This window comes from Puma concolor, chromosome C2 (genome assembly GCF_028749965.1).
Source record: "Puma concolor isolate L17-30 chromosome C2, mPumCon1.1.hap2, whole genome shotgun sequence".
Taxonomy (NCBI): domain Eukaryota; kingdom Metazoa; phylum Chordata; class Mammalia; order Carnivora; family Felidae; genus Puma; species Puma concolor.
In genome coordinates this window covers 29,852,559-29,996,737 of record NC_141675.1, presented here as the reverse complement: position 1 = coordinate 29,996,737, position 144,179 = coordinate 29,852,559, and the positions used below count along the sequence as shown (strand labels likewise).

Genomic DNA, 144,179 nt, shown 5'->3' with positions numbered 1-144,179 from the left:
TTATTGCTTATATTCTATTTAAGTGACTTGACTCTTGGGTAAAATAAAGAATGGGGAGGGAAGATGAGCTAGTCTTATACAGTTCTTTACAAAGGTACAATTTAATAGATATTAGATTCAGAAGCATAACTCTAGTATAAAGACATAGTTTTCTCCCCTCAAAAGAAATCTGAGAACATTTAATGAAGTTTTCTGAGAAGACACAATAATTTTCATTCATTTTAATTTTTTTTATCAGTTCCAGCACATAATTACAAAATAACTGAGGTTAACACAGGCCAAGGTGCAGACAAGTGAGAATGTGGCCCCACCATATCTCAGGCACTGAGCATCCCCATATGGTTGTCCACTTTGATCAGTGTTTAATGTACGTGGAATGTACAGGCATCCAGAAGTTCTGTGAAGCAAAACATAAGAGAAAGAACTTCAGGTACTGCCTATGCTTGCTAAACACAATTCTGTTCCTCTTTTCTAAAAGTAAATGCTAGGTAATAACAATTTTTTTAAAAATCTCTATCTGTCTATCTATCTCCTGATGTCAGTGCTATACTTAAATACCAACATTTTCCTTTCTTCCTGCTCTCATCATCTCCAGCACATAATATAATTCAACAAAAATTCAGGCACACCCCCAGCAATTTGATTATCCCAGCTCTAATTTTATTTCTCCAACTTAATCCTTTTTGAGGCAGCTATGCCATTCTAAAATACATACACATATATAAAAACATATATATGCATGTATAAACTATGCCATTTTAATATATATTTATTTATATATTTAAATATAAATATACATATATATAAAATATACATATAAAAGGCATATTATAGTGCTAACTTCATTTTGTTTCTATTAATATTATTTATACATTGACTTAAAATCTTTGAAAATTGATCCTCTATGAGTCATGCTGTGGGTCATCTCCCAACCTTCTCCCTACACTGAAGTGCTCACACATGTGTACCTTTTCATTTTGTTAGCAAAAAAAAATGGAAATGCACAAGTAAACAAGTCCGATTTCCAAATGATCTCAAGTTCTATTGTACTCTCTGTCTCCTTCAAATGATTTGGTCTTTTCTCAGGTAGTCTTATACTGTTGTCTAATTGAGTTGCTTCACTGGTAAGTCTGAATCCTCCTGCAGGGCCAGGAGCAAGCCCTCTCCATCTTTATGTTCCTATCAGTACAGGCCCAGGGCTTGGCTTACGATGGTCCTTAATACTCTACTCACCAGAGTGTAAACATGGTTTCATGTTAGCAATGGCCATAAGATACTCTGGTCCTAAGTATTTTCTGTAAGTTGTTTCATCCTGAAGGTTAGCCAAACATGCAGTGTCATCACTGAAAAGCAGATCCTTGTTTGAGGATTCAAACATCTGGAACATCCTGTATTCAAACCCATTTCTTCCAAAGAGCTCCTGAGTCAGACAGACAGACAGACAGGCAGAGAGTGAGCAGCAGCACCAGGGAGCACAAGGTTGTGTATTCTGCCTCAGAAGATCTAAGTCTGCTGGGCTGCTTAGCTCCAGCACCTGGAACCCTGGGGCACAGCAACAGTTTAGGAGGCACCATTAATGGCAAAGAGCATGGCCTCTGGGTTCAGATCCAGGGCCTAGCTTTTGTTTGTCATGTGACTGTAGGAAAATTCTTTACTAAGCTCAGTAAACCTTGTTTACTCATTTATAAACAAAGATAATAACCCTAAATAGTAAGATGATGTATGTAAATTAACTGCTAAATAGGAAAAGCTTCAAGTTGGCCACTATATCACAGTTCCACCAATCACTGCTGGATATTTTCAACTTCCTGGGTCACACTTGCCTGTCTTCCTGCTGCCCGAAGCCCTTGCTGTCTTGCCTCTGCTATTCCCTAGATCTGCCCCAGGCACCTGACCATTTCCATCTCTTCCTGCCCCTCCTCTCCTTTCTTTCGTTCAGCCCCCCTGTAGCCATGGGGGCAGCTTGCCCTTTGGGAGATGCACCCCTTCAAAAGTCCATGACCGAGAGCCTTTTGTTTTGCCAGTTCTCCCTGGGTCATAATCCTTTAACTGGGATGTGTGGGCAGCATATGCTAAGACATGGAATGTTCATCTGGGGCTCTTCCAGGAATGGGGTGTGTGAGTGCAAAAGGCAGATGAAGCTTTGGGTTTTCCTTAAGATCATTTGATTTAGGCATCCTGCTACTCCATAGCCCTTGTTGGCTGCCTGTAGAGGTCATGAGTTGTTTGAATGTTAGCTCTGGAACTTTCATGAAGCCTGAAACAGTGCTTGGCCTGCCCAGGCTCATTAATGTATTGGGACCCACCCTAGGTCAGGTAGAGCAGCCTCCATTCTGCTCTTCCCACAAATACCTCACCCTTGTGTTAAGGGCTCTGAGCCAACACCCTTATTTCTGTGACAGAAGAAGAAAGAGACAGCTCTCATGGAGGAACTGAACAAGTCCAGGAGGTACCAGGAGTCTGCTCAGAGAAGAAAGTGAGTCTCAGGGAGATACTTCAGATATCCACATGTCCAAGGCTTTTTCAGTCCACTTTGATACCTTAGACAGCCCCAGAGCACAAAGTGAACATGGCCACCATCTAGCTTTCTGCTTTCATCAGAGGCAGGGTTGCAAGAATCTATTTCCACATCCCAGGGATAAAGTCCCAGGGAGAAAGGGTATGAAACTGGGCTGGGTGTGCCTATCAGCTCTGCAACTGACCTGAGCACTCAGTTGGGAGGACTGTCTGGACAGGACCTCCTGTGTGGCCATACCTGTTGGTTGAAGAGAATTCTGCGAACAAAATCTGCCTTATCTTTCCTTGAGACCACGGCATGATTTGGGACTCTGGCCAGGTGGCAGTTCTGAGCTTCAGTCACAGGTTTCCTGGTACCATCGAGGCACAGCAGCTCAAAGTCTTCATGCTTCAGATCCTTAGCCCATGCTTCAGTGTTCTTTCCTAGGGGGAAGGAAGGTGGGTCAGCCACAGCAGACAGCTTTGGTCAAGGTGGCCTCACCGGGGGGATGTGACCAACCACCAATGTCTAGGAGAATCATAGAGACATGGAAGAATGAAATAATAAGGCTTTAAAAATAAAACAGAAAAGAAAATTCATTTTTGGTCCTGTTAAAGGCAAAGATTTCTTAAACATCCCCCCAAAAAGCACTAGCCAAAAAGGAGAAGATTGGTTGAACTATATTAAAAATTAAATTTTAACTATATTAAAAATGTAAATGTTAATCAAAAGACATCATTAAGAAAGTGAAAAGTCTTTCAGAGAGGGACAAGATATTTTCAATCCATATAGCTGATAAAAACTTGTATCCAGAATATTTAAGGATTGCCTATATATTAAGGGAGCTAGACACGCTTTAATAAACTTTGCTGGTTACCTGACTGGGGAGTGACTTCCCATAAGAGACTCAGATTTTTTCCAAGGGAGGAAAGGACAGCACAGACACATACCGTCAGTGTTCTGAAAGACCGTGCGATCCTTCACAAAGGCCACGTCTCCCTTCTCAACCAGACACCTGCACAGCAAGGGTCCAGTTAGTGAGGAGGATCAATAGGAGTGAGAGGGAGAGACACCCAGAGGGAACCACCTAGGGGTTCACACCCCCTCCACCAGAGCCACCAGGCACACCTAACACTGACCACATCCACACACACAACTGTAACACCCAACTGTCCCTGGGAATTGGAGGGGAAATGTAATAGAAAAAGAAACCTGCCTGGGGTGCCTGGGTGGCTCAGTTGGTTAAGCATCCGACTTTGGCTCAGGTTATGATCTCATGGTTCGTGGGTTCGAGTCCCACGTTGGGCTCTGTGCTGATAGCTCAGAGCCTGGAGTCTGCTTCAAATTCTCTGTCTCCCTCTCTCTCTGCCCCTCCCATGCTCATGCTCTGTCTCCATCTCTCTCTCAAAAATAAACAAACATTGAAAAAGAAATCTGCTCATTTTGTTTCTATTGTAGATAATAACCCTTGTTTGGTTCCTATTTGAAATACTGATTGGTTTCTCCAGAGAAGATGCTTGTGTTCTCCTATTAACAGGGATATTCAAGAATGGCTCTTTGGTTGGATCAGAACTCACATCAGAGGGGCGCCTGGGTGGCTCAGTTGGTTAAGCGTCCGACTTCAGCTCAGGTCATGGTCTCACGGTCCATGAGTTTGAACTCTGCGTCGGGCTCTGTGCTGACAGCTCAGAGCCTGGAGCCTGCTTTGGATTCTGTGTCTCCCCCTCTCTCTCTGCCCCTCCCCCACTCATGCTCTGTCTGTCTCTCAAAAATGAATAAATATTAAAAAAAATTTTTAAAAACTCACATCAGAGATTAAAGTCAGCATGGAAGACATGATTTTGAAGGAGTCTTTTCACATTCAGATGTCTAGTCAGCTTTAATAAAAGTTAATGTGCACCACTTAGATATGTTTTCATGATTAATCCCCTGAAAAATGTTTCTCTGTGTTTAAGGTCCATTTTTTATGAGAAATGTTGAACATACTAAAAATCAGTTCTATGACATCCAGTCAGTTGGCAATTGATACTAATGATTCATTATCAGGAGCACCTCTCCAGTTTTCTCTAACTTCAGGTCCCTCTATACTTAGCTAGGATCAGTTACTCCCATTCAATTTTCCTAAGCCTTGCCCTATTTCTTTCCTCCACCCACTCTCCATATAGTCCCAGTCCTGAATAAGCACAATCATCTGCCTCAGGTGTGTCTGTACCTCAGCAGGGAGGCAGACCAGAGACCCTCCCGATCATTAACTTCTCTGGGGCATTCCTATGTTCCTTGCTCTACTCTAGATCTGTGATTCTCAAAGTGTGAGCTGGGATCAGCAGTATAGGTACCAGCTGTGAACCTTTTAGAAATGCGAATTCTTGGGCCCCACCCCAGACCTACTAGATTAGAAACGTCTGGGGGTGGGGCCCAGCAATCTGTGTTTTAACAATCTCCCCAGGAGATTCTGTGCTGTAGTGGTGAGAACCACTATTTCAGATAGCCACCTCCCCATTCTATAGAGCAGTGACTAAAATGTTTTCCAAATTTCCACATACTTCTATCTCTCCACATTCCCTCTCCCCAATACTCACTCTGACATGTCCTCCTGCTTCCCAGAAAAAACACAGATAACATCACATGGGCTTTCTTCCAGACAAATCTGTCAGTCCAAGTCTCCAGTGCTCTTCTCCTGCCCATCAGGCACAGAGAAGAAACAAAGGTCTCCCTCCCAGCAGGTGTCCTCCCCAGGTGCCTTGCATCCCATTCCTGCCCATACTCTCAGGCACTTTCTCATAGTTTTCCTCTTTCTCTTATGCAATTGGAGTCTTTCCCTGTTCTCTGGGCTCTTTTTATCAGCATTTATACTTTTCTTTTTTAAAAAACAATAATCCCTGTTTTGATCCCACATTGCCCTCAGCAATGGGCCTCCCTCCCCGACTCATCCAAACACCTACAAGTAATCATTGCACTTACAATCAGCATCCCTTCTCACCACCCTCACTGACCCCTGCTGGTCAGTTTATGGGATTGACTCACTATTGAATCTGCTCCCACCAGATCCAGGGGCCAGTTCACTATACTCATTTTATCTGGTCTCTCAAGTTCATCCTTTCCCCAGTTTGAAATGTTATCTCTGTTATAGACCAGATATAATGTGTCCACGTATAAGTGTTGGAAGTCTATTCTCTACCACTGATTTGTCATTCTTGCACATAAACAACTCTGTACTGATCATAATATTGCAGTATTATATAGTATTACAACATAATTTTTATATCTAGGAAAACAAAATTCCCTTTATATAATTTTATTTAAAAATTGACTTTCATTTGTCTACCAAGCTTTAATATTTTGAGAACTGACTCCTTCCCCCATCTCCCCCAATCCACCTGGTCATGGTGGAAGCAGCTAAAACTTTACAATGCAACATCACTGCATGAGTTGTGTGAACTCAAACTTTCACTGGAACTGGGCTGACAATCCCATTTCTTGAGAATTGGGAGAATATATTATAGTCTGTGTTTTACTGCTTCTGTAATAATGTTAATCACAGACATTTCCTTCCATGTAGACTGAAAAATAGAGAAAACCATCCTGCAGGGAAAGACAAAATGAGGCAGATGTGGAGGGGACGGGGGGAAGGGAGAGGGAGAGAGAGAGAAGCAGGGTATGTTCCCTTATGCTAAAAATTAATTCAGTTTATCTAGAATTCTAATTTGGCTGGACATCCTAAATTTTATCTGGCAACTCTTGCCTTATAGTATCTTGGCTGTCTCCTGAGGCTCCAATCTTAGTCCTTACAAGGTGGAAGCTCCTTGGGTTTTTTCACTTGCAACCAAAGGAGTCTTTATTCATTACATTAAAGAAAAAAATTAAACAAGTAGATAAAATATATAGTATTATATAGAGTGAAAAGTGCTTTAAAAAAACCCATAAAGCAAGAAAGGGGGATGTGAAATATTGGTAAGGGCATGTGTGTGTGTATGTGAAATTATAGTGGCCAGGAAAGACTCCCTGATAAATCCTAAAGAAAATGAGGCAACTAGCTATGATATGAGGAGGAAGAATACTCTAAGTGGGAATAAGAGCAAGGACAAAGACACTGAGGCAGGAGTGTGCCTGATGTCTTCAGGGAATAGCTAGGATGCCAAGATGGCTGAAGTAGATACAGCAAGGGGAAAGATGTAGGAGATGAGGTCACAAAGGGCCTTCCCAGGTCATAAAGAGGCCTTATAGGTCAAAGAAGGACCCTAAATTTTACTTTGAGTGATATGGGAAATTACTGGAGGGTTTTAAGCAGAGAAGTGTGATACTCCGATTTATATTCTAACAGAATCACTCTTGCTGATATGTTGGGAATAGACTGGACGTAGGAGGGAGAAGAGGATAGAGCAGATGCCTCCTAACCCTTTAAGAATGTATGATAACAATCTGGAGAGAGATGATGGTGGTTTGGATCAAGGTGATATCAGTGGAGATGGGTGATGAGGTCAATTCTGGTTACCCTTTGCAGGTAGAGTCAACATGATTTGATGAAGGACCAGATATGGAGTCTGAGAGAAAGAAAGTAGACATAGATAGCAGACACTAAGGTTCTGACTTTTTTCCAAAAGGAAAAATGGAGTTGCCTATAACTGATGTGGGTAAGACTGCTGGAGGTACAGGTTTGGGTGGGAGTATGTGAAATTTTAGAAGCTCAGTTTGGGACATTTAAATTTGAGACAGTGATTAGAAATCCAAGTGGAGATGCCCACTAGGCAGTCTGGAGTTTCATCTGGAGTTCTGAAGAGAACAGGAACATAAGTTTGGGAATTGTCAGCATGTAGATGGATCGAGAGTAGATAAAACCACCAAGGGTGTGAGTATGAACAGAGAAGTCCAAAGACAGAGCCCTGGGGTGCACCAACATGTTGAGGGTGGGGAAGTGAGGCGGAACCAACAAAGAGACAGGTGCAATAGCAGGAGAGGGAGGAGGGAATCCAAAGAGTGTGGTGTCCTGGAGCCAAGGAGGAAAATGCATCCATTGGGAGGAAGTGATGGGTGGTACCAATGATACTGGTCTGGTAGATGAAGCAATGGAAGGACTGAAAACTGGTCCTTCATTTGGGGATGAGAACAAGTTGTGTTTCAAGACACAGCTCTGACAATTCTAGTCCTCTGTAATATTATATTAGTGCCAAGGAGACCATCAACCCTAATACCAATGCACTTTCTGATGTAAAAACAAAAACAAAAACTACGTTAGCCTAGGTTTCATGTTCAGTATATAGTGTTGTAGTGGATCTGTGAAAATGTCATTTATGTATGGCTTATGAAAGAGAAAATTTTGGAGATGGCAGGACAAAGTCATCTGGCAGTGTGACAAATAAAGGGGCCTTTCCTAGAGGCTCACACATTCTCCACACAACCCTGATTCATACAACATGCCTACTGCCTCAAAGTGTCCCGTGCTGCTCAGCACACTTAGAATTAAATCTACCTCCCTGATCAGGTTGATAGGGCACAGAGACATATCCAATGCCGCAGCTCCAGCTCTGCACACCCCTGATCCCCTCTCACCCATGCGCCACCCCCCCCCCCCCCATCATGGCCTTTTCTGGCCTCAAACACGGCACAATTTGTCCTGCCCCATGCCTGTATCCTTGCTGTTCCTTCTTCCTTAATACTCTTCCTCCAGATTTTCTGAGGTCTGACTCCCTGTCAATATTAAAAACTTTTTTTAATGTTTATTTATTTTTGAGGCAAGAGAGAGAATGTGAGCAGGGGAGGGGCAGAGAGAGAGGGAGACAGAATCTGAAACAGGCTCCAGGCCTTGAGCTGTCAGCACAGAGCCTGAGGCGGGGCTCGAACGCATGTACCATGAGATCATGACTTGAGCTGAAGTTGGACACCCAACCCACTGAGCCACCCTGGTGCCCCTCCCTGTCAATATTTAATCCTCAATTCATACAGTCCCTTCCACTTGCTGTTATCAAAACTGTCCACTACCCAAGTCACTACCACACTACCCCCTTCTGTTCCTTTGTAGCTCCTACCTCAGTCAGGAAGTGATTGGCCCTTCATTTATATTTATTGTCCTACTCTCCTCATGAAAGGAGACAGGGAGCAGGACCTACATGTGTCTTGTTGCTGCTATAACCCCTCTACCTAGACCAGTGCCTGCCACATACTAGGTGCTCAATAACTGTTTCTTGAATGGATGGGGAGCCTAGGAATATCTATTTTTAAAATGTACTCATCAGCCAGATGTAAGAAGCACACGCCCAGTACCCCTCCTCTGATTTTAACCTGAGACTCTGAAAGATTCCATGACTTGTCCACAATCACATAGAAGAAAAGAACAAAAGTAGAAGCATGGCTGTGACCCTGTACCCCTCATTCTTGCCTCTCCTCAGGTGCCCTAAGTCTGGTGGGTCTGCAGAAAAGTGTTCCAGAAAGGAGCTGGACTTGAGTCCTTGGGGCCAGTGGGAATCTACAGTTTTGTTTTCTAATTCTGGCTCCTCTTAAATGCAGTGCCCAGATGCTGGGGCGATAGAAAAGATGAAAGGACAAGAAGTTCACTGGGTTGGTGCCAAAGAGAAAGGTGCACAGACACTACTCACCTGAATGCCCCACTGGAGCCGTAGTATCCCTCATGGTTGTTGGGAGCACAAGTATGGGCTGGGTCGTTGCCACCACTGCACAGAGCACAGAGACTGGAATCTGGATCAGACCCAGGGGCACAGCTTTGACTGAAGAATTCATCTGTGCAGGAAAACAGAGGAGGTCAGCTCTGCCTGCCTATGTTAGAAAGAGAGCCCCAGATTTTATCCCTAGAATTGCCACATTCAGGTGTTTGGTACCATATTATTAGAAATAAGAACCTTAGGGAACTAAAAAATAAAGGTTGCAACTAGAGTAAAGGGGAACTGGCTGAAGTTGGGACAAGGGTCTGTGGAATAGAAGTGGCACAGGGCAGAGGTGTGAAAGGACAGACACAGTTGTAATCCTAAGAGACACAACAAAACTGAAAGTCCCAGCTGGTTGAAATTGTCCCCCATTTTTCCTGCCCTCTGCTTCCCTTGCCTTTTCTTACAAGGTATTCCATCTTGACTCCAGATCCAGGAAGGGGCCTGAGAGACCCAGCTGCCAAGCACTGTGCTGGGCCCCAGGGCACTGTGGTAAGGACGTCACATAGGCCCTGCGCTCCGGGAACCCAAGCTTGTGAGCAACAGTCATAATTCAAGTAGCCACACCAGTGAATTTATCCACCCACCCCCACCAACCCCCACTTGCTCTGGGAAAGAAGAATATGGTTCTACACCTGCAGATAAAGGAATCTAGTGCAGACCTGGGAGTCAGGGAGAGGCCTTAAGTAGAGAGATGAAGAATGAATAGGAACAGGTTTTCCAGACAGGGAAGCATCTGCAAAGGCCTAGGGCAGGAGTTGGATGGGGAGCAAATGACACAGAAAGGTTAATAGAGGTCGTTGCGCTGGACCACCCACTGCAAGAGTCAGTGGGGAGAAGGCAAGGTCCAGATCCCCTTTTATACCTTTGTGTAGATTTTGTTTTTTATCCTTAGAGAAATGAGGAGCTTCTGAAGGGCTGTAGCAATGGTAGACCAGGTATAGTGGGCAGGATATAGCAGGTCTGCACTTTGCAAAGATTGGTCTGGCAACAGGATGGATGGAATCCAGGCCAGATGTGGTGTGCAGGCAGCAGGTTACTGTTGTAGCCCAGGAGAGATGAAGGCAGCTTGGACTAGGGTAGCGCTAAGGTGAGGGAGATGGTGGTGAGGTGGGGGGGGGGGGGCGCAGAGAACTGACATCACTGGTGATGGATGGGTGCATGCAGGATGACAGCTTGGTTTCCAGCTGGCGCAAGTGGATGGACTATAGGGTCCTCCACCGAGCTAGGCAGCTTTGGAACAGGACCAGGCTCAGCAGAGATGATGCATTCTGTTTTGAGCTTAATGTGCTTTTGAGATATTCAATTAGATAATGTCAAATAAGCAGTTCTGGAGGTCAAGGAGAGATCTGTGCTAGGGATAACAATGTAATAGTTATCAACATATAGACATAATACTAATAATAGTGATAGCAGCAAACATTTATCTACTACTGGTTATGTGCCTAGTTTTGTATGTATAGTATTATTTGTTTAGATAGTAATCAAGGCTGTAGGTATGGATATGAGTGCCTGAGGATTGAGTTTAGAGTAGGAGAAAAAAATTTTTTTAAGCAACTGAAACATTTATTAACCAGAATGGGAAAGTGCATTTTGTAGGGGTAGGAGAAAAACCAAACCAGTGTGTTTTCACAAAAGTCCGGAGATAGCGTTTTAAGGTGATTTGAAGAAAGAGAAGTCATGGAGGAATGGAGTGGAGCATGACCTTTCAGCTGAGCAACATGGAGGTCATGGGTAGCCTTGATCAGAGTTCTTCCTTATGCAATGACACAGGGAAGCCAGAAGGCAGGGAGCAGAGGAGTAAGTGGGAGGTGATTGGCTCAGACCTTGCTGTTAAGAAGTCTGGCAGTAAAGAGGTGGAGAAACAAGTCAAAAGTGGGAGGAGACTGCTGAGAGAGGCTGGACTTTTAAAAATGGAAAACATTGGGTGAGTTCAATGTTGAAAGAAATTGTTGGCTATACCAGAGGAAGACGTAGTAACCAAAAGAGTGAGGCTCTAGGGAAGGGTGTGGGGGAGGGGCCCCCATGCAAAACACAGGTGGAGGGAGGCTGAGTAGATATAGCCATCAGTAGGCCCACAGCTTTGGCAGTGGGATGGTGAGGGAAAATTTTTCTGATCATTTCAATTGTCTCTGCGGCTGAGATAAGTCATCTGCTGAGAAACTTGGTAGATGGGTGTGGGATGGAAATGTGTGGACAGTGAGGACATTAGGATAATTATTAGGAAGTGTGCGGGGGGGGGGTTGGCGTAGAGACACAGTGGGGGTGCTCATGAGTGCCAGGGGCCCACTGAGGCCAGCAGCTAGAGCATTTCCAGCGGAATGAACTGCTGGGCCCTGTGACTTCTCCAGCCATGTTTAGCTGCTAAGGTGCAGAGGGTGAAGAGAGCAGGGAATGGGCTTTGCATAGGAATGGGATTTGTGAGATGGCGAGAGAAAGCAGGGGACCAAGGGCCTTTTAGGTATTGACAAGAGTGTTGCTAAAATGACGAATATGAGAATCTAAGGGAGATAAGGGTGAAAGTGAAAGATAAAGTGTCCAAGGACTTACTGGTATAGGGTTTTCAATTTTTAAAAAGCAGCCAATCTAGTTTATATGGGAAAACAATACAACACACACACACACACACACACACACACACACACACACACACACACACACTACTCTTGCTCTGTAACCCCAGGCTTGTTCCCCTAGCTAGTGGTAATACATAAAGAAAGGGGTATTTCCCTGATATCTGTCCTTTGGGCCAAGCCTCTCCCCTCAGAAGTGAGGAGGTGAGGAGAAAGGGGAGCACCCATTCAAGCAGAGGTGAAGCTCACCTGTAATGTCTGCCCAGCCCTTGACCCCACTACCCATTTATATCATCCCTTGGCATTCCTTGCCATTGAACTGAATTTCTCTCCTACACAGGCACAGGCCCAAGGAAGGGGCTGCCACACCACCTCCCAGAACATACTTACCAAATTTACAGGACCCAGTTTTGTTGTATATTAAACCCATGGGAATGTTCCAGCCTGCAGAAGTACCAACTGCGGGGTGACAGGACTTCCTGCCTTGCAGGGAGTTCCAGGTGAGGTCGGCACTTGGTTTCTTAACCACTGCCACGACGTAATAACCTTGCAACACAGATACCAAGATGCAATTTCAGTAGCTCCAGGACCCTCTGAAAATGTATTCTAGAGCTGCTACAGTTAGCCCCTCCTGCCACTCTCTCAGGGGAGGGGGAATAGCTTGAACCCCTCACCTTACTTTAGCAGAAGACCCTTCCAATAACTATCATTATTAAGTATGGGGCCAAACAGTTTGACGACTGCGCTCCAGACATGTCTACATGCATGCATCCAGAAATTTTTACACATGTATTTCATACTTTCAGTTTTATCCTGCTATACATTCTTTACTATAAGATGCTTTATCCTCCATCAATGATATATTGTAGGCATCTTTTCGATTCAGCAGAAATAGATACAACTATCTCATTCTGTTTATTGGTTAAATCTAAGTTATGTTCCACTATATGGAAATACCATATTTTGTAATCCCCCTACTGGTGGGCATTTATGTTGTGCCCCACTTTGCCAGATTACATATCATCTGCATAAATTTTTATACATATAAGTGTGCACCTGTTGAAATATTTCTGTTCAACGTTAAGTCATAAAGAAAGAGCTTTAATGACTTCTTTTTTAAAGTTAAATCTCAGGGCTCCTGGGTGGCTCAGTCCATTAAGTGGCTGACTTCAGTTCAGGCCATGATCTCATGGTTTGAGTTTGAGCCCTGCATCAGGCTCTGCACTGCAGAGCCTTCTTGGGATTCTCTCTCTCCCTATCTCTCTCTGCCCCTCCTCCGCTTGTGTTCTCTCTCTCAAAATAAATAAACTTTAAAAAGAAATAAAGTTAAGTTTCTGATTTTCTAGATATGACAATATTGTTTTCTCTAATTGTGACAATTTAATCTTCTTCCAAATATTAAAAATTCTTTTCTAATTATATATATATATATACATATGTATATATACATATGTATATATATATGTAATTAGGAATATATATATACATATATATATTTATATATATATATGTATATATATATATATATATATATAAAATTAGGAATATTCATATATTCCTAATTATACTGCATTCACTTTCAAAGTAATGCCCAGTGTCTTTGGTGGGAGTAGGCCTTCTTGTCTTGTTCCTGAAAATAATGGGAACACCACTGATATTTCATATATTCCTATCCCAATACTATGTAACTGAATGTGCTTATTGAGTGAGGCCTAAACAGCAAACCTAAGTTTATAAGAAGATTAGAATCATAAATCTTCAGAATTAGAAGCTGGTATGGTTCTCCACTGCCACTCCGAACCCCTCTCCCCACTACACTCCCTCTCTTGCTGTTGTGATTCAGGTCTCTAAATATTCAAGCCTAGAAAAATTGGAAGTCAACATGGCAGGTGAAAGATCTGCCTTGCCAGTTACTTCCTAAATGACCTCAGACAAGTCACTTCATATCTAGATCCCCAGTTTCTCCTCAGTAGAATGGTGACAATGATACTCATCCCAGGGGCTGATTTAGGGGGATCAGATGTGCTAATATGGGCACATTGTACATTAGACTAGGACGGGGAAGTTACACTGCTGGGTTTCCAGCTACGCTGCTTGTGGCACAAGCAGTACCAGAGCCCTTCTTTCACTGCAACAGATTCTCCCAAGGCCACAGCAAACCCTTGCTTACCAGAATGTGCTCTATTACACCATTCCAGCAGCCAAATACTGTTACAGTGCCTTTCCTGAGGTGTAGCTGTTTCTGCACAAATAGCATCAATTACTGTCATCTGGTGTGTGTGTGTGTGTGTGTGTGTGTGTGTGTGTGTGTGTGTGTGTGTGTGTGTATGGCTTTGGGGTTGATACCTCTCCATCTCTACTCACATCTAACCTTCTCCATCCCAGTCAGCCACCCTGAACTGTCTTCTAAGCATCTTTGTCCACCTGCATTTGCCTATCACTGAAGTTCCTGGCAATGTCAACCATTCTTCAAGCAGAGTTCCTTCTGACTTCACATATTCTCCAATCGATAGACTGCATGGCTGAGAAAAATGCCAGCCCTTAGGGTTGAGGGTGAAGACACAACTCACTGAAGACTGTTAGCCATGAAAGCAGAGGGGGAGAGGGGCAGCATACCCTAGGGCTTGGGTTCTGTTGCACATGAAGGGGAGCTGCTGCAGGGGAGCTGCTTTGCACCCCAGGCAGCTTGGTGGAGTGTGGGCACGGCGGGGCCTCTATGACTCCATTCTTAGCAGGGAACAGAGATGTTGCTGGTGCTGGGGTGCTCCAAGCCCAGGCAAGCATCTGTTTTCACCTCAGGATCCTCTGTCACTGTTGTTTTCAAAACCTAATGTGTATCAGAATCAGCTGGAGGTCTTGTTAAAACACACAACAGTAGCCCCATCCTTGGAGTTTTTGACTCAGTGGATTTGGGGTGGAGCCCAAGAATTTGCATTCCTCATAAGTTCTCAGGTGATGCTGATGCAGCTGGTCCAGGTGCTACACTAGATTAAGAAACACTGCTCCATTTTCCAAGAGTAGGTACTTCAGGGACAGATTCAGACCCTCTCTGCCCTTGTGGAGACACAGATGGGAGAACTTGTCACCTGGTCTACTCTAAAGATGAGGTCAGCTCCTCTGCTATTAAAATCAGCTGGCCAAAAGCTAAAGGGTTGAGCTCATCTTCCTCCTCCTCTTCATTAGAGCAGGTATGACTTTCCTCCTCTCGTGAGGCCTCCATTTGGCCCGGAAGTGCCTGGAACAGGCTCCTGCCTCCTGGCACAGAGATGGGCAGGCAGCATGTGACAAGGAGCGGGGTGGTGTGTCGGGAAGGGCAAGGGGATTCCAGTCACACTACCTCTTCTCGAGCCCAGGTGCAGGCACTCCCTGGCTGTGCAGCCCTGAGCCTCACTTTCCCCATCTACACAACACGGGATAATGATGCCCACATCCTAGAGGACCGCTGAGAAGGCTAAACGAGAATAGTGCAGGCAGGAGTCCTTTGTTGACTGTAACATACCCTACAAACGGGAATTATTGCTACAGCTTCGTGACGGATTTGCTCCTTAACAATAAGCTGTGGTACTGGCGGCTTCTCCTCATCATCCTTCTTATTTTCTTACAACTCTAATAACTTTTGTTTATTTTTAAGACTTTCCCCACCCTCTCCCCCAACAATGGCCTTTATCTTTGACCCCAGTGTTACTGATTCTGACTCACCTCCCATGGGTGTATTCACACACCTAGACTCATCCTTAGGCACTAAAAAGAAAAAAAAAAAACAGGACAATGGCATGAAACTCTCCTATTACTCAGTCCAAAGTCATGAGCTTCTCAATCTCAAGAGTGAAGGATAAAATTAAGCAGTGTGTCATTGGTTATCAACAAGCAAGTTTCTGTAGGCCTATTTTACCCCTCTCTGCCTGACCTTTGCTATTTGAACATTAGGTTCCACCTCAGAATCTCCCCAACACTCAGGGGGTTACAGAGAAAGAATATGAGATGCCCTTTCAGGAGGGGCAGAGGCCACTGAAGATCCCGACAAAGATCTTTCTGCATTTGCTATGTGATTGAAATCATCCTGACATCCTTCTTCCCTGCAGAACCCTGGACTGTGGCGGGCAATCATCATATTCTCATTATGTTGGAGGGGAAAAATCGAATCCATGGAGTCAGAAAACCCTAGATACGGTCTTCATTCTACCTTGGACACATCATTTAACTTCTCTAAGCCTTAGTTTTTATATCAGCAAAATGGAGCTACCATTATTTACTTAGCAGAGTTGTTCTGTATTGAAGAATAATGTATGGTTTCCTGCTCACCACCTAACCGATGAGGTACTTCATAAATTATATTGGTGAAATCCTCTTTTTCCCAGCTTTATTTTTTTATGTGAAAGGATCCCCACTAAAGAACATGACCCTGTAGCATCACCCCTCAATCTTCCAGTGCAGCTGGGGTGAGTTGATTTTGGACTAGTAAATTTGGCACAAGTATTGAAGTTCATGTGGCTCAGCCCCTCCTTTCTTTATTGAAGAGAGTGGGGAGAGGTTGGTTTAGATCTTTTCAATGAAGATTTATGACAATATGTGTTCTCCTCTGCCCTCAGCCATGGGGTAAGCCAACAGACCTGTTCTCCTGAACTAGTGGGTAACTCTAACTCAAGGGCAATTTGGCAAGCCCTGCAGCCAGCTCTGTACCATGCCCTCCAATATCACCTTTTAAGTAATAAAGATCTCCTTTGATCTCATTCTGCCTTATTCCTGTATCCATATCTTCATTGGTTCTGGCTCTGGGGAAAGAGGATATTATCTGCTAGCCTCTTACATTCCAACAGTAGTTATTATCTCAACAGTGAACTAAATCGTTTCTTCATCTTTCATGTCAATGGCCTCGAGGAAATAAAACAGCGAGAGGCACCGCCTCCACTTACTGTAGTTCTCTGCCAGGACAGGCACTAGACCACACTGGCCCGCTATGTAGATGAAGCCTCCATCCAAGCTCATGGCATCAGCCTCTCCTTTCTGAAGAAATAAATCAGTAGCACAAAAGTGAGGCTGTTTCCTGTCTCACTGACCCTCAGAGGTTTTCTGTCTCATTAGCTTTATGTCACATGTACTTTTGATTAATCAAAACTTCTGCCATATAACCACAGGGTTTAGAAAGCTGGACATGTTGACCCAGGAGCAAGCACCCAACCCAGATCATGCTCCCTGGCATCTCTGACCTCTCATTAGTCCCATGTTGAGTACTGGACATGTCCTTAACACATTTTATTTGTGACTGTTACTACTCAGCCATCTACATGGCCAGATTCAGAGACCGTATTTACTAATGTTTCTATGAAACATGTTTTCTTCTCTATGGTGGAGTTCAACTCTGTTCCCATAATCCCATTAGCACTAACTCAGAGCACTAACACAACAGAGACATTCGATTAACAATTAATTTCTCCAGTTAAATAATTCATTAATAGGTTATTATTTAAATCAATGAAATTTTCCAACAGCAGAGCAAAAAATGTATAGATAAGGTCACTGTGATAAAAACACACAGATACATACACATGCTTCGCTTTTGATCTATTAACTGCCTTACTAGAAATTTATCTTAAAATAGTAGCAACTATAGAAACAAAACTTACCAAGCCCTTACTATACGCCAGGTCCTTTTGAAACACCTTCCAGTGATTATCTCATGTATTCCTCACAAAATCCAACAAGGTAGGTACTATAATCCTCCCCTTTTATACATTAGTGAACTAGATCAGAGACAGCTTAAATAATTCCTCTAATAGACAGTCACTAAGACTAAAACATAGTTTCATTCCTTAGTTCATGACCACTATACCACACAGTCTCCAGGATCTGACTATTTTAAAGGACACATACCTCAAAACTATTCTGTATACTTTTTTCATCCATAAAATGGGCTCATGAGCTTATTGTGAGGATTAAATGAGTTAATACAAGATAAGAGCTCATAAACATACTTGGCTCATAGTAAGTAGCTTCACAAATATTAGCTATCATTACTATTAAAGATACACCCGGAAATACTGAGGTCATAGAACAAAAATATTCAATCCATATTATCTACAATATCAAAGGATTTGAGAATAAATCAGATGTAGGCATTTAGAAATTAGTTAAATAAATTGAGGCTGAAATACTTGGTGGAATATTATGCAGCCATTAAAAATATATTTTAAACAAATATTTCATTATCTAAGAAAGTACACCTTCTGTGCTGACTTTAAATAATAATAACAATAGATAACATTTATTGGCTGCTTACTATATGCTAGGCAATGTCCCGAGCACTCAAATTCATTTAATCTTTGTAACCGACAAATTTAGGAGACTGTATAAATTGCCAGATCTTAATGTACGGGTTATTCCCAGGAAGGCTTACCAAAATACAGATCTTCTTTCTTCAAGAAGACTGTGTGTCTCCTAGGTTTCTGTCAATTTTTTAGTATTTTATTTATAATTTTCTTTTTTTTTTAATGTTTATGTATTTTTGAGAGAGTGCCAGTGGGGGAGGGGGCAAAGTGAGGGGACAGGAGCAGGCTCTGCGCTGACAGGCTGACAGCAGCAAGCCCGATGTGGGGCTCAAACTCACTAACCACGAGATCATGATCTGAGCAGAAGTCAAAAGCTCAAATGACTGAGCCACCCAGGTGCCCCATAAATTTATTTTTTCTAATCACAAAAATATTGTCTGCTCTTAGAGAAAGGAAAGTTAATAACAACACAACTTCATAACTCAGAAATTATGTGATCATGATCTCTGAGTTATGATGTTGTGAATGATTTTATTTGTCTTTCATTTCTCTTGTAGCATGTAATATTTTTGGCACCAGAAAAAAGTTAAACTTAATGACTCAAGGACTGAGAAGGCTGATTTGCTTTCATAATCCACATCCTGGGATGCCACCCCACTTCCCAAAGCTCCCAGGACTCCAGAGCTATGTACCTAAGGAGTCTGGGTCTTGGGCCAGCCTGAGCTGGAGGGGTGCATTGGGTGGAGTTGCATGGGGCTGAGGAGGGGGTGGGGCAGCACACAACAGGTACATCTTAGCCTCATGGCTGACAGGAAGACATATGGGAAAAGGGCAGAGAGGCCATGTATCTGGGTGTCCAAGCCCAGCTGTGGAGGTAGGGCCCTCCTTACCACTATGGCAGCAATGCAGTTCTCAATGGTCTCCTCCATGGTACACTGTAAGGCGCCACCACTTACAGCACTCCACTCATCGCACTTGACCCTCTCATGGTGGCCCACTGCACACCACAGCACCCTCTGGGAGTCTTCCACACCTAGGACAGGTGGAGAAAAGCCCAGCATGCAAAATAAGTCCTCACATACGTCTGGGAGGTTAGTGCCACTGACTGCAGAATGGCTGCCCGATGGTGTCCTAACTGACAGCAGCAGAGTGGGCATGAGACATCCCTGCTCATTCCCTGCCTATCACCCTCTGGGAGAAATGGGGAACTCAGTACTCAGAAGGAACAATGAAGGCAGAGCAGTCCCTCTCCCTATTGACCTCACCTCCTCAAGTACACCCTTCTGAGGGGAGGCCTTTCTGAGCACCAGCCCAGGTCAGGACCTTCCGGGGTTTTCTCTGACAGGACTGGGTTCTCCCATCCAGCAGCATTCCCTAGTTGGTAGTCATGTGTTATCTTTGGGGTGGGCCTAATTGTTCTCCCCTCACCCAATATCTGCTCACCACAGTATACCCACATCTAACACAGTGGCTTTTGTAGGTACTCAATAACTACTGGTTGACTAAATGAAGAAAAAAATAAGGAAGGAAAGAAAGAAAAAATGAGCCATAGGGATCCAGAGGAAGGCAAAAGCTGAATTAACACCCTCTGACATCCTAGTTTCATTCCTAATAGTGGCAGAGGCCATGTTCCCACATCAGTTTTGGATGTGCTATTTCTCCTGGGCACTGGGAAGGTGACCCTGGTTAATACACAGGACTGAGAACCATCATTACTTCAAACTGACTGTAACCTGAAGGTCTTCAAAACCCTTTTGTGATCTCATAATTCAGGCCTTTGGTGCAGCTCAGCAGAAAATCCCCGCACTAACCCCTGGGAGTTGGTAGCTCCCTTAGGCTCCACGGGCCAGTGAAGGTTGGGTAGGGTGAGGCTTGCAGGCACTGGGAAAACTTCTCTGGCTTTCCTGCTCTGCTGCCCTCCCAGGACCTTACACACCTATCCTTAGACGCTGAATGGCAGCAAAATATTTGTATCCCAGGTATAGCTTGGCATCCATCTTAGGAGGGACTCTTAAAAACCCATCGGTAGCATCTGTAAACAGCAAGTCCTTCCCGTGAGGAGAGGCAAAGAGCTGGAATTCTGTTGACTTGTCTTTTCCAAAATGTTCCTGTTCAAAGGATAAAACAAACAGAGAAGGAGGGAGGCTGGCATAGCAAGGGAAAGGGAAAACAAACCCAAAACCAAATAAGGAAAACTGAAAGCGAAAAAACATGAGCACCTGAGAGTAAAGACAAAGCGCCTGGCCCACCAACGTCCCTGTGGTTCCTGGGCTTCTCATGTCTCTCTCCAGGGAATACTTTACCCAAATCCCAGCTGGTCTGCCATGTGCGGCTTCAGGGAAACTGCCAGGGGCTGTCCCCCTGAGATTCGCACCAAGAGGTACGGGTTGCTGTATGCCAGGCAGCTGCTCCTCCCCAGTGTCATGTTCCCATGTGACAGGCAGTGAAGGCTGCCTTATTCCTGGCCATTAGTGGCTCTAGTGGCTCTAGTGGTCTTCGTCCTAGAGAGGCTAGTGGTCCAGCACCTGCCACTGAGCCTGGACATCAGGAGTCCTGGGCTCCTCTCCTACCTCAGGCCTACCACTGAAGGACCAGCTGGAAACTTTCTGGCCTCCAAACAATGGAAGGGCCCTTTGCCTACAACTCCCACTAGCTGGCCCAAAGCCATTCCTGACTATTGTACCTACCCCCAAGGTCTTTCCAATGTCTGTCCACTTTTTGCTTTTGCAGTGGCTGTACATGAAATGTGACCTCTGGCAACCTCCTGTACTTCCTAGGGGTACACACAGCTTACTTCCCAGGGCTCAAGAATCTTCCCAGATATACCCTACAAATTAGTTCCTCTGACCTCTACAACGTACACAATCCAGGTCCCCAAGGTTGTACCATTTCATCTGGTGATAGTTTGTACGTATATTCATCATGTCTTCCACACTCATCTGGGAGCAACTCAAGGGCAAGTCATTGTGCCCTTCATCTCTGAATCCCCAGTGCTGAGCAGGGAGCGCCAAGAGAGAGGGGTCAGGGGATGAATAAGGGCTGGATGGGAGAGGCTGCCACCAACACCAGACAGAGAGAACGCTCATGGCGAGAGAACCTGCCACTGAGGGAAGTCAGGAGGGCAGGATCACATGCCAGTAAGATAATAGGAGAATACTCCATAGAGGAGGGGCACCTGCCCTGCATCGTGAGGACCCTTTAGAACTGAAAAGAAAAAAATGGAGCAATGAGGCACTTCTATAGAGTCTTTGGACCAGGAGGTCAATGATATAAGGTGAGGGTTTTATGGCCTCTGCTGTCTGTAACATATACAGACTGAGTGGCTTTTCAGTGAAGCAGATGATGTGTGACATGGTTCCTGTCCTACACCCAGAAGAACTTCCAGAGTAGCTAGAAGGGAAGGTAGGAAAATGGCCCAAATCCAAGCAGAGACACCCCCTCCCCCAAGCAGGAAGGGAGGATGGTGGGTGGGAATACCTGGGCCTGGTTGAGAAGCTCCCAGATCAAGTCCTCCTTGCCCCCCACCTTTCGAGCCACGACAGCATGAGAAGGGAAATGGGCCAGGTGACAGTCCTTGTATTCATCCACTGACTTCCGGGAGTTGTCCAGGCAGAGCAGCTCATACTGGTCCCTGTCGGCTTTGTTTGGCAGGTTCTCTGGGGGAAGAAAGCCCAGATGAGCCAACTGTAGACAGAGCTATGAGCTGTGGTCCCTGCTGCTCCCTGAATCACAGACACTATTTGACCTTATTGTAATAACTTTCTAGGCCCAAGATGGAGCTAGTCCTGCCGAGGTACCACATAAGTAAACCAAAATTTAGATCAGCTTTTGCGTCCCTGTAAATGCTCTGCTTGACCAGAAACAAAGTCTATTCAAATCAGCAAGTCCCCAAACACCAAGCCAACCCTGGGCCTTCTAACCTAGACAAAGTTGACTATATGGCCCCAGTCAATAGTCTATTTGTCTCTTCCTTGTCCTTTATTCATTTATAGAAGCTCCCTGACTTCCACCCCATTTTTCAGCTCTCCAAAAGGAGACTGTCAACTTCATGAAATGTTAAAATGTGTTTGTATCACCTAATTTGTCTTTAATAATTTTTTAACAACCTAAAGAGGACTGAAAGAAAATTTTTTCCAAATACATTTTATACATATGAGGAACCTGAGGCCTCAGGAGGTGAAATGACTGGTTCTCACTGCAGATAGACCCGGGGCCGGGAAGCCTGTTTGGCCCAGGACCCCTCTGACTACCCCACACATCTGTAACTCTGCCGATACGAATGATGACAGCAAATGTTTTCTGAGCACTCACAGCACACCAAAGACTGTGCTGAAGGCTTTCATTTAATCCTCATAGCAACTGGGGAGGCCAGTGATATGATGATGCCATTCTAGAGATGAGGAAACGTAGGCTCGGAGAGTCAAGGTAACTTGTCAGCTAGTCTGAGGCTGATGCATCACCATGCGAGGACAATCCAGGTCCCCCACTAAAATGGCAGTCCTCCCCTGGAGGCAGAGCCTGCTGGGGAAAGGTGGTGAAAGAGTTGAAGGAGGCATAGGGCCCCAGTCAAGGTACTCTACAGGTACAAAGAGGGCCAGAAAACCTTGTGAGGGAAACAGACTGTTTGGTATTTGAAAGTGCTCTGGGTTGAATTGTGTCCCCTGAAATTCCTATATTGAAGTCCTAAATGCCCGTTACCTGAGAATGTGGCCTTACTTGGAAATAGAGTCATTGCAGCTGTCATTAGCTAAGATGAGGTCACACTACAGTAGTGTGAGCCCCTACTCCAGCATGACTGGTATGCTGATAAAAATGATACACACGCAGGGAGAATGCCATGTGAAGAGAAGGACTTAGGTTGGGCCGGTGTGACCGCAAGCCAAGGGACACCAAAGATTGCCGGCAAACCACCAGAAAGCTAGGGGAGTGGCAAAGAACAGATTCCCCCTCATAGCCTCCAGAAGGAACCCACCCTACTCACACCTTGATCTTGGACTTCTAGCCTCTCAAACTGTGAGACAATAAACTTCTATTGCTTAAGCCACCCAGTTTGTGGTATTTTGTCACGGCAGCCCTAGAAAACTCATAGAGAAGGACTTTGGGGTTCATCAACTCTCACACTGAAAGAGAAGGAGTACAATTAGAGTTCTTGTATAAGGTTACAATTTTAATTAGGTATGTCGAAGAGAAAATACATTTTAAATCTTTATATTGAAAGAAAAAATTTTAATGATTTAGTAATATCAGAATTCAATTAAAAAAATCAATATGGTCTAATAGCTCCAGAAAGAAAGAACTTTACCTTAAGGTCCCAGTGGTAGCAGCAGCTCCCCAACACTCACTTGTACCCCAAAAGCCTGATGGATAGTGTCTTTTTTTTTTTAATTTTTTTTTCAACGTTTATTTATTTTTGGGACAGAGAGAGACAGAGCATGAACGGGGGAGGGGCAGAGAGGGAGGGAGACACAGAATCGGAAACAGGCTCCAGGCTCTGAGCCATCAGCCCAGAGCCCGACGCGGGGCTCGAACTCACGAACCGTGAGATCGTGACCTGGCTGAAGTCGGACGCTTAACCGACTGCGCCACCCAGGCGCCCCTTGATGGATAGTCTCTTATAAACTTCTACTTAAAAGGCAATGAGTGGGGGTTCCTGGGTGGCTCAGTTAAGCGTCCGACTTTGGCTCAGGTCATGATCTCACAGTTCATGAGTTCAAGCCCTGCAGTGGGCTTGCTGCTGTCAGAACAGAGCCTGCTTTGGATCCTCTGTCCTCTCTCTCTCTCTGCCCCTCCCCTGCTGACTCTCTCTCTGTCTCTCTCTCTTTCTCTTTCTCTCTCAAAGTAAATAAATTAACTTTTTTTTCAAAGGCAATGAGTGATCTATATTAGCAGGCAAATGACTTTCAGTAAAAGTAAATGAGGACAAGCTGGGACAACCTGTTGTTTTCAGAAAGTGAAGACGTTTTCAAATGCTTCAGGGTGAGTGTTAGGAGACTCTGCCCACTGGCATAGTAACTGTGACCACTTGAGCAACCAGAGGAAATAACAATGACAATTATCTGGAACAACTTGATTCTGGGAAATGAAACCCATGAATGACCCCACTAATCAAATTTACTGATTATTAATAAGATATGCGTCAGTTGCCAAAATGCTAACAAACCAGGTCAGTGTGTAATAATGAGGGGACTGTGAATTGTGAATAGCTGAACAAAGCAACAAAGGACCTTGAACTCCTCTTTCATGCTAGAGAAAGACACTGTGTTGTAAGGAGCTCTGTGAAAAGTGATGACTTAAAGTTTCCTTTGAGGTAGCATACATTTATCTTAAAAATGAACCTAGCATACTGAATATTCATTTGGTTTAAACATCTTGAACAATACAAGTGTATTCTGCATGTGATAGAAATTTGATTGGTTACAAAACAAAACCCAGATTCTGTAACTTCAATTTGCCTGAAATATTATTTTGGTTTTTTTGTTTCTTTCTGGTAAATGGCCCAAAACTCTTTTTTTTTTTTAATTTTTAATCTTTATTTTTGAGAGAGAATGAGAAAGTGGGGGAGCAACAGAGAGAGGAGACACAAGATCCAAAGCAGGCTCCAGGCTCTGAGCTGTCAGCACAGAGGCCAATGTGGGGCTCAAACTCACAATCAGTGAGTTCATGACTTGAGCCGAAGTTGGCGGCTCAACCGACTGAGCCACCCAGGCGACCCGGCCCAAAACGCTTAAAAGGGTTTATTTTTTCAATGTAGAAACACAAAATAAATATATTTTTGTCCACAGTAATAATGCTTTTGCAACACCTCTAGTTGTAGATGTGCTAATAAGTTCTGAAATCATTATAATAATTTGTGTGTTTGTTTAAGGTGTTTGAAGCATTTAGGAGCCATTTATACTGAAGAATTCGGGAGAATGTGATTACATTTGAAATGGATATTGCAGTGGCTAAGAGAATTGAATTATTACAACTTGTCTTATTAATTGGTAAATACTGTTTCAATTCATTTAGTAGATTTGCAAACTGAACAAATTGAACACTAAACCAAGTACAAATAACAGAAATGATTTTTATACAGAAACTCTCCTGTATCATTAACGGTCTTGTCATCACCCATCTCTAGATGTTAGGAAACTTTCAGGTAAGAACCAGTTCCCCTGGCCAGGGTATGGCTCACATGATTCTCCCTCCATCCAGCACTTACCAAACACTGTCATATGCCTCACGAAGGCCACATCCCCCACACCATCCTGCAGACACCTGAGGAACGGGAAAGTGATAGTCAGGCCACTGTCTGTGACTTGGGCTCACCCCTGCCCTGGCAACCTCTCTGAGGCTCTGCCCTGACCACTGGCTCACGCGGCTTTGCCCACAGTTTCCCAGACTTCATTGTGTCCTCACAGAGGCAATGGCCCTGTCTGAGGGGCTTTTGAAACTCCACAGCCAACCCAGGTCTAAGGTAGGCAGGAGCTCTGTAAGCCACAACCCAGGTGATTCTAGGGAGGGATGGTGTGAAGGAAGGACCCGCACTTTCCCCTTCAAAGGCAGCCTAAAGTGATTGATTTTTTTTTTTTTAATAAAGCCCAATACATGGAGGATAAAAACTCAGGATAGCCTTGGATTCCCAGCCAGTTTTGTTCTGGTTTTGACCAGTAGCCATTTCTCTTACAGACATGGAAAGGTGCCTGCAGAGGGCTGGGAGGGAGGTGGGGAGAGGCAAGCACATGTCCCTGACACAAGGAGATGCTCTGCCAGAAATAAGCAAGCTGGGAGGTCTTGGCCTTTGGCCCAGCTGGAAGCCCAAGCCTGTGTGTGTGGATCCCAGAGACCTAGAGATAGGTCTGTTCCCCAAGCCCTCCCTGGTCCAGGAGGGAGAACACAGGCTCCCTGGGGGGCAAAGAGGGGCTCCCACACAGAAGGCTGCTCCTCAGGACGGTTAGGAGTGAGGGTGGGCCATGGGAGGCACTCAGGACCCTGGGTTTCACACTGACACCCTAGGTGGTCTGAGCAGGCCCTGTCTATTCCCTGTGCCTTAGTTTCCCCATCATCAGGGTGAGGAGAAGCAGAGGGGCCCCACTCACTTGAAGGCACCTGAGTAGCCGAAGTACGGTTCCTGGAAGGAGCAGGCACACTTGTCTGTCCCTTTCCCCACACACAGTTGACACAGTCTGGGGAACGCTGTCCTGTTCGCACAGGGGACACAGCTGCCGGAGAAGAACTCGGCCATTTCTGCTGTGGCTGCTCAACACAGACATATGGACCTCAGGGCATGAACTGGCTGGGGGCCTCTGGGTTGTGTATGTGTGTGAGTGAGTGGCCCTCTGTGAGATCCCATGAGGCTGTACATACTTCCCAAGACTGTCCTAAGGAAGCAGATGTCCAGAGGTGGCCAACAGTGCCCATAGCCAAAGAAGTGGATGGCCCAGGGTCCCCATGTGTTCAGACATCACACCCATGTGTGGGCCTGGGGTCCCTAGCATGTCCACTGCAGAGAGCCACCTACCTACACTGAACCAAGGGACCACTCACCTTGTTAACTCACCACCATGGAGGCTCTAGGTGTGGCAGACAGAACTCTAAACACTGCAGGAGCTCCAATTGCCCTTTCTTACTTCGGGACATGGTCCCACCCACCCGTCTCCCCTTTGGATCCAGGAGCTATGGTAGTTGATGGTAGTTCCAGGAATCCATGGGAAAGGGTTGGGATAATTTGCCTGGTGGTTGGTAGGGGGTAGGCCAACAGTCATAACTTTTCAGACAGATGTCCAGCAGTGTCAGACATGGAGGCAAAAGAGACCCCAAGAAAGGGCAAACACGGCCAGAGCTATGGCCCAGGCTTTGGCACTCCATCTGACCCCAAAAGCCCCTTGTTTCTATCACAGGCAAAACATGGATGCTGCAGAGTTGGCAGGGATCAAAAGCACAGAAAGATTTGCCCATCATCTTTCAAAGGCTAACAAGGCACCCTAGACTCCCTTGGCTCATCATAACTGAACAAAAAGGACATAAAAAATTCTTGGCTCCAGTCTGCTCCTCACTTCTTGCCCCCATCCCAAACCCTCACCCCAGGCACTGAGGCCTGACTGCCGGTGGTGTGACTATAATCCCTAGTGAGCCTTCCTGGGAAGCTGGAAGGGAGTTCCCCTTTCTCATGAGCCCCAGGGATGGCCCTTGTCAAGGCAAACTGCTGGGGTTACAATGAATGTGGAGCTTTCAGAAGCTCAGAGACCAAGGGACCTTTGCCAAGAGAAGACTCAGCTGCCAGTTCCCGAGGGTCGCTGGTGCAGCAAACCCAGCTAGTCACATTTAAATCAGGCTGTCCTCTCCTCACCTTGTAGTTCATGAAACTCAGCGCCTGATAGTGATTATATGGCCCCAACACAATCTATGTGGGTGACTGGCGTAGGAGTCCTGCCTGAGGGCACCCAGCCCTAGCAAGCCTACCTTTTTCAATGGAGTCAGAAGGAAGAAGTACCCCAATGGGGATGTTCCACCCAGCAGACCATCCTAGGCCCGTGTGGCAAGACTTCTTGCCTCGGAGCTGGTTCAGCTGGAAGTCGCTGTCCTTCTTCACCACAGCTACAGCATAATGGTAGGTTTGTGGATCTGCAAAGGAACAGAGTGAAAGGAGGACCAAAGGAAGACACCACATTATTGCTAACTAATCTTCCAGAGTGTGTGCAATGGGGAACTTCAGGAAATCCTAGGACCTGCACCATCTCCTGGTGAACAGGTGAAAAAAGAAAAAAATTGGCCTTTGATTAACAGGAGTGGGGTGGGGGGAGTCCATTTTCAGGGCAATGAACACTAGTTCCTTTAAGCCAGCCCCTTGTAGCCAATGGAGACGTGGGGTTGGGGCCACCTGCTACTACAGGGCCTGCAGGGCATTCTTAGGGAGACCTTCAGCTCCCAGTCATTGTGATGTTACTGTTTCTCCCCAAAGGCTTTTCTCCTTTCTCTGTTTCTTTGCCTGCAGCCCAGACACAATGGTAAAGGTGTGAGAGGCAGGATGCAGGGGTGACCCCGGGATTTTGACAGAGCCCTGAAAGTTGGACACAGATTGAGGTGGGCTGTGCTCATGTACCCACTGATGACAGTTATGGACAAGTATGGGAGGAGGCAAAGCCTTATTCTTCAACTCCCCCCAAATCTCTCCTCACATCATTCACAGATCCATGTTCTGTAGCAACTGCAGGGGAATTAGCACAGCGAAGAGGCTGTCCAGATCTGTGTGTCTCCAGAGAAGGGCCTCTCAATGGTGCAACCCCACTGGGTAAGTGATGGACTCTGGACAGCACTGCCCCCTCTTATCCAGTAGTACCAAGGGCATTTCGATCAGGATGCATACAGTTCACAATTTCCCAGGGAGAGTCAACATTCTAGCCCTTGTAGGTCAGCATAGATGACAGACTCCTTCAATCCAAAGAGCTCCAGCAACTCTGTTCCCTACAGGCTGACAGAGACCCTGCCTCCCCCTATGGCTGCAGTGTCAGACCAGAGACCTGGGACCCCAGGGAGAACGCACCATCTTTTGACCCAAAGAATTCTGCCACGATGGGCTTCAGGTTAAAGGGGAGCAGGCCTGCCTCAAACACCAAACCTCCTTCGACAGTCACAGCATCTGCTTCATTTGCCTGAAAGAGAAGAGACCAGACCATGAATGGAGCCCCTAACCTAGCCCTCTGCCAGGGACACTTGACCCATAGATGTCTGCATGGGTCAGACCTCATTCCCTCCTTATTGTCCACTCAAATGTCACCTTCTCAGCAACGCTCTCTCCAACCACATCTTAATACAACCACTCCATGCACAAACTATGAGCTCCCCCTTTGCTTTTTCCTTCAGTCAACCACCTGACAACCATTCATTGTAAATTCTCTTCCCCTTTGGAATGCAAGCTCCACCAAGGTGGGGATACTTTTTTGGTTTGGTTGGCTTTTTCCTGCTGTATCTCAGAACCTAGAGAAGCACCTCCTATAGGTAAGTGTTCAATAAATGTTTGTTGGAGAAGTGAGTGAGTGAATTGTCAAATATTTCCATCCATAAGAAGTTATGGCTTGCACTCACAGATCTGGATTCTCTCTTCAAGTATCTGTCAGCCTAGGATTCCTTCCTTCTTGTGAGAAGCAGCAACCTCACAGCCTCTTCTCAGAAGTGAGGTAGATCATTTCTCAACCCATCATGGAAACCTTTTTTTTTTTTTTTTAAAGAGAGAGAATGAGCAGGGGAGGGGGAGAGAGAGAGAGAGAGAGAGAGAGAGAGAGAGAGAGAGAATCTTAAGCAGGCTCCACAATCAGCACAGAGCCCGACATGGGGCTCAATCTCACAACCATGAGATCATGACCTGAGCTGAAAACAGGAGTTGGACACTTAACCAACTGAGCCACCCAGCTGCCCTTAGAAATAATTTTTTAAATTCATTTATCAATTCACATTTGAAGTAACTTGGCTTTTTCTGAATTTAGTGTTGTGTTTCTATATACTTGCCTCCTTTTTCCTCCTCCCATTTTTCTTGCATATGAATTTTATTTATGTATTTATATATATAGTATATAATTAATATTCTGTTGCATGTATCAGAACTCAATTTAAATTAACTTAGGTAAAAGAGGCATTTAGTATAAAGGTAAAAGGACAAGAAGGCCACTGGGCCTAGTGAATACCATCAAGGTCAGAAGCAATTACATACATGGGTTTCAGTTCATACCCATGGGCTCCAGCTCATTACTGGTGGTTCCAGATTGTTCTTGCTCTTCCCCCACTTTACCTACATCTTCCCTTCCTGGCTGCCTCCTCCTCAAGCTCCAACGGCTTATGAAAAGTCAGTAGTCTTAATAGAGACTGTATAACCTGCTTCGGCAACTGCATAAGGTCAAATTCTTGTAACAAATCAATCCCCCCCCATAGATGAATTAGAAAAAAAAAAAAATAAAAGTTTGTATTCATGTTTTTGACCCTTAATGAATATTTCCCAATTGTCTTCCAGAAATGACACAGAATTTATAATTCATAATACCAATAACAATGCATATTAATGTCACAGAAACCTACCAGCAAGAAATTCCATCATTTAAGAAATGTTATTACATTTCTAGGTATAAACTGTTACTTTAAGGATGGCTTTATTCAGGGGCCCCGGGTGGCTCAGTCCGTTAAGAGTCTGACTTCGGCCCAGGTCATGATCTCAGGTTTGTGGGTTGGAGCCCTGCATCAGGCTCTGTGCTGACAGGTCAGGGCCTAGAGCCTGCTTTGGATTCTGTTTCTCCCTCTTCTGTCTACCCATCCCCTGCTCACACTCTGTTTCTCTCTATTTCTCTCAAAAATAAATAAACATTAAAAAAATTTTTTTTAAACAATGGCTTTATTTGCATTTGATCATTAAAAAGTATGAACATTTTCTCCTTTATTGTTTATATCTTTTACTAGTTGTAATTTCTTTTCTGCAAGTGGTTTGTCTATAGCTTGTTATCCTTAAGCATTTTTTACAAATTTAAATGATATCTTAATCTAGTTTTTACATTATGCTGTTTTGTCATAGTTGATGTGAATATATTTTTGTATGCTTAAGGTCTTAAAATCTTTTTTGTCAAAGATTTAAAACTTTTACATTTCCAAGCTTATCTACCTCTGTGATTTATCTTGTTATGTCTATCTATTCTAGTCAAATTGCATCAAACTGAGAGTTTGTTTGGTAAATGGATTAAACACTTCTCTTAATTTTGTTGCTGAAGAGTTACCCAGGGGACACCTGGGTGGCTCAGTTGGTTGAGTGTCCGACTCTTGGTTTCAGCTCACGTCACGACCTCATGGTTGGTGAGTTTGAGCCCTGCATCCAGCTCTATACTGACAGTGCGGAGCCTACTTGGGATTCTCTGTCCCTTCCCCCCCACCTCTCTCAAAACTAAATAAACAAACATTAAAAAAAAAAAAAAAGAGGTACCCAGTTGTCTCGCTAAAGAATCTTTTCTTAGTCATTTACTTAGAAAGTTTGCCTTATCACACATATCAGTGTAAATCTATACCTTATCATACATATCTGTGTAAATCTACATGTATCTTACCTAAATTTATTAAGCCTATGGCCCTAGTGCCCTAATGTTGGATATTGATCATAGCTGACATCTGCATCGTATCATGTAGACAACTAGATAGATGAATATATATATATAGCAAGCTGTGAATATGTATGAATTTTGTTTGCTTTCAGGCCTCCTAACATCTGCACCAGGACCCTGGTCTTTGTAATACTGCTATTTAAATATTTTATAGTTTCAGGTAGGCCTCCAACACTCCCTTGCTAATTTTCTTTTTTAAAATACTATTTATAGGGGTGCCTGGGTGGCTCAGTCAGTTGAGCATCCGACTTTGGCTCAGGTCATGATCTCACAGTTCGTGGGTTCGAGCCCCGCGTTGGGCCCTGTGCTGACAGCTCAGAGCCTGGAGCCTGCTTTGGATTCTGTGTCTCCCTCTCTCTCTGCCCCTCCCCCACTCGCACTCTGTCTCTATCTCTCAAAAATGAATAAACGTTAAAAAATTTTTTTAAATAAATAAAATACTATTTATATTCTTATCCATGTGCTTTTTCTTAAGATTTTGTAATTATTTGGTACTTCTTTTTTTTCAACGTTTATTTATTTATTTTTGGGACAGAGAGAGACAGAGCATGAACGGGGGAGGGGCAGCGAGAGAGGGAGACACAGAATCGGAAACAGGCTCCAGGCTCCGAGCCATCAGCCCAGAGCCTGACGCGGGGCTCGAACTCACGGACCGCGAGATCGTGACCTGGCTGAAGTCGGCCGCTTAACCGACTGCGCCACCCAGGCGCCCCTCCTGTGGTTGATTTCAAGCTTCATAGCATTGTGGTCTGAAAGTATGCATGGTATGATCTCAATTCTTGTATACTTATGAAGGGCTCTTTTGTGACCCAGTATGTGATCTCTCTTGTAGAAGGTTCCATGTGCACTCGAGAAGAAAGTATATGCTGTTGCTCTGGGATGCAGAGTTCTAAATATATCTGTCAAGTCCATCCGTTCCAATGTATCATTCAGGGCCCTTGTTTCTTTATTGATCCTGTGTCTAGATGATCTATCCATTGTTGTAAGTGGGGTACTAAAGTCCCCTGCATACCACGTTCTTATCAATAAGGTTGCTTATGTTTGTGATTAATTGTTTTATATATTTGGGGGCTCCCATATTCGGCACATAGACATTTATAATTGTTAGCTCTTCCTGATGGATAGACCCTGTGATTATTATATAATGCCCTTCTTCATCTCTTGTTACAGCCTTTAATTTAAAGTCTAATTTGTCTGATATAAGTATGGCTACTCCAGCTTTCTTTTGACTTCCAATAGCATGATAGATAGTTCTCCATCCCCTCACTTTCAATCTGAAGGTGTCCTCAGGTCTAAAATGAATCTCTTGTAGACAGCAAATAGATGGGTCTTGTTTTTTTATCCATTCTGATACCCTATGTCTTTTGGTTGGAGCATTTAATCCATTTACATTCAGTGTTATTATAGAAAGATAATGGGTTTAGAGTCATTGTGATGTCTGTAGGTTTCATGCTTGTAGTGATGCCTCTGGTACCTTGTCTCACAGGATCCCCCTTAGGATCTCTTGTAGGGCTGGTTTAGTGGTGACGAATTCCTTCAGTTTTTGTTTGTTTGGGAAGACCTTTATCTCTCCTTCTATTCTAGAAGACTTGCTGGGTAAAGGATTCTCGGCTGCATATTTTTTCTGTTCATCACATTGAAGATTTCCTGCCATTCCTTTCTGGCCTGCCAAGTTTCAGTAGATAAATCCATCACTAGTCTTATCAGTCTCCCTTTATGTTATAGCATGCTTATCCCTAGCTGCTTTCAGAATATTCTCTTTATCCTTGTATTTTGCCAGTTTGACTATGATATGTCGTGCAGAAGATCGATTCAAGTTATGTCTGAAGGGAGTTCTCTGTGCCTCTTGGATTTCAATGCCTTTTTCCTTCCCCAGATCAGGGAAGTTCTCAGCTATGATTTCAAGTACACCTTCAGCACCTTTCCCTCTCTCTTCCTCCTCTGGAATCCCAATTATGCGTATGTTATTACATTTAATTGTGTCACTTAGTTCTCTAATTCTCCCCTCATACTCTTGGATTTTTTTCTCTCTCTTTTTCTCAGTTTCCTCTTTTTCCATAATTTTATCTTCTAATTCACCTATTCTCTCCTCTGCCTCTTCAATCCAAGCTGTGATCACCTCCATTTTATTTTGCAGCTCATTTATAGCATTTTTTAGCTCCTCCTGACTGTTTCTTAATCCCTTGATCTCTGTAGTAATAGCTTCTCTGCTGTCCTCTATACTTTTTTCAAGCCCAGCGATTAATTTTATGACTATTACTTTAAATTCATTTTATGTTACGTTGCTTAAATCATTTTTGATCAGTTCGTTAGCTGTCGCTACTTCCTGGAGTTTCTTTTGAGGAGAATTCCTCCGTTTCATCATTTTGGATAGTCCCTGGAGTGGCGAGGAACTGCAGGGCTCTTCCTCTGTGCTGTCTGGAGTAACTTGCATTGGTGGGCGGGGCCACAGTCAGACCTGATGTCTGCCCCCCAGCCCACCGCTGGGGCCACAGTCAGACCGGTGTGTACCTTATCTTCCCCTCTCCCAGGGGCAGGACTCACTGTGGAGTGGTGTGGCCTCTGTCTGGGCTACTTGCACACTGCCAGGCTTGTGGTACTGCTTCGATGGGATCTGGCGTATTAGCCGGGGTGGATCCACAAGGTGCACAGAGGCAGGAGGAGCAGAGTCAGCTCACTTTGCCTTCGGTGGTCTGCTTCAGAAGGGGCCCCTCTTCTGTGGGCCTCTCGTCTATGCTTGGCTCCGGAGAGTCCATTCTGCTAGTCTTCTGGCAGTTTTCTGGGTTATTTAGGCAGATGTGGGTGGAATCTAAGTGGTCAGCAGGACGCGGTGAGCCCAGTGTCCTCCTACCCTGCCATCTTCCATTTTCTCTCTAAAAAAACACTCTTCTCAGGACTAAATAGCCTGACTTGATGACACAGGAAACACCACGACTGCAGGGCAGGTCCAACCGGGTTTACACCACATCCCTCAGGATCTGTGAGCCTCAGGTCACTGACCTCACCTCCAGTTTCTCAACTGGGACAGGAAGGCTGGGCCACAGGGGAGAGAGAGCCAGGCTCTGTGCTGAGAGAGGACTCTCACAAGGCTGTCGTGTGTTGTCCCTCCACTGCGGAATCTATATGTGTTAAAATCTTGCAGATCTGTCATGATTTTTTTCCTGAAACATTTTTCTATTATAGTAGATTATATTGTAGCATAATAGAATTATAGTATGTTATTTAAAAATTTTTAATGTTTATTTATTTTAGAGAAAGAGAGAGAGCACACAAGTAGGGGAGGCGCAAAGAGAATGGGACAGAGAATCCTAAGCATGCTGTACACTGTCACCCCAGAGCCCAGTGTGGGGCTCAAACCCATGAACCGTGACATCATGACCTGAACTGAAGTTGGACGCTCAATGAGCTGATCCACCCAGGTGCCCCTATAGTACATTATTTTAAATAAAAATAAGTCATAAATTTGGGTTACTTTTCCCCAACTAATGACTGTTGTATATGAAAATGACATTGTGATATGTTGATCTTTTGCCAAACTAATTTATTCATTCATAAATAATTGTAGTAATATTTTTCTTTTTTTATAGTTGTACCACAATTTGTTTATTTGTTAACCAGTTGATGGACATTTGAATTGTTTTTAATTTTAACATTATGAAAAAAGCAACTGTAAACATTAACATACAGGTGCTTATGTAGACATATGTTTTTATTTTGCGGGGGAGTAGATACACAAAAAGGGTAGTATGGTAATTGTATATTTAACTTCAGGAGAAAGTTCCAAACTGTTTTCTAGATATGCTATTTTGCATTCACACCAGCACTATCTGAGGGTTTCAGTTGCTCTAAATCCTTATTAACACTTAATGTGATCTGTGTATTTTATTTTGACCATATTAGTACATAAGTAGTGCTATTGTCTTGATTTGCATTTCTATAATGACTAATAACTTTGGATATATTTTTATGTGCTAATTTGCCATCTGTATGTGAGTGGATGTCTGTTCAAATCTTTTGCTTATTTAAAAAATTGGGTTGTCTCATTATTATTGGGTTTTAAGTTTGTTTTTTTGTTTCATTTTAATTTACATCCAAGTTAGTTAGCATATAGTGCAATAATAATTTCAGGAGTAGAATCCAGTGGTTTATCCCCTGCATATAACACCCAGTGCTCATCTCAACAAGTGTCCTCCTTAATGCTCCTTGCCCATTTAACCTATCCTTCCACCCACAACCCCTCCAGCAACCCTCAGTTTGTTGTCTATATTTAAGAGTCTCTTAGGGGTGCCTGGGTGGTTCAGTTGGTTGGGCCTCTAACTTTGGCTCAGGTCATGATCCCACTGCTCATGGATTTGAGCCCTGCGTCGGGCTCTGTGCTAACAGCTCAGAGCCTGTAGCCTGCTTCAGATTCTGTGTCTCCCTCTCTCTCTGCCCCTCCCCCACTCACACTCTGTTTCCCTCTCCCAAAAATAAACGGTAAAAAAAATTTTTTTTATATCTCTTGTTTTGCCCCCTCTATGTTTTTATATTATTTTTGCTTCCCTTCCCTTCTGTTAATCTGTTTTGTATCTTAAATTCCACATATGAGTGAAGTCATATGATATTTGTCTTTCTCTGACTGGCTAATTTTGCTTTGCATAATACCCTCTAGTTCCATCCACGTTGTTGCAAATGGCAATATTTCTTTTTGCCAAATAACACTCCATTGTGTGTGTGTGTGTGTGTGTGTGTATGTATATATATATACCACATCTTCTTTATCCATTCATCTGTTGATGGACATTTGGGCTCTTTCCAAACATTGGGGTACGTGTGCCCCTTTGAAACAGCATACCTGTATCCTTTGGATAAATACTTAGTGTAATTGCTGGATTGTAGGGTAATTCTATTTTTCACTTTTTGTGGAACCTCCATACTGTTTCCCAGAGTGGCTGCATCAGTTTGCATTCCCACCACAAATGCAAAATGTTCCTCTTTCTCTGCATCCTCACCAGCATCTGTTGTTGCCCGAGTTGTTAATTTTAGCCATTCTGACTGGTGTGAGGTGGTTATTTCATTGTGCTCTTGATTTGTATTTCTCTGATGATGAGTGATGTTGAGCACTTTTTTCGTGTGTCTACTAGCCATCTGGATGTCTTCTCTAGAAAAGTATCTATTCATGTCTTTTGCCCATTTCTTCACTGGATTATTGTTTTTTGGGGGGGGGGGTTGTTGAGTTTGATAAGTTCTTCATAGATTTTGGATACTAGCCTTTAATCTGATAAGTCATTTGCAAATATCTTCTCCCATCCCATCAGTTGCCTTTTAGTTTTGTTGTTTCCTTTGCCATGCAGATTTTTATCTTGATGAGGTCCCAATAGTTCATTATAGTAATATTTTTCTTGATTCTACCCTACTTTCCAGGCATGCAATCATCTGAAAATATTGATATTTTATTTGTTTCTTTCTACTTCATATGTATTTTGTATCTTATTGCATTACTGGAAAGTTCCAAAAACAATGTTAAATAATAATGGTGATACGACAGCTTCTTATTTCTGACTCCAGTGCAATTCTGGCTTAGCTTTCCTGTTGGCATTTTCACTGAATCCTTCTCTATTAGTTGTTTAATTACTATTATTGCTTTTACTATTAATGAATGTTGAGCACCTATATTTTTCTCTCTACACGGTCCCTGTACTTTCAGGTCTTTAGCTTATTTCCTTCTCCTTTAAAGCATGGTCTAGTTCCTGTGGGAAGAAAGTTGTTCTGAAGCAATAAACACTAACAAGTACAGAAAAAGGAAGTATGGATTTTCTTCCATTCTCCTTTGGGCAGCTGTGACTTACCCAAATGGACTTGATGCACTCAAAGTGAGAGGCTCTCTTCACACAGGTGACATGAGGACCATCCGCTGGAAGGACTTTTTTCATATTGCCACTGAAATCAGAGCACTTACTGGCCTCATGATTTGAGATAGTGCACCACCTCACAGTTTTCCCAGGGACAGCCAGACACAGACCTAGGGGACAGATGCCAGAGGTGTAAGGAACCCGCAGCGCTCATCTTTCTCTGCTGGCAGAAGAAGTTAAAGACAAGGTAAATGGTTGCCTGAGTGGGACAGACAAAAATTGGGTTGGCTGCATGGCTCACCTGAGTTTTCAGGTCCCATTTCTCTGATTGTGCCTTTCCCCTTGGAGAAACAAACCCAAAAGCACCTCCCAAAAGCTAAACAGAATTACCGCATGATCCAGAAATCCCACCCCTCAGTATATATCCCAAAGAATTGGAAGCAGGTACTGAAATACACATACATGAATATTCATAGTAGCACTATTCACGATGGTCAAGAAAGGCAGAAACAACCTAAATGTACATCAATGGGTGAATGGATAAACAAAATATAGTATATCCATACAATGAAATATTATTCTGCCATAGAAAGAATGAAGTATTGCTATATGCTACAACATGGATGAACCTCGAAAATAATATGTTAAATGAAAGAAGCCAGTCACAAAAGGCTACACATTATATAATCCTACTCATATGAAATATCTAGAATAGGTAAATCTATAGAGACACAAAACAAACTGGTGGTTGCCAGGGGCTGGGAGAGAGGGGAATGGGAACTGAATGCTTAATGGGCACAGGATTTTCTTTTGGAACTAGATAGAGATGGTAGTTACACAACACTGTGAGTATACTAAATGCCACTGAAGGGGCGCCTGGGTGGCGCAGTCGGTTAAGCGGCCGACTTCAGCCAGGTCACGATCTCGCGGTCCGTGAGTTCGAGCCCCGCGTCGGGCTCTGGGCTGATGGCTCAGAGCCTGGAGCCTGCTTCCGATTCTGTGTCTCCCTCTCTCTCTGCCCCTCCCCCGTTCATGCTCTGTCTCTCTCTGTCCCAAAAATAAATAAACGTTGAAAAAAAAATTTAAAAAAAAAGAAAGAAAAAAAAATGCCACTGAATTGTATACTTTTAAATGATTAATTTTATGTTAATTAATGTCACCTCAGAAAAGAAAAAATATAAAAGGTGGGAGGGTGCCTGGGTGACTCAGTCGGTTAAGCATCCAACTCTTGATTTTGGCTCAGCTCATGATCTCGTGATTCATGAGTTCGAGCCCCACATTGGGCTCTGTCTGCACTGACAGTGTGGAACCTGCTTGAGATTCTCTCTCTCTTCCCCTCCCCTCCTCTTGCTCTTTCATTCTCTCAAAATAAATAAATAAACTTAAAAGAAAAACCTATGGGAAGGAATCTTCAGCCTACTGATTTAGTCATTCTTTTGACATTAGATACTCTAACCTTATATGGTACTAATTGCTGGGGCACTAAAATCAGTACATGTTTATTTCATTTTAAGCTACAGTAATAAGTTTAGAGACTATTTTAAAGGCAAAATGCTGCTTACAAATCTGTAGTATTTGAGCCAAATGTTATTTTAAATAAAATCTAGAAGATGAAGGTACAGCAGTAGCAAATCCCAGTTTTGGATGAAGTCCTGTATGTCAGGCAGTGTGCCAAGCACATTACTCTGCTCTAAGGTCCACAAATCTCCTGCCATTTAAACATTAGTGTTTCTGTTTGTGGATGAAATTTAAGGAAAAAAAACTATCAGGGACATAAAATAACTTGAGACGATGCTAATATTTGAACTACCCAAATCTGTTTGACTCCAAAATCTGCACTGCCTTTTAAGTGTCTGTGAGTAAGAAACATCAAAAGAAACAGGACAGGAGATGCCAAATTACCTTAGACAGAATCCCATATGAAACACAGAATGACATATGGAGCTCCTCAACCCTATCTGAAAAAGCCTTTGAGAGTAGCAGCCCAAAGAAGGAGAGCAAGCTAGGAAATGGAACTATAGAGGCCATGTGCCCATGTGCAGAATAGAAACATTTGGAGTATTAGTTTTCATTTTCATTTTGAAACTTTCAAAGCATGTTTAATCTGTTTCCTAATATACATTGCTAAAACATTTTGTGCTTAGAAATAACTGGCAACAGTAGAGACAATACAACTCTATAAATGAAAATGCTTTGTAAGCAGGTTAAGTTATACAAAGAGCTACTATATCCAACTGTAGGGTTTCTTTTTCTTTTTCAAAGGTGTGCACTTTTTGGGAAAGCCTTTTTGAAAGTTTATATTTTCAGTCACCACTGTGCTTATGTTCAAATGATTAAAACTAGTTTCTGCACTTCTAATTTTTTTTTAACTGTGATTGCAAAACAGGGCAAATGAAGTATGTATTATTAGGGGAAAAGTGAAAGTCTTGACAGAAGCAAAACAAAACAAAAAAAGAGAAGATGGACTTTTGCTTCTACCTATAAAGGAATAACGATATGGGACTTGTTCTAGTACTTTAAACAACTAAAACACACACACACCCACACACACACACACACACACACACACAGTGTGGAAAAAAACATGTGAAGAAAAGTTTTAAGTTATTGGATTATGGGCAAAAGAAAACCGGAGTAGCAATACTTATATGGGACAAAATAGACTTTATTTATTTTTTTTTTAATTTTTTTTTCAACGTTTATTTATTTTTGGGACAGAGAGAGACAGAGCATGAACGGGGGAGGGGCAGAGAGAGAGGGAGACACAGAATCAGAAACAGGCTCCAGGCTCTGAGCCATCAGCCCAGAGCCCGACGCGGGGCTCGAACTCACGGACCGCGAGATCATGACCTGGCTGAAGTCGGACGCTCAACCGACTGCGCCACCCAGGCGCCCCCAAAATAGACTTTAAAACAAAAACTATACCAAGAGACAAAAAAAGAGCACTATACAATAATAAAGGTAATAATCCAACAAGAAGATATAACAATTATAAATATTTATACACCCAACATAGAAGCACCCAAAACCATAAATCAGTTAATAACAAATGTAAAGGAACTAATCGATAATACAATAATAATAGTGACTTTAACACCCCACTTACATAAATGGATGGATCATCTAAACAGAACATCAACAAGGAAACAATGGCTTTGAAGGATATACTGGACCAGATGGACTTAACAGATATATTCAGAACATTCCATCCTAAAACAGCAGAATACATATTCTTTTCAAGTGCACATGGAGCATTCTCCTGAATAGATCACATATTAGCCCACAAAACAAATCTCAACAAATCCAAGAAGGTCAAAATCATACCATGCATCTCTTCTGACCACAACGTTATGAAACTAGAAATCAACCACAAGAAAAAAATCTGGAAAGACCACAAATACATGGAGGTTAAATAACATGCTACTAAACAATGAATAGGTCAGCCAGAAAATCAAAAGAGAAATTAAAAAGTCCATGGAAACCTCTGGGATGCAGCAAAAGTGTTTCTAAGAGGGAAATTTATAGCAATACAGGCCTACCTCAAGAAACAAGAAAAATCCCAAATAAACAATCTAACCTTGTACCTAAAGGAGCTAAAAAAAAGGAACAACAAAACCAAACCAAAAACCAGCAGAAGGAAGGAAATAATAAATATTAGAGCAGACATAAATGTTATAGAAACTAAAAAAAACAATAGAACAGATCAATGAAACCAGGAGCTGGTTCTTTGAAAAAAATTTAAAAAAAATCAAAAACCTCTAGCCAGACTTACCATGAAATAAAGAGGAAGGAAGGACTCAAATAAATAAAATCACAAATGAGAGATGAGAAATAACAACCAAACCATCTCCAATAAAGATTTAGTATCCAAAATATATAAAGAAGTTACAAAAACTCAACACTCAAAAAACAAATAATCTAATTAAAAATGGGCAGAAGACATGAACAGAAATTTTTCCAAAGAAGACGTCCAGATGGCCAACAGACACATGAAAAGATGCCCAATATCACTCACCATGAGGGAAATGCAAATCAAATATCTACAATGAGATATCACCTCACACCTATCAGAATGGCTAAAATTAACAACACAAGAAACAGGTGTTGGCAAGGATATGGAGTAAAAGGAACACTCATGCACTACTGGTGGGAGTGCAAACTGGTATAGCCATTGTGGAAAACAGTATAGAGGTTCCTCAAAAAGTTAAAAATAGGACTTACCCTAGATTCCGGAAATCACAATACTTGGTATCTACCCAAACGATACAAGAACACTAATTCAAAGGGATACATGCGCCCCTATATTTATAGCAGCATTATTTACAATACCTAAGATATGAAAGCAGCCCAAGTGTCCATCAACAATAGACAGCAATGGAATATTATTCAGCTATAGAAAAGGATGAAATTTAAAAAAAAAAAAAAAGAGTGAAATCTTGCCATTTGCAATGACATGCACAGAGCTAAAGACTATAATGCTAAGTAAAATAAATCAGTCAGAGAAAAATAATATTATATGATTTCACTCAAATCTAGAATTTAGGGAAGAAAACAGGCAAAGGGAAAAAATAAGAGAGACAAAGGAAAACACAGACTCTTAATTATAGAGAATAATCTGATGGTTACCAGAGGGGGTGGGTGTGGGAGGGAATGGGTTAAAATCCTGATGTGGATTAAGGAGTGCACTTGTCATGATGAGCACCAGGTGATGTATGGAATTGTTTGATCACTATACCGTAGACCTGAAACTAATACTGTATGTTAACTAACTGGAATTAAAATAAAAACGTAACATAACATAACATAACATAACATAACATAACATAACATAACATAACATAAAATATTGGACAATGGGAAGTGCAGGACTGTGACCTCTGAGAGAAGGAAAACAAATAAAGTGAGTCCTATAATCATCCTAACTTTCTTTCTGGACCAGATTTCCAGATGGCAGAGCAGAGAGAAGAAAACCAAGTAGCCTGACTGTCTTACCAAGTTGAGGAGACAGAGATCATATTTAGGTAAGGCTAAGGCAATTAGAATTTGTAGCACAGATAACCAAACAGTAGTGAATGCCAAAAAGGAGAGAAGAGAGAGAGAGGAGATTGAAATCTAGAGTCTACATACATTTGAGATTCTGGCTAAATTCCAACTTGAGCATTGTAGAAGCCAAGCAATAACAACTGCTAGAGAAAGAAAATTCAATGGGGAGCTTAAGCCAAACATTTTCCAGAACTTGAATGAGGTCAGGAATCATTTCAAGTTCCCATGATTCAGAGTGGATAAAAATCTCATTGAATAAATAGTACAGTTATTAAAATTCCAGAAGTAGGTTAAACTACCCTAAAATAAAGAATATTCTAGACACAGACTAAAAATCTTAGAAACTAGTTTTGAAAGAATTAAGCTGATCTGCAGATAATATGACTGCCTGCCAGAAAAGTTTAACACTCTTTAAATAAAAACAACAAAATTCATTACACACACACACACACACACACACACACACACACCACACTGTACACATCAAATTTCAATACTCAGCAAGGTAAAATTCACAATGTCTGGCAACCCACAAAATTACTATGCAGGTGAAGAAGCAGGAAAATGTAACCCATAATCAAGAGGAAAACAGTCAACAGAATCAGAACTAGAAGTAAAAGGGATGATGAAAGTAACAGAAAATAACTTTAAAACAGCTATTTTAAGTATTATAAGTATGCTCAGAGATTCAAAGGAAAGCATGAACATAATGAGGAAACCAACGTAAGCTATAAAAAGAGCTAAAAGGAATTTCTAGAGACAAAAAAAAAAACAGAACATCTGAGGGGCACCTGGGTGGCTCAGTCAGTTGAGCATCTGACTCTTGATTTCAGCTCATGTCATGATCTCAAGGTTTGTGGGATGGAGCCCCATGACAGGGGGCTCTCCACACAGTGCAGAGACTGCTTGGGATTCTCTCTCCTCTCTCTCTCTCTGCCCCACCTGCTGCTCACACTTGCTTGCTCTCTCTCAAAATAAACAAATAAACTTAAAAAAAAAAAAAAAGAACATCTGAAATGAACATTTAACTGAATGAGAATAACAGCAGATTACATACTGCAATAGAAAAAAGATAATCTGGAAGACATTACTTGAAACTCTCTGAAATGAAGCTCAGGGAGGGGGAAAAAAGGATGAAAAACCAATAAACAGAGCCTCAGTGATTTGTCACCCAATGTCAAGTGATCTAATATATATGTAACTGCAGTCAGTCCTATGGGAAAACGTGGGGAGGGGGGCTGAAAAAATATGTGAAGAAATATTTGGCCAGAATTTTCCCAAATGTTATGAAAACTATAAACTCAGTTCTAGAGCAACCAGAGAAAAGAGACAAATTTAGAGGAACAAAGATAATGAATACCACGGACTTTTTTGTCAGAATCAAGATTAAGTCATAGACAAAATGCTAAAATAAAAATAACCTGTTAACCTAGAAATCTATATCCAATGAAATTAACTTTCAGAACTGGAGGCAAAAATGAACGTTTTCAGGCAAAAAATGTTGAGGGAATTTGGTAACAGCAAATTTGCACTACAAATACATGTTAAGAAAGTGCCAGACCCAAGTGACATACTGGTGAATTCTATCAAACACTTAAAAAAGAAAGATACGAATGCTGCACAAACTATTTTATAAAATAAAGAAGGGAGGAAAACTCCTTTTTTTTTTTTTTTTAACATAATTTATTGTCAAATTGGCTTACATACAGTGTGTAAAGTGTGCTCTTGGTTTTGGGGGAAGGTTCCCGTGGTTCATTGCTTACATAAAACACCCAGTGCTCATCCCAACATGTGCCCTCCTCAATGCCCATCACCCATTTTCTCCTCTCCCCTTAACCCCTCATCAACCCTCAGTTTGTTCTCTATATTTAAGAGTCTCTTATGGTTTGCCTCCCACCCTCTCTGTTTTTAACAATTTTTCCCCCTTCCATTCCCCCATGGTCTTCTGTTAAGTTTCTCAAGATCCACATCTGAGTGTAAACATATGATATTTGTCTTTCTCTGACTGACTTATTTCACTTAGCATAATACCTTCCAGTTCCATCCACATTGCGGCAAATGGCATGATTTCCTTACTAATTTTCTAAGGCTGTATTAACTTGATATCAAATCCAAACAAAGATGTTACAAGAAAAGAAAACTATAGGCAAATATCGTAGACACAAAAATTCTTTACAAAATTCTTTACTATGCAAAATCAATCAGTAAAATTCACCATACTGCAAAATTTTAAAATCCGTGATTATCTTGATAAGATACAGAGGACGTAGTTGTCAATTCAACACTCCAAGCAAACTAGGTATAGAAGGGGAGTGTCCTCAACCTGATGAAAGCATCTTCAAAAACATACAATTAGGGGCGCCTGGGTGGCGCAGTCGGTTAAGCGTCCGACTTCAGCCAGGTCACGATCTCGCGGTCCCTGAGTTCGAGCCCCGCGTCAGGCTCTGGGCTGATGGCTCGGAGCCTGGAGCCTGTTTCCGATTCTGTCTCCCTCTCTCTCTGCCCCTCCCCCGTTCATGCTCTGTCTCTCTCTGTCCCAAAAAAATAAAAACGTTGAAAAAAAAGAAAAAAATTAAAAAAAAAAACAAAACATACAACTAACATCATGCCTAATGGGGAAAGATTTAATGCTCCTCCAGTTGAGAAACAAGGCAAAGACATATACTTTCATCATTTCTATTTAACATTGTATAAGAGGTCTTAGACATTTTAATAAGGTATAAAACGGGAAAAAGGGGATACCAGTTGGAAAAGAAGGTATAAAATTGTCTTTATCCACAGATAATGTTTGTCTATACAGAAAAATTTAAAGACCCTGCAGAAAAGCTACTGGAACTAATAAATGATTTTAGAGAGGTCACAGGATTTGATTTGATATACTAGAATCAATAAAAATTTGATGATAGTAAAAAGAAAAAAACTGTAAAATGAAAATATTTTATATACCACTTACAATGGCATCCAAAAATATGAAACATCTAGGGATAAATTTAACAAATTATCAATAACACTTATTCAATAAAAACTACAAAATATTCCTAAGATAAATGAAAGAAGACTAAACAGATACAGAATGCTCATGAACTACAAAACTCAATATTATTAAGATGAAATTCTTCAGTGAAACCAAATAAAGAAAACTTCATTTTTAAAATAAAGCCAGGGGGTGCCTGGTGGCTCAGTCACTTGAGTGTCTGACTCGTACTTTCTGGCTCAGGTCATATTCTCACGGTTGGTGAGATCAAGCCCCCAGTTGGGCTTTGCACTAACAGTGTGTAGCCTGCTTGGGATTCTCTCTCTCTCCCTCTCTCTCTGCCCCTTCCCCATTCATGCTGTCTCTATCTCAAAATAAATAAAGTTTAAAAAAAGCATACATATAAAATAAATAAATAAAAATAAAATAAAGCCAGAAGGCCAGAAGTGGGAGCTCTCACACCTTACCACTCCTTGTGGATTGCAGACCCAAAAAGGAAGAGAGGTACCCTGCATTCCTAACAGGAAGAAGCCTATACTTTACTGCCCTAGCAGGAGGAAGAAATATTTTCTCCTTGCCAGGAAACAGCCTAGCTAATGAGAGACTATCACAACTTAGCCAATGAAAAGCCACTACACTTAGCCCCTCCCAACTTCCCCCTTTCTCTATGGGGAAAAACAAAAACAAAAACAAAAACTCCTGTCTTTTGTCCTCTAGTCTTGTCTATGGTTTTGCCATAGCTTGCATGTCCTGAAATGTGATTTTCTGCTATTCCCAAAGAAACCCATTTTTGCTGGTAAAATAACTGACAATTTTTTTCAAATTTTTATTTAAATTCTACTTAGTTAATATACAGTGCAATATTGGTTTCAGGAGTAGACTTCAGTCATTCATCACTTGCACACAACACCCAGTGTTTATCACAAGTGCCCTCCTAATACCCATCACACATCTAGCCCATCCCCCCCCACCTCCCTCCATCAACCCACATTTTGTTCTCTATTTTTAAGAGTCTCTCATGGTTAGTTACCCTCTCTTTTTTTTTCTTTTCCCCCCTCCCATATGTCCATCTGTTTTGTTTCTTAAATTCCACATATGAGTGAAATCATATGGTATTTGTCTTTCTCTGACTTATTTTGCTCAGCATAATACACTCTAGCTCCATCTACATCATTGCAAATGGCAAGATTTCATCCTTCTTGATGGCTGAGTAATGTTCCATTGTGTGTATATACACCACATCTTCTTTATCCATTCATCAGTCGATGGACACTTGGGCCCTTTCCATATTTTGGCTATTGTTAATAATGCTGCTATAAACATAGGGGTTCATGTACCCTTTTGAATCTGTGTTTTGTATCTGTTGGGTAAATACCTAGTAGTGTAATTGCTGGGTCATAGGGTTATTCTATTTTTCACTTTTTGAAGACCCTCCATACTGTTTTCCAGAGTGGCTATGCCAGTTTGGATTCCCACCAACAGTGTGAGAGGATACTCCTTTCTCCACATCCTCACCAACACCTGTTGTTTCTTGTATTAATTTTAGCCATTCTGACAGGTGTGAGGTGGTATCTCATCATGGTTTCAATTTGTATTTCCCTGGTGATGAGTGATATTAAGCATCTTCTCATGTGCCTGTTAGCCATCTGGATGTCTTCTTTGGAAAAGTGTCTATTCATGTCTTCTGCCCATTTCTTCACTGGATTATTTGTTTTTTGGGTGCTGAGTTTGGTAAGTTCTTTCAAGATTTTGGATACTAACCCTTCATCAGATATGTAGTTTGTAAATATCTTCTCCCATTATGTAGGCTGCCTTTTAGTTTTGTTGATTATTTCCTTTGCTGTGCAGACACTTTTTATCTTGATGAGGTCCCAACAGTTTCTGTTTGCTTTTGTTTCCCTTGCCTTTGGCAAGATGTCTAGTAAGAAGTTGCTGCAGCTGAGGTCAAAGAGATTCCTGCCTGTTTTCTCCTTTAGCATTATGATAGTTTCCTGTCTCATATTTAGGTCTTTCATCCATTTTGAATTTATTTTTGTGTATGGTGTAAGAAAGTAGTCAAGTTTCATTCTTCTACATGTTTCTGTCCAGTTTTCCCAACACAATTTGTTAAAGAGAGTGTCTTTTGGATATTCTTTCAAGCTCTGTCGAAGATTAGTTGACCATATAGTTGTGTGTCCATTTCTGGGTTTTTTATTCTGTTCCATAGATCTATGTGTCTGGGTTTTGTTTTTTGTTTTTTTTTTGCTAATACCGTACTGTCTTGATTGCAGCTTTGTAATATAGCTTGAAGTCCTGAATCATGATGCCTCCAGCTTTGCTTTTCTTTCTCAGAATTGCTTTGGCTATTCAGGGTCTTTTGTGGTTCCATACAAATGTTAACGTTGTTTGTTCTAGCTCTGTGAAAAATGCTGTTTGGTATTTTGCTGTTTGGCATTGCATTAAATGTGTAGATTGCTTTGGGTAGTATAGATATTTTAACAATGTTTGTTCTTCCTATCCATGAGCATGGAATTCATTTCCATTTCTTTGTGTCTTCTTCAATTTCCTTCATAAGTGTTCTACAGTTTTCAGAGTACAGACCATCTACCTCTTTGGTTAGGTTTATTTCTAGATATCTTATGGGTCTTGGTGCAATTGTAAATGGGATCGATTCCTTGATTTCTTTTTCTGCTGCTTCCTTATTGGTGTATAGAAATGCAACCAATTTCTGTGCATTGATTTTATATCCTGTGACTTTGCTGGATTCATGTGTTAGTTCTAGCAATTTCTTGGTGGATTCTTTGGGTTTTCGACATAGAGGATCATGTCATCCACAAATAGTGAAAGTTTGACTTCTTCCTTGCCAATTTGGATGCCTTTTATTTCTTTGTGTTGTCTGATTGCTGAGGCTAAAACTTCCAGTACTATGTTAAATAGTAGTGGTGAGAGTAGACACCCCTGTCTTGTTCCTTACAGTGAAGGAAAGCTCTGTTTTTCCCCATTGAAGATGATATTAGCTGTGTATATGGCCTTTATGATGTTGAGGAATATTCTATCTATCCCTACTTTGTTGAGAGTTTTTATCAAGAATGGATGCTGTATTTTGTCAAATGATTTTTTTTGCATCTATTGACAGGATCATATGGTTCTTATCCTTTCTTTTATTACTGTGTTGTGTCACGTTGATTGATCTGCAAATATTGAACCACCCCTGCAGCCCAGAAATAAGTCCCACTTGATCATGGTGAATAATTCTTTTAATGTACTGTTAGATTCAATTTGTTAATATCTTGTTGATAATTTTTGCATGCATGTTCATCAAGGATATTGGCCTGTAATTCTCCTTTGAGTGGGGTCTTTGTCTGGTTTTGGAATCAAGGTAATGCTAGCCTTATAGAAGGAAATGGAAGTTTTTCTTCCATTTCTATTTTTCGAAACAATTTGGGAAGAATAGGCATTAACTCTTCATTAAATGTTTGGTAGAATTCCTCTGGGAAGCCATCTAGCCCTGGACTTTTGTTTGTTGGAATATTTTTTATTATTGATTCAATTTATTTGCTGGCTATGGCTCTGTTCAAATTTCTATTTCTGTTTCAGTTTTGGTAGTTTTTATGTTTCTAGGAATTTGTCCATTTCTTCCAGATTATCAAGTTTTTTGCACATAATTTTTCATAATATTCTCTTATTATTATTTGTATTTCTGTGGTGTTGATCATGATCTCTCCTCTTTTATTTGTGACTTTATTTTGGGGGGTCCTTTCTCTTTTCTTTTTGATAAGTCTGGCTAGGGGCTGTCAATTTTATTAATTCTTTCAAAGAACCAGCTCTTAGTTTTGTTGATCTGTTCTACTGGGGGTTTTTGTTGTTGTTGTTTCTATATCATTTATTTCTGCTTTAATCTTTATAATTTCCCTTCTTCTTCTGGCTTTAGGCTTTATTTGCTATTCCTTTTCTAGCTCCTTTAGGTGTAAGATGAGGTTGTGTATTTGAGACTTTTCTTCTTCCCTGAGGTAGACCTGTATTGCAATATACCTCCCTCTTATGGCTGCCTTTGCTGCATCCCAAAGGTTTTGGACTTGACAGTTTAAAAAAAATTTTTAAGGGGCGCCTGGGTGGCGCAGTCGGTTAAGCGTCCGACTTCAGCCAGGTCACGATCTCACGGTCTGTGAGCTCGAGCCCCGCGTCGGGCTCTGGGCTGATGGCTCGGAGCCTGGAGCCTGTTTCCGATTCTGTGTCTCCCTCTCTCTCTGCCCCTCCCCTGTTCATGCTCTGTCTCTCTCTGTCCCAAAAATAAATAAACGTTGAAAAAAAAAATTAAAAAAAAAATTTTTAATGTTTATTCATTTTTTGAGGGGGGTGTGAGGGACATAGAGAGGGAGAGACACAGAATCCAAAACAGGCTCCAGGTTCTAAGCTGTCAGCACAGAGCCCAATGCAGGGCCCAAACCCATGAACCAAGCTGAAGTCGGACGCTTAACCGACTGAGCCACCCAGGCACCCCCAGACTTGACAGTTTTATTTTATTATTTGGTGTGTGTGTGTGTGTGTGTGTGTGTGTGTGTGTGTTCAGGTATAGAATTTAGTGATTCATCAGTTACATACAACACACAGTGCTCATCCCAGCAAGTGCCCTCCTTAATGCCCACTGCCCATTTAGCCCATCCCCCCACACAACACCCCACCAGCAACCTTCAGTTTGTTCTCTTGACAGTTTTATTTTTAAGGCTAACGCTTCTCAAAATGATCCATAAATTAAATGCAATCTCAACAATATTTCAATACTAAACTTGATTTTTATAGTAGTTGATAAGCCAATTAAAAATGTATACGCATATGTAAAAGATCTAAGTGGCAAACCAATACTGATGTAATACCATAGAGTTGGAGGGCTTATTCTACCTGATTTCTAGACTTTCTGTAAAGCTACTGTAATCAAGACAGTGTGATATTGGCACAAGAAGAGACATATAGCTTAATAGAACAGAATAGAGAGACTAGAAATTGGCCCACGTTTATAGGGTCAGTGGATTTTCAACAAAGGTGCTAAGGTAATTCAGTGGAGAAAGAATATCCTTTTCAAAAACAAGTCCTGGAATAACTGGATATTCATGTGAGAAAAATGAATCTCAGCTTTTACTTTAACCATACACAAAAACTAAAAGTGTATCATAAACCAAAACACAAAAGCTGAAGCTATAAAACTTCTAAAATAGGGTTCCTGGGTGGCTCAGTTAAGCATCCAACTTTGGCTCAGGTCATGATCTCACAGTTCATGAGTTTGAGCCCCACGTTGGGCTCTCGACTGTCAGCATAGAGCCTGCTTCAGATCCTCTGTCCTCCCCTCTCTCTGCCTCTCCCATACTGGTTCTTTCTCTACCTCTCCCAAAATAATAAATAAGCTTTAAAAAAAACCCTCTAAAATAAACCAAAAGAAATTATTGCAGCTTTAGGGGTAGCCAATTATATTTTTAGAGAGGACATAGAGTATAAAATCCAAAAATTAAAATTTGGTAGGTGAACTTGATCAAAATGGAGAACATCTGCTCTTCAGAAGATAGCATTCAGAAAATGACAAGCTAAGCCACAAACTTGGAAAAAATAATTGCAATACATCAGTCTGACCAAGGACTTGTATCCAGCATATATAAAGGGCTTTTTAACTCAATAGTAAGTCAAATAACCCAACTTAAAAAAATGGGAAAAGATTTTAACATATACTTCATAAAAGAAGATATACGAGTGGCCAATAAGAATATAGAGAGATGTTCAACATCATTGCTCATCAAAGAAATACAAAATAAAACTCTAGTGATATACCACAGCACACCTATTAAAATCACTAAACGGGAAAAGACTGACAACACTGAGTGCTGATGGGACGTGGAGCAACTGAAATTCTCCTACATTGCTGTCAGCAATGTAAATGGTACAACTACTCAAAAAGCGTGGCATTTTCTTAACTAATTAAATATATATTTACATTATGACCCAGCAATTTTATTCCTAGAAATTTGCCTAAAAGGAATGAAAACATAAGTCCACTCAAAGACTTGTACACTAATGTTCATAGCAGCTTTATTCATAATATCCCCAAAGTGGGGAAGCTAAATGTCCACCAACGAATGAATAGGTAAACAAACTGTGGTAAAGCCATACAATGGAATACGACTAATCAATAAAAAGGAATGAACTTTAATACATGCAAAAATGTGGAGGAATCTCTAAACAATTATACTGAGTGAAGCCAGACTCAAAAGACTACATCTATGTACTGTACAACTGCATTTATGTGAAATGGCAAAACTTACATAGAGTGACAGAGAGTGGGAATGACTAGGAAAAGGATAGTTTGAGAGTGATGGAAATGTTCTATATCTTGATCATGATGGTAGTTACATGGGTACGTGTAGTTGTCAAAATTCATTGAACTACATGTATACTTAAAATGAGTGCTGGGGTGCCTGGGTGGCTCAGTCAGTTAAGCATCCAACTGTGGCTCAGGTCATGATCTCACGGTTCATGAATTCGAGCCCTGTATCAGGCTCTGTGATGACAGCTCAGAGTCTGGAGCCTGCTTCAGATTCTGTGTCTCCCTGTTTCTCTGCCCCTTCCCTGCTCATGCTCCATCTCTCTGTCTCTCTCAAAAATAAATAGTGAACATAAAAATTTTTAATGAGTGCATTTTATTATATATAAATTATACTTCAGTAAAAATTATTTTAAGTTTTTAAATGTTTATTCATTTTTGAGAGAAAGACAGAGACAGAGTGTGAGCAGAGGAGGGGCAGAGAGAGAGGGAGACACAATCTGAAGCAAGCAAGCTCCAGGCTCTGAGCTCTAGCACAGAGCCTGATGCAGGGCTTAAACTCACAAACCACAAGATCATGACCTGAGCCAAAGTTGGATGCTCAAACAACTGAGCCACCCAGGTGCCCCAGTAAAAATTATTCTAAGAAAGAAAGAGAGAGGGGTTCCTGGGTGGCTCAGTGGATTAAGCTTCCCACTCCTGGTTTCAGCTCAGGTCATGATCTTGTGGTTCATGAGTTTGAGCCCTGCATCAGGCTATGCGCTGGTGGCACAGAGCCTGCTTGGGGATTCTCTCTCTCTCTCTCTCTCTCTCTCTCTCAAAATAAATAAACAAAAAAGGAAGGAAGGAAGGAAGGAAGGAAGGAAGGAAGGAAGGAAGGAAGGGGGGAGGGAGGAAGGAAAGAAAGAAAGAAAGAAAGAAAGAAAGAAAGAAAGAAAGAAAGAAAGAAAGAAAGAAAGAAAGAAAGAAAGAAAGAAAGAAAAAGAAAGGAAAGAAAGACAGTGCAAGAAAGCTAGACTATACCAATTCAGTAACACTCTGTGACAGCCATGTGACAATTTCAAGAAAGGACAATCTGAGCCCACTGTGGATATTTGAGACTGATCCTGGGAGGGAAAAGCTTCTGGTGGCCACATGCTCACTGTGTGGAGAAATCTCTTAAGCCCCAGAAAGGCTGAAGTAGAAGGTAGAGGCCAAAGCGGAGGTGCAGGCTGTTCTGACCCTCTGGTTCTTGGCTCTTGCAAGGTCTACTAATAACAAACCCCTTTCCTTTGATCTGTTAAATTTTAAACTATTTTGGTTGCATTTCTGTCATTGCCCATCAGTTTTTTTGTCAGAAAAGAACACTGAGCTTTGAAGAGAGCACATCCTAGACTCCAGGCTGGTTCATATCTAGTGGCCCACTGGGAAGGACTATGGGGGTGGGCATGGGGGAGGTAGGCAGCTCTTGCCTCTGGTTTGTAAATACAGACCTGATTGGGAAAATGACCTTTTGGTCAGTGCCTGGCATTTCCAGGAAAGGCGATAAAGGAAGAAAAAACAACACAAGCCCTGATCAGGAGCAATTAAGGAGCAACCAGGGAGCTTCACTCTGGATTCCCTGCTGGCTGTAGTTGGAACACAGCTGTACACTCCCTTTCCAGCCTTTCCCAGCCCCTGCAGAGCTCCCCGTGTGGCCCTATGTGGCACTCCTTGCCCTACCTGCCTTTTCCTCCTGCCGTCCCCAAGTTACCCCTCTCCTCAGATAAGCTACCTTACCACTCCAGAAGTTATTTAAGAAAGCCTGAGAACAGACAGAACCAGAGCTAGAAAGAACCAACAGTTGTTGAGCCATGCAACTGTTTTTCACACGCACGAGCTCATTGACTTTGTACCATCGCCTACCTTCCCACAGTTACCCAACCAAGAGCCCTGGGCTCCCCCTGCCCAACACAGGAAGGGGCCTGCTACACTGATGTTCAGGATTTTTACCAGTGGTAACTCACCTGTGTCTAGAGTTCTGTCATTAGGTACTTTATCTCATTCCAATTTCGCAATGTTGGTTGTGAAAAAGCAATGCCTACTGAACTAATGAGGAAACCAGTTCAGAGAGGTCAAGGGATGGCCCGGAACTGAGTCACACAGAACTGAGTGGCAGTGGATCCTACTCTAGGGTGACTGCCTTTCTCGTACATTCTTCTACCTCCCTGTTGTGTGATAGGGATGGGAGATGTACAGTTCAAAGCAGGAAAATCCCTTCTGGTTAGATACCTGATAGGTCAAGCATACCTGACATTAAGCCCCTCCCCCGCTTAGGAGCCAGGAGCCCTGGGGAAAATCCCTTCTCTCCTTTGATCATATTTCCTTCACTGTAAACAGGATCAACAGCTTCCAGGCTAAGTGTCATAAGTCCTTTCCGCGATGGACTAATGAGTAAATAGTTTAGGTTTTGTGGGCTATAAGGTCTCTGTAGCAACTACTCAATTCTGTCCTTGAAACCTGAGTGCAGCCACAGACAATACTTACCTGAATGAACATGATTGTGTTCCAATAAAATTTTACTTATGGACACTGAAATTTAAATTTCATATAATTTTCATGTATCAAAACTACTGTTCTTTTCACTTTCTTTCAATCATTTAAAGATGTAAAAGCCATCATTAGCTCATCCAGCTGTACAACATCAGGCGGCAAGCGGGATTTGGCCCCCTGCCCTAGGCTACAAAAGTTTGTCAGGTGCCTGGGTTCACTCCCACCCCCAGCCCCCCGACCCTCCTTCCGCCCCCCCCCCCCCCCCCCCCAAGCAGAGGCACTTTGGAACGAGCCAGGCGCTGGGCTGCTTCCGGGCCCCTAACACCCAGGCTGTGCAGTCCCACTATGGCTGACCCTCGGCTGGCACCCAGTCCGCGCCCTGGAGGGCCAGCCCCCACTCAGCTCCCAGTGCGCACTCACCCAGGGTCCCTGCGCACAGCAGGGAGCAGATGGCGAACTTCATCGTCCGCTGCAGGAATACGACACTGACGCGGGCTCCGGGAGCCGAGGCAGGCTTTACCTGACCCTCCCCAGGGGGAGCGGATCCGCCTCCCCGGAAGGGTTCACCTTTTGGGCAGATCGTTCTCGCCACACCCCCGACCAGACCCAGCCCTCCGCAGGGCTAGAGGGCAGCAAACTCGAGCCACGCTCCTGCCGACCCGCGGCCACTCCTTCCGCCCACCTCCGGGAGCTGCTAGACCGCACCTCTCTCGCGGGTTAGGGGTCCGCATGCCGGAGGTGCAAGCGGAAGCAACCTCGGAGCCCGCTGGCTTGGCCGCCTTCACAGAGGGAGAAGGCAGGTGATCGGCTGGGTCCCAGGTGAGTTACTAGGACCTAAGTTCCCTGACCCTCGGCCTTCATCTAGCCATGAAGCTCTTAAATGTTTGGAAAACACAGACCCCAGAGGAATTGGGGGCAGTGCACAGGATACACAGGCTCCAGAGGAATGGGGGGCAGTCCACAGAATGAAACCTGGGGACTCTTCCCCCAGAAAAGCATGCGCACACAGACACACAATGTTCTGAACACCATTTTCAGGCATCTTCAGACTCTTCCTCTTCAGTCGCCCACTCCGGACGCCTCCCGGAACCCCTCCCCCCCAAAAAAGACACGGTTCCCTGCAACCCTCTGCTGAAGGCTGAGGTCAGGCAAAGCGCTGAACCCCGAGAGGGCTGCTTCTACTTGGTTCTGCAGCCTGCCTCCCAGTCCTGAAGTCGGTGAGCTTCACTTAGGGAAAGTTTAGATGCAGTTTTAACAACTTTTGTTGAAGTACAAGAAATATACGTAAAACTTCACACATCCTAAATGTACAGCTTGATGAAATATGACCAGGTGAACACATCCGTATAACCAGCACCCACATCAGGAAACAGAACGTTCACAGAGCACGGATGGCCCCCTGGTGCTTCTTCCAGTTGCTTTCCGTGTCCGCCACAAAGATACACATTTTCTTGGCTTCTAACAGCATGGACGAATTTTGCTGGTAGAGATGGAATCATACAATATGTACAATGCTGTGTCAGGCTTCTTTCACTTGTTATATTTGTGAGAATCATCTATGGTGTTGTGTATAGCTGTCTTTCACATGTTCTCAGTGCTGCATATTATCCTATATTTCACTTATCTTTCCTGTTGATGATAGTAGTTTCTAGTTTGGGCTCTTACAAAGAGCCAGTGAGCCCTGCTATGAACATTCTAGCACATCTTCTAGTACATGTAGGTATGCATTTCTGCAGGATATTTCCCAGGAAGTGTAATTTCTTGGTTATAAAGTAGAAGGTATGTCTAACTTTAATACATACTCCGAACAGTTTTCCAAAGTGGCTGAACCAATTTATACTCCCAACTTAAGGGTATGAGAGTTTGGTTGCTCCACATCTTTTACTATTTTGGTGGGAGTATAACTAGTTGTGCACTGTAATTTTGAGTTTCTCTGATGACTAATGAAGTTGAGCATCATTTTATGTGCATATTGGCTATTTGGGTGCCATCTCATATAAAGCATTGTTTCAAGTCTTTTGCACTGAATACATTTTATTTATTTTTTTAATGAAATTTATTGTCAAATTGGTTTCCATACAACACCCAGTGCTCATCCCAAAAGGTGCCCTCCTCAATACCCATCACCCACCCTCCCCTCCCTCCCACCCCCCATCAACCCTCAGTTTGTTCTCAGTTTTTAAGAGTCTCTTATGGTTTGGCTGTCTCCCACTCTAACCTCTTTTTTTTTTTTCCTTCCCCTCCCCCATGGGTTTCTGTTAAGTTTCTCAGGATCCACATAAGAGTGAAACCATATGGTATCTGTCTTTCTCTGTATGGCTTATTTCACTTAGCATAACACTCTCCAGTTCCATCCATGTTGCTACAAAGGGCCATATTTCATTCTTATTACCACGTAGTACTCCAACATTGAATACATTTTAAATAGCCTTTCTGTTGAATTAAGTTTTGGTACTGGCAATACAATTATTCAAACTACAAAACCGAGGCTTGTCTAGTAAAGTATCCTCAGATTTGGGCCTTAAGAATGTAAGACTGTGTTATATTATTTTAGCCCATCATAACTCTTTATTCTGCATCCTCTTCTCATGTGCAAAGGATGAATCTTTGCTAAGTAACTATTTTTTTTTTCAGCCCCAGTTAAGATTGTGAAAAATTCTTCTCTCTGGCAGAGATTAACCCTGCCATCCACTGAGCCAGAGACAGTGCTGAAGTAGTTATAAGAGATTGTAAATCACAGAATTCACCAGGTCAAGGGCAAGACACCTTGATATACAAACCTGGGCTCTCCTCTCTTTCTCTGTAATATACACACATGCACACACACACCTCAAAGTAAACAGCTTGTCCTCTTCCTTCTGCACCTTACAGACATCAGCATCCTTAGACAACCCAATGGGAGATTGTCCCAATTCATCTCCCCTTTCACACCACCTCTGGCCAACTAAGCTTTCAATTTAAGAAACGTAGGGGCACCTGGGTGGCTCAGTTGGTTAAGTGTCCGACTTTGGTTCAGGTCATGATCTCACAGTTTGGGGGTTCAAGCCTTGCATCCATTTCTGCGCTGACAGCTCAGAGCCTGGAGCCTGCTTCAGATTCTGTGTCCCCCTCTTTCTCTGCCCTCCCTTGCTTGTGCACACGCTCTCTCTCTGTCTCTCTCAAAAATAAATAAATTTAAATAAATGTACACTGTCTCTCTCTATGTGCCACATGACTAGGGACAGGGCAGAGTGAGGGGAGGACCTCTCACATCTGGTGACTCTTTGGGCTTTGGAGTGAAGACCAGCTAGAGTCCACTGAGAAAAGCATACGAGCCTCCATACAAAGCACACACAGGGTCTGTGCTTTGCAAAGAGGCTGTCAGGCTGACCACAGCCCATCCGCACTTAAGCTGGAAATAGTTACATCTTTCTCATCAGAGATTAAAGAGTGATCCCTGCTAAAGAGCATCCCAGAGAAAACAATGAACAAGTCCTCTCTTTGTTGAGACACTTATCAGGATGTCCCTGGCCTGGGATTTGCCCCAAGGATTGCTAAGAGGTAAACCCTTATTCTAAACCTGCTATGAAGAGAACACACAGTCCTGAAAGCCACCTGCTACATCCACCCCATGCCAAAGACACTCGAGGGCAGAGATTCCAAGAAGGGGATTATCTGCTTCTACGGCTGCTTGGAGTCAAGGAATCCTTTGACCTTAGAATTTCTGAAAGTGAGAATAGGAGTGCCTTCCTTTGTCTAATCAAGAGGAAAAGGAACGTATATAGTTTTAATGCAAACCTTTCGTTGAATTTAAACATACACATAGAAGATGTACACATCATAAGTGTGCAGCCCAGATTGGCACAACATGAGCACACGCCGAGTAGCCAGTATTCAGAAGATAGAGAAAGAGTATGTTACCAGTACCCTGGAAGCCCCCTCATCTGCCTTATAGTCACCAATGATCAAAGGTAATCATTATTCTGATTTTGAACACCATAGTTGAGTTTCACCTGCTTTTTATTTCATATACATGAAATCAGAAAGTAAGCACTGTTCTCTGTCTAGCTTCTTTGCCTAAACCTGATATTTGAGAGAGTCAACTCTACTGTTTCATATGTATTCTGAGGCATACCTCAGAGATAGTGCAGGTTTGGTTCCATATCCCCAAAACAAAGCAAATATCCCAGTGAAGGGATTCAAATGAATTTTTGGTTTCCCAGAGCATATAAAACTTATGCTTACATCATTCTGTAGTCTATTAAGTGTGCAATGGCATTATGTCTATAAACATGTATATACCTTAATTAAAAATATTGCTAAAAAATGCTAACCAGTCTGAGCTTTCAGGGAGTCATAATCACTGATCCCAGATGACCATAACAAATATGATAATGAAAAAGTTTGAAATATTGTCGGAATTACCAAAATGAGACACGGAGACACCCTGCAAGCAAATGCTGTTGGAAAAAATGGCGCCCCTAGACTTACTCGACACAGGGTTGCCACATACCTTCAATCTGTGAAATATAATACAAAGTATCTGCGAAACACAGTAAAGCAAAGTGCAATCAAATGAGGTGTGTCTTTATTGTAATTTGTTCATTCTTATTGCTCTGTGGCATTCCAATGGTGAATATATCAATGAATATTAATGGAAACTTGGTTGTCTTTTTTTTTTTTTTTTTAATTTAAGGCCATCATGAAGTAATACTGCTGTGAAAGTTCTCACACATGTCTGTTGGTGAACATGTGTATGCATTTCTGTTGGTCTATAAACAGGGGGCAATTGCTGGATCACAGGGTGCACCTATATTCTGCTTTAATAACTGCCAAACAAATTTTTAACATGGTTGTACAGTTTCCCATCTCATTTCACTTACAACAGTATGTGGGTTGCCCCATACCAAGTACTAATACTTGGTTTGGGTGGGTGCGTGGGTGGCTCTGTTGGTTGAGTGTCCGACTTCAGCTCAGTTCATGATCTGGTGGTTGGTGAATTCAAGCCCCACATGGGCTCACTGCTGTCAGTGCAGAGCCTGCTTCGGATTTTCTGTCCCCCTCTCTCTCTGCCCCTCTCCTATTTGCACTCTCTCTCTCTCTCTCAAATCTTAAAAATACTTGGTTTGGGATGAAATATAAATTTAAGTTTTCTTTTAATTTTAGTTATTCCGGAGCACTTGATGCAGTTCATTATAGTTTTAATATTAATTTCCCTGATAAGTAATAAAGTTGAATACTTTCTCATGTTTATTGGAAAATTACGTATCTTCTTTTGTGATGTGCCCAATTTTCTATTGGATTATTTGCTTATTTTTTCATTGAGTTGTAGGAGTTCTTTATATATTGTAGCTATGAGAACTTTGTTGGATGTATGTATTTCAAATATTTTCTTACATTTTGTGGTTTGCATTTCTCTCTCTAAATGGTGTCTTTTGGGGCGCCTGGGTGGCGCAGTCGGTTAAGCGTCCGACTTCAGCCAGGTCACGATCTCGCGGTCCGCGAGTTCGAGCCCCGCGTCGGGCTCTGGCCTGATGGCTCAGAGCCTGGAGCCTGTTTCCGATTCTGTGTCTCCCTCTCTCTCTGCCCCTCCCCCGTTCATGCTCTGTCTCTCTCTGTCCCAAAAATAAATAAACGTTGAAAAAAAAAATTTAAAAAAAAATAAATGGTGTCTTTTCATATACAGAAATTTAAAATATTTCTGAGTCAATTTCAACATATTTATTTATGGGTAGCACTTTTTGTATGCTTAAAAAGTCTTTGCCTGTACCAAGTTCGTGAAAATATTGTTTCCTTCTGAAAGCTTCATAGTTTTTCCTCTTACATTTAGATCTAGAATCCATCTGGAACTGATTTAAAAAAATTTTTTTTATGTTTATTTATTTTTGAGAGCATGAGCAGGGGGGGGGGGGCAGAGAGAGAGGGAGACACAGAATTCAAAGCAGGCTCTAGTCTCTGAGCTGTCAGCACAAAGCTGACACGGGGCTTGAACTCACAAGCTGTGAGATCATGACCTGAGCCAAAATCAGACGCTTAACAGACTGAGCCACTCAGATACCCCTGGAACTGATTTTTTTAATACATAGATTTATTTTCCATTCATTTTGAAGTGAGATTAAGTTAAAAGAAGCAGATGACTTCTCTTATTGTGATATTTTTTTTTTTGTCCCAAATATTCACTCATTAGGTCTTCTCAAATTTAACAAAGGATTTATAAGCCCTTTAATTCATGCTATATAAGTATAATAATAAACTGAATAACTTGGTGAGCTAGTATAATGTCATGGAAGACAAAGCTAAACCATGTGGCCTAGATTTTTGGAATTGATGTTTGTGAATGGTGAGACAGGAGCCTGTGTTCATGTTTTCTTCTATGTATATGTCCAATGGACTCAGCACCATTACTGGAAAGATTTTTCTTTCCTCACTGCACTTTAGTACAACCTTTGTTAAAAATCAGGCAATCGATGGGGCTCCTGGGTGGCGCAGTCGGTTAAGCGTCTGACTTCAGCCAGGTCACGATCTCGCGGTCCCTGAGTTCGAGCCCCGCGTCAGGCTCTGGGCTGATGGCTCAGAGCCTGGAGTCTGTTTCCGATTCTGTGTCTCCCTCTCTCTCTGCCCCTCCCCCGTTCATGCTCTGTCTCTCTCTGTCCCCCCAAAAATAAATAAAACGTTGAAAAAAAAATTTAAAAAAAAAATCAGGCAATCGAATATGTGCTACAGGACTCTCCATTCTGTTCTACTGATCTGTATATCTCACTGTCTCAATTCCTACAGCTTTATTGTAACTCTTGATATCTCATAATGTGAGTTCTTGGTTTGTTCTTCTTCAAGATGGACTTGTGAGTTCTTGGTTTGTTCTTCTTCAAGATGGACTTGGGTATGTTTGTTGTTATTGTTTTGGTTTTTGCAGTTCCACGTACATTCTGTAATTGACATGTCGATTTGCAGAAAAAATACCTGCAGAGATTTGATTGGAACTGTACAGAAATATAGATCAATTTGGAGGGATTTGACATCTCCACAATATTAACCCTTGCAATTCATAAATATGGTATATCCCTGCACTCATGAAGGCCTTCCTTACTGGCTCTTCTCTTGATAATATTTTGTAGTGTTCACTTTATAGGTCTTGAACATCCTTCCTAGATTTGTTCCTAGATATCAACTGGTTTTTGGTGCTATTATAAATGGGATCATGATTTTAATTCATTTCCCGTTTGTTTGTTGCTGCTATTTGAAAAAAAAAAAAAAAACAGTTGGTTTTTGTATATTGACCTTGAATCCAATGACCTTACTAAGTTATTTTATTAATTATAATAGTTTCTTTTGGATTTTCTGTGTATATCTTTGTGTCTTTGTAAATAGTGTTTGTTTTGTTTCTTCTTTTTCAATTCTTGTAATTTTATTTCTTTTTCTTGATCTATTGCACTGAGTAGAACTTCCAGCACATCACTACATAGAAGTACTGATAGAGGAGGAATGTTTTCAATAATTCACCATTGGGTAGAATGTTTGCTGGTGCTTTGTTTTGTCTTAGATATTATTTACTAGATTAAAGAAGCTCCCTTCCTTCCTGGCCTGACTAATTTTTTCTTTAAATAATGAATGAATGCTGAATTTTTATCAGGTGTTTTTCTGTACCTATTGAGATAATCACATGATTTCTTCTGCTTTTTCTGTTGATGTGGTGAACTCTTCTAATTGACTTTTAAATGTTAAGCCACTATTATATTCCTGGAATAAACCCCACTTGGTTAGGTATAATGCTTTTAATATACAGTGGAACTTTAATTTCCAACATTTTGTTTAGGATATTTTGCATCTATCTCATCTTTTTTCAGGACAGAAATTATTCCTCAGTTTTTCCTTTATTTTAACGTCCCCATAAGTTTGGTTTTAAAGTTAATGTTAGCTCATAAAATAAATTCTGACATGTCTCTTTTCTTATTCTTTGGTATATGTTGTATAAAAGTAGTGCTATTTTTTTTCTTAACTCTGGAACATTTCACCAGTGAAAGCCACTCATATCTAGAGTTTTATTAGTGGAAAATTTTCAATTCCAGATAAAATTTCTTTTTTTTAATGTTTATTTATTTTTGAGAGAGAGAGAGAGAGAGACCAGGGGAGGGGCAGAGAGAGAGGGAGACACAGAATCCAAAGCAGGCTCCAGACTCTGAACTGTCAGCACGGAGCCTGACACAGGGCTTGAACTCAAAAACGGTGAGATCATGCCCTGAGCCGAGGTTGGATGCCTAACCAACTGAGCCACCCAGGTGCCCCAGATAAAATTTATTTAATGCCTAGAAAAATGTTCAGATTTTCTGATTCTTCAAGTTTCTTCACATATTGGTAAGTTTTGTTTTTCAAGAAATTTGTCCATTTCATCTAAATTTCAAACTTAACTGATGTAAAGTTTTTGTCAATGTTATCTTTATGTGTTTTTTTATGTTTAACAGTTTAGTACAAAGGATACTATATTTTGTAAAACTTTTTTTATGTTTGTTTATTTTTGAGAGAGAGAGAGAAAGACAGAGTGTGAGTGGGGAAGGGGCAGACAGAGAGGGAGATACAGAATCTGAAGCAGACTCCAGGCTCTGAGCTGTCAGCACAGAGCCCTACATGGGGCTCAAACTCATAAACCATGAGATTATGACCTGAGCCCAAGTGAGACACTTAATTTACGGAGCCACCCAGGTGCCCCTACAAAGGATATTATAAAGGGTATGGATAAACAGCCAGATGAAGAGGCTCATAGGTGAGGTCTGGAAGGGTCTCAAGCACAGAAACTTCTGTCCTTGAAGAACTGGAATGCACCACCTTCCCAGCATGTGGATGCATTCACCAATCTGAAGGCTTTTAAACATTTTTAATACGTGGGAATTTTTGCCATGATCCTCTTTTTTCATTGACGATATTGGTAATTCATGTTTTCTCTTTTTTGTTGATTAGAAGTGACAGGGTTCTATCTATTTTATTAATCATAAACAGACAACTTTTGCCTTTGTTGATTTTCTCCACTGGAAATTCATTTATTATTGCATTGATTTCTGTTCTCTTGACTTTTTTTCGGTTTTGTTCTTTTTCTAGTCTTTGTAAAAGGAAGTTGAAATCGTTGATTTTCAGGCTCTCTTCCACTCTAATATATGTATTGAAGGCTATAAATTTCCCTATAAGCACTCTTTCTCTTGATATATCTGTATGATTATCCAAAGTATTTTAAATATATATTCTAATTCAAAATATATTCTAATTTTCATTATGTCTCTTATTGGACTCATAGTTTATTGAGAAGGGTATTGGTTGATTTATAGTGTTTGTAATTTCCAAGCTGTCTTGTGCTGTTTATGTCTAGTGTAATTCCATTATGGGAGAATAAGATGCTCTGAATGAGTTGAAATGTGTTGAAGATTGTTTGGTGGCTCAGCATAAGATCACTTTTTGTTGTTTAGTGTGCATTTTAAAATAATGAGCATTCTACAGTTGTTGGACAAAGCGTTTTATTTGTATATATATTATATACACAAACATTTATTTATATACAATATGTATTACCGGTAAATAAAATATATAAATATATATCTATGTGTGTATATATGTATATGTATGAAAATTGTGTTGTTGTTTTATCTTTGATTTTTTTAATCTGATTTTTCCATTAGTACTCGAGAGAGGTGTGTTAAAGTTCCCTACTATGATTGTGGATTTGTCTATTTAATTTTTTAGTTCTATCAACTTTTGCTTTATATATTTTAAACTATATTTTTGAGTGCGTACCTATTTGGGACTGTGATATCTTACTGGTGGGTTAGTCCCTTTGTAATTATGATCATTATGAAAAGCCTTTTTATCTCCAGTAATGTTTCTTGCTTTAAAGTCTTGTCTAATATTGGTATAGTTATACTAGCTTTCTTTTGGTTATTGTATGCATGATATATGTTTTAATCCTTTTGTGTTCAGTGTGTGTGTCCTTATATTTAAAGTGTGTCTTTATGAAACAATCTCAACATCACTCATCACCGGGGAAATACAAATCAAAACCATGATAAAATACCACCTCACACTTGTCAGAATGGCTAAAATTAACAACACAACAGACAAGAGGTGTTGGCAAGGATGTGGAGAAAGAGGAACTCTCTTGTACTATTGGTGGGAATGCAGACTAGTGCAGCCACTCTGGAAAACAGTATAGAGCATCCTCAAAAAGTTAAAAATAGAACTACCCTAAAATCCAGCAATCACTGCTATGTATTTACTCAAAGGACCAAAAATACAGATTCAAAGGGGTACATGCATCCTGATGTTCATAGCAGCATAATCAACAATAGCCGAAGTATCAAAAGAGTTCAAATGTCCAATGACTGATCAATGGATAAAGAAGATGTGTGTGTGTGTGTGTGTGTGTGTGCGTACGTGCACATGTTCACACACACACACACACACACACACAGTGGAATATTACTCAGCCATCAGAAAAAATGCAATCTTGCCATTTGCAATGATGTGAATGAGGCTAGAGTGTATTACACTAAGCAAAAAAAGTCAGTCAGAGAAAGACAAGTACCATATGATTTCACTCAAATGTATAATTTAAGAAACAAAACAGATGAACATATGGCGGGGTGGAAGGAGAGAGGGAAACTAACCATAAGAGACTCTTAAAGACAGAGAACAAACTGAGGGTTGATGGAGGGAAGTGGGTGGGGGATGGGCTAGATGGGTGATGGGTATTAGGACGGCACTTGTTATGAGCACTGGGTGTTGTATGTAACTGATAAATCACTAAATTCTACTCCTGAAATCAATATTATGCTATATGTTAACTAATTCAAATTTAAATAAAAATTTGAAACAAAAAAGTATGTCTTTCATAAGCAGCATATATTTTGAAAATTCTGTCTGACAATCTTAGACTCTAATTGGCATATATAATTTGTTGATATTTAATGTAATTACTAATATATTTGGGTGTTATCTACCACCTTACTATTTGTTTTCTATTTGGCTAACCTGTTTTATGTTCCTTTTCTCTTTTTTCTTGCCTTATTTTAGAGAAATCCATCTTTTAATTACTCCATCGTTTCCTTTCTATTCACCTATTAGTTACGTACTCTTTTCCTATTCTTTTGTGGGTCCCCAATAGATTACAACACACACCCTTAATTTACTATACTGAAAGGAACTAATGCTCCTTCTACAACTTCCTTGCTAATGCTAGGGGCTTTATAACATTTTAAGTTCATTTAGTCCCTTTTGTCTGTTATGCTATTGTTGTGTACTTTTTTTTTTTTTAATTTTTTTTTCAACGTTTTTTATTTATTTTTGGGACAGAGAGAGACAGAGCATGAATGGGGTAGGGGCAGAGAGAGAGGGAGACACAGAATCGGAAACAGGCTCCAGGCTCCGAGCCATCAGCCCAGAGCCCGACGCGGGCTCGAACTCACGGACCGCGAGATCGTGACCTGACTGAAGTCGGACGCTTAACCGACTGCGCCACCCAGGTGCCCCAATTGTTGTGTACTTTTAATTACATTTATAGTTTAGAATGTCATAAAATCATTAAGTCAATATTTATAAATATTAAGCCAGTACTTACTTATATTTAACTGCATATTTCCTCTCTTCATTGCTCTTCACTACAGCCTCAATTTCTGTGTTTCCATCTGAGATCATTTTTATTCTGTCTAAAGAATTTCTTTCCCTTAGTACAAATCTGGCAAAGAATTTTCTCAGGGTTGAAAGTGTTGGTAACTAACAGCTTTGTAGGATTTTTCCCCACTGAGTATATTTCACTGTTAGCCATTTCTTCCACAAATTTAATAATGTCACTCTACTGTTTTCTTTTACCCATAATTTCTATTGAGAAGTCAACTGAAGTCAACTGTTATTCCTCTGAAGGTTATGTGTCTTTTTCTCTGGCTGCTTTTAAAAATAGTCCATCTTCTTTATGTTCTTTGACTTAACCATGGTGTGCTTAATTGTGATTTTACCCTATCTGTGGGCTGTTTTTCATCATTTTTGGAAATTATCATTATTTGTTTAAATATTCCTCCTGCCTATTCTCTGTTGACTCTACTTTTATACTTACATAATTGTACATGTAGTAATGTTTTAAAACTGCACACTTGTATCATGCTTTTTTTCTGAATCTACATTCTTTTTTTTTCTCACTGTGCTTCAGCTGGATATTTTCTATTGACCTGCCTTCCAGTTTACTAATCCTCTCTTCTGTGTATCTATTGTACTGTTAAATCCATATAGTGAGAAATTACCATCAATTATTACCTTTTCATGTAACCTCACGTGTAAAATCACATAGATTGCTTTTTGGAGTAAAAGAGTCTTTTTGCCATTCACAAGATTATTTCTGAATTGCAAAATTTTTCTTTCCTTATTTTAGTGATTCTTGTGTTCTGCCATGCAATCTTGGCTGCTGCCACAATCACAAACCAAAAGTACAAGGACACTTTTTATTGCAATCATAGTGGGATTACTACTGCCTGTCTTGCTTCTAGATTTTTCACTTGATTTTTTTCTTCCTAGATTTCAGTTCTCCAGTGAAATTCCCCATCTTTTCCGCTATTTTCACCATCTTTTCCTCTGCTGTCATCACATTTTTCTCTATTTTCTTGGCCCTATTGAACATAGTTTTTAAAGGTCTGGGTCTGTCTGCTAACTATAATATCTGGGCTATTTGTAGATGTATTTATTTTGTGTGTTTTTCTGTTAGTTTCTGGACATCTAGTTCTCTTGGCATGCCTTTAAATTAAAAAAAAAATTTTTTAACACTTATTCATTTGTTGAGACACAGAGCATGAATGGGGGAGGGACACAGAGAGAGGGAGACACAGAATCTGAAACAGGCTCCAGGCTCTGAGCTGTCAGCACAGAGCCCTAGGTAGGGCTTGAATCCATGAGCTGGGAGTTCATGACCTGAGCTGAAGTCAGACACTTAACCAACTGAGCCACCCAGGCACCCCTAATTTTCGCTTGAGCAAATGGACATGCTTACAAATTTTTTTGGAGGCTCCAGATGATACACCATCATTTCCAAAGCGGGTTTGTTGCTTTATTCTGCTAAGAAGATGGAGTGGGAACTGATCTCTTTCAACCAGTCAAGGTTGGGCTGAATCAAGACTGGATTGTAGTTTTGGCAGGCTCCCATAGCTTCCAATTGAAAGCCTGGTGTGGTAAGGAGAAAAATGGCCCCCCAAATATATCCATGTCCTAACCCCATAAACTGTAACTATGTTATGTTACACAGCAAGGGAAGATTAAAGTTGCAGATAGAATTAAAATTGCTAATCAGGCAACCTCAGGATAAAGTAATTATCTTGGATTATCTACCTGGGTGGGCCAATTGTAATCACAAGGTCCTTTAAATGTGGAAGTGGGAAGGAGAAGAGTTAGTGTCTGAGTGATGTGATGTAAGAAAGACTGCCATTGTGCTGGCTTTGAAAATGGAAGGGCATTGGGTCATGAGCCAAAGAATGTAAGCAGTTCTACAGCTGGAAAAGGCAAGAAAATGGATTCTCCTGTCAAGCCTTCAGAAAGGAGCCTAGCCCTGCTGACACCTTGGGTTTAGCTCAGTGAGACCCACTTCAGACTTCTGACTACAGAACCGTGAGATAATAAATGTGTGTTGTTTTAAGCCACTAAATTTGTAGGAATGGTTACAGCAGCAATAGGAAATTTAACACACCTACTCTAAGGCGTGGGGCTGTCTTCTTTACCTCCCATTCCATGGAGCTTCAAAATATGCCGAACATCTTAAGGGAGAAACTGGTGACTTGTCAGACCTAGCCTCTGTACCTCCCTTCTCATTGGGATCTTGCCTCTATTTCTGTTTCTCCGGCCCTGAGACTGCTGTAAGTTCTGCTGGCAGGGGCCCTTTGCTCAGGCAAACCCAGATACCTCTTGTCTTGTGCCGAGAAGTGGCAAATTCCCCCAAGGAAATGTGGTTGTAGAATGTCATCTCACCTCTTTGTTATCCCCTCCCTTTTCTGGAAATTTTTCACCTCTAAGTCTCTAATGCTCTTAAATAGATGTTTTATGGTGCTTTATCCACATCTTTTAGATGTATTCAACAAGAGCACAATTCCTACATAAGCTACTTCATCATGAAAGAGGCAAAAGTGAGGACTATGTTAGCTACTAATTTTTAATCTTTATTTTTTAAGGCTCTAGTATATTACTACTGGATTAATGAGTTTTATGGGTTATTGTATTCATTTATAAATGTTCTAGCTCTTCCTTCATTTATTCATACCTTTGAAAGGAAATAAGACCTATAAGGGTAGACATCACATTTTTCTTGTTCAACATACAAATCCTAAGGTTGGAAAATAATGCCTGGTATTATATAGGGCTCAAAAAATTACCAAATAGTTGAATAAATGCACATAAATGTTTGTCTCAAAAGCGGGTTGAGCAATTTCTGCAGACCTGTGGACAAAAACCAAATAGGGTCAAGGCATGAATATTTCTCCTAAGGTTAATGATCTACCCAAAGCTAACACAGCCCAGATCCAGTAGGGCCGAGGTACCCTCTGACCTCTGAGTGGAGCAAACTCTGAAAAGTTCCTATGTACAGGGGCAAAGTCATACTGCCAAGGAAGAACATCCAGAGTGCTAAAAGTTGTCTCCCTTGCTTTGGCACAACCTGTCACAGCAGCAGAGCAGAAGGTTAGAAAATTATATTGTGGGAAACAATTTAAAGACTTCATGACGGTCTTTGGAAAACTAGGAATTTGTAAATTTATCAACTGTATACCAGGCACTGAGATAAGTGCTTTTCAAATATTAATTTATAGTAACCCTATGAGGCAGCTGCTATTACTATCCCTATTTCATACAGGAAGAAAGTGAAAGCACAGAGAGGTTAAGTAACTTGCCCAAGGTCAGACAAGACTACATGTCAGAGCCAGCATTCCACAGCCTGCTTCCATAGTCAATGCTCTTCCCCACGTGGCCTCTGGCATTTGTCTTTGGACTGATTTTCCTCTTTCCTCTTCCCAAGGACCTTTGCGGTAATAAAGACAATTTATTTAAACTTTGCCAGGTTTAGAATTGATTAGGTCGGGTTGGTGCTAGTTGCCATAAAAGATGAAGTTCCAAATATCAATGGTTTACCCTAACAGAATAAAGCCCAATTGGCAGCCGTGGTGGTGATTTGTTAGAGAGGTGGGGGTAGGGAGTTTACCTGCACAGCTCTAGTGAGTCATTCAGAGGTGGAGGCTGAGAGAGGCTCCGCCATTTTCAACATGTAACTTCCAAGACTGCCCTGTGTGTTGACTTCCAGACTTAGGAGTGTGGAAGACAGTACAAGAGGTTTTCGTGGACTTCTACCGATATTCTGTTGGCCATAACTCAGTCACATGCCCTCCCCCCCTCCCCCCCCAGATGCAAAGAGGATGGGAACTGCAATCCCTGGCTGGGCAACTTCTTCCCCGCAACTACACATACTTTGAAAGGGAAACTGGAGTCTTGGGTCTTTTGTCTTAGTTTGACTTCCTCCAGAAAACAGACTCTTAAATAAGACTTTTCAAAAGTTAGATTTGGTAAGTAAAGAAACACAGGTGAGAGGATGAGAAAGTGGGACAGGGAAAAGTTTGAGTCATTGTTTGAGGATTCTTTCCATGGGTCATAATCTTGTCCTGTGGCCTGTGTAGGTAGCAAAGCAGACTCCTGGCATCAGGAGAATGCCTTCATGCAAAGAAACACAGATGCCGGCAGCTGGAAGTTTGCCAGCGTGCTTAGGCATTGAAGGGATGTGTCTGGAACACTAAAGGTCTGCTACAGTCTCTGCAAGAATCTACCTTATGGTCCAATGACATATGGACTGAAAAGACAGATTGTTTCCCCTCTGCACCCCTGCCCAATCACATACCTGATATTCGATGTGGAGCAGGAACAGAGTAACTACAATAAAACTCCCTTTCAGAAAGGAGAGGAGTAGAGCCCCATAGCTGTTGCTGGTCAGTGTCAACTTTGAAGTCTTACTGGGCAGGTATTGGGTGTTTCCTCTGACTGATTAGATTCAGATTTTGCTCCTTGAAAGTATTTTTTTTGTTGTTCATTGCCTTCCATGGATGCCTCCATGGCATCTCCCTCTGAGAGGGTCTTCCTTCTCCATTATCCTCTCTAGCCACATCTGGATGGGGTATTAGGGAGTTTGTGCTCCTCAAGGGCTGTATGACTTTTCGTCCATTTCCTATTGTGCATGCTTGAAGATCGTGTCAAAGTTTGAGTCCTCCAGATTTCTGGCTGCCTTCACAGAGCAATTATCTCAAAACCTTAGTATCCTTCATATTTGCTTCCAATCAGTTTCATGTGTTAGTCATCAACCTCACGCATACAGGGCAAGGGGAAGGTCTGACTGATTAGCCTGGTAAAGATCCATGAGATACTTTTAGCTCATTGATTACTTCCACAGATAGTAAAAGAGGAGAAGAAGGCAAGGTGTCAGCTCTCCAGGTCCTTGTCCTACACACCAAAAGGGATGACTCTGAAACAAAAGGGCTGAGGACTGCAACCTGCATTGTGGGAACCCCACCACTGAGGAGCCAAATCTAGACAGCAGCCAAGTGGTTCTGTTCGTGGGGGGTGGGTTGCCCAGAAAGCCCCATACATCATCAGAAATCTGGGAGGCCGTGAGAAACTACCTGATTACAGCCTGCTAGAAGAGGCAGGAAGACAAGTGGAAGGTGGCCTCTGAGCTAGCAGCTCCTTAGCTGTCTTCTCATGTTCCAGCAGGATCATGAGGTGTTTGGATGAGCCTCAGATATGCGGCAATTCCAACCTCTTCCCTATGTGGGTACATGCAAGGTTTCCAGGAAGTCATGGCAGAGCTGTCAGCCTACAGTAGCAGCCACACACACAGTTCTGTCCTAGACTAATTTTCCAGCCTGATAGCTATCTTGGCGCACACCTCTTTCTCTCTCAGCTGATGGTACCTACCCAGGTTCAGTGGGATGACCATCCTCTCAACTAGACCTTTCCCATATGGACAAGCTGAAAGGGACATTTGTTGTGCAAAACCTCTCAAGTTCATCTCTTGTTTTTAGGGCCTGGATGTTGTCAGCTTTTCCAACCTTGCACAACCCCGCATTTGGGGATTTTTAAATTCCCTTTTATGTTTTGCATGCAAACAAGCCAATTCTCTGAGTTTGTCTCTTTCTTATAGTACCTAATTAAATGCAGCCAGTGGCAACATATGCTACTAACATTCTATTTTACCTTTTCGTCCCTGCACCTCAGCAGACTCAGTATGCTTATGCTCTACTTTCTAGGTTATTGAATACAACAGTATAAACAAATGTTCTGCCACTGCAAAGGTGATTTCTGCAGCAATAAAAATCATTTATTAATCTCATTTTTAAGTTATAATACATAAATTTATCCGTTTACAGCCTTAGAAACTTAAATATGAAACCCTATCACTCAAAAAATACGTATTTTTAATTTAGTTTTTAATCTTCAGAAGTCTTATCAATGTAGCAAAATGTAACAAGAAATACTCATATTACCTCCATCCATATTTTCAAAGTCACTATTTTGTCATATTTGTTTCCTGTAGTTTTTTTTCATTCTACAAACAGTTAAATATCAAGTTCCCTTTAATCTTATTCCAAGCAGGGCTTAGAGTGTCTGACTCTAGGTGACATAAGTGCCAAAGAGACAGAAAGGTGACACTGAATGCCAGAGAGGTGAGGGGAAAGGTAATTCTGAGCCCCATCTTCTGAGGCAGCTGCCTGCGGGCACATCTCGTCTGTTCCCCGTTTTCACCAAAACCTTCATGAACCACAATCCATATCACCATTTTCATCCTTGCCTCAGAGATGCTGTTCAGGCCGACTTTAGGGTGCATCAGAATCAGCAGGAGGACTTTTTAAAATGGAATGCTAGAACCCACAGGCAGAGTTCCTGACTCAGCGGGTCGGAGGTCAGGCCTAAGAATTTTCATTTCCAACAAATTCCTGGTTGATACTGATACAGCTGGTCCAGGTGCTACACTAGATTAAGAAACACTGCTCCATTTTCTGAGAGTAAGTACTTCAGGGACAGATACAGACCCTCTCTGCCCTTGTGGAGACACAGATGGGAGAACTTGTCACCTGGTCTACTCTAAAGATGAGGTCAGCTCCTCTGCTATTAAAATCAGCTGGCCAAAAGCTAAAGGGTTGAGCTCATCTTCCTCCTCCTCTTCATTAGAGCAGGTATGACTCTCCTCCTCTCGTGAGGCCTCCACTTGGCCCGGAAGTGCCTGGAACAGGCTCCTGCCTCCTGGCACAGAGATGGGCAGGCAGCATGTGACAAGGAGTGGGGTGGTGTGTCGGGAAGGGCAAGGGGATTCCAGTCACACTACCTCTTCTCGAGCCCAGGTGCAGGCACTCCCTGGCTGTGCAGCCCTGAGCCTCACTTTCCCCATCTACACAACACGGGATAATGATGCCCACATGCTAGAGGACTGCTGAGAAGGCTAAACGAGAATAGTGCAGGCAGGAGTCCTTTGTTGACTGTAACATACCCTACAAACGGGAATTATTGCTACAGCTTCATGACGGATTTGCTCCTTAACAATAAGCTGTGGTACTGGCAGCTTCTCCTCCTTATCATCCTTATTTTCTTACAACTCTAATAACTTTGGTTTATTTTTAAGACTTTCCCCACCCTCTCCCCCAACAATGGCCTTTATCTTTGAGCCCCAGTGTTACTGATTCTGACTCACCTTCCACAGGTGTATTCACACAACTAGACCCAAGATGCTTATTGCCAACATTAGGCACTAAAAAGAAAAAGAAAGGGGCGACTGGGTGGCTCAGTCTGTTAGGTGCTTACTCTTGTATTCCACTCAGGTCATGATCTCATGGTTGGTGAGATTTAGACTCACATCAGATTCTGTGCTGGGCATGGCACATGCTTAAGATTCTCTCTCTATCTCTCTCACTCCCTCCCCCGAGTCTGCTCACTCTTTTTTTCAAATAAAAAAAAAGAAAGAAAATCAGATACATGGTGTTAAACTCTCATATTACTCAATTCAAAGTTATAAGCTTCTCAATCTCAAAAGCAAAGAAGAAAATTTAGCAGTTTTTTTTTTGTTTGTTGTTATCAACAAGCCAAGATTCTGCAGTCCCATTTTTCTACTCTCCCCCTGACCTTTGCCATTTGAACATTAGGGCCCACCCCAGAATATCCCCAACACTCAGGGAGTTACAGAAAAAGTGAGACATTAATTGAAGGGGGGCAGAGGGGAGGGGTGCATATCCCTTCGCACTAGGTGTGTAGTTTAAGTCATCCTGACATCTTTCTTCCCTTCAGGTCATTTGGCTGTGGTAGGTGGTGCTTACATTCCACCAACATTGGAGAGAAAAGGACCCTATCTGTGGAATCAAAAAGACTTGGCTGCAGTTTTAATTCTACCACTTACTGTGTGACCTTACATCATTTAACTTAGCTAAGCTTCAGTTTTCACATCTGTAAAACGGAGATACCACTATTTGCCTCATAGAGTTGTTTTGAACCATACTGTATGGTTTTACGCGCACTGCCTGGCATACGGCAGGTGTAAAATACTGATTAAGGAAACTCTTTTTTCCCCAGGGTTTTATTTTTCGATGTGCCAGGTATTCCCGTGAGCAGCTTGCCAACTCCCAGGGGAGCTTAGCGCCCCTTCCCCCCGCCCACGCACCCACCCCACCCAAAGCCCTAAGCCCTCGTAACCCCTAAGCCAGCTTGCAATAGCACTAAACCCGCCGCCACCGCGACTTTTGACATCTCCGCCCTCCTCCCGCAACTGCGGACGGGCTCACTTCCGCCGGAAGAGGCGGGCGCCTCCGCGCGGTTGGCGCGAAAGTCGGTTCGCGGCCTCAGCAATTTCCGGGTTTTACGTTTGCTTCGGGTCGGGGGCGCCGCCGGCTGCGGCGGGTGTGCGCCGGGGTGGCGCCCGACCCCAGCCACAGTCTTGCGGGCCACGTGCACCCTAACTCGCCGCCCGAAGACCTCCAGGCTCCACCGAGGTGAGGGTGGCACGGAGAGAGGACCCAGCTCCTTCCTCACCCTGATTGGGGGGTCGGTACACTTCCCCCGGCCTTAGGGCCCTCGTTTCCCCCGTCCGTGTAAATGGCCCTCGGACCGGCGGGTGAGGCTTTGACGCCGGAGAGGAAGTGACTGCGGTTGAACCTAGAGTCGGGCCTTTCTCTGGGAGCTGGCGAGCAAGAGCATTCGGCCTTCTAGGGGCATGACCTTGCTAACCGGCTTTCCGTTTATATATTGAAGTCCGTTTACTGAGGAATGAACAGACCTCGAGGGTCGTGGACAGTTTCGTTTTGTGTATCTTTAAGCTAAGCTCAACTGAATGCCCCATGGGCTTAGGGGTCTTAGAGCCCCATAACAAAAGCCCTGAGTGTAGTCAATTTAGGGACATTAATGTCGTTTTCTGATTTGCATGGATTGTTGTCACTTTTTTTTCTCGACTTTACCCACATTCTAGCGTTTCTTAGAAACTAGTAAACGAATTCCTGGGCAAAGCCAGCATCTCTATCCTTGGGAGTTGTTGTCGGCACAGAAAAATAGCTGCTGTTAACGTTTAACTTCATACGGGATGTGTTTTTGTCCTTGTTAATGGCTCCCTTATTTTGACAGTTCAAAAATGTCCAGAAATGACAAAGAACCGTTTCTTGTGAAGTTTTTAAAGTCTTCAGACAATACCGAATGTTTTTTTAAAGCTCTTGAGGTAAGGGTGCTTGAAAACGCCTTGTTTGATGCTCTGAATTCATTTTCTCCTTTTTAGTGTTTTTGATTTATTGGGCTTCTTATGTCTTAGTTATTTTTGAGGTTTTACTGTAGTCTATATTAATATAGATGTGATACATATTTTGGGGTTGATGTAAACATTGTGTATTTTGGAGAGCATAAGTCTATTAGGACATTTTTATTGAAAGTAACACACCTGCTATTCTTGGAAATTACATTTCTTTCTATGTACTAATCAGAGTAGACCTTTGTGTGTTGAAGAAATATGAATCTGTTGTGTACTGGTTACACTTAATTTTTTGGCGTTAAAACTATGTTTCATTGTGTACAGTGTAATATGGGAAGATGTAGGGGGTTTTGTAGAGCCTTGCTACTCACAGACCCCAGTAGCATTAGTAGAGTTGGAAATGCAGAACATTGGGCCCAACTGAGACTTCCCAGTTAGCACCTGCATTTTAACAAGATCTTCAGTGTGATTACTGTGTATATTAAAGTTTAAGAAGCATTATTGTAGCAGGTTTTTCTCTCAAGTTCATTCAGCAAATAATTATTGAGTGTCATGACCTGTTAAGGACTGTTCTAGTACTTGGGATACATCAGTGATCACAACAGGCAAAGGTCCATGCTCTCTCAGAGCTTACATTCTATTTTAGCAGGAGGAACTAGACATAAATCAGGCAGGATAAATGAGTAAACTCTATATGTTACAAGGTGCTAAGTGCTATGGGAAGAGAAAAGAGTAAAACAGGTTAAGGGGTTCTAGAGGATGTTTGCTGGGGGAGGAGGGAAGTTACAATTTTAAGTGGAGTATGATCAGTGAAGGCTTTATGGAGAAGATGATAATTGAGTGCAGTTGAAGGAGTTGAGATAGTTAACCATGTGTATGTCTGGGGTGAAGCTTTCAGGCAGGGAGAACAACTATACACAGGCCCCTGAGAAAGTACTTGGGAGTGTCTGTCCAACATTAACGTGGCTATAGTGTAGTGAACAAGGGATGGGGGAAGAATATTAAGGGGTGCTTTAGAGAGTAAGAGTAAAGAGGTCACGTAAAAGGCCTTGAGGGCCATTGTAGAGACTTTTGCTTTTTCATTTGAGCATATCTGATTGAAGTGACGGATCAAGTCAGGTAAAGACCTGGAAGAAGAATATTCCAGGTAGTGGGAACAAGAGCAAAACCTCTAATGAGGTCATGCTTAGCTTGTTCCAAGCTCAGCAAGAAAGCAGGAGACTAGAGAAGAGTAAGCAAGAGAGATGAGAGGTAGAAGGTAATAATGGGGAGATAGGCAGGGGCCCAGACTCATCACCTGATTTGTATTGTGAAAGATTACTAGCTGCTATCTGGTGAATAGATTTAGGGCAAGGAAGAGAGAAGGAACCACTTTGGAAGCTTCTGCAGAGGTCGAGGGGAGAGATGATGGTAGCTTTCAAAGGGAAAAAGATTGGATTGTAGATGGATTTTGAAGGTAAAATTTATAGGACTTAAATAGAGGAGAAAAATTTCAGGTGCATTCTTTGATTTTTTCTTTCAGTCAATAAAAGAGTTCCAATCAGAAGAATATCTTCAGATTATTACAGAAGAAGAGGCATTAAACATGAAGGAGAATGATAGGTCCCTTTATATCTGTGACCCATTTAGTGGCAATGTCTTTGATCACCTCAAAAAGGTTTGCCAACTTTTAGTGTGTTCCTTCCGTAGTCTGATTTTCATTTTGTTTTTGCTTCAGTGGATATAAATTCTTTATCGACCGTGAAATATTATGCAGATTATGAATATAGAGGAATCCTTTGGTTTTAGGAGACTAGAATAATACTTTTAAAGGCTAATAATGTTACAATAGGCTTTTGTATTTTAGAAGATTTAACTTCATTTAGTTTAAGTGAACTCTATAGTAATGAAACATTTTAGTGATGGAGTTCTGTACTTAAACTCAGTTTGATTGCAAAATTTTCAGTAAAGATAGGAAGAGATCTCAACGTAACTCTTGGTTACTTACTGTCTTTCCTTTGTGCTCTTACACACTGAATTTTAGTACCTGTACCTTGTTCAGGGTCTGAAACATTATATGCTAAGAAAGAAGCATTTTGGAGATGAGTATTGCAATATACCAATGAGCCATCTTATTTCTTTTTGTTGATTTCCAGAGTCTACTGACTCATTACTTTTTTGGTGTCTGGACAAGAGAGAAGCATTGAAATAAAAGTAAACTGGCTGTAATTCCATGCAGATAACAAAGAAGTGATTCTTGTTTGAAGGAGAAGAAAACATAGAAGAGTAGGTAGATGCAGTATCTGCACAATTTATGGAAGGTCTGTGCCCACCTTTGCCAAAAGCATTGTTGGTCTTACCCTCCTTTTGGAAATAACATTCCTTGTCAGATAGAATCAATAGCATTAAAAATTCACTTTTCCTATGGCTGAACAAAAAGATAGCAGTAATCATATGCCTTTTAGATCTTTAAATCAGTCATGATTTAAATCACCCACAGACTTTTTAGTTCTGGCTTGAATGTGCTTATGTTGAGCAAGACTGTCACTTTTGTTAACTCATTTATCAATGAAATGAAAGGTCACTTTTTTAGCAATCTGTAATACCATAGAGAAGTCTTTGTGCATCTTGGAAAGACATTGAGTTGAAGACAAAGTGTTTAAACGCAGATGTAGAAACTGCCTAGGATTATTTTTTGTGTGTGTGACAGTGTAGGTATTTTAGAAGGGGATCAGTGAGGCTCTTATTATTTTAAACTGCTTGGTTGGCTGGGTACTTCATTTAAAAAGTATATAATGGATATTTCCTAATTATTATAGCATAAGACTGCTACTCATACACCCTATCATTAAGGCTATGTTTGTTTTAGAGATTAAAATTTGGTGACAACTTTGACTGATGTGGCTCTTGAAGCTTATTTCTTTTGATAGACTGCATTGTTTGATTTGCATGTGTGTTTATTTAGTGTGTTGTGTCCCTAAGAAATTAAATAATTTTTCTTATAACAATTTGGTGATTTTTCTGCAGTGGTCATCACCTTCTGTAAATAATTGGTAAATATTACAAAATGTAATTTCATAATACAGGACGTCTTTTCCTACATACTAAACTTTCTCCCTCTTTTTATAGCTTGGCTGCAGAATTGTTGGCCCTCAAGTAGTCATATTTTGTATGCACCACCAGCGATGTGTCCCAAGAGCCGAACATCCAGTTTTTAATATGGTTATGTCTGATGTAACTGTATCTTGTACAAGCCTGGAAAAAGACAAAAGGGTAAGTGTTGAGGAAAATCATGACCAATATATATATATCTCCACACTTAATCTTCCACTGTGTACGAGACACTTTGAAAGACTTTGTAGTTGGTGTTCATGGCTTACACAAAGTCAGTATACAACAGTGTACAGTCTTTTCTATTTTGACGAATACAGTAGCATCTGTTTAATTGAAAACTGACTACTTGAAAGAAAACTCCCTTTTTCCTTTCTGCAGTTGATGAGTTAGAGTTTGAGTCATATTTTTTCCACTGTAGATGGTCGATCTTATAAAAAAATGTTGACAGGTAGAACGGACTATGGGTTTAGCATTAGCTCCAAGGTAAGAAATGCTTTGATAATGCTTTCTAAGAGATAAAAATACGTATTTTTATATGTAATGTATAAAATTTATATTTAAAAGAAATAAACTCATGGAGTTGAAAGAAACAAATATAGGAAAATAATGTGTGAAGGTAATTATTTTTGAATTTATATTTCATATTTATCTTTATACAAAAAGTAATTTGATTATTTAACTTTATAGTGGTAAGAAACATTTGTGCCTTAAAGCTAACAACAACAAAAGATATTTATGAGTCTTTGTATTAAAAATGGCAGAGATAATGTTTGCTTTAGTATTAACATATTTTCTTTTGGGTTTATAGGAAGAAGTTCATAAATATGTACAAATGATGGGTGGACGCGTATACAGAGATCTTAATATATCAGTAACTCACCTTATTGCAGGAGAAGTTGGCAGCAAAAAATATTTAGTTGCTGCAAACCTAAAGAAACCTATTTTGCTTCCTTCTTGGATTGAAACACTTTGGGAGAAGTCACAAGAGAAGTAAGAAAGACATTTAGATGTGTTCTAGATTAAAAAAAATGATACATGTGATCATTTTGGCCTATTGTGGGTTTTTATAGGGGAGGTTTTATGTTGTTCTTTCGGGATTTGTTATTCAGGGACAAAAAGTGGGGTTCTTACCCTTCAGTGAAAACAAGAGAGCAGAATCTGCAGGCTCTTATTATCAAGGTATTAGTTAATAGGTAGAATAGGCTATTGATTTAATACTAGCTTCAAGGTAAGAAATGCTTTGATGATAAAATTGTTAGCAGCAGTAAATGCTTGTAAAATAGTTGAGATGATCACTGTAGCAATTGTCACTCTTAAGTTGCATTACCCTTCCACTACTCTGCCCATATATTAAGATGGAGAGTGAATTACCATTTTGGCAATTGTATTCCCTCCCAAAGATGTCGGCCTGTGTAAAGTTGAATGTAAACATATGTAAGCCATTGACTAAGTTGTGGTCCTTCAGCAAATGTTAATCAAGCTCACTTTACGTACCTGGCCTGAGCTTAGGCGTTAGATATACATAGTGAGCAAAGCAGGATACATGCTTGCCTTCAGAGACCTTAGGAATAGGCATTTTTCCAGTCTTCCTCTCAGCACTGTCCAACACATCCTAAACATGTCTCCGCATCGGAACCTGCGTTCCCAGCATGTCTGTCTTGCATGGAAACAAAATGGTAATGATATTTTTGTTGGTATTCAACTAAAAATCCTTGCCTATTATCCATATGGTATAAGGGAAGGAAAAAAAGTCTCCTTTTCTGGTAGGCAACCAAGATCGTTTTGAGTTTGTAGGTATTTCAGACCTAAAATTTTGGAAAACACACCACTTTGGCATGGATTTAAAGCGTTAATGAAATATATTTTCCCTCAAAACAGTTTTATTTGAGAAACTCTCTCTGAAGTATTACTTTTCATTAGTGACGTAGTGTTGAGCTAGATGAGCAATTAGTGTAATTTTGCATGTTTGTCAGTTTCCCTTAAAAATGATTAAAATCCTAAAAAAATGAGGAAAGCCTTAATGATTTCTGTTGTCATTATTATTCTGGTAAGTTTTAAACTAGTATATTAAAATGTTTATTTTTTCCTTGTTACTTACTTTCCCCAGAAAAATAGCCAGATATACTGATATAAACATGGAAGACTTCAAGTGTCCTATTTTTCTTGGTTGCACAATCTGTGTGACTGGCTTGTGTGGCTCAGAAAGAAAGGCAATTCAGCGACTCACAGTTAAGCATGGAGGTCAATACATGGGACAACTGAAAATGAATGAATGTACACACCTCATTGTGCAAGAACCGAAAGGTAAAACTATATGCAAAAAAGTACAGAATTTTCTCTAGTATTTAACATTGGAAGATGTTTACAGAATAGCTTTTCCTTCTGATATGTTACAAATCTGGTATATTTTTTTCCCCTGAAATCTTACAAAGAGAGTTTGGTTCACAATCTGTATAAAAATTACATGACTATCCAGGTTTATTCAGATCATTAAAAAAACTTGCAGGACAAGAAATTTGGATGAATAAAAAAAGGCTAATGTAGCTAAATTACATTTCTTTCTAATGACAAAAGGCTTGGCTTAGTTTTTAATTGAACAAATCAGCTTTATTAGATGAACTACAAGTTGTAACCTGCAGATATACCTTGCAGCACATGAGGCAGTTAAAAGAAGAAAATGCATTACCATTTCAGTTACCCCACATTTATTCCTCAGTTTTATTTTATTTTTTTAAAATGTTATTTATTTTGAGAGAGAGAGCAAGAGAGAGCATGAGCGGTGGAGTGGGAGAGGGAGAGAATCCCAAGCAGGCTCTGTGCTGTTAGCACAGAACCCAGCATGGGGCTCGAACCCACAAACTGAGATTATGACCTGAGCCTAAATCTGGAGTCAGACTCTCAACTGACTGAGCCACCCATGCACCCCATAAATTACTCAATTTTAAGAGATTAAACCCCCTTATATGGCATGTGTATTTACACAACACATGGAAAATATAGTTGGGTAATAACTTAAAATATTATTTTTTAATATACTGTATAGCATACTGTTTGAAAGTAAGAAGTGGTAACTTTAATTTTGTTTCAGGTGAGTTTTTCCCCATAACCTATAATACTGTGAATATTTGTACAGAGATAGATTTTAATGGTTACATTTCTCTTTCTGTTTCTTAATAAACATAATAGGTCAAAAATATGAATGTGCCAAGAAATGGAATGTACACTGTGTGACCACACAGTGGTTTTTTGACAGTGTTGACAAAGGTTTTTGTCAGGATGAATCCATATACAAGACAGAGCCTCGACTGGAAACAAAGACTGTACCTGATACTTCAACTCCTACTGGCCAGATCAACACAGTTGATAGTAAGTCTCAGTGGGATTAAAGTAAACAGTCATTTTTAACAGTTTTCTATGTAAGAATTGATTTGTAAATACAATCAGTTAGATATAGTAAGGAATGTCATTCTTTCTTGATATGCTCCCAGGCATAATTGTATAATAACTAAATTGTATGAAAATTAGTCCAGAACTCCTGGTATTTCTTTTTATAATGAATGTATTTTTTTCTTTTTCTGATTGAATGCAAAAGATGATTAAAGAAATCAAGAATACTAATAAAGACTTAAAAGAATTTTTCAGAACTTGACTGATGTTCAGATAGTAATACATTTTTATTAGTTTGATGCAGTTGTTATAGACCATCTGTATTCATGTAAAATTTAAAATCATTTCTATCTTATAGGTGCCATGTTGGCAATTTATCAGATATGCTTTTTTCTTTCCTGGACCCTACAGCCAGCAACTTCAGATTTTTAATGGAAGCAAGCCACTATTAAAATATATTAAATTTATTTTTATTTGAAAAAGATGTGAAAGTTAGTTTCATTTTCCCTTCTCACTTGGCCACCAAGACTTCAGTAAAAACATTTGATTCTTTGAAAATTGTTCACAGCCCTTTGTGTATAAGAAAAGTTAATCTATAGGGAAGTAGGTAATCACATTTTTATCTCCATAAATTTCTACATCTTTGTTTGATATGTAGGTCGTACTCTTTCGGATGTCAGCCATATTTCCAACATCAATGCAAGTTGCATAAATGAATCGATATGTAATTCAGTTCTTAATAGCAAAGTGGAGCCTACACTTGAAAATCTAGAAAATCTGGATGTCAGTGCATTTCAAGCACCTGAAGATTTACTAGATGGTTGTCGGGTATGTCTTTATCATGTAATACTTGCAGTGATAATATACATCAGTGCTACCTAGCCTAACTTTGAAGACACCTCAGAGCTGGCCTTGCTCCTTGTCTACGTAAACCTTCACCCTAGCTAAGCAGAGGCAAACATTAGGCCATATCTGTCCTTTAACTATCAGGGTCCCTCTGCCTGGGATGTGCCTTCATTCGTAGCTTTCAAAGTTTTTATTCAATTCTGAACCATCCTAACCAGTAATCTTTCTACTCTGTTTTGAGACCACTTAGTTACTGAACCACTTAATGGATTTTTATTTATAACTGTCACTTAATAAGTGTTTCTAACATGTTAGACTGTGCATGTTGTTAATATGTTGTATATAATCTCATTTAATTCCCACAAATCTAAAATGAGTGTTACCCTGAGACTGAGGCTTAGCAGATTAAAATTCTTGTTCAGAATCACACAGACATTAAGTAGACAGCCATCTACTCCAAAGCCTATATTCCTAGGCTTTATTCCAGGGTCCTATATTCCATTAGACCCGCTGCTTTGTTTAGTGTCCCTTGGGCTACTTAATTTTTTAATGTATGAGTAACTGTTTTATAAGTGCCTTGATGAAAACATCCTATGCTATTTATCTCCTAGAGCTGAATACTTATTTAATATATTTCTACTTGTAGAGGTGCCTGGGTGGCTCAGTCGGTTAAGTGTCAACCTCTTGACACTTATGGGATCCAGCCCTGCCTCAGGCTCCATGCTGTCAGCATGGTTTTGTCTTTCTCCTTTCTGCCCCTTCCCCACTCGCATGTGCACTCTAAAAATAAATAAACTTTAAGAAATACATATATATAATTTTTCTACTTGTAGAGTGACTAGGCTATACATTAATTCTCAATAGCAAAGATGTAACCCTGTTTTATTGTTAAGAGAGGAAATTGGGCAAATTACCTTATCCTTCTAAACTTAGAAAACTTACCAATTTATGGGGCTCCTGGGTGGCTTAGTTGGTTAAGCGTCCAACTTCGGCTCAGGTCATGATCGCACAGCTTGTGAGTTCGAGCCCCATGTCGGGCTCTGTGCTGACAGCTCAGAGCCTAGAGTCTGCTTTGGATTCTCTGTCTCCCTCTCCCCTTCTGCCCTCCCCCTTTCATGGTCTGTCTCTCAAAAATGAATAAACATTAAAAAACTAATAAAAACTTACCAACGTATTAGCAGAACAGAGAGTATCTTGTATAATCTTTTTTATCCTAGACCCTGCCAATTCTGGATATGACTTTTAATTATTCTTATAGGAAATTTATGTGACAGAAATCATGATTCCTCATTTTTGTTCAAATATATTCTAATGGAGGTTATTTAATTTGGGATATAAATGCAGTTAGGAATAGATTTGTCATTTAAGAAATTTTTTTAAAGACACATGTAAAATAGAGATGAAAACGATTTTTATATTTATTAAATTGGTTTCAATACATACATACTGATAGTTAAAAATAAATTTTTGCATATGTATTATTGTCAAAGCACGATCCTCAGCTTGACTTAAATTATCTTGTGTAATCAACTCTGTGTAAAAGGTATCTTAATTTACGGGTAAGAAAATTGATTTAAAGAGCCTGAGTAACTTACCATGGTCATGTAATTAATTATTGACAGCTGAGCCAAAATTTAAACCCAGGTTTCCTGAACTCAGACATATAAACTCCAGTTTATTTCTATAATCTAAAATTTACAAATAGTAAGATATTCAATATTTAAGAAGCTACCGGCATTTTAGACATTGCTGTGCACTAATATTCAGAAGATAATTGAATTCTAGCTTCTATTTTATTAAAGCCTTAAAATACATATAAGGTGTCTACTGTGAAGGATGATGATGCTATAGAACTGTGAAGAAGTAATAGTAAAAATTTCAGAATTGTTAAAAAAAAAAATCAAGTTTCAGAATACATTCCATTCTTTTTTTTTTTTAATTTTTTTTTTCAACGTTTTTATTTATTTTTGGGACAGAGAGAGACAGAGCATGAACGGGGGAGGGGCAGAGAGAGAGGGAGACACAGAATCGGAAACAGGCTCCAGGCTCTGAGCCATCAGCCCAGAGCCTGACGCGGGGCTCGAACTCACGGACTGTGAGATCGTGACCTGGCTGAAGTCGGACGCTTAACCGACTGCGCCACCCAGGTGCCCCAATACATTCCATTCTTAATGTATTTTAAATGTACATGAGTTGTCTTATTTATACACATTGGATTTAGATATATATATTTTTTAATAATTCTTTTTCTGTTGAGAGAAATAAGCCATCTTCAATGCATTAATCTAAAGTAGATATTTTCTTTCTTTGCAGATATATCTTTGCGGTTTTAGTGGCAGAAAGCTAGATAAACTGAGAAGGCTTATTAACAGTGGAGGTGGAGTTCGTTTTAATCAGCTCAATGAAGATGTAACTCATGTTATTGTGGGAGATTATGATGATGAATTGAAGCAGTTTTGGGATAAATCGGCTCACAGGTTTTGTCAGTTTTTATATCAATGCATTTTCTACTCTGTAATGATTTTTCTTAAAATTGCATATCCATGCGGTTTTGGAAACAGCATGGCAAGTGGGATGATGGTCTTTATAGTTTGAACTAATATATAATTATGTACTATTTTTGTAGGCCTCATGTAGTGGGAGCAAAATGGTTGCTAGAGTGTTTTAGTAAAGGTTATATACTTCCTGAAGAGCCATATATCCATGCTAACTACCAACCAGTGGAAATTCCAGTTTCGGATAAACCTGAAAGTCAAACAGCCCCTTTAAAAAAGAACAACAGCTCCTCCAAGAAGGACTCTACTCCTGATGGAAAACATGAGCAAGCTGATGAAGATCTCCTCTCTCAGTATGTAAATAATAACACAACAGCGGGTAAGAAATAGTTGATTAGTATTTACAGTCATAAATTTAGAAGAGGAATGCATCATATGTGATTTCTACCAGGTTTTCTAGATTTTAAGTTAAACCTTTTTCTTAATGTTTTACGTTTGTTACTTTTTGTAAGCAGGCAAGGCCAAGAGGTGCTGAACCCTCTGACCTCCTCCTCTCTTCAACTATCTCCACTTTGATCTGTTTTATATACCAGCATCACTTTGTGTGAGTTAGTAACAGCATGAATTTTTATTTTAACCTTGTAATTAATTACCTCTTACTTGGTTATTGTGATCTTTAATGCATACAGTGCTGCACTGTGAACTGTGACCTCTGTATGTAATCTTCTCAGAATGGGAAGGAAAACTGCCAGTGAAGAGTTGTGAGCAGCATTTCTTCTTTTTTAAGAAAAAGTTACTGTGAGGGGCGCCTGGGTGGCTCAGTCGGTTGAGTGTCCAACTTCAGCTCAGGTCATGATCTCACAGTTTGTGAGTTTGAGCCCCATGTCGGGCTCTGTGCTGACAGCTCAGAGCCTGGAGCCTGCTTCAGATTCTGTGTCTCCCTCTCTCTCTGCCCCTCCCCCACTGTACTCTTTGTCTCTCAAAAATAAATAAATGCAAAAAAAAATTTTTTTAAGTTACTGTGAAATATTTAGTACATTGAGAAAGATATGAAGAATAATGTGATGCATAACCATATGCTACTACCTAGGTATAAAAAAATAGAATATTCCACTATACCAAAAGCCTGCTGTAAGTCTCCCCATTTTCCTTATAGTTTACATGTGTATATGTTTGCAATGTATATACTCTTTAATTTGTGTGTATTTTAACTTATATAAATGACATATGGTAAGTACTTTTTTGCTATTCTCCAACCATGAGAGATATTTATCTAATCCAAGTAACTGGTTGTGAATACACCACATTGTATCCATTTTCCCACCTATAGACATTTATATTGTGTCTTTTTTTTGCCGGTGCAAACAGTACGGCTGAGATTGTTCTTAACTATGCCTCTGTGATTGCGTGGAGGTTTCTATACATGCATATGATACCATGTTTTGTCTGCTGTATCTGAATTAATGAAATAGAGATGTTAAACTCCACCACCATAATGGTGGCTTTGACAGTTTCTCCATGTAGTTCTGTCAGATATAATTTTTTAATATATCTTGATATTTTATTACATGATGGTCCTCATTTTCCTAATTTTTATCCTTAAAATCTGTTTGATATTAATACAACTATCTGTGCCTCGTGTGAGTATTCATTTAGTGTGACTGACTTGTTTTCTTAACTGCAAATTTGGTCAGTTTTCTTTTATTGTTACTTGTGATCTATTTTTATTATTTTATGCCATCTTATTTTGTGTTTTTTGTTTGTTTCATTTTTCTATGCTTCTTTGTTTAAAATTTTTGCCTTCTTTTGGGTAGCTTGAGTTTGCCCCCTCTTACCTCAGTCTCCCAACTCTCTGTCTTCCTTCTTCTAATGTAGGAGTTAGGTCTGTTTTTATTTTCAGTGATTACCCTTGTAACTTAAAGGTGCATCATAACTTGAAATCTAAAGTTAATCAGTATTTTGATCTTCATCTTTTTTTTTTTTTTTAATGTTTTTATTTATTTTTGGGAGAGAGAGAGAGAGAGAGAGAGAGACAGAGCATGAGCAGGGGAGGGGCGGAGAGAGGGAGACACAGAGTCAGAATTAGGCTCCAGGCTCCAAGCTCCAAGCTGTCAGCACACAGCCCAACGCGGGGCTCCGACTCACGAACCGTGTGATCATGACCTGAGCTGAAGTTGGACGCTTAACCGACTGAGCCACCCAGGCACCCCTGATCTTCATCTTAAGTACAAAAACTTTATAACACTATCTTCAACATCTTGCTAATCACACCCCTCTACACACTCACTAGTACACTCAATTTATGTGATTTGGGCTAGTATTTTCATTGTCTTTTTTAATCTCACAATTAGATACTTATTGTTTCATGTGGCCCATATTTGTTTTGATTTATCAACATATTTAGCGATTTCTTTGCTTCCCATTCCTTGTTGGCATCTGAGACCTCTCCTCTGGAATCATTTTCTTTCCTCCTATAAAATATATCCTTTAGAAATTCCTTCAGTTTCTGTTAATGTCTTTATTTTGCCTTTGCCTTAAAAAATAGTTCTGCTCTGAATACAGTCCTAGACAGAGCTCATGGGAGATGAGCTCTTGGGAGATGTTATTTCATTGTCCTCTTTCTGTGGACAAGAAGTCATTCAGTCTAATTGTTATTCTTTTGTAGGAAGTCTTTTTCTTTTTTTCTGGCCTTTTTAAATATCTCCTTTTATTTCTTGCATCCTAGAGTTTTACCATGTACTTGTCCTACTTGCAATTCATTGTGCTTTCTAAATTAAGGATTAGTGGGGGGTTTTTGTTTCTTTTTACTTCATTGTAAAACATTTTTCATCTATTATCACTTTGAATATTGCTTCTTCACCACTCTATATTTTCTAACTGCCATTACTCTGTGTATGGATCACTTAACCTGCCCTTCTGATTTCATCTTTTTGTCTTTCTGTGATTTCTTATGTGTAATTTATTCAGGATTTCCTTTCACATCACTGTTTCTCTGTTTAGCTATTGCCTAATGTGTTTAACCCATCCATTAAATTTTTTATTTCAATAATTATTTTTTTCAGTTCCTAGAAGTTCTGTTAATAATCTTATTCTGTATTCATGTCTTATTAATTATTTCTTGAAACACATTAAACATACTGCAGGATTATGAATGGAGGGGAGAAGTAGTTCTCTGTATTGTTAATGCTGCCTAGTTTCTTCATGTCTTTGTGATATTATAAACTCATTAGGCCTCTGGAAATTCTTTTTTTTTTTTTTTTTTCAACGTTTATTTATTTTTGGGACAGAGAGAGACAGAGCATGAACGGGGGAGGGGCAGAGAGAGAGGGAGACACAGAATTGGAAACAGGCTCCAGGCTCTGAGCCATCAGCCCAGAGCCTGACGCGGGGCTCGAACTCACGGACCACGAGATCGTGACCTGGCTAAAGTCGGACGCTTAACCGACTGCGCCACCCAGGCGCCCCAGGCCTCTGGAAATTCTAAGAAGCTTGAAGGTGAGGGTTTGTTCCTCTAGAAAGGGTTCATATTTAAATCTGCCAGAAGTCTAAGGGTTTTCCAGCTCAGGACACGTCTCAGTTTATTGGCTGGATGTTTTTTGGACCACCAGGCTAGTGTGAATTTGTACTCTTCCCCTACTTTGAGGACCCAGCCTATGATAACAAATTCTCAGGAGAGATGTTTTTTCCCCCTTGACCCAAAGCCAAAATCAAGTGTATTTGTCATCGCCTTTGCAGGGTAGATTTTTTGTTGTTGTTTGATTGATTTTGGTCTGCATTGTAACTAGACATTTCCCTTTAGGGTTTCTGGGTTTGTTTACTCATTGTGTACTCCGCCCCACCTCTAGTTTGTGTGAGACTAAAGGCTTAAGTTGTTTCCCTCCACGTGATGTTCCTGAATTCTGAGAATCTAAGTTTCTGGAAAAATAGATTCAGGGTAACCATTAGTTTTAGTAACCACTCAGTGCTCTGGATTCATGATACTACTTCATTTTCAGTCCTTGATTTCTTGCTTTCTTGCAAATTCAGCTCTGCATTTGTACTGATGCCTTTAATATTTTATTCTATATTTTCAAGTGCTTTTAATGAGAGGGTTTTGCATGTCTAGCCTATCATATTTCTAGAAGGGAATTTGCAGCATTATATCTTTTTCTTTTTTAGCTTTAATTCCAGTGAGTTAACATACTGTGTTATACTAGTTTCATGTATGCAGTATAGTGATTGGACAAGTCCGTATATCACCTGTGCACTCCTTAATCCCAGTTACCTGTTTAACCCATCCTGCTGATTCACCACCCCTCTTGTAAACACCAGTTCTCTATAATTAAGAATCTGTTTCTTGATTTGTCTTATTTTTTTTTAAGTTTATTTATTTTGAGAGAGAGCACGAGCAGGGAGGGGAGGGGCAGAGAGAGGAAGAGGGAGAGAATCCCAAGCAGAGCCTGACCCAGGGCTCAAACTCACAGATCATGACCTGAACCAAATCAAGAGTTGGAGCCGTAACCGACTGAGCCACCCAGGCACCCCTGTCTCTTATTTTTTTTTCTTTTTGTCTGTTTGTTTTCTTTCTTAAATTCCACATACGAGTGAAATTATATGGTATTTGCCTTTCTCTCAGTGACTTATTTTGCTTAGCATTATATTCTGTAACTTCATCCATGTCATTGCAAATGGCAAGATTTCCTTCTTTTTGATAGCTGGATAATACTCCATTGTGTGCGTGTGTGTGTGTGTGCACGCACATGCACACACATGAACACGCTACATCTTCTTTATCCATTCATCATTCACTGGACACTTGGGCTGCTTCCATATCTTGTCTGTTGTAAATAATGCTGCTATCAACATAGGGGCTCTGGTATCCCTTTGAATTAGTGCTCTTATATCCTTTGGGCAAATACCTAGTAGTGTGATTGCTGATCATAGGGTAGTTCTATTTTTAACTTTTTGAGGAAACTCCCTACTGTTGTCTACAATGGCTCCACCAGTTTGCATTCCCACCAACGGTGCATGAGGGTTCCCTTTTCTCCACATCCTCACTGACATTTGTTTCTAGTGTTTTTGATTTTAGCCTTTCTGACGTGTGAGGTGATAGCACATTGCAGTTTTGATTTGCATTTCCCTGATGATGAGTGATAGTGAGCATCTCTTCATGTGTCTTTTGGCCATCTGGATGCTTTCTTTAAAGAAATGACTGTTCATATCGTCTGCCCATTTTTTAATTGGATTTCTTGCTTTTTGGGTGTTGAGTTGTAGAAGTTCTTTATATATTTTGGATACTAACCCTTTACTGGAAAGGTATTTGCAAATATCCTCCCATTTTGTAGGCTGCCTTTTAGTTTTGTTGATTGTTTTCTTCTCTGCAGAAGCTTTTATTTTGATGTAATATTCCAATAGTTTATTTTTGCTTTTGTTTCTCTTGCCTCAGGAGACCTATCTAGAAAGAAGTTGCTATGGCCAGTGTCAAAGAGGTTACCGTCTGTGTTCTTTTCTAGGAATTTTATCATTTCAGGTCTCACATTTAGGTCTTTAATCCATTTTTGTGTATGATGTAAGAAAGTGGTCCAATTTCATTCTTTTGCACATTGCTGTCAAGTTTTCCCACACCATTTGTTGAAGAGACTGTCTTTTTCCCATTGGATATTACTTCCTGCTTTGTCAAAGATTAATTAACCACGTAATCGTGGGTTTATTTCTGGATTTTCTATTCTGATCCACTGACCTGTGTGTCTGTTTTTGTGCCAGTGCCATACTGTCTTGATGACTATAGCTTTGTAATATAACTTGAAGACTAGAATTGTGATACCTCCAGCTTTTGCTTTTCTTTTTCAGGATTGTGTTGGCTTTTTGGGGTCTTTTGTGGTTCCATATACATTTTAGAGTTGTTTGTTCTAGTTGTGTGAAAAATGCTGTTGGTATTTTGATGGGAATTGCATTAAATGTGTAGACTGCTTTGGGTAGTATAGACATTTTAACAATGTTTGTTCTTCTAGTCCATCAGGGTGGAATGTCTTTCCATTTCTTTGTGTTGTCTTCAGTTTCTTTAATGAGTGTTTTATAGGTTTTGGAGTACAGGTCTTGCACCTTTTTGGTTAGATTTATTCCTCTATTATTATTACTTATTCCTAGATATCTTATTAAATAGTACTGTTTTCTTAATTTCTCTTTGTGCTGCTTTGTTACTGGTGTATAGAAATGCAACAGATTTCTGTATGCTGATTTTGTGTCCTGCAACTTTACTGAATCTGTTTCTCAGTTCTAGTATTTTTTTGGTGGATTCTTTCAGGTTTTCTATATATAGTATCATGTCATTGGCAGACAGTAAAAGTTTTACTACTTCTTTACTGATTTGGATGCCTTTTATTCCTTTTTATCATCTGATTGCTGTGACTAGGACTTCCAGTACTGTGTTGAATGAAAGTGATGAGAGTTGACACCCTTGTCTTGTTCCTGACCTTTGGGGGAAAGTTCTTAGTTTTTCCCCATTAAGGATGACGTTAGCTGAGTGTTGTTCATATATGGCCTTTATTATGTTGAGGTATGTTCCCTCTAGATGTACTTTGTTGAGAGTTTTTTCCATCAGTGGTGGTTGTACTTTGTCGAATGTTTCTGTGTCTATTGAAATGATTGTATGGTTTTCATCCTTTCTCTTGTTGATGTGATATGTTGATTGATTTGCGAATATTGAACCATCCTTGCATGCCAGGAATAAATCCCACTTGATTATGGTGAAAGATTTTTTGAACGTATTGTTGAATTTGGTTTGCTGATATTTTATTGAAGATTTTGCGTCCATACTTATCAGGGTTATTTGGCTTATGGTTTTTTTTTTTTTTTTTTTTTTTTTAGTGGTGTCTTTATCTGGTTTTGGTATCAGGATAATGCTGGCTCATAGAATGAATTCCGAAGTTGTCCTTCCTTTTCTATTTTTTGGCATAGTTTAAAAAGAATAGGTATTCTCTTTTCTTTAAATATTTAGTAGAACTCACCTGTGAAGCTATCTCATCTTGGGCTTTTGTTTGTTGGGAGTTTTTTAATTACTCATTTAATTTCTTTCCTCGTTACCAGTCCAGTTTTTTCCCCCCCACACTATTTCTGTTAATGGTATATTGAAAAATTGTTTTTTGTCAGACTATTTGCTTATGCTTTAGTAGTACATTATGTCAGGAGATCCTCAATTTTCTAGGATGTTTTGGCATAAAAAAGCCGCAGACTGACTCAGCAGTTTTATGCATTATCCTTCAGCCAAGGGTACGTGGTGGAATCAAGTGATTAGTTTCTCAAATCTTCCTTTCTCTGGCAGTTAGTGGTCTACCTACTTTGGAAGGGTTTAATGATAGTGAACCTGACAGAATCCCCAAGCTCCTTAGAATGTAATCAAGTTCTTTATAGTTAAAGCAAAATTATTTTTGAGAGTGCTTACTTAGTATTAGGTTTATCAAGATGTGTTTATTGGGCTCCTAAACGAGATCTGATGGAAAGAAGGATTCTGTTCAAATAAATGGAAAGGACCGCTGTAGAACATGCTAATTTATTCTGAGTCTCTTCATAACTTTAGGGTTTTACTTGCAGCTTATAAGAACTTAGTATTGCCAGTTTGTTTTTATGTATTAGTTTAAAATTCCACATGGTGCAACTACGTGGATGGAACTAGAGGGTGTTATGCTAAGCGAAATTAGTCAGAGAAAGACAAATATCATATGACTTCACTCCTGTGAGGACTTTAAGACACAGAACAGATGAACACAAGGGAAGGAAAGCAAAATAACATAAACACAGGGAGGGGGACAAAACATAAGAAACTCTTAAATATGGAGAACAAACAGAGGGTTACTGGAGGGGTTGTGGGAGGGGGGATGGGCTAAATGGCTGAGGGGTTTTAAGGAATGTACTCCTGAAATCATTGTTGCACTATATGCTAACTAACTTGGATATAAATTAAAAATAATAAAATAAAATTCCACATGGTTTCCATCTTCCATTTCACCAGCAGGATATAGATATCAAACAAAGTTGTTTCTTTTCCCTTCTAGATGTGATTATAAAATAATTATAAATGCAAAAAAGTCTTTTATATTAAGAATAGCTATTTTAAAACAGGGAGGCAAACCATAAGAGACTCTAAATAAAACAAACTGAGAGTTGATGGAGGGAGGTGTGTGGAGGGATGGGCGAAATGGTTGACAGGCATTAAGGAGGACACTTGTTCAGATGAGCACTAGGTGTCATATGTAAGTGATGAAGCACTAAATTCTATTCCTGAAACGAATACTATGCTATATATTAACTAACTTGAATTTAAATTAAAAGAGTAAAAAGAATAGCTATTTTAAACATTACTTTCCAGGGTATTTTCTATTTTCGTATTGCCTTTGTGTATCATATCACCTTTGTTTCCTTCTAAGCTTATTCATCCTCACCTATCTCTAAAATTATAAATACACTATTAACCCTTTTTCTTTATATAATGAATCTGAAGTTCAAAGAGTCTCCTGATGTATTGATCAGTAAATGTTCTAGATAAAACTGTGCTTCTTCAGAGTATGAATAAGAGTAATCTAAATACTTGTATGAAGTAGGAAATTTTTATTTATTAAGTTTTATTTTATATGGCAATAGTTTAAAAATTACAGTGTTAATATCTGTTGGAGATGAGGATAGAAATGAGAAGGTGGCACTGTAACAGTGTTATGGGTTCTGAAGTCAGACAGCCTTTGATTTATATATCATTTCTGCAGTTAACTGTATGACTTTAGGCACATTACTTAACTTCTTTAATCCTGAGATTCCTCTTGAAGAAAGGCTATAGATATACTAGTATTATCAACCTCATAGTGTCATGAGCACTAATTACATGTATGTGCTTTACATGTACATGAATAAATGAAGAATCCGTGAATAGCTTCCAGGCTTGTTGAGATCCCATAAAGCAGTGGCAAACTCGTCTTGTAAAGGACAGGATGGTAAATACTATAGTCTTTGTCAGTCACATTCTGTCTCTGTATGTATTTTATTTTGTTTTGATTATGTTTTTACAACCATTTAAAAATGCAAAAACCATTTTTTTTTTTTAATGTTTATTTTTGAGAGAGAGAGACAGAGCATGAGCAGGGAAAGGGCAGAGAGAGAGGGAGACACAGAATTTGAAGCAGTTTCCAGGCTCTGAGCTGTCGGCACAGAGCCTGACATGGGGCTTGAACCTGCGAACCATGAGATCATTACCTGAGCCGAAGTCAGATGCTTAACCGCCTGAGCCACCCAGGTGCCCCTAAAAACCATTTTTTTTTTTTTCAACGTTTATTTATTTTTGCGACAGAGAGAGACAGAGCATGAACGGGAGAGGGGCAGAGAGAGAGGGAGACACAGAATCGGAAACAGGCTCCAGGCTCTGAGCCATCAGCCCAGAGCCTGACACGGGGCTCGAACTCACGGACCGCGAGATCGTGACCTGGCTGAAGTCGGACGCTCAACCGACTGCGCCACCCAGGCGCCCCTAAAAACCATTTTTAACTCACAGGCTGTGAGCCCAGTTTGACCCCTAACCTGTAGTTTGCCAATCCCTGTACATAGCACCACTAGGGTTTCTAAAAACCTTACCGAGTTTTGCCCTTTTAAACTTTTAGCCTTGATTTGACAATGTTTATTGTATATTAGGTATTATATATTTTAGTTTCTGACATTTATGTTTTTATACACCTGTTTTTTTTTTTTTTTTCCTACCCATCTATAAGCAAACTTGATTCTAAAATGAAATAGTTGAGACCATTTGCTTGGGTTCTTAATCAGTTCTCTTAAGTCCATATAGTAGCTAAGTAGCTGCAATTTTAATATGGAAATTTTAGGAGTTTACTTCTGTTTTTTCCTTAATGATATTTTCTCAATTCTGTTGTGAATTATTAAAACAAGTTTTGGAACTGAGATAGACCCAGTTACTGGAGCTTCAAAATTTTCAACTAATTCGGAGTTTCTAGTATAGTAAGAACATTTAGAACAGTAACATGATTGCTGTTATCATTTCGAAGGTGGAAATAGTGACAATACTCTTGGTAACCAGAGGATGGGTTCATATCTTTTCTTCATTGTGTACTTACCGAGCCTTAATTTTTTTTTAAGTGTGGTCACAATTCTCAGGCTCCCTGTTACCTTTATATCTGGTAGAATACATTTCTTTGTCTCTTTCAGTTGAAGCTGCCAAGTCTGAAGTTGAGCCCTTTAATGACTCTACTCATATTTCCCTGCAAGAAGAAAACCAGTCTTCTGTCACTCATTGCCATCCTGACGCTTCTACAATTACTGAAGAAGGTTTATTTAGCCAAAAGAGTTTCCTTGTTGTGGGTTTTAGTAGTGAAAATGAATCTAATATTGCAAACGTCATAAGAGAAAATGCTGGAAAAATTGTCTCCCTTCAGAGCAGAATTGTTGCTGATTATGCTGTGGTTCCTCTGCTGGGGTGTGAAGTAGAAGCAACTGTAGGAGAAGTCGTTACAAATACGTGGCTGGTAAGAAAACCCTGGAGTAGTGGAAATGTAGTGTGGAAGGATGTCAGATGCCGGAAGTGTTCATGTGTATTTCCTAGGCAGTGCAGTGCAGTTTAGGTATATTGGTATTTATGTTTGAGCAGTTTAGATTTTGCTTTTAGCAAAAGAAATTCTAAGATCTGAAAATGTGCAAGCTTCTTGGTCCTGGTAGAGTAGAGCTTATTGTTTCCTTGGGGCCACAAGAGCAGCTTTCCTTCTAAGAAAGTTATTCCAGGTCATCTTGTACTGGTTCAGTCTTCCCTGTTTTCTCACAACCAAAGCATGACAGGCACTTTTGTATTGTTGCTTGTTACTGGCTGAACACTGGTAACTTCACCATTTTTTTTTTAAGTTTACAAGAATTAAAAGAATTTATAAACTAATACTTTGGAAGACATTAAATTTAAAGCAATATTTCCTAATTTTGGTGATAAACCTGACTGATCTTAATATCCTATACAATTTGATTTTTTTAAATTATAATTTGGAATATATTGAGAATGAGCATACACAAGGTTATATTAAAGTAAAATTGCTTTTCATCTAAACTAAAATTACTGTTGTAACTAACCCAGTATTAACCACTGGTTGCTCATTTCAGGTTGCTGTTATTGTTTCTCTTGTTTTTAAAAGGTAACTTGCATAGACTATCAGACTTTAGTTGATCCGAAGTCAAATCCTCTCTTCGTGCCAGTCTCAGTAATGGCAGGAATGACTCCTTTAGAGGATTGTGTTATTTCATTCAGCCAGTGTGCAGGAGCCGAAAAAGATTCGTTGATATTCTTAGCAAAACGCCTTGGAGCAAGGTATGAGGTATTTTTCACACACCTACTATCATGGTGTACTTTTTATGCTTTTGACTTAATTGGTGAATATTCAAATTGGAATTAGGCTGAGTGTCTTTATAATATTTATAGGAATTATGTAGTGTACCTGCGTGATGGTTCAGGGTTACTAGATGGATTCCTGGCAGATGTTAAGATCACGGGCATTAATGCTTACCTACCAGGAAAGGGAAAATCTAAAGCTGATACAAGGGCCATTATTGAATATTACACATCTAAGCGTTATTCCCTTCCATGTACCATATGGATGATTGATTCTTTTTCAGTAATTCTTGGGAAGGGAAAAAAAAACCTTAAAAGTTACTTCCAAAATCCATATGAGCCCAACCCCTAAGTGAACTTTAAGTGGTGGCTGTTTTAAAAGGAAGTACCAAACTGTTATATACATGGTAAATGTAAATGGACTAAACTTTTATATTAAAAGTTCTTTTGTCTCTCAAAAATAAAAAGAAATTTTTTTAAAAAATTCTTTTAGGTTAGATCTTGAAGCAACACTTAAAATGATTTTAAACAGGAGACATACCTAAAACAAATTGATTTGAGAACATCTCAGAAAAAAAAAAAAAGATGGGCAAAGGTATGTCAAAGAAATGCAAACAAAAAGAAAGAAGGAGTTGCAGTTCTAATGCCAGACAAGTTTGGGTTCAATTAAAAAGGTGTTAAATAAGAAAAAGAATAGCACCGTAAGTAAAGAGCTATTTACACTGAAGGTTTTATTTACACACACACACACACACACCACAAAGAACATGACTGTCATGCATAAGACAAAACTTAGGAGATAGGAGGTGGAATCAACAGGAATACATGACTTGTAGGAGACTTTAACTCTCATCTTTTACTTCATGACAGGTCAAATAGAAAACAGGGAAAGATCTAGATTTCAGTAGCATAGTCCCCTATCCTGAAAAAGTGAATATACCTTTTCCAGTGCCTGTGGAACACTTATAAACATTGCCTGTGAAATTGGCCACAAAGAAAACCTCAGTAAATTTCCTAAACTAGAAAGAGCACAGACCATATTCTCTAATCACAGTGCAAAAAGATTAGAAATGAGTAGTAGAAATAGAAAATGAAAAGATCTTATTAACTGGACATTTTAGAACTGTTTTTCATAACTCTTGGTTCCAAGAGGAATTCAAAACCATTTATATACCTAGAAATCATTATCAACCGAATGGTAATAAGCAATTCCAGTGCCTAGATTGTGATGTTAAAAATACCATTTCCCACTAAAAGAAATTGAAATGTAAAGAAATGATTAAGTTCACAAAAGGTGCCAGTAAGTCTGGAATATTGTCAGACCAGATAGCAAGGACTACTAAGGAAGTTGTGTGCAAAGGACCTCCACTGGCCAAAGACAGGAAAATTTATGTGTCACCAGAGATCATAATGGCAGTGGATGCAAACACTTAAATTATATTAAATGAAGACTTTATAATGACACCAAAGAAAGCTAATTGGTCATGTTGAAAGATGCTAGGAAACCAGCTCTTTTTTCTTTCTTTCTTTCTTTCTTTCTTTCTTTCTTTCTTTCTTTCTTTCTTTCTTTCTTTCTTTCTTTCTTTCTTTCTTTTTCTTTTCTTTTCTTTTCTTTTCTTTTCTTTTCTTTTCTTTTCTTTTCTTTTCTTTTCTTTTTCTTTTTCTTTTTCTTTTTCTTTTTCTTTTTCTTTTGTGAGAGAGAGAGAAATGAGGCTCACTCGATGTGGGGCTTGGGCTCACCTGAAGCAGGACCAGCTCATTATTTTGAAAGTGTTAGATAAAGAGAAAGGATCAAGTATTTATCCAGTCTTTCCTATGTAATCGGTATCAGAGTACCATAATAACGGATAAGACAGAGTTTCCCTTTCAGAGGTATTCCAACAAATAAATGAAGGATAGGGTTATAACTCATAATATCATATATGATATATATGATAGCATCGAGCCTTGAAAATCAGTAATCACATAATAAAGAGGAAAACAGACATTATATGTCTCTTAATGTAGAGCATAGTGCCACCTTGAAGTGGCCTTACCACAGTGATGTGCCGTCAGTCTGATGAAGCCTTTAGATTCAACTACTGATTCATAGGAAGTAGGAGAGTAGTATGTTAAACTAGAGCATAGAATGCAGTCAGCAAAATCAGACTTGGAGATAACCTTATGTTATAAATAATACAGTGTCTTCACAAATATACATTAAGAGGATAGGGAAAAGGACGAATCCTATAAGCTAAAAGACCAAAACAAGCAAACATGTAGGGTGCCTGCATGGCTCAGTCAATTTAGCATTAAGACTCTTTGATTTCAGTTCAGGTCATGATCTCACAGTTCATGAGGTCAAGCCCCATGTTGGGCTCAGTGCTGACAGTGTGGAGCCTGCTTGGGATTCTCATTCTCTCTCTCTCTCTGCCCCTCGTCTGCTTGCGCACTCGCTCGCTCTCTCTCCCTCTCTCTTTCTCAAAAATAAACTTTACTTATATAGATTTAGTGTTTAAGGATGCACTCTGTGATAAACCTAGAAGGTAAGGAGTGATTACCATAAATACCCAAATAGTGGCTACTGTTATTAAGAAGGGAGGGATGGTGGGGTTGTAATTGAGTAAGGGACATGTTGGAAAGGTTCTGGAGTGGCTGGCAAGATTCTGTCATCTGATGTAGGTAGTAGATACAAGGGTTTTCACCTTATAATAATGCTCTAAATTATATATTTCCTTTTTTGTTGTGTCCTGTATTTGAATTATACTAAACAATAAAAAACGTTTAAAAAAAACCCTGAAGTTGCATGGGGTGCGTAGGAGGCTCAGTCAGTTAAGCATCCAACTTCGGCTCAGATCATGATCTCACGGTGCATGGGGTCGAGCCCCACGTCAGGCTCTGTGCTGAGAGCTATGAACCTGGAGCCTGCTTTGGATTCTTTGTCTTCCTTTCTCTGCCCTTCCTCCACTTGTGCTCGCTCGCTCGCTCTCTCTCTCTCTCTCTCTCTCAAAAATGCATAAATACTAAAAACAAAACCCTGAAGTTGTAGAAAATCTAGAAAGTAACAATAGCAAAAGAATGAGATCAGACTCCATGGGGTAGACCAAAGCAATGCTCAGAGAAAAATGCAGTAAAATGGCTATGTAGGAAACTAATATACAGAAACCATTGACATTCATACAACCAGTTAGAAAAGCTAATGAAAGCTAAGGTTACAATGAGAGATAAAATACCAACAGATTTAACATGAAACTTGGAAGACTTATAGAAGCTTATAAAACTCTATTAAGGGAACAATAGAAAAGATACACATGTTCTTGGAAAGAAGATTATAAAGTTTCTATTTCCCCTACATTGATATATAAATTTAACATCCCAGTAAAAGTACCATCCAAAGTTTTTAGGGAGGGCAATAAGCAAACATTCTTAATTTCATTAGAAAAGGTTAGAAGCAGGAAAGTTGTGAGATGGAGCCCCACATTGGTCTCTGTGCTGGGCATGGAGCCTGCTTGGGATTCTCTCTTTACCTCTCTCTCTCTGTGCCCTATCCTGCCCCAAAATAAATAAACATTTTTTTTAAAAGGGTATCAAATGAGATTATGTGTGAAGATGCTTTGGGAAGACATAGTGAGCTAGAAAGATGAGCAGTCAGTTAAGCATCCAACTGTTATTCATAACCTTTCTATGCTCCCTAGTTCCATGCCTCCTTTTGGGAAGAAAGGCCAAGGTGGGTAGGTGAGACTAAGGAGGTAATTTTCCTGGTTAGTTCTTGAAAGTCTAATTTGCTAATGTTGTTATAAAAAGTTTTATTGTAGCAATGCATTTTTACCTTGGAGTAAGCATTTGTAAGAGGATTCTTAAGTGTATCAAATTTTTATCAGCAAGTATGATCTTAGAACGCTAACAACAGTTGTATTAGAAACTTTCTTCTTAGTTTGCACACTAGTTGTATATATGACCATTTGCTTTTATTTAAATATACTTTTCAGCGTTCAAGAATACTTTGTTCGCAAATCCAATGCAAAGAAAGGCATGTTTGCCAGTACACATCTTGTATTGAAGGAACCAAGTGGTTCTAAATACGAAGCTGCCAAGAAGTGGAATTTACCGGCAGTCAACATATCATGGCTATTGGAGACTGCTAGAACGGGAAAGAGAGCAAATGAAAGCCATTTTCTGATTGAAAAGTCAACTAAAGAAGGTTAGTACTTTTATTTTGTTCTTTTGTATGTATTTTTACAATTGGATGGTTCCTGGAATATGAATGTGCCAAAGCTTGTTTTTAGGAAAGTTCATTGAGTTTTGCTTTTCACATCGCATGTAGTGCATGTGATACTGAACATTCCTTATCGGGTGGCAAAATAAACATGTTCATAGCACAGATGTTTAATTTGTATCTCCTCTCCACTGTAGGTACTGTCTGAAAGCTGGAAGATATAAAACAACCTTCTAGCAATCTAGGGTCTCAACGTTTGAAGCCTTAAGATGTGGGCTTGGATCCCATTTACTGTTCCTTCTGTGGCTCACACTGACTATAATTCATGTGCTCTCCCTTCCTCTCCTCTTCGGACTTTTACATCTTTTCTCTAGCCTACTTCGTGCTTACCTCTTCATCCTTATCTTTCAGTTCTCAGCTGGAATGTCACTTTCCCTGGGAAACCTTCCTTAATCCACCAAGTACAGCCTTTGGCCAAAACTCCCTTCATTATGCCTTTTATACTTCTGATCCCAATATCCTAATTCTAGTTTGCTTTTGTGTCTTCCCACTCATTATAAGCTCTGAAAGGGCAAAAAATATGCATGTCTTGTGCATTATATATTTTTCCTTGGCTAGCACTGGGCTGGCATGGCCTAGCCATCTAATTGTTTTTGTTAAATATTGAAAAAAGATAAGCGGATGGAAAGACACGGTAGCTTCTCTTCTAAGGTGATGGCATCTCTGTGCAAACTTCAGGGTCAAATCAGTATCTTGGGATTAGCTCTCAGAGCCATTACTTACCCAGACAGACTGGAAATTTTACAACTGAGGCAAAGTGATGTTTAGGACATATTAAGATTTCACTAAGGACTTTCCAAAAACTCCACTGTATTTGTTAACTCAGAGTACACATAATTGGGATTTTTTTTTTTTTTTAACTCTGCCATTGACTTAAGATGACACTTAGATAATTTTTGGCAAATCGTGAGCTTTATTGAGAATATTTCAAGTTAAACAAGATGAAATAGAAAATTTCATTAATTGTTTCAGCTGATGTGCTTTGTCTAATTCAACATAGATTTTAATACATCATTTTGTTTTGTTTTGTTTTGTTTTATTTTTGAAAAGTGGGCATATGGGGGCACTTGGATGGTTCAGTCTGTTAAGCGTCCAGCTTCAGCTCAGGCCATGATCGCACAGTTTGCGCATTCAAGCCCCATGTCGGGCTCAGCACTCTCTGCCCCTCCCTCTCTCCCTGTCTCTCTGCCCCTTCCCCCCCTCACACTTTATTTTTCTCTAAAAATAAACGTTTAAAAGGTGGGTATATATAACTGTGTTTTAAAGTATACTTGAGAATTCATGTGAAAACTAACAAGGTATAAAAGATCACTTCAGGTGTGTCTCTTTAGAGACAGGTGATGACATTAGTGGCTCACATTTGTTTCTTTTCATTTTAAATCTCTAGAACAAGGTTTGGAAACTGAAATAACAAACAGGGTGAACGTAAGCCCAGATACTGCAGAGCATCCTGTCACACACCTGGACACTCACAGGAAAACAGCCGTTACACCTTTAGATATGAACAGCTTTCAGAGTAAAGCTTTCCATGCCGTGATCTCCCAACACACCAAGCAAGTGTCTGTGTCCCCACCAGTAGGACAGCCGCTTCAGAAGGAACCCTCCTTGCATCTGGATACACCATCAAAATTTCTGTCCAAAGACAAACTCTTTAAGCCTTCCTTTGATGTGAAGGTAACGTTCATAGAAAATGGTCCTGGAGTTAACAATTTCGTAATGTATAAAGTTAAAGCTCCAAATTCTGCATCACCTCTAAAGTTTGTAGTAGTAAGTTTTGTAGAGATATTGGAAGGTAGATTCATGTTATTGAGTCCCACCATATACTCAGGGTTGAGATAACAACTGGAGATAAAATGGTGTGAAATCAGGACTGGGTTCAAGTCCTAGATCTGTCATGAACAGTGTGACTCTAGACAGATCATTTGGCATATCCAAGCATAGGTTTTTTTCTTTTGTACAAAGAGAATATCACTTGCCCTGAAAGCTCACAGATTTATCATAGGATCAAATGAAATGGTGTGATGAAATAATTTTATAAATCCTATAAACACATTGCTACTGATGTTTCAATTCTAGCAGTGCACTTGGTGCTTGCTTTCTGAGAATGTGTCTATTATCACCTTATTTTTCAGTCCTTTCCCTTGAAAAGATGAGTTAAATCTGCTTCTTTGTTTGATCTCCTGAGCACTTGGAGTATGACACCCTTTCTAAAAAAAATTCATGCACAAATCAAGAGCTCATTTGACAATAATTGGTTTCCTTTTATTCCCCAAAGATGATTTTCTTTGTTATTCCTTTAACAGCTGTTGGCCTTTCAAGTGGCTATTCCAATCGTTGTTTATGATTTTTTACTTTTTATCTATGAACCTTTGCACAAGTATAGTTATTACTCATATATTAGAGTTTGCTGATAGGGTATTAAGAAACAACATTCTAATTTTACTGGTGCGTTTTGGAGTAGGCTTATAAAGTTTACAGGTTGTTCATCTTCAGAAAATAAATATGCATTGATATTTGGACAATTTTCACCAAGCAAAACCTTTGCTGAGATCTCTTCTAAAGTAACATTTTGTACTGTGATTAGCACTGCTTGTTATGCCTTAAGAAATAGAGGAAAACCACTGGTTTGATATCTGAGATCTAGAATCAGGCCTCTGCTTTGTTTCCTACTTCTTTCAACCTCTTTAGGCTCCATCATCCCCATCTATAAAATCATGAGGTATATTTAGATGGTCTCTCAGGTCTTATAGCTCACAGATTTTGAATAGTAAATGAAATGTTATTAGTAGGCAAGACAATAGAAGAAATATTCCCAGTCATTGAGACGGTTCTTCTTTAGATAACTTTCAGAAAGGTACAAAACACACTCAAAGATTTTATTGTTTAGAGTCATAGTTTACTTAGCAGTGTTTTTCTCTTTTTGGGGGCCGGGGGGAGGTTTAGTGGTTTTTGGTGATAAAATAGTGCTTCATCTTAAAATCAGTGGTTCTTCACATTGATGTAACATGGTATATTGAAATTTTTGCTCTGAAAACAGAAGAGCCCATGGAATAATTACAAAATTGGACATATGTTAGGCCTCACATTTTAAAAATCTCCTATATAAACTTAACTTTTAATTGATATACATCAGAAAAGTACAACAAATGTGCTGCTAAATGAAGTCAGAGTTAACAGCTGGGAGGCCACTGTATATGTTCAGAAAGAGATCACTGCCAATGCCTTAGAACCTTCCTCATGCTGCTCCTCCTTACTGTTTTCTCCTTACTTCTAACACTGTAGCTTTGTTATGCTTGTTTTTGACTCTTAAATATGTCGAATTATAATATGTATTCTTTTGAGTAATTTTTTTCCTTGAGCCTTCACTTGAAAGCTGTGTCCATTTCCCTGTAACTGCAGTTCATTGATTTCATAGGTGTGTAACATTCCATTATATGGACATGCCACAATTTACATATCCATTCCACTGTTGGTGAGCATTTAGGTGGCTGCTAGATTTTTGTTACATAATGTGGACATTCTTATGCATGTCTCTTGGAATATGTGTGCATGCATTTCTTTTTGATATATGCCTAAAAGTGAAATTGCTGGGTCATATTTCAACTCGAGGGGAGACTGACAAACTGTCAAAGTGGTATACCAGTTTATACTCCTACTAGTAATGTATGAAGCACCCAGCATTCCCCATCCTTGCCAGCAAGGAATTATAAGTTGAGGTTTTTCTAACTTTTCACTTGGAAATAATTTCTAACTTACAAAAAGTTGCAAAATGAAAATACTAGAAGGAATACTCATATACCAATTGTTCAGAAATGGAGTTTTCATTACTTTCCAGATGGAAAGACTGTGTTTTTAATTTCTTATTACATAGTGATCAGAGTGTTTATTTCTGTTTCATAGAACTTACTGATTTTTTATGTGTATTCCCTGTCATATCAGTATATAATAACATTTCTTGATTTTTGAGAACATTTTGTGAGAAGATATATTCTCTATCAGGGATAGTTTTTGCTACACACACACACACACACACACACACCCGTATAGACACACATACATATATATACACACACATACATATACACAAACACACACCCCTGAAGATTAGACTTTACTGATTATGTTGTTTAGTTAGATCCTTTATAATAGTCTCTCCTAGATTTTGTTCATTTAACCCATCTCATAAGTGGTATTTTCAGGTTTCCTAATATGGCGTGTTTCTTTTTTTTTCTTGCATCACATGTGGTTTTGTTTTAGATAGGTGATTGCTATGTTAATTAGTACATAGATATTTGTAACTGTTGGTGTAACTTGGAATGTGTCCTTTGTCTCATTTAACACTTTTTGGCTTGTGAAGTCTACGTTGGTATCAGGATTCCAATCCCTGCTGTTTTATTTTCTTTGCCTTATAAATCTGTGCGTTCCTTTATTTTGGCCTTTTTGGATTGCTGTGTTTTAAATGTAGAATTAAGCATAGAACTGAGTTTTACTTTATGAGCCATTTTGAAAATTATTCTCTTTCAACTGAGGGACCTAAGCCCTTTCACATTTAATATGACTTATATTTGGTCTCAATTCTGTCATATGTTGTAATTATTTTATATCACATATGTGTGTATACTGTGTGTTGCTTCACATATTGTGTCCTCTGTTTTGGGATTTTTTTTTTCCTTTTCATATTTAGGAAAGGATTTGTTAGTTTTATTCTTATGGGGCCCTTAAGCCCCCTTCTTACTTAACCTTTTGTCAGTTTTAAATTATGTTTTGACCCCTACTTATTGCATCTGTTGCAGTCAATGATCTTATTCTGTTTCTCCATTTTTTCTCTTCCACTGTTTTTAATTATGTTTTTCTACTTTGTCAGGAACTAAAATGTTTATATAGTTTTTCAACCCATGGCCCTCACCCTTGTTTTAATCTTAACCCTACAATCAAATACGTGAAAGGCTTTCTGTCATCTTTTGGTAGGATGAAATTCATCCTCTAATAGAATACTCAGGAAGGTCACATGTGTGCAGTAGTTCCTGAGTTGTGCACATTCAGAACCTTTACCAAGGCTTTGATTATTCGACAGGTTGTAGTGTTCTTGGTTTGCATTTTTGTTTTCATGAGTTTTCTGAAAATGCTGCTCTGCTGCTTTTCTTTGTGTATATTGTTTTTGAAAATTCTGATGCCAGTCTCCATTTTTTTTGTAAGTTATTCCATCTTTTGTGCCTGAAGGCCATGTGGAGTTTTCTTTTACAAGGATATGTCTAGAATACTGATCATTCTCCATCAGTTTTCCCTAGAACATAGCAGGTTTTTAAATGTTTGGAATTCGGATCCTTCTCCAAATGTTTGGTCTGAGAGATAAGAAGAATGGAGATGCCAGTCAGCTGAGTTGAATGGAATGGATTGGGATCAGGGCCTCAGATCAAGAGTTTGTATTTTGGACACATAATGTTAGAGATGCCTGTTAGATATCCAAGTACTGTTGTCAAATAGGCAGTTACATGTAGAGCTTGAAGTTTGGGTAATGATCTGGACTAGAGAAAGAAATTTGGGAGTTGAGGTTTGTAGGTAATATTTAAAGCCATATAAAATTTAGATGCCAAGAGAGCAGAAGAAAAAAAGTCCAGGAATACTCTCAGGGGTTCACATTTAGAGGATGAAACAGCAGGGGTGACTGGAGAAGGAGCCACCTCTCTCCCAGTGAGGGGAGAGAAAGCCTGGAGATTGTCTTAGAGGTCACATAAGAAAGTATTTGAGGAAGTAGGGGTTAACTATTCAGATGCTGCTGAAAGTCAAGAGAGGTAAGAATCAAAAATTGGCCATTGGATTTAGCATTATGGAGGTCAGTGGTGATCTTAACAGGAAGAGTTTTGATGACGTGGTGTAAGTGCAAGCCAGTGTAGATTCATACAGGAATGCAGAAGTTTGGAGACATTGGATATAAACTATGCATTTGAGGAGTCTCACCCTGTAAAGGGGAACCAAGAAATGGGATGGTTGCTGTAGGGCAGAGTAGAGTTAAAAGAAGGTTGTTTTGTTTGCAAGATCGAAAAAATAACTGTGTGCCAATATGGCCAATCTAGTAGATCCAGTTGATGATGCAGACAAAACGGGAGAATTGCAAAAGCCACATCTCTGAGCTGGTACGTGCTAGGAAGTACCAGAAAGCAAGCAGTGTTAATGGCACAGGTGCAGAAAGAAGGTAGATGTGGTATGGGAGGTTCTGATTTTTTTTTTTTTTGTATGAAAAATCCTTTAAATGCTATATAGAAACCTTTAAAAATTTTTAGCAAATAGAAAGCCTTACCATGTTCTCACAGAAAAGATTGAACATTGTAAAGATCTATAAAGATAATATAAATCTTATTAAAAATGCAAGCAAAAAGAGTATTAAGAATCTAAAGAATAACTGAGGGTAAGCACTAGCCCTAATAGTTATTCATACATTGTATGAAGTTGCAGCAATTGAAGGAGTGTGTTATCACATGAGTACTCAATACACAGGATTACACCCATAGTTAGGAGAATGTATTATATGATAAAGGGGGCATTCAAATCAGGCAACTGGTTAACATCTGAGAATACACTTGGGATGAGAACTTAACCCTTACCCCTTACATCAGAATAAATTTCAGAGGATTAGATATTATTTACATACACAAAATGAAGGCATAAAAATTACAGAACAGACCTCGAAAGAGTCAGTTTGTTTTTCAGTAATCCCACCATTAGGAAGTCTTTTCTTTTTTTTTTTTTTTAAATTTTTTTTTCAACGTTTTTTTCTATTTATTTTTGGGACAGAGAGAGACAGAGCATGAACGGGGGAGGGGCAGAGAGAGAGGGAGACACAGAATCGGAAACAGGCTCCAGGCTCTGAGCCATCAGCCCAGAGCCTGACGCGGGGCTCGAACTCACGGACCGCGAGATCGTGACCTGGCCGAAGTCGGACGCTCAACCGACTGCGCCACCCAGGCGCCCCTAGGAAGTCTTTTCTAACTATAACATACACCCTTAAGAAAGTAAAGGATTCTGGGGTGGCTCATTTGGTTAAGTGTTCGACTTCAGCTGAGGTCATGATCTCACAGTTTGTGAGTTCGAGCCCCACGTGGGGCTCTGTGCTGACAGCTCAGAGACTGGAGCCTGCTTTGGATTCTGTGTTTCCTCTCTCTGCCCCTCCTCCCTTGTGCTCTGTCTCTCTCTGTCTCTCAGAAATACATAAATGTAAAAAAAAAAATTTCTTTTTAAAGTAAAGAATTCATATGAATCTGACAGCATTAAAAGAAATTCTCCACATTCAACTGCAGATTTTACAAATGTGCAATAAAAGTATTTCAAAATTCTCCATGGCAAAAATTTGACAACAAATTGGAAACAAATATGTGTATATCTCAGTGGGTATGTATACATATAAATTTATGCAAATATTTAGGCAAGAGAATAAAAAAAAAAGACAAACCAATAGGAAAAATGGGCAAGAGCTAGGAAGACATAGCTGTCACAAAAACTTCAATAGAAATATTATACATGCATAAAGATGTTTAATATCATTTGGTATAATAGGGTGGGAAATTAAATTTTTTTAACCTATCAGATGGGCAAAAAAGAAAAATCTGATTACCCACTGTGCTGTCAAGCATGTTGGGAAACATGCTTCAAGGCTTATGAGAATGTCAACATTGTTATATAAACTTTGCTTAAATGTTTCCCTTTACTCTTACATGGGAAAAATGGTGTGTGTGCAAGGTTCATTGCATCATTATTCTGGCAGAAGATTGTTAATCTAAATATTCATCAGGAGAGCAGTGCTAAATACAGTCAGTCAGCTGTCTGCATGGAATACTATACAGATGGGAAAGAGGGGCAGCAGCATGGGCCCCTTCCCATGAGGGAGCTGTGGGTGGCTTGGGAACAGGAATATATTTTGTTCCTTTGAGGATTTTTCACAATTCTCAGCTCAGTCTGACTTATTAACCTTATAGTTCACATCTTGGTTATATCCATCCTTGTTTATCCGTTTCCTTCCATGTTTTTTGTTTGTTCATTTTGGTTTTTGGTGTCCTTAATTTTAACTGCACCTCCTAGTCTAAGATTTGGCTGAACATGGGTAGCACAGCTGAAAATGTAAGTGTGTTTGTCTCTTTGAACCCATTTGCTGGACAGTACAAAATTATTTTTCTTTATTGGGTTCAGATGCAGATAATATTTCATTCTTTTTGTTGTTTGGAGGAAAACTGGAGGAGGCTAAAGCTGTAATCCAGTTAATTTTGAGGATTCTCCTCTCTCTCCTCTCTTTACCTCTCCTGTTTCCCTTTCCCTGTACTGTTTACGTTCCTCTTCTTTTATCTCTTCCCTTGTCTCCTTGTCTCCTCTTCCTCTTAACCTTTCTTTCCCTCTCCCTCACCATACATCTAGGATGCACTTGCAGCCTTGGAAACTCCAGGAGGTCCCAGCCAACACAAAAGGAAACTGAGTACACCACTTTCAGAAGTCATTGTCAGAAACTTGAAACTTGCTGTGGCAAACAGCTCCCGAAATGCTGTTGCTCTTTCTGCCAGCCCTCAGCTGAAGGATGCCCAATCCAAGAAGGTAGAATTAGATTTCTTAATAAAAGCAAGTTGTATGTAAAATATTTCAAATAATAATAGTTGATCAGTTTTATTTTCTTTCCAGGAACAGGAAGAAGCTCCAAAGCCACTTCACAAGGTAGTGGTATGTGTTAGTAAGAAACTCAGTAAGAAGCAGAGTGAGCTGAATGGGATTGCAGCCTCTCTAGGAGCGGATTACAGGTAGTTGACACATCTTTCTGTTTGGTACTGTTATTGTCTAAATTTATAGGAAAACCTAAAGTTATTGTGAGCATCCACAAAGGAACATTTATTTTGCCTTTTCCTGTATTGTATTGTCTGCAGTCTCCAGTTGATTTTTAATTTACTACATCCTTGAAAAATACCCTCTTCCATATCAATTCACTTTGATATGTGTATTTCATAGGGTGTAATGCACAAATATTTGAGAACCTATTTTGTGCCACTCACTATTCTGGAAACTTGGGTTCCATGAATTATGAATACAGTCTAGAAGAATCCTTGTCTTTAAGGAGTTTATAATCTAATAATACAGTTAATGAGATGAGGTCTGAGATTAAGCATATTTTTAGTAGTGATTTTCAGAGTAGAGCCCTGTGAGTAGTGCTAAAGTATTGCTACACTCCTGAATTAAAGTGGTCTTTTTTTTTTTTAATTTTTTTTTCAACGTTTTTTTTATTTTTTTTGGGACAGAGAGAGACAGAGCATGAACGGGGGAGGGGCAGAGAGAGAGGGAGACACAGAATCGGAAACAGGCTCCAGGCTCCGAGCCATCAGCCCAGAGCCTGACGCGGGGCTCGAACTCACGGACCGCGAGATCGTGACCTGGCTGAAGTCGGACGCTTAACCGACTGCGCCACCCAGGCGCCCCTAAAGTGGTCTTTTTTTTAAGGATGTTTTGATTTCTATTCATTGTTACTACTTTGGAGACCTGGGTTATCAGATCTGCCCCTCCTCCTGACAGCCAGGCTAGAGACAGGTCTCTAGCACAGATGGTGCGTGTGCCAGGGATCGAGAGGCCCTGGCCTATGCCAGGCAGTCCTGCATTGATCGTACTCCACTGTCTGCAGTGCTAGCTTTCTTGATCACTTGTAGCCAACCGTTTGTGGCAGCATAATGATTGGTTCTTCAAGTAATAGACAGTTGGAGAAATATGTTTGGCTTCATCTTCCCTTTGGTAAGTCTTGTTTTAGTTTTCTGATAGATTAGATTGGGAGAATATAAAAATAAAAAGTATCTGGGATAGTTATAAGCATCTTAATGTATTTAATGTATCTGTTGTAGAAAAGAAAAGCTTTTTACTTGTAATTATTACTTGTATTACCTGTTTCATATGTTACTATATAATCTTATCGACTGTATAATTACATGTTACAGTATTCGTCTTACCTTTTACCAATTGCTGAGTTCTTAGCATGAGCCAAGCTTTGTCTCATTTCATTCTCACAAAAGTCCTATGAGGGTATATATATTTGTCAAAATTGAATGCTTTCTTTATTCTCTTTGGATGTGGACTTGATATAAGATGTAGAAGGAACCTATAGGACTTGTGTTTTAATAAGACTTAAAATGCCAGTCCTCTCAGTGTGAAAAATAGAATCTATTGCTGAAATTCCTAAAAAAGATATAACTGATTTAAAGTTTGCATTAAATCTATTCCTGAAAGATTTCTCAGACTTTGTGATAAAAGAGAGGGAAGAACACTTTAACATGTAGAGTTTACAATACTTGATCCGTTCTCAAATAAAACTGTCCTAGAAGTTCCCATCCATAAGCTAGAACAGAACATCCTGAAGAGGTCATGACACTGCCTACCACTTCCTACAGTTTAAACATCTAGACCAGATCTCCTCAGCATGTCATAGCATTACCTCTACTAAATGGATTTCACAAATATAACTTAACTGCTTTTGTAATTTTATTTTTTTAGGTTTATTTTTTGAGAGAGAGAGAGCGTGAACAGGGGAGGAGCACAGAGAGAGGGAGACAGAATCCGAAGCAGGCTCCAGGTTCTGAACTGTTAGCACAGAGCCCAACGCGGGGCTCAAACCCACAAACTGTGAGATCATGACCTGAGCCAAAGTCAGACACTTAACCAACTGAGTGCCAGGTGCCCCAACTACTTTTGTAATTTTAAAAACTAAGAGTCATCAGAAGGCACGTAATCATAGGATATATATTTAATATGTAAATGCCTGTGCCTGATGACACTAGAAGAAAACAGAGTATTCTTATGTTTGCATACATATGTAAAATCACTTCAAATGCTATAGCCACAAGGCTGAAACCAATGTAGAGACTCTGATACCATGAGCACCATTTCTGTTGGTAACAGGACTTTACCAAGAGTTGTTCATAGTTTGGCAAAGTTACAAATTAATCAAAGTACAGTCCTCCATCAATTACTTAGTTGGATGTTTGGTATATTAGTGTATATTAAAAATGCAAAAACAAAACAAAACACTTGGGCTTGTAAGTAAAACAGGCTTCTAGACTCATCTAATTATAAACAAACTTTTTTTTTTTTTACATCTGTGAATTTGTGTCAAGACATTAGAAAATCATGTAAGACATGGGATAATTGTATATATAACTATACTTCAGGATTTCTAGCATCCCTCGACTTTACTGAATGCCAGTAGCACCCTCCATCATATAAACACATTATTGTAACAACCAAAATCACTCTTACAAATCTACACAATAGCTTGTAAAGTAACAATTTTGCTGAAAGCACTGATCTAGACCAGAGGGTGGAACACAGCGTGCCTATTAGTTTACCTATTATCTGTGGCTGCTTTCATACAAGGCAAGAGTTGAGTAGTTGGAAAAAGAGATTTTCGCTGCAAAGCCTAAAATAATTATCATCTGGCCTTTTAAGAAAAACTTTTTGGGGCACCTGGGTGGCTCAGTCTGTTGTGTCTGACTCTTGATCTCAGCTCTGGTCTTGATCTCAGGGTTGTGAGTTGAAGCCCCGTGTTGGGCTCCATGCTGGGTTGTTAAGCCTACTTTAAAAAAAAAAAAAGAAAGTTTTCTAATCCCTGGTCTAAACCATTTATAACCATTGAGAGTCTGTCCTTGAAGGATCTCTGAGGACTAAAACCCATAGTTTCTATATTATCACAGTGAGTAATGAAGCAAGATGACTCAGGCAAAAACATTCTTCTATTTTAAAAATTATTTTTATGATTTATTTACATTTGTATTATTTTCCCTAACATCAGAAATAGGAACAACCATTAGAAAGACTAACAACTCGCGGTGCCTGGGTGGCTCAGTCAGTTAATTGTCCAACTCTTGATCTCAGCTCAGGTCTTTAGCTCTCTGACAGCACACAGCCTGCTTGGGATCTCTCTCCCTCTCTTTTCTCTCTGCCTCTCACTGGGCATAAAGCCTACTTAAAAAAAGAAAGACTAACAACTAAATTAGGCAAGGTGTTCTTTACTATTATTTTTAAGGAAACAAAATAGAGTAAGAAATAGAGATGTTTATAATATAATTTAGAAGGAAATATGCCTTAATTAATTTGACTATTTAAAAACCCTAAAGATATATTTTTTTAAATGTTTGCTTACTTTGGGAGAGGGCACATACATGAGAGAGAGTGTGGCGCAAGCAGGGGAGGGAGAGACCGAGAATCCCAAGCAGGCTGCATGTTCATGGAGCTGTCACAACTGTGGGATCATGACCTGGGCCAAAATCAAGAGTCAGATGCTTAACCAGGGATATTTCTTAGTTAGGAAATGGAAAGTATGTTAAGTGTCCATAAAGAGAAAACTATTTAACTTTGGTGATTTTATGCAGAAATATAATTTTACTTTCTCTTTGGCTTTTACTTGATCTTTTGAAGGATGGCACATATTTTACAATTTTTAGATTACTTTCCTAGATCAGGAAACTGTTACGTGGGAAGAGTCAGGAGATTGTAGCATTATGTATTAGTTAATATGGGTTTTGAAGTCAAAACTACCACTTAATATCCTAAAACATGTTACTTAATTGTGTCCTTTAGTTTTCTTATCTGTACAGTTTTAATATAATAATATATAATAATACCAGCGTGTTAGGATTGTTGCGAGGAATGGCTGAGATAATGTTGTTTCAAGTACATAGTTTATTACAGGGCATAGAGCAAATGTACAGTGACCAGTGACCTCCAACAACCAGAGGACAGATTGGATGTTTTGCCTATTTTATTGATTTGAAAATACCTTTATTGTTACTCTAAAGTGATACTCATTGTAAAAAGAAAATTTAAACAATTCGGAAAAGTATAAAGAAGGAAGTAATACTTTTAAAGACTGTCTTTCCTGGTATCTCTCTGTATTTACATACCTAGTGTGTGTAAAATTTGACCCCCCCAACCCCCCCAAAAAAGCCTGTCATTTAATGTCCATGTTTACTCCAGATCTTAGAAGTTTTTTGAAGGTAAATATATTCATAGAGAGTAATGATCGTCTTAAATTTATTTAGCTATTTCTCTTAGTTATTTGTTAAAATTTGGTTGTTTCAGATGGAGTTTTGATGAAACGGTGACTCATTTCATTTATCAAGGCCGACCAAATGACACTAACCGAGAATATAAATCTGTAAAAGAAAAAGGAGTACACATTGTTTCAGAGCATTGGCTTTTAGAAGTAAGCAATACTTTTTTTTTCCTTTTCTATTAAATGAGAATGTATATAAACATTTCCAGACATAAGCTAGTTTCCATATATGTAAACAAGTTTGATAACCTTAGTTAACAGTGCACATTTCATTTCCTTGGCATTAAAAACTTAAGATCTTTCGTCCCTAAATACTTAAACAAGTCTTTTCTTTTTTTTTTTTTTTTTTTTTTTTTTTTTTAGCATTTATTTATTTTTGAGAGAGAGAGTGAGAGAGCATGAGCAGGGGAGGGGCAGAAAGAGAGGGAGACACAGAATCTGAAGCAGGCTCCAGACTCTGAGCCGTCAGCACAGAGCCCGATGTGGGAGGACTCGAACCTATGAACTGAGGTGAAGTCAGATGTTTAACCAACTGAGCCACAAGGCGACCCCATACTTAACAAGTCTTTAATGGATACTCTTTCTGACTTCTCTGATTCTTGTCGCTAATAAAAATGATGTAAAATAAAATGTTCTAAAAATTTAAGGCGAATTAATTTGGCACACCAGTGCAGTTTAGAACTGTGTTTTCTAGAATTTTTCTCTGTTTCTGGGTATTCCCAGGAATAGGATTGATACCTTGGCAAAAGCACAGGAATGAAATATGTTTTGTTCTTTAGTGTATATGACATTAAACAGTGAGAATAATTTTTCGTTTGTATGGTGGAATGTTTCAATGTCACCTACTTTTCAAAACTTTAATTCTGTAAACTTTTGCCATCTTAGAACATAATGGATTGGTTGTCCTTATTCTGCTTAACATCATTTATTCATTAAGATGTTTTTCAGCCCTGTTTTAAAGCCTGCCATTGTATTGCAGTGTGCCCAAGAGTATAAGCATCTTCCTGAATCTCTTTATCCACATACTTATAATCCCAAAATGAGCTTGGATATCAGTACAGTGCAAGATGGCAGACTCTGTAATAGTCGACTACTCTCAGCTGATTCAGCAACAAAGGATGATGAGGTAGGTGATATGGATGACGCATTTACCCCCTCCTTAAGCTGAATGCATAATCTTACAGTGCTGTGAAACCAAATGTAATGACTTGTTTTGAGAAATTATAATTCTTCTCCTTGAATAGCCAGATCATTTGCCTGTAGAAGAAAATGACATAGACGATATGACCACCAGTAATAAAGAATTAGTAACATCAAATGGAGATGGAAGGAATGACTCTAAAGGAGGTAAAATATTTTAAGTTACAAAAAACATTTTTTTACACATCTCTATCTTTCATACAGAATGCTTCCTTTGTTTTCTGTGTTGCTAAATACAAGTAAAGCATATATTTGAGGATTGATTTGAGGTTATATGCCAATCATTAATAATTTGCAAAGCTTTAAGTGATTTATAAGTGTCCAAACTTGTGAAATCTGTGGAACAAGTTATTTTAGAGTTAGTGTGATACAGCCCTATTCTGTTAAAGGTAGGTGGAATTGGTGGTTTTGTAAAAATTTATTCTTCAGTTTTCAGTAACTTCCAAAAAGCTTTATTGTATATGTGGTATATTTTAATATATTCACATGGTTTAAAGGTATGGAAGGAGGCATGAAGTTTCTCCCTGCCTTCCAGTGTTTTTAGTTTCTTATGTATCCTAGAGCTGTGTTATGCATATACAATCATAAATACATATGTTCTCTCCTGCACTTTTTTCTTAATATTAATTTTTTGGGAGAGCGTAAGTGGAGGAGGGGCAGAGAGAGGGGGACAGAGGATCCAAAGTGGGCTCTGTGCTGATAAGCTGACAGCAGCAATCCCGATGTGGGGCTCCAACTCAACAAACCGCAAGATCATGACCTGAGCCAAAGTCGGACACTCAACTGACTATAAGCCACTCAGGTGCCCCACTCCTTCTGTACTTTTAAAAAAGTGTATAAATGGTGGACATAACTATATATGCTATTTTGTACATTCATCTTTATCTTTTTGCTTAATAGTTCAACTTTTGGAGTGTTTCATATTAGTACATAAGGAGCTTGTTTGATCTCTCTTTTTCTTTTTTTTTTGTAACTGTATAGTATTGATTGTGTTGACCAAGAAGAGGCTACAAAGCAACCAAAAGCAATTATTTGGGATTTTCAGGATTGCAGTCCAGGAGATAGAGTCCATTAAAACTCGTCATTGCAAGCAGGGAGTACAGGCTTATAAAGGCAGAAACAGCAAGGTTATATAACTTGCTTTGGAAGAAATATGATTGGGGCTGTCAGAGTTTAAATTGACTATCTAATACAAGATTGTTATTTAGCTAACAGATGATAACCTTTATTTGAGTCCAAAATAGAAGGATATGTTCTAAGAGGTGGTGGAGTTTGTGGTTGACAAGCTGCAATTGACAGAAGTTAAAAGCTCATAGTGTACCTGAGAATTGAAACAGGAGACTTTGCATAGCCTTACGTCCTTTGTCCTTTGACTCTGTTTTGAGTGACTCTCTTAGCAATGCTTCCATTTTGAATCTTCTTTCACATTTCTATGAATGCAGGCTATTTCTAATTTCTTGCTATTACAAAGAGTACAGCAGCAAATAACTATCTGTAGATGTCCTCTTTTTAATGGATTAATATTTTCTATTTTCCTTACTCATCTTACCCTACTGGAGCTTTCTTTATGACTTACCTATTTAGTTATTTAGTTAGTCCCACTCAGTTCATTCCAAAAATGTTTATTTAGGATCTATTTCTGTGTTTACAAGGAAACCAAAGATATATATATATTGTGGTCTGTTTTTAAGGACCAAGGGGTAGAAATCACATACATTAATTATGGATGCACCTCAGAGCATAGTACATAACACAAGAGGGTCAGAAGCAGACAGGGAGTTCTACAAAAGGGAGAATCACTGCAGGTCTTAGCAGGATGTCTTGGAAGGGCTTTTTTGATTTTTTCATATACGGTCCTTCTGGTAAGGACGGCCTAAGGTTCTGCAGTATTCATAGTCTTGTTCATTACTGTCGCCTGTAGTAAGCAATAAATGTCAAGTTAATAAATCTGTGTTCAAATACAGACAAAATAGTTAATGTGAATGAGATGTGATAAAAAAGAGAAACTTACCTTAATTGGTGTATTTGCATGTGTTTCAAGCTCTGACACAGACATTGGAGATGAGAGAGAACTTTCAGAAGCAGCTGCAGGAGATCATGTCTGCGACGTCAATAGTGAAACCCCAAGGGCAGAGGGCTTCCCTTTCAAGAAGTGGTTGTAACAGCACTTCTTCAACCCCTGATAGCAGTCGCTCTGCCCGCAGTGGGCGAAGTAGAGTCCTGGAGGCACTGAGGTATGTACCTGTCACTGGTGGCAGACAGGAGCAACTAGGTGACTCAACAGAAAGGTAGCTCCTTATTTGGGTTTCTACTCGCTCAGTTCCATAAGTTAAGCCTCATTCTGCATTTTTTTTTTTTTTCCAGCAAAGCAGAAGTTTAGAATAACTAGAACAGAACAGGAAAAAAGGGTTATAGTACTGGGCCTTACTTAGCCCAATCTATATACATATATTATATGCAGATACTATACTGGTTGTAGACTTTTCTCTCTTCCATTACTTCCTAGCTTTTCCTCCTTCCCTCTCTTGTTCCAAGCAGTTGTAGAATTCTTACTTTGGGGTAAGAGGCAGACAAAGGTTTGTTCCATACCAAGCAACTGCTTCACATTGAGGCATGATTAATATTTTTTATTACCAGGGCTCCTGGTGGCTCAGTCAGTTAAGCATCCAACTTTGGCTCAGGTCATGATCTCACGGCTCATGAGTTCAAGCCCTGCATCAGGCTCTGTGCTGACAGCTCAGAGCCTGGAGCCTTCTTTGGATTCTGTGTCTCCCTCTCTCTGCCCCTCCCCTGCTTGCACTCTGTGGCTCGCTCTCTCTGTCTCTCTCTCTCTTTCTCTCTCTCTCTCTCTCTCTCTTTCTCTCTCTCTCTCTCTCTCTTTCTCTCTCTCTCTTTCTTTCTCTCTCTCTTTCTCTCTCTCTCTCTCTCTCTCTCAAAAAGCCTCATTTGAAATGGATTCAGTGGATAGTTCTGTCATGTTGGTATTAAATAATAATCGTTCTAAACATTGTAATATAGAGAGAGAAATTTAAATTCTTTTAGAACCACATTCATTTTGTATTCTCTTTACAAATTTACCTTCTAGAAAAGGTGATTACAGATCTCAGTGTGATATGACAAGTTCAGTCGCATAACTTCATCTTTTTCCTGATAGAAGGATCTCTAATTGTATGTTGACTGTTAGGGGACTTCTATCTTGAATTGATTGATTGAACTATGCATCTGTCTTAAGCTACCTGTATATTTCATGAGGCCAATTCTATATCTTCATACTGAGTAAACGTGACTTTTTGTCTAATATACTTCAGATGATGTTTTGTCATTACAGAGAGCCTAAATCTTGTGCCAAGGTCAGAGTAAATAAGTATACTCAGAATAAGGCTATCTGCCTTGTATTTGAGGCAAATGAACTCTCTGGGCTAAATTATTTTTGTTAAGATTCCATTTACATACATTGGAGGATTTAATATTTAGAAGGAAAACAGTTGGAATTATATTTACCGTCTAGTGGAATTATTGTAATTATGACATAAAACATGCTTCACTCTAGTTCAGTATATGACTGATCTAAGACTCTGGGAGGTTCGGTTACCAAGAGCCAAAAGCACCTTCTTTTAAGGCAGCTTTTATAGGGTCTTTCCTGTGTAATTATAGTTCTTATTATTTCAAGTGATAAAAATACAACTGCTGGTAAGCAAAGTAACTGGTTTTCTAAACATTACCGTGTTTCCCTAAGCCTGTATAATTAAGAAAAATTCCATTTTCAAATGTAGCAATCATTTTAGAATTTTGAAAACAATTTCTTGACAGTAAACTTTCCCTTTTAAAGTTTTAAATATATGGACATTCAGTCGAAATAGATATTTTCTTTTCTAACTAAAACAGTAAGTTTTAGAAAGAAATATTTTTAAAAGAAAAAATTTCCCAAAGTTCATTTATTCCATATTTTCAGGTGCTTACTGTGTGCTAGATGGTGGGCATACAAAGGTGAGCCTCAAATTTGCAGTCTTATGGAATTTATGAGTGTAGATTTGTCGTGCCTATCTGTTTATTAAAATTGTCACTTTTACTCCTTAGGCAGTCTCGTCAAACAGTACCTGATGTCAACACGGAGCCCTCCCAGAATGAACAGATCATTTGGGATGACCCAACAGCCAGGGAGGAGAGAGCACGGCTTGCCAGCAATCTGCAGTGGCCTAGTTGTCCCACACAGTATTCTGAGCTTCAGGTTGACATTAAAAAATTGGAGGATACTCCTTTCCAGGAGCCTTTACATGACGCAGAAACTGCTGAACAGGGTAACGAGAGGAAATCTATTCATTTGTTTGCATGAAGTACACATTGGCTTCTTAAAAATAGATAAGCACATTGTGGTTCTCTGAATGACACATGCAAACAAAAAACTTACTAGATATTTTTGATTTTAGTAAGAGACAAAAAATAATTATAAATTGAGATAATTTATCAGTAAATTGAATAACATGTTTTGGTTCTTAAATTGGAAATTGAAGATTGGGCAGTGTTTTCCAGACATAGTTTTTCAGTATTGTTCTCTCTCCTTCTCATCCTTTGTACATTTGTGTCATTAAAGTTTGGACTTTGCCCAGTTACTTTATTTTCATTTAAATCTTCTAAATTGAGCCAGCAGGTACCTATATCTGTTCTTTGAATTTGTATGTGTTTCTTTCTGAATTCTCCTATTTTTTCCCTTGGGCTCCACCTTGAAAACAAAATGATTCCTATCTTTCATTTTTGGTCATTTTTTCTCCCCCTTTTTCTCATTTTGCATGATTCTGTCTCCACACTAAATAGATTTTCTCCAATTGTAGCTTTTGCTGTCATTTTACAAATTTGGGTTCCATTTTACTGATGAAAGCTTGGTATTTAAAGAAAGGGTTGGGAGAATCCCGCAGATAACCTATTTGCCTTTTTAAAAAGCTAATTAATTGCACTTATTTATAAGCTCTAGAGGTAGGCTGCTTTTACGTGTATATTCCAGAGTTTGTGTTTAATTTCATCTTGGTTAAGACAGATGAGACTATTTGCCTGAATTTGTTCTTAGTCATATTTGGGTAACATCACACTGCAGCATTTTATTGCCCTCAGCTGTCTGTGATTCCGGAAACATGTGTGTAACTGAAGCCCCAAAACACCCAATCTCTGAAGAACTGGAAACACCAATTAAAGACAGCCACCTGATCCCTACACCTCAAGCCCCCAGTATTGCCTTCCCCCTGGCCAACCCACCAGTGGCTCCACACCCTAGAGAAAAGGTTAGTTTATCCTAAGTATGATGTTATGCCCTTTTGATATTGCTGTTGTGTTGCATTAAAAATTTATTGATAACAGTATCAGGAGTTCACAGATGTTGAAAACTACATTTCTTTGCATTGTATTATTATTTCTGTATTTGATAAACTGGAAGACTAAGTAAAGTGTCACTGAAAAAGAATCATATAGCTGATGATAACCTTTTTAGTGTTAATTTTTTTTCTAAAATAAAACTCTTCCATTTCAGACTATAACAATAGAGGAAACTCATGAAGACCTAAAAAAACAGTACATATTTCAGTTGTCATCTCTGAATCCTCAAGAACGTATTGATTATTGTCATCTAATTGAAAAACTAGGTACAAGTATTTTACTTAAGTCAAAAATGCAACCTTACTTGGAAACTAGTGTAGTTGATATCATTTGTAAGGTGTAGAAATTGAGATTAAAAACATTGGAGCGGGGGTGCCTGGATGGCTCAGTCAGTAGAGCACGCAAGTCTTGATCTCGGGGTTGTGAGTTCAAGCCCCATATTGGGTGTGGATCCTACTTGCAAAATAAAATTTAAAAAGATGGGTAACTTGTCTAAGGCTGTATGTATTGAGTCAGCATTAGAACTTTGATTTTATAAAGGTCTACATAAATCTGAAGTCACTGGGTTATAGCATGTAAATATTTAAAGTTTATTTAGATTGAAACCAACCATCAAAATGATTTAAGAATGTCTTGTGCTGCTTTGAGCTTTTTGTTCATTGGTGAAATCATTGCAATTGTAGGTTTAAAATAACACTGCATTTAATTGAGGTTGAAGGTAGAGTAATACCCAGAGAGGAACAACCTCTTCTGTAACATTCCACTATATATGTCAGGCTGTCCACCTGATGTCATTCTGGAAGCAGCATACTAGGAAGGTAACCTGGTGCTCTTTAGCAGTACTGTCCAACCTAAAGAGAACATAAGCCACATATGTAATTTTAAACTTTCCAGTAGCCACATTTTAAAAAGTAAAAAACAAGTGAAATTAATTTTAAACATATATTTTATTTAACCTAGTGAACTCAAAATCCTATATTCAACACATAATCAATATAAAATACCAATGATATTTTCCTTACTAAGTTCTTGAAAGGTATATTTAACACTTCTAGCACCTCTCAATTTGGACCGGCTGTGCTTCAAGTGTTTGATAACCACATGTGGCTGGTGCCTACTCTGTTGGACAAAGCAGCTGTACAGGGTTAGGGAAAGTATAGGAAGAGAACTTAATCTGACAGCTTGGTATTGAGAAAACATTAAGATATAATGGTTGTTTTAGGGGCACCTGGGTGGCTCAGTTGGTTAGGCATCCACCCTTAGCTCAGGTCATGATACCGTGGTTAGGGAGTTTGAGCCCTGTGTCGGGCTCTGCTGACAGCTCAGAGCCTGGAGCCTGCTTCAGATTCTGTGTCTCCCTCTCTCTCCACCCCTCCCCCACTCCTGCTCTTTCTTTCTTCTCTCAAAGATAAACATTAAAAAAAAAAACTTTTAAAAGAAGAAATGGGGGGCGCCTGGTGGCGCAGTCGGTTAAGCGTCCGACTTCAGCCAGGTCACGATCTCGCGGTCCCTGAGTTCGAGCCCCGCATCGGGCTCTGGGCTGATGGCTCAGAGCCTGGAGCCTGTTTCCGATTCTGTGTCTCCCTCTCTCTCTGCCCCTCCCCCCTTCATGCTCTGTCTCTCTCTGTCCCAAAAAAATTTTAAAAATTAAATTAAAAAAAAATAGAAGAAATGGTTGTTTTAGTAATGGCCCTGAGTTGTCAAGAAAGTATTAAATGTTATTTAGTGCTGTCCTTTTGAGAATGTGGAAAACCATGATTTTTTTAAGGTTTCTGTCAAATACTGGGGCACTTGGGTGGCTCAGTCAGTTGAGTGTCTGACTTTGGCTCAGGTCAGGATCTCACCATTTGTGAATTTAAGCTCCACATCAGGCTTGCAGCTGTCAGCTAAGAGCCCGCTTCGGATCGTCTGTCCCCATCTCTCTGCCCCTCCCCCCCACTTTGAAAAATAAACATTAAAAATTCTTTTAAAAATTTCTGTCAAATACAGTCATACAGTTGCAAAGCTGTATTTCTTGGAAACTGGACTCATGCGGAACAGTTTCTCGGTTACTTGCTAAATCAGATAGAGTTGTAAGTCACAATTGTTAAGCTTTAAGTAGAGGTCCCAAAATGAAAGAAGCTGTTTCAGGTGTCCATCTCCTGTATTTTGTTCCATCTCTGTAAACTGTGGACAAGAGTAGTATCAACTAGCAGAGCATTTTCTAGAAGAGGACAGAGAAAAGAGGCAGATGAGGACAGACTGTGCTGGAATTGAGTCTGAATAGAAAGTTTTTGATACTAGAATGCAGAGAGACCATATTATAAATGAAGCGTGGCCAGCTGATACACATGAGTCAGTATATTGTGTTGTCTGGGTTACAGCATGAATTTGTTATATAGGATTAGATCCTGTTACAATGTGGAATTTTCACCTTACTGTTCTTTTGTCACTCTGATAGTGGGTGAGTTACTGTGTATCTGTGTCATCATGGGTAGATTGCAGATAACAATAGTCACCTACCTTCATAGAGTTGTGGGAATTAAAGGAGTTCATAATCTGGAGCACTCTGAATAGTGCCTGGCATATAATAAGTGCTCAAACAGTATTGCTGCCATTATTAGACTCCTCTGTAAAGCATGAGTAGAATTTGAATGTTTTGTTGAATTCTCACGAAGTCCTTAAAACAACTCTGCCTAACCAGTAATCTCACTTCTGAAGTATAAATCAAAAGCCATGCTTTACATATGCTTACGCCACCTTCTTTCCTCTTAAGTCAGGCTTCATACATTTGTATGAGAAGAGGGTCAGCCCCCACCTGCTGCTTCATCTCTGTTTACCTATTGTGTGTGTTTTCCTCCCAAGCTTCTATGTTGTTGGGCTACTGACCTTATTTCCACTCACAGAAAATTTTCTTCTGCTTTTAGTCTGTAGAAGCCCCTTTTTGACTTCTGTCTCCCTGGTTATGCATATTCAGTGCTTGAAAACTGCAAAAGTGGTTGAGACTTGAGATACCAGCAGTAGTATATGGCCTCTGTTTATATTGTTTCTTTTTATATCTTAATTGTAACCAAGTGTTGACAAACTGGAAAGTTTGAACAAGGAAATGTATTGAGATAGCAAAGAACTTTTGTTAATTATATTATATCTGATAATGGCATTGTGGCTGTATAAGAAAATTACCATGTACTTTAAATTTTTTTTAATGTTTATTTTTGAGAGCAAGCGAGCATGTGAGTGGGTGTAGGGGAGGGGCAGAGGGGGAGACACAGAATCCGAAGCAGACTCCAGGCTCTGAGCTGTCTGCACAGAGTCCAATGTGGGGCTCGAACCCACGAACCGTGAGATGATGACCTGAGCCAAGGTCTGACGCTTACTGAGCCACCCAGGCACCCCTGAAAATTGCCATGTACTTTAGAAATGCATACTGACTGGACAGGGATAGAGTAACACAGTGTCTGGAATTTACTTTAAAATAGTTAAGCCGGAAAGGAGGTAGACTGAAGTGGCATAGCAGGATTTTGATAATTTTAGAAGCCAGGTGGCCAGTGTGTGAGTGTTCATTTTACTGTTTTGCTTTCATATTTTAAAGTTTCATAAAAAATATTACTTTATAAAAATGTATGTGAAATGAAATAATTTTCAGTCAATGTTTTTTTTTATTTGGTGTATTTTGTAAATTCTGTGCAGAGTTGACATGTTTTTTTCCTAGGAAAAGTTAAGAATTCCAATAAAGTATCCATTTTTCTCTACTTTAGGTGGACTAGTAATAGAGAAGCAGTGCTTTGATCCTAGTTGTACACACATTGTTGTGGGACATCCACTTCGAAACGAGAAGTATTTAGCTTCATTGGCAGCTGGGAAGTGGGTGCTTCATCGCTCCTACCTGGAAGCATCCCGGACTGCTGGGCACTTTGTGCCGGTGTGTATTCAAATTAACATGAAGAATCATGTTTCTTTAAAAGTAAATTTCTTAACAATTGATTCCAGTACTTCCACTGACCATTCATATAATTGAAATAACTAAATGTGACAAATTAGATTATACCAATTTTATAAGGCCCACAGTAACAAAACAAAAAAATGTATAGAGATCACAAACCCAGACTCTTAGTGATATCAATTTTAATTTGGAAGTGGGCCTTTTTTTTTTCTTATTGGAACAACATTAGAAAATTTCAAGATTATCTCGTTATAAGCTTTTATCTTTACTGCCAGTCCATTAAATACTAAGTTGTGTGAGATATTTTGGTTCCTAACTAACCATCACAGTAATACCTACCATGTAGTTTTTTGAAGTTTTCAATCAACATCCCTTAGGGATCTGATTTCTGTAGACAGGTAATCAAGCTGTTAATACATGTGTCCACTGAGAACATGTCCTTCTGTGAGGTTCATCTTACAGTAGATGAAACCAAATAATCTATGTTTATCAATTACTAAGGTATAGTTATCTGTGTCTCTTAGAAACGTATGCAGTATTTTTCTGATTTCTAATTAAAATCCTGGTATATGAATCGAAATTCATGTACATTTCCTTCTCTCTGTTCAAAAACTGATGCTTATTTTGTGCTCTATATTTATAACAATTGAGTGTATAGCTTTTAACTCTTACTAGATCATGGACTCCTTAAGGACATACTGTAGGACAACTCCAAAGTGTGTTGTACTGATTGTCTAGGAAGAAGACTACGAATGGGGAAGTAGTTCCATACTTGACGTTTTGACTGGAATCACTGTACAGCAACGAAGACTAGCACTTGCAGCAATGAGATGGAGAAAAAAAATCCAGCAAAGACAAGAATCGGGCATTGTTGAGGTATTAACATATATATAGTGATGTAGGTTATTTGAATGGCATTCAGGAATTGTGGATTGAAGTCAGGAAGCCTGTATACACACTCTGGGTGGGGCGGAAGAATACATCTTTATTTCTACTAACATCTAATTGAAAGCATTTCCTTTCATTATAGAAGTCTGGGTAACAAATCCCAACGCTATTAACAGTACCAGTGATTTTACCCCAACAAAAATCAAGATATTTTTTGCTTTGCATTATATTGCAAGTATCTTAAAGTACTGTTTGTGTTCATCACTGTTTTTTAAGTTAATGTTTATTTTTGACAGGGGGAGAGAGAGACAGCATGTAAGTGGGGGAGGGGCAGAGGGAGACACAGAATCCAAAGCAGACTCCAGGCTCTGAGCTGTCAGCACAGAGCCCGACATGGCGCTCGAACCCACAAACTGAGATTGTGACCTGAGCCAAAGTTGGATGCTTAACTGACTGAACTACCCAGGTGCCCCATCATCATTTTTTTTAATTGAAATGTAGTTGATGCACAGTGTTACATTAGTTTCAGGTATGCAACATAGTGATTTGACAACTATACATTATGCTATGCTCACCAAGTATAGCTACCATCTGACTGTACTGCTCTAAAATTTTAGTAGTTATTCAGCCATCACTAGGTCTTTTGTGCAGAAGCACATCTGTTACGTTATAAATTTGTAAATATTTGGATAATTTTTTAAAAGATGGGTTTTTTTGTAATCCTTTATATTAAAAATATTTTAGGGGCGCCTGTGTGTCTCAGTCGGTGAATCATCCAACTCTTGATTTCTGTTCAGGTCATGATCTCAGTTTGTGAGATAGAGTCCTATGTCAGGTTCTGCACTTACAGCACAGAACCTGCTTGGGATATATTCCCTCCCTCTCTCTCAAAACATTTTTTAAAAATCTTTAAAAAAACAAAACAAAACAATATTTTGAAACATTGTTCATGTGGCATGGAAATTACATTTCAATAAAGATGTTACTTTAAAATCATTATTTAAAGAACAGGTCCATAGGTTTCACCCAACTGTCAAAGAGGTCATGGCTTACAAAAAGGTTAGGAACCCAAGTTAGATAATCTTTTGTGTTGTATTCTGAGTTCTCTCCTTTATCCAAGCCCTTGTTAGCCTTAATTTCCCTTCTTTAGGGTAATTCCATTGGCTTCTGTTGATTGTTATTCCCTAGCTAAATATTTTGTATTTCCAATTTGCAAACATCTTCAAGAGAAATATAATGGAAGCTTCTTTAAAGAAGCTGTGCATGAAATTCTACCCTGGATTAATTATGAGAAAAAAGACTAAACAAAAGTCAATTTGCTTTGTTTTCATGTTAGCTAATCAGTAAAGCATTTTCCTTCATCTTCAAGTATTTATTGATGGCCTACTGTGTGCCCAACACCCTGGCTGTGTGTTTCAAAGTATTCTGACCAAAGACAATTACCACTTGTGGCAGAAGTAAAGGTTATTTGTTGACATAAAACTAAATTTACAGATAAAATAATGTATTTGTATTTTATTTCCCAAATAATTTCAACACTGGTATTTTTTCATTTGTAGGGGGCATTTAGTGGGTGGAAGGTCATCTTACATCTTGACCAGTCCCGAGAAGCAGGATTCAAACGCCTTCTTCAGTCAGGAGGAGCGAAGGTTTGTATTGAGTCAACTTACTAAATTTTTTACACAAGTTATTTTCTAACCATGATTGCTGTGATCAGGTGATTTTCTGTACTTTATGAGATGGTAATCCTCAAGCACAAATTATACAGTTGAACTACTTTGGGACAATGATAGATTGTAATGCTTATTTCTTCTTTAGGTGCTACCTGGTCATTCTGTACCTTTATTTAAAGAGGCCACACATCTCTTCTCTGACTTCAGTAAACTGAAACAAGATGACTCAGGAGTTAACATAGCAGAGGCTGCTGCCCAGAATGTGTACTGCCTGAAAACAGATTACATTGCTGATTATCTGACGCAGGTTTGTACGAGTTTGTCCTTGCCCTCCTCATACCCAGAGACAGGCTTATATGCGTAGGGAGGTGACCGCACAACAAAACCCTTGTTAGCTTATGTATTAATAGAATATTCGTCTCCTGTTGTTCTCCTCTGTGCAGTTCCTCTCTGTTTCATTCTGTTTTTTATAATAACACATATGTAAACATTGAACTTGGAGTTAAATGAGGCAGGTATAAAAATCTAGGTACCTCTAAAAGCTTTAAAACTGCTTTTTAATTAAGGTAAGCCAAAACTCAGCCTGCTGTGTAGGTTTTGCTGTTTGTGTTTGGGAGTTGGCTCAGGATTTATAGAAAGAATGGCTAAAACACGTTTATATTTTTTTACGTTTTTTTCTTACATTTTTTTTTAAAAAGCCTTTATCATAAAGCAGTGAGGTGTACCGAAGAGGAATTAGTAAGGCAATACTAACTCCTAGAAACACCTAAATAACTTCTTAAAAATCTCACGCTTTTTCTTTCCCTGCCTCTCTTGGGGCTGTGTTGGGAGTTGGGTACTAGATGTCTGGAGGAATGCAGTGGGGGAGTAGTAGGGTGCTCTGTATTTCTGTGTCTCAGCTCACCACTGCCTACCTAGCTCTCAGAAGTAGCTCAAAACAGAACACTTGGGTGGAGCAAAGCAGCAGAATAGGGAGGGGAGAGTGTCGACTTCATGTTCAAGCTCATGGTCGAGATAAGCTAGGTACAAGTACAACTCAGATAGGCTCACCGCAGTGTTCTGACCTCAGGTTAAAAGCTAGGTGCATTGGGGGGAATGAACGAATGAATGAATTAAAAAAATAAAGGTGGGTGCAGTAGCCACAGGGATCTTGGTGATGATAGCTTTTAGCTTGTCTTTAGCCACGTCGCTCCAATCTGGACGGTCACCCTCTACTTCTGTGCACTGCTGTCCTCCCAGGACCTCCATTCACTATCCTTTCTCTTTGTCAGATCTCCTGTTTCTGAATCCCATGTCATCCTGATCTCTCCTTTTGTTGAGGGTCATCTTATAGTAATTACTTGAGAAAGCACATGAGAGATAAACAGAGATTTTCTATGTGTGAAAGTTCTTTCTTCTGTGCTCACACTTGACTGATAGATAAGTTCCAACCCAGCCTTTGACGCCCATCCAAACTGTTTTCTCCTTGGACTTTTGATTGCTTGTCTCCTTGCTCCTAGTATTGCTGTTGGGTAGTTAAAGCCTTCCTGATTCATAATCTATGTAACTAATCTAGTAGGAAGCTCTTTTTATCCCTAGTTTTCTAAAATTTCAAAATGATAGGTTATCATGTGGGTCTTTTTATATAATGCCATACATGATAAGCCTCTTCTGGTCTGGTAACTTGTATCTTTCAGTTCTGGGAAATCTTGAATTATGTCAGTGATGATTTTTATTTTCCCGCTCCATTTTCTGTTCATTCCTTCTGGTACTTCTGCTACTTACATATTGGATTTTCTTATTTCGCAAGTATTTTTAATCTTCACTTTTTGAGAGGTTCCCTCAGTTCATTCTTCTCCTTTTGTTAGCTCTTCACTTGGGTATCATGTTTTTAATAAGCAAGACCTTTTTTTAGTTTTTTTGAATTTACATTTTAGTATTTTAATAACATCTTTTTTTGCTTCATAGATGTGATACCTTCTACTAGATGTCAGGATTTACTGGTTTATTTTTCAAACTTCTCTTATTTCTGCATACTCTCCTCATCCACTAAGCTGCATTCACCTCTTTGGGTCTTTATCTTCCATGTTAGAGGAATTTATCAGACATTTGGTAATTCTTGGCTTTCTGTTCATGGTTAAGAGTAGAGGATTAAAAGCTGATTGGAAGTACCGAGTGCACAAGTCTTGGCAGCTTTGATCTGAATGCAGTAGTCTGGGTGGTCTAGTTATTGGGGACTCTCTTCTAGGTTCATACTTCATGTACTTCTTGAATTGTTTCAGTTGATTCAAAAAGGAGTCTTCCTGTGGATAGAGTGTATTATGCTAAGTGAAATAAGTCAGTCAAATAGCCTGTGATTTCACTCATATGTGGAATTTAAGATACAAACCAGATGAACATAAGGGAAGGGAAGCAAAAATAAGATAAAAACAGGTAGACAAACCATAAAAGATTCTTAAATACAGAAAACAAACAGGGTTGATGGAGGGAAGGGGGTGGGGGGATGGGCTAGATGGATGATGCATACTAAGGAGGGCACTTGTTATGATGAGCACTGGGTGTTATATGTAAATTATACACATGAAACCAGTTTACCGTATGTGTTAAGTAGAATTTAAATAAACAATTGACATGAAGAAAAACAACGAGGAGTCTTGCAATCTGCAAGGAGGAGTCTGGCCACCTTTTGTTTTACCTGAGATGCAATTGACATAACATTAATTTCAGATGTCCAACGTAACAATTGCGTGTGTTAATATATATATACAAAATGATCACCATAAGTCTAGTTAATATCCATCACCACACATTGGCAAGTTTTCTTTCTTGTGAGAACTCCCAAGATTGAGTCTCTTAGCAACTTTCAAATATACCATACAATATTAACTGTGGTCACCATATTGTACATTATATCCTCAGGACTTACTTATTTTATAACTGGAAGTTTGTACGTCTTGGTCACCCTTACCCATTTCCCTAAGCCCTCCAGCCCTGCATCTGGCAGCCTCTCTTTGGTTCTGTGTGTCTATCACATTTGGGGGATTTGTGGGTTTTATTTTGGTTTTTGTTTTAGATTCCACTTACAAGTGAGATCATCTGGTATTCTGTCTTTTATCCGACTTATTTCAGTTAGCATTAAGGCCATCAAGGTCCATCCATTTTGCTGCAGTTGGCAGGGTTCCTTGGCTGAAATATTTTTTATGGCTGATTAATCCATTGTTGTGTGTATATTAGGTTTTTATTCATCTGTCTGCAAGTACTCAGGTTGTTTTCATATCTTGGCTATTGAAAATAATGCTGTAGGGGTGCCTTGGTGGCTCAGTCAGTTGAGCGTACAACTTCAGCTCAGGTCATGATCTCACGGTTCGTGAGTTCGAGCCCTGCATCTGGCTCTGCTGACAGCTCAGAGCCTGGAGCCTGCTTCCAATTCTGTGTCTCCTTTCCTCTCCCCCTCACACTCTGTCTCTTTCTCTCAAAAATAAACGTTAAAAAAAATTTTTTTAAAGAAAATAATACTGTAATGAACATAGGGGTGCAGAAATCTTTTCAAATTGTTTTCATTTTGGATAAATACGTAAAGTCAAATTGCTGAGTCCTAGGTAGTTTTATTTTTCATTTTTTTAAATTGAAATATACAGTGTTGTATTAGTTTCAGGTGTACAATATAATGATTCAATAATTCTGTACATGGTTCAGTGCTTATCAAGAGAAGTATACTCTTAAGGTAGTTCAAGTTTTAATTTTTTGAGGAAAAAAATAATGGCTGCACCAATTTATACCCCACTAAGAGTACAAAGAGTTCTCTCTTCTCCATATCCTCACCAACACTTTTTAATTCTAATGTGTTTGGTAATATTTTGTTATGGTTTTGATTTGCATTTCTTTGATGATAAGTGACGTTGAACACCTTTTCACGTACCTGTTGACCTTCTATATGTCTTTGGGAAAATATTCAGATCTTCACATTTTTAATCAGATTGTTTTGGATATTAACCCCTATCAGATATATGATTTGCAAATAATTTTCTCCCTTTGTTAAGTTGCCTTTCTGTTGATGGTTTCCTTTGCTGTCCAGAAGCTTTTTAGTCTGATGTCATCCCACTTATTAATTTTTGCTTGTGTTGCTTTTGTTTTTGGTGTGAAGTCCAAAAAATTTTTACCAAGAGAAATGTCAAAGGAACTCACTCATTACAGGGGCGCCTGAGTGGCTCAGTCAGTGAAGCGTCCAGCTTCCTCTCAGGTCATGATCTCGTAGTTCGTGGGTTTGAGCTCCACGTTTGGCTCTGTGCTGACAGCTCAGAGCCTGAAGCCTGCTTTGGATTCTGTGTCTCCCTGTCTCTGCCCCCTCGGGCTCATGACCTCTCTTTCTCTCTCTCTCTCAAAAATAAACATTAAAAAAATTTTTTTTAAGGAGCTCCTTACAGATTTCTTTTAGTTTTATGGTTTTATGTCTTGGGTCTTTCATCCAAATCTTTAATCCATCTTGAGTTTATTTTTGAGTATGATGTAAGATCACGGTCCCATTTCATTCTTTTACATGTGGCTGTCTAGTTTTTCCAACACCATTTATTGAAGAAACCATCCTCTTCCCATTAGATATTCTTGGCTCTTTTGTAATTGACCACAAATCCCTGGGTTTAATTCTGAGTTTTCTATTCTGTTGTATTGATCTCTTTGGATGCCAGTACCATACTGTTTTGATTGCCATAGCATTGTAATATAGTTTAAAATCAGGGAGCATGATGCCTCCAGCTTTGTTCTTTCTCAAGATTGTTTTGGCTATTTGGAGTCTTTGTGAGTCATACAGATTTTAGGTTTGTCCGATCTCTGGTAAAAATATGCCATTGGAATTTTGATAGGGATTGCATTGAATATGTAGATTTCTTTGGGTAGTGTGGACATTTTAACAATGTTAATTCTTCCAGTTCTTGAGCACAGATCTCTATTCATTTGTCATCTTTTAAACAGGGTATCTTTGGGTCTTGCTTGTTAATTCTTTAGTGTAGTTATTGATATGACTGGGTTTATGGTTTTTTGCAATTTGTTTTCATTTTCTCTCCTTTGTTCTTGTGTTCCTCCTTTCTTGCCTTTTTTTTTTTTTTTGCTTGGCGGCAGGGTGTGTTTTGCTCAACAGATTACAATATACTTCCTTAACCTTTCATAGTCTAGGTAGAATCATGTGCCACTTCACACAGAAGGCAGAAAACTTGGAATCATACGGGTTCCTTTGCTTCCCCTGTCCTTTAAATTCGGAGACAGTAAACTGTAGCTCACAGGCCAGATCCTATCCCCTGCCTTTTTTATAAAGTTCTACTGGAACACAGCTGCATTCACGCATTTGCATATTCTCTGTTCTTCTTTTGCACTCCAACAGCCGGCTTGAGTAGTTGCAACAGACCATCTGTCCTACACAGCCTAAAACATTTAATGTCTAGTTCTTTAATGTAAAGCAGGGGCCAGCAAACTTTCTGGTATCAGTTTTCCTTCAGCCTGAAAAAATTTGGTTTGTAGTATAAGTCTGATGGGACCAATTCTAGTGGTTTTTTTTTTGTTTTTTTTTTTTCTGTTTTTGAAAGTGTATATTTTACCTTTATTCTTGAAGGATCTTTTTGTAGGATATAGGATTTGGGGTTGATATTTTTTTTCTTCTTCTTCTGCTACTTTAAAGATTCCACTTTCTTGCGGCCTCCATGGTTTCTGATAAGAAGTCAGTGGTAATTTGAATTCTTCTGTGTGCAATGCAGTATGTCATTTTTTTTTCCTGACTGTTCACAATTTTCATCTTTGGTTTTCACCATTTATGATATTTCCAGATGCTGTTTCTTTACATTAATCGTGCTTGGTTTCTGCGGAGCTGTGTCAGTCTGGAACTTTCACCAGATTTGAGAAATTTTGGCCATTATTTCTGTTCCATTAGGAATTTAGTCACTCATACCTTTTGATACAGTTCCACAGGTCCCTAAAGCTGTGTTTAGTTTATTTGCAGTCATTTTTCTGTGTTTTTCTGATTGACCAATACCTCTTTATCTGCCTACAACTTTACTGATTTTTTTCTGTTATTTTCATTCTGCTCTTAAGCCTATTCCAGGAGATTTTTTTTTTCAATACTAAATTTTGTTTTATTTAAATAGGCTTCACCCCCAGCACAGAGCCCAAGGCAGGGCTTGAACTCACAACCCTGAGATCAAGAGATGGAACACATAACCAACTGGGCCACTCAGGCACTGTGAAATTAAGTTTTTTTGTATCTGGAATCTCTATGGCTTCTAGTTCTGCTTTTTCATTTCACTCAAGTGTAATAGCTGCTTTGGTATCACTGTTTACTATCCAACATCTGGGTCATGACAAGATGTTCCATTTATTTTGAGTTAATTGTAGATTTAAAAATGCAGTTATAAGAAATAATGCAGTGTCCCCCAGTAGATAAGGTCTTGCAAAAATGTAGTAAAATTTTACGGCTAGGGCATTGACATGATGCAGTCTATGTGTATTCCAATACCCCCCACTTCTCCTTATGTGTCTGCCACCACAGTCAAGATACAGAACACTCTGTCACTAGAGCCATCCTTCATTTTGCCTTTTCTTACTCACACCCACCTCCTTCCCTTCATTCTCTTCTGAGCTGTCTTACTTCTGGCAACCACTAATCCATTGTCAGTTTCTGTAATTTTGTCATTTAAAATCTTAAATGGAATCAGTATAATGTCTAATCTTTGGCTTTTTTTTTAATCAAGTTGTTACTTGTATCAATTTTATCTTTATTGCTGAATAGTTCAGATGTACTACAGCTTTAACCATTAACCTATTGAAGGACATCTGGGTTATTTCTATTTTGGGGCTGTTATGAATAAAGCTGCTCTGGGGCACCTGGGTGGCTCAGACACTTGAGCAACCAACTCTTGATTTCAGCTCAGGTCATGATCTCCCAGTCATGGCATTGAGCCCTGCTTTGGGCTCTGCACTGAGTGTGGAGCTTGCTTGGGATTCTCTCTCTCCACCCCCTCTCTACCCCTCCCCAACTCCCACGTGTGCTCTCAAACATTTAAAAAAAAAAAAAAAAAAAGCTGCCATGAACATTTGTGAGAAAAGATTTCATTACACTGGGATAAATGATTGAGAGTGTGTTTTCGGAGTGGTCATATTTTAAATTCCTACCAGTGTTGTTTTTCTGTATCCTTGTCAGCATCTGTCTCTTATTTTAGCCATTCAGTTGATGTGTAGGTAATCTCTCACTGTGGCTTTAATATGCATTTCTATAATGGCTCATCAGAGTGACTGTGATATGCTTTTGTCCTCTTCATAAAGGTCCTATGAGGTGTGAGGTTCATGTAGGTATGAAATTTAGGTAAAAAATGGTCTTAGAATGTCCAGTTGCTCCACCATAAAAACCATCCTCCATTTAGTTGCTTTGAACCTTTGCCAGAATTCACTTGGGCATGTTGTGGGGGCTATTTCTGGGTTTTCCACCCTACTCATCTAGGTGTCTTTACCTCTGCAATAGCGTCCTATTATACATGTAGTAAGCCCTGATGTGAAGCAGTCCTCTTTACTCTTCTTTTTCAAGACAGTCTCAGCTGTTCTAGGGCCTGCACCTTTCTGTGTAAGTTTTTAAATAAGTTTATTTACATGCCTACGAAAACATTTTGCTACCATTTTGATAGGAATCAAGTGAATTGACATCTTGACTATATTATCTTTACTATATTAAGCCTTTTGGTCCATGAACACAGCATGTCTACTTAGTTCATCTTTGATTTCTTTCATTAGCATTTTGTAAGTTTCAGTATATGTTTTAGGTTTTCTTTCTTTTTTGGGCTTTTGGATTCTAATTGTTTTTTCTTGAGAATGGGTCATGTTCTTCAGATGTGGAGTAATTTTGGATATATCTGGACATTATAAGTTGTAGAAACTCTAGATTCTGTTGTGTTCCTCAGGAGAATGCCATTCTGTTTGCTTCGCAGGCACCTTCTGCAATACGTGGGGGCTTAAATCTTTAGCCTTACGTTGAGCCACCTCTGTACATCCATGGGGAGAAGTGAAAGATTTGGGCAGAGTTCACAACAGACTTTGGGACTTCCCCTGCTCCTTCCTGAGATTTCCCACCTCATTTTCCAGTGGCTGTGGTTTCAGGCCGTTAATGCTACATGTTTTCTGTTGAGGTTTAGCCAGACCACATGACACAGACTGGGGCTTCTCAGACCAAAAACAAACAAATGACAAAAAGAGAAATTCACCCCTGACCAAGTGTCAACCCCTTCTAGTATTTGCCTGATCTCATTTCCTCTCCTGTGTCTTGTGTTAGGTGCTTTTAATATATTTGGGTCACAAGTTGTCATCCAGGGGAAGAGTCCAATCAAAAGATTTATTTTCATGTTATCCAGTCTGCCATCTTGCTAGAAAACCAAGTTTTATCACACTTGTAATAGGGAGGAAAGGTCCTTTTCAGTCAGGATATGGTTATAAGAGAATTGCAAAGGTTTTTGAGGCAGGTAGAGTAGAGTATATGAATTTTGGCTTTGCCACCTGCTAGTTCTATAATATTATTTAACCTTTATCTTATCTGTAAAATAAGTAAAAAAGATTTTCAAAAACTGACACTAAGTATAAGGTGTCACTTCTTAACCCTACTTTACAAATGAAACCGTTATCAAGATCCAAGCTATGAATTTTTCTGATAAAAGGTGAGATTTTGTCACACACAGTCTGTTCCCTAAATGTGACAAGGGCTAGGTAGCACCTTAAAAGACAAAATTATTTTGGTTAAAGAATTACCTAATAACACTTTGAAATCTGAAAAAAAAATGAACAGTGTTTTTTTTCCCCGCTTTTATAGGAATCCCCTCCTCAAGTAGAAAACTACTGTCTATCAGAAACTATTTCATTTCTTCAGAATAAGGAACCTGGGCCTGGATCATCACAGAAGAGGAAAGCTCCTACAGAGAAAAAGAAACTCAAACGACCTAGAGTAAACTAATCGTGTTTACTCTTTAGTGACCAAACCTGATCTTTTTAAATTACAAAACCTGAATGCTACGGTCATGGATTTGCATAGTGATTTAAAGACAAGTGTCTGAAGAATTCAGGTTCAGCATATAATAATGACCTTGCTTGAAATTAGTTTTTAACACCTGAAATTTTAATCACTGCAACATTAACTGTCTTGAAATAACAACAAAATACAAATCCTCCTCTAGCTTGTCATTAAACCACATTGAAGTGTGTAAGGGACTTTTTATTTATTTTCTTGTAAATAGCTGAGGCTGTAGTTTAGTGGAAGTTTTAGCAAGGTGATGGATTTTACCTTAAAATGCCTGCATTAATTCATAACAAGGAAGTTATCAATTGGGATTTATTCACGTTTCCCCTGATTCTCCTCACTACTTTCCTGCTTTTTAACAGGAGCCTGAGCACAAGGTTTAATGAGGAACCAAGGCTTTAAACTAAAATGTGTGAGTGTATATATATGTACATGCATGTTTGTACAAATCTCCATGATATTTGCCAAGTTTGGGTGCTAAAACTTGGAAAATAAAGAATAAAAAAGAAAACCTATCTGGGCAACTAGTTTAAGTAATCTCTACACCCAACATGGGACTCAGACTCATGACCCTAAGATCACATCACACGCTCTACCTACCTACTGTGCTGGCCAGGTGCCCCCCCATTCAATTAAGTTTTTAAATGCAAAGCATTTCTTTTGTTGAAACAATAAATGATGTGTAAAATTTAGCTTAAGCAAATTGCTCTATTTCTCATTTATTTAGAATATTGTATTAACTGGGTTTAAAAAAAACCCTTTTGTTGGAACTATAAAATTGCATTAGCCTTTATTAATCTAATCTGAACCCCAAGTACTACATGTGTTACCACAGTCCTCTACAGGTAAAGCTACCTCATTTTGTTGAAGGGACAAACCAGAATTAGAACCATGGTTTTTATGTAAATGGTCCCATTCCTACTGATTTTCTGAAAGGCAAACTCAAATGGTGATGGGTCCAAGTTCTTAACCTGGAACAAAACCTCTCAAGTTTTTATCAGATCTTCCTCTGAATGGAGGGAAATAATGGGTTATCGCAGCCCTCACAATTGGCCCTTCAAAGTTTTCAGCTTTGAGCTAATTCACGGCTTAGGACAAAAATTCCTACAGAAATAGCCTTCGCATGTAAACTTCACCCTCCCCACATAGAAACCACACTGGCCTGTTTTTTATCAGCCATTTTGTGTGATCTGAGTTTTCACTGGCAGTAAAAGATCCTATTTCTATCCCACATAAAATTATATAATGTACCATATTCTTTTCTGCCAAGATTATGAACGGTTTCTCCAGTCAGTTCTGAAAACACATAGTTTATAAAGAGTCCAGATGTCAACTCCTCCCGATTCTCCAGAATCTCTAGATCAACAAGTTTGGCTTTGGCTTTGCTTCATAGGCCTTCTTACATGCAAATAATGCCAAATAGGAAACTCTCTCATTTAAGAAGAAAAACAAAAGCTTTCCTTAATTATTCTTAGTTTCTCCAAAGAATTGCAATCGCATTTTAATGTGACACTTAAATTAGCATTTCGTATTCCTCCATGCATTCTCTTGTACATCTGCCTGGTGTCCAGCATTCATTAATCCAGCAAATATTCCTTAGACTGTAAGTAGCACGTGGGATTCAGGAGCAAACCACCTAGAAAGCATGCCTAGTCACAGAGATTAAAGAGGCAGGCTCTGTATTACAGACTGTGTGAAACAATTCAAATTCAGAAGTTGAAGCCTAACCCCCAAAGTGACTGCTTGGAGATAGGGCTTTTAAGGAGGTAATTAGGTTAGACAAGATCTTAATGTTTATTTTTGAGAGAGTATGAGCAGGGGAGGAGCAGAGAGATGGGAGACAGAGGATCTGAAGCGGGCTGTGCACTGTCAATGCAAAGCCCAACGTGGGGCTCGAACTCATGATGAACTGTGAGATCATGACCTGAGTCGAAGTCACTCAACCGACTGAGCCACCCAGGCGCCCCTAGAGTGCAAAGATTCTTAACCTGGGGGCCATAATGGCTGGAATGGACACAGGAACAATTTGGTATATGTACACTTTTTAAAAGGTTGGGGAGAAAATGTCACAAAAAAAACTAGGGCAGAGCTCCTAGTTTTAGAACTCACATCTATAATTTCCCACTCCAAATAGACAAACCACTGTTGTAATTAATCTAAACCTGTTTCACAGGTACACCTCTCACCCAGAGGTGCTTTAATACACAGTGCTCTATATCAGGGGTTGCCAAACTTTTCTATAGAAGTCCAGATAGTAAACATTTTAAGCTTTGTGGGCTGGATCTTTGTGACATTTTCTCCCCAACCTTTTAAAACCATAAAAAATCACAGCTACACAAAAATAGGCAGTGGGCCACAGAACACTGACTCCCACTCTATAATCCTAAAAATACTTTTAATCTAGATCTGTCAACAAAGCAAAGCACGCAGCTCTTTGTTTTTCTGCAATCTCAGCATAAACCTCGCTTCTGGTTCGCAACCCAGTCAGGAGGGACCTCACGACCCCTAGCAAACTCCCAGACTGAAGGGCTTGAATCCCACATCTGGCACTCCCAACTTTTAAGAGCCACATCTGAGAGACGAGACCCCAGAACTACTAGCTTTGAAAGCCAAAGGGACTTGTATCCAGGAGACCCACAAGGCTGCAGCAATCTGAGAAACAGCTCTTAAAGGGCTGCTGCGGACTCCAGGGCCCAGAGCAGAGGCAGCTGACCAGAAAGTGCCCGTTTTGTACAAGAGGCCTAGTTGCTTATCTTAAAGCTCCAGCCTGAGGGGCAGGCACCCAATTTAAAACGCATAGGCCCTACTGAAATACTCCCCAAAGTCTGATACCTGGCAGGCGCCATCTTGCCCTCTCCCTCTGCACCCCCCCACTGTCCTCCCCCCCAACCCCCACCCCCACACACACTGGGAAAGGAGCTCGTGCACCCATGTGATGCTCTGCTTTTATGTCTGGTGCCCCAGTTTTTGCAGCAGCTGCCGCCCAGGGGACACCTCTTGATCACCCGGCACAAGCAGCTTCCATTTGGGGGTTCCATGGGACTATTAACAAATGCAGCAACAGTTCTTAACTGGCTACCGTCTCCCAGGGCACAGTGCGGAACCAGCCACCGAAACGTAGCCCCAGACTTTGTGTGAAGGAGGCCATGTTGCTTTAACCTTCAGCCTGAAGGGCAGGCTTCTGATGTCACATCTAGAGGCCTGAGGGCACGGTTTCTGCCCCCTCCTCTGGCCTCACTCCCAGTCACTGGCATTTCCCAGGGAGGAGCTGGTACACATATCTGGTGCCCAGGTTTGTGTGCCATCTGTCTAGAGAACACCCCTGGTCACCTGGTTCTGGTGGCCAGCAGGGGCTAAGTTCACAGGTCCCGTATTTTAACAAATGCAGAAAGAGTGCTTCACTGGCTGCCTCCTGGGGCACAGCCTGGGGACAGCCACTGAAACACAGGGCAGTCTTTCTGTGAGAGCTCTGTCAGCTTAGCTTTATGGCTGTGGCCTGAGGGGCTGGCTTCTAATTAAAACATGTATCTAAGGGCCAGTACAATCCTCTCCAGAGACCTGAGTGCGATGTTACCTTCAAATTCCCTCTGCCTTGCTCCAGGTCACCAGTATCTCCTAAAAAGGAGCTTGTGCACACATTTGGTGCCCCACTTTTTGCAACTACTGCCTAGGAGACACCCCTTGACCACCTGGGTCTGGTGGCCAGCAGGTCTTATGTTCATGGGTCCCACGGGGCCTTGATAGTCCAAGAAACAGTTCGTAAGTGGCTACCACCGCCAGGGTCCAGCAGACTGAAACAGAGAGCCTGGAGGTGTGTGAGAGGCTGATTAGCCTCATAGCTGTGGTCTGAGAGGCTGGCTTCTAATTGAATACACATCTGGAGGCCAACTACCATCTTTTGCAGAGACCAGGAAGGGGGTTCAGTGGGCACCATATTCTCATTCTCCCTCTGTCCCACCCAGGTCACTGGTGCCTTTGGGAAAGGAATGTGGTGCCCCAACACCATCTGGTACCCCAGCATTTATACCACCCAAAAGGTTCCTTGATAGCCTGGCTCTGGTGGCTGGTGGGGCTTCTGTTCAAGGTTCAATGGGACAGTAGCAAATAAAGAAACATTTCTTAACTGGCAATCACCCCATGGCTCAGTGCAGAGGGGGCAGACAGAAATGCTCATTTCCCACTCTTCCCTGAAAAAGGTGTATTTGCATACTTTAAAAGCTTCTGTGTGAGGATCTGGCTTCCAACCAGCCTGAATCTGGGTACTGACTGAGATCCTCCCCTTTGGGACATGGACAGGTCTTGGCACACTTTCAACTACCAGGAATCTAACAATAAAGTAAGCCGCTTGTACAATCACAAAGGTTGATGAGACACTCAAGAGCTAGGGCAGGGTTGAACAGTAAGGATGGTCTACACTAGCCCACTCCTTCAAAATTGAAAGGGGTGGCTCTGTCCTCTAATACACAGAAACCAACAGAGGAAAAGAAAGAATAAAAACCTCAGAATAAGGGGCACCTGGGTGGCTCGGTCCATTAAGCATATGACTCTTGACTTCAGCTCAGGTTGTGATCTTGCGGTTCGGAAGTTCGAGCCCTACATCCAGCTCTGCACTGACAGTGCAGAGCCTGCTTGGGACTCTCTCTCACTGCCCCTCCCATTTCTCTATCTCTCTCAAAATAAAAAAATAAACACCTCAAAATAAGACCATAGTGAAATGGAGGTAAGTGATTTACCTTATAAAGACTTCAAGATAATGGTCAGAAAGATGCTCACCAAGCTCAAAATAATGAATGAACGAAGTGAAAATTTCAACAGAGAGGAAATATAACAAAGTACCAAACAGAAGTCACAGAGCTGAAGAATACAGTAGCTGAACTAAAGGAAGCTAGATAGGGGCACCTGGGTGGTTCAGTTGGACTGAAGCGTCTGACTTCGGCTCAGGTCATGATCTCACCATTCGTGAGTTTGAGCCCTGCATCGAGCTCTGTGATGACAGCTCAGAGCCTGGAGCCTGCTTCAGATTCTGTGCCTTCCTCTCTCTCTTGGCCCCTCACCCACTCATGCTTTCTCTCTCTCTTTCTCTCTTTTTCTTGCTCTCTTTTTCTGTTTCTCTCTCTCAAAAATAAGCATTAAAAACACACACACACACACGAAAACAAAAGGAGGCTAGATGAAGCAAAAGAAAGGATCAGTGAACTCAAAGACAGGGCTGTGGAAATCAATGAATCAGAACAGCAAAAAGAAAAAAGATGAAAACAAGTGAATATAGCTTAAGGGACTTACAGGACATCATCAAGAAAATCACTATATGCATTACAGGGCTCTCAGAGGGAGAAGAGAGGAGGGCAGAAAATGTATGAAGAAATAATGGCCAAAAACTTCTCTAATCTGGGGGAGGAAATAGGCATCTAGACCAAGGAAGCCCATAGAGTTCCAAATAAAAAGGAATCCAAAGAGACCCCCACCAAGACATGTTATAATTAAAGTGTCAAAAGTTAGAGACAACAAGGGGGAGCTTAAAAAGATGGCAGAGTAAGAGGATCCTGAACTCATTTCCTCCCACAGACACATCAAGCCTGCAGCTAAATATAGTGCAGCTCACTCTGTAAATGACATGAAGATTGGCAGAACAGCTCTTCCACAGCTAAAGTCATAAAGAGAAAGCCATATTGAGAAGGAAGGAGGCCAGAGATGTGGTTAGGAGCTAAACTCCCAGTGTGGTGAACCACAGGTAGGGAACCACACACACAAGGGTTATCACAGTACAAAGATCCTCCCTGAGGAATGAGGGGATCAAGCCCCACATCCAACACACCCTGCCCTGGGAAGACAAGCCCCCATAATTTCTGGCTTTTAAAATCAGCAGGGCTTAATTCTGGGAGACCCAGAGGGATACAGAAAACAGAGACTCCACTCTTAAAGGGCAAACACACTATCACTCACTCCAAGACCCATCACAGAGGCAGCAGTCTCAAAAGCACCTGGGTTTCATGTGTAAGAAATTGATGGACTGTAGGGCATGTGTCAGAGGGGCAAGAATCTGTAAGAACTTCCTCCAGGATAGAAGTGCTGGCACACATCATTTTTCTTGCCCTCCTTCAACCTAACTGCCCCAATGCTGATGAGAGCCAGTATGGACACTCTCCATGTAATGGTTAGCATCACTCACCCCACCCCAGCATTTCCCTTCAGACCCACACCACCCACCCCAGCAGGTGCTCCTCCAAAGGAGCTCCTGCCCAGCCACACCCAACTGACAGCCTTGGATGGGACCAGCATCCTCCCCAAGTGACTACTGCCCTGACACGTTGGACAGCCCTTGCCGGAACCAGCAGGGAGGGGGAGGCAGCCTTGCCCACCGGCACGTCAGCAAGAATTGCGGCAAGGACTCTCAGTGAGCTGTTCTGGGGACTAACCTCACCCAACAGGACAGCAGCTGCAGCAGGGCCTCTCAGCCAACTGTGCTGGAGGCCAGCCCTACCCACCAGCACGTCTGCACCAGTTGCAGTCAAGTCACAACAGGAGGATACACACAGTCCACACGTGGGAAGACCTGGAGGGCCTGGTTCTAGCCTGGTTCTATAGAAGGGCACTACCTTCAAAACCAGGACTGTAACTGGCCTACCTAATACACAGAAACAAACACAAAGCATCAAAGTGAAGAGACAGAGGAACGTTCCATGTTCCAAATTAAAAGACAAAAACCTCAAAAGGGAACAAAACAAAACCACGATAACCAATCCACCGGTAAAGATTTTTCAAAAGTAATGGTCATAAAGATGCTTGCTTATCAGACTTGCGAGAAGAGTAAGAGTAGATGAACTCAGAACTTCAACAAAGAAATAAAAAAATGTAAAAAGAACCAATCAGAGCTGAATACAGTAAGTAAAATGAAAAATACACTAGAGGGAGTCAACAATAGATTAAAGGATGCAGCATCATGAATCAGTGATCTGGAAGACAGGGTAGTAGAAAGCAATCAAATTAAACAGCAAAAAGAAAAATGTTTTAAAAATGAGGATAGGTAAGCATCTGACTTCGGCTCAGGTCACAATCTCGCAGTTCATGAGTTCGAGCCCCGCGTCAGGCTCTTCTGTGCTGATGGCTCAGAACCCGGAGCCCACTTCAAATTCTGTGTCTCCCTCTCTCTCTGCCCCTCCCCTGCTCACGCTCTGTCTCTGTCTTTCTCAAAAATAAAAATACACATTAAAACAAAACAATAAAAGTAAGTATAGGTTATGGGGCACTTGAGTGGCCCACTTGGTTCAGTGTCTGACTTTTTTTTTTTTTTTCAACGTTTATTTATTTTTTTTGGGACAGAGAGAGACAGAGCATGAACGGGGGAGGGGCAGAGAGAGAGGGAGACACAGAATCGGAAACAGGCTCCAGGCTCCGAGCCATCAGCCCAGAGCCTGACGCGGGGCTCGAACTCACGGACCGCGAGATCGTGACCTGGCTGAAGTGGGACGCTTAACCGACTGCGCCACCCAGGCGCCCCCAGTGTCTGACTTTTGATCTCAGCTCAGGTCTCAGTCTCAGGATCATGAGTTCAAGCCCTGTGTTGTACTCCATGCTGGGCATGGAGTCTACTTAAAAAGCATACAAATAAGATTTTTAAAAAATGAGGATGGGGTGCCTGGGTGGCTCAGTCGGTTAAGCTTCTGACTTCAGCTTAGGTCATGATCTCGCTGTCCATGAGTTTGAGCCCTGCATCGAGCTTTGTGCTGACAGCTCAGAGCCTGGAGCCTGCTTCGGATTGTGTCTCCCTCTCACTCTTCCCCTCCCCTGCTCACCCTCTGTCTCTCAGAAATGAATCAATGTTAATAATTTTTTTAAAGAAAAAAATAAATAAATGAAGATAGGTTAAGGGACCTCTGTGACAACATAAAATATACTAACATTCTATTACAGGGGTCCCAGAAGTAGAAAAGAGAAAGGGGGGAAGAAAATGTATTTGAAGAAATAATATATAAAACTTCCCAAATCTCGGGAGGGAAACACAGATCGCCTTTCAGGAAGCCTAGAGCTTCCCCCAACAAATGCAACCCAAGGAGGTCCATACCAAGACACATAGCAATTAAAACGGTAAAAAATGGTGACAATGAAAAAATTTTAAAGGTTGCAAGAGAAAAGAAGACAGTTATGTACTAAGGAAACGCTATAAAGATATCAGTTAATACTTCAGCAGAAATTTTGCAGGACAGAAGGGAGTGTCATGATGTATTCTAAGTGCTGAAGAAGAAAAATCTGCAGCCAAAAATACTCTATCCAGTAAGGCTATCATTTAAGGCCATCATTCATGGCTATCATTCAATAGAAGGAAGGATAGTTTCCCAGATAAGCAAAAACTGAAGGAATTCATAATCAATAAATGAACCCTATAAGAAATGTTAAGGGGAACTCTGAGTGGAAAGCAAAAATCATAAGAGTAAGAATAGGAAGCATAAAATCAAAAAATTAAGTATATCTATAAAAATCAGTTGAGAGGAACACAATGTAAAATATGATACCAAATACTGAAACATGGAGGAGAGTATAGAATGAGTTCAAAATGAAGTGACCATCAGTGTAATGTACTGCTATATGCAGATATTACATATAAACCAAATGGTAACCACAAATCAAAAAACAGTAATAGATATGCAAAAAATAAAGAACAAAGAATCCAAGTATATCACTAAAGAAAACCAGCAAATCATGAAAGAGAAAAAAAGAAGAAAGGATCAGAGAAAAGCTACAAAACCCACAAAAGTAACAAAATGAGAACAAATACATATCTACCAATAATTAGTTTTGGGGCACCTGGGTGGCTCATTTGGTTAAGCGTCCAGCTTTTGATTTCAGCTCAGGTCATGATCTCACAGTTCATGAGATCAATCCCTGCATCGGGCACTGCACTGGCAGCATAAAGCCTGCTTGGGATTCTCTCTCTCCCTCTCTGTCCTTCCCCCTTCTCACATGCACACACGCCCTCTCTCAAAATAAACAAACATTAAAAAAAACGAAAAACAAAAAATTATTAGTTCGAATGTAAATGGACCAAATGCTCCAAGCCAAAGACACAGAGTGACAGAGTGGATGAAAAAACCAAGATCCGTCTATATGCTGCCTAGAAGAGACTCATTTCAGACCTAAAGGCACCTGCAG

At 40.0% G+C, this 144,179-nt stretch overlaps 2 protein-coding genes across 5 annotated transcripts; one reads left to right on the top strand and one right to left on the bottom strand.

Annotated features, from left to right (window-relative positions):
* Positions 1 to 206: 206 nt before the first annotated feature.
* On the bottom strand, positions 207 to 54,327 carry LOC112850510 (inhibitor of carbonic anhydrase-like). Its single transcript, XM_086674321.1, has 17 exons — positions 54,170 to 54,327; positions 36,933 to 37,105; positions 28,515 to 28,623; positions 27,434 to 27,595; positions 26,071 to 26,227; positions 25,194 to 25,249; positions 21,470 to 21,648; positions 19,929 to 20,100; positions 18,883 to 19,025; positions 16,640 to 16,730; positions 15,426 to 15,467; positions 12,117 to 12,272; positions 9,088 to 9,229; positions 3,448 to 3,512; positions 2,756 to 2,940; positions 1,234 to 1,420; positions 207 to 397 (listed from the first exon to the last, which is right to left on the bottom strand). Exons 1-17 carry the CDS (start codon positions 54,210 to 54,212, stop codon positions 363 to 365), a joined length of 2,097 nt encoding a protein of 698 aa, XP_086530447.1. The 5' UTR covers positions 54,213 to 54,327; the 3' UTR covers positions 207 to 362.
* Positions 54,328 to 73,579: 19,252 nt separating this feature from the next.
* Positions 73,580 to 135,724, top strand: TOPBP1 (DNA topoisomerase II binding protein 1). 4 transcript variants are annotated; one of them, XM_086674317.1, is made up of 28 exons: positions 73,580 to 73,746; positions 74,372 to 74,462; positions 76,012 to 76,146; positions 77,598 to 77,741; positions 78,391 to 78,572; positions 79,690 to 79,886; positions 80,769 to 80,948; positions 81,628 to 81,797; positions 84,129 to 84,292; positions 84,442 to 84,689; positions 94,490 to 94,806; positions 95,458 to 95,630; positions 99,620 to 99,831; positions 101,294 to 101,580; positions 108,310 to 108,483; positions 108,568 to 108,683; positions 112,996 to 113,119; positions 113,949 to 114,095; positions 114,214 to 114,316; positions 116,211 to 116,403; positions 118,247 to 118,467; positions 119,276 to 119,442; positions 119,688 to 119,799; positions 123,271 to 123,434; positions 124,194 to 124,331; positions 125,903 to 125,992; positions 126,162 to 126,323; positions 134,829 to 135,724. In XM_086674317.1, the coding sequence occupies exons 2-28, from the start codon at positions 74,379 to 74,381 to the stop codon at positions 134,967 to 134,969; spliced, it is 4,545 nt and encodes a 1,514-aa protein (XP_086530443.1). In that variant the 5' UTR covers positions 73,580 to 73,746; positions 74,372 to 74,378; the 3' UTR covers positions 134,970 to 135,724. The 4 variants fall into 4 exon arrangements, with proteins under 4 accessions (XP_086530443.1, XP_086530444.1, XP_086530446.1 ...); XM_086674318.1 differs by lacking the exon at positions 74,372 to 74,462 and having other exon boundaries at positions 73,581 to 73,746; XM_086674320.1 differs by lacking the exons at positions 73,580 to 73,746; positions 74,372 to 74,462 and adding an exon at positions 76,625 to 76,754 and having other exon boundaries at positions 76,013 to 76,146.
* The last annotated feature ends 8,455 nt before the right edge of the window (positions 135,725 to 144,179 follow it).

Excerpts from the sequence above, each read along its gene's own strand:
- LOC112850510 (XM_086674321.1), bottom strand. The coding sequence starts at position 54,212 with ATGAAGTTCGCCATCTGCTCCCTGCTGTGCGCAGGGACCCTGG. Across the intron at positions 20,101-21,469 it reads AGCTTCTCAACCAGGCCCAG|GAACATTTTGGAAAAGACAA; the intron begins GTATTCCCACCC and ends TCCTTTGAACAG. Across the intron at positions 16,731-18,882 it reads ACTGCATTGCTGCCATAGTG|AAAGGAGAGGCTGATGCCAT; the intron begins GTAAGGAGGGCC and ends TTATTTCTTCAG.
- TOPBP1 (XM_086674317.1), top strand. The coding sequence starts at position 74,379 with ATGTCCAGAAATGACAAAGAACCGTTTCTTGTGAAGTTTTTAAAGTCT. Across the intron at positions 77,742-78,390 it reads GCCTGGAAAAAGACAAAAGG|GAAGAAGTTCATAAATATGT; the intron begins GTAAGTGTTGAG and ends TTGGGTTTATAG. Across the intron at positions 78,573-79,689 it reads TGGGAGAAGTCACAAGAGAA|AAAAATAGCCAGATATACTG; the intron begins GTAAGAAAGACA and ends TACTTTCCCCAG.